Raw genomic sequence first — 144,179 nt, 5'->3', positions numbered from 1 at the left:
TTTCTTATGCATATTTTAGGGTTAGCACACAGCCACCAGACCAAGACAACTGTGTAAAACACAACATACACATCCCATAGTTAATCACGTAGTCTCTGTCCAAAATAAAAATAGTATGTTTTTCCAAATCAGTAACTTCTCAGGGGGAAAAAATCCCTTCTTAACCTTCAGCGGAAGTCAATGTAAAAAAAAAAAAAAAAATACTCCAAGTCATTTTAGAGCATCTTTATGTGCTTTATATTCCCATTTATCATGACATTTTCACTCTTCTGTGTTCAAATTATGTGGTAAACTAAAAATTGACATGTTTTTCTCTTGGAAAGCAAATGTTTAAAATAAACAATCTCTATAAATAGAACATTTCACAATGTTACTAATTGAAAAGTGGATATTACAAACATTATACAAACATTTTTATATTACAAACATGATGTTGAATGCTACTATCCCCTTCCTACACTCAGAACAAAGGTACGGTACAGATGTTTTATTGGTCACGCCCTTCTTCATTGTCTGTAAGCGCTTATCCAGTTCAAGGTTGTGATGGGTCCGGAGACCACCCGGATCTACTGGGTGCAAGGCCCCCACAGGGCAGCACACACACACACACACACACACATACATTCACTCATACCTACGGATACCTATGCAGACACAGGGAGAACACACCCAACTCCTCACAGACAGTCACCCGGAGGAAACCCACGCAGACACAGGGAGAACACACCACACTCCTCACAGACAGTCACCCGGAGGAAACTCACGCAGACACAGGGAGAACACACCACACTCCTCACAGACAGTCACCTGGAGGAAACCCACACAGACACAGGGAGAACACACCACACTCCTCATAGACATTCACCCAGAGGAAACCTACACGCACACAGGGAGAACACACTAATCTCTTCACAGACAGTCACCCGGAGGAAACCCACACAGACACAGGGAGAACACACCACACTCCTCACAGACAGTCACCCGGAGGAAACCCACTCAGACACAGGGAGAACACACCACACTCCTCACAGACAGTCACCCGGAGGAAACCCACTCAGACACAGGGAGAACACACCACACTCCTCACAGACAGTCACCCGGAGGAAACCCACACAGACACAGGGAGAACACACCACACTCCTCACAGACAGTCACCCGGAGGAAACCCACACAGACACAGGGAGAACACACTAATCTCCTCACAGACAGTCACCTGGAGGAAACCCACGCAGCCACAGGGAGAACACACCACACTCCTCACAGACAGTCACCCAGAGCGAGAATCGAACCCACAACCTCCAAGTCCCTGGAGCTGTGTGACTGCGACACTACCTGCTGATAATAAGGTATAATAATTACGTTCTCTAATTAAAGGTACAGAATGTGTACCATTGAGGATACAACCAGTGACACAGTGATCTGTCTCTTCTGATAATGATGATGATGTCTCTGGTTCTAACAGAGATCCGAACCCCATCATTAGAGTGGATCCTCTCTGTGGTGTGAATGCATGTGTTTAACACAGATGGTTCTCTGCCTCTGAGAGAGAGGTGGTAAAAGCAGGAGGATTGAGTAACACTCAGGTACCATATGGGTGAGTGCTGACAGCTGTCACAGGCCTGGAGTCATTGGGGCTGCTTGTGAAGTCTCCGCCTGGGTGGAAGAGAAACGATGGCTTCTCGGTCCGTTATTCTTAATCACTCTAACAACAGTGCTTTATAGCTGCAGACACACGTTGCTGTGTTTGTGCCTTATTCATTACCATTGATTTCTAACCAGGTGTATATACACACACACACACACACATATATATATAGTAAACGTGATACCTAACTCTAACCCTCATAATAAGGTTTACCCTAAACCTAACCAATCTACGAAAGGATAAACTGCACAGGATTAATATCATTATATATACGTTGTCACTTTTACATTGAGGACTACAATCCACAAAGGGTTAACTGTATTTCATACACATTCACATACAAATTCACATTGAGGCCAGGCCAAACTGAACACACCATTGTCCACAACGGATGTCTCCAAACGTATAGACATAAAGTAAAATATATATGCTCTCTTTATATTTCCACTCCACTCTTGTCACAGTAGACTGCAGTAGCGAGGTGTGGGGATTCTTTCTCAAGGACTTTGACTGCAGGTTTCTTTTTAACCTTTACCAGCATTTTACAACTGCTTTATATGAAGGACAGATCTCCCAGCACTGTAAAAGCTGTTAACCTTGTTCTGATCTGTGTTTACGATCAGCATCAGCTGATGTTCATCTCCATTAAAGCACTGTTTTATGCTTCATACTTAAAGCAACAGATTGGCAGAAAATCAAACTGAATCAATTTTCTCTGTACCCCAAGAACAGACAAGCCAAGCTGTCTGAGGTAGATTCACTTCAGTGGTCTCTGATAGTGGGTGACACAGCTTTATCTATAAAAGCGAATAAACCAGACTGAGTTCATTTATAGAAACTTTTGAAAGTTGCAACGCTTAACTCAAAAATGGGCATGTTGAAATGAATTTGTGCTGCTGAAAGTGGATATAATCACTGACCAAAGCAGTGTGTATGCTTTAAGTGAAAGAGATAAACTACTGATATATGGTTTAAAACAGTTGCTGCTCAGTGGTGTTGTCCGTATACACACTGCCACACAGCTCCAGGATCTGAGGGTATTGGGTTCAATTCACTTCATGTGACTGTTAGTGAGGTGTGTTCTCCCTGTGTTTGTCTTAGTTTCCTCCTTCAGGTTGGTGTTGGATTGGCTTTGAGTAATTGCTTATAGGTGTGAGTAGCTGTGTAAGTGTCCAAAGAAAAATATGCATCTCCAAAATATATATACACATACACAGGGTGGGCCATTTATATGGATACACCTTAATAAAATGTGAATGGTTGGTGATATTAACTTCCTGTTTGTGGCACATTAGTATATGGGAGGGGGAGGAGGGGGCGGACTTTTCAAGATGGATGGTGACCATGGCGGCCATTTTGAAGTCAGCCATTTTGGATCCAACATTTGTTTTTTCAATGGGAAGAGGGTCATGTGACACATCAAACTTATTGGGAATTTCACAGGAAAAACAATGGTGTGTTTGGTTTTAACGTAACGTTGTTCTTTCGTGAGTTATTTACAACTTTCTGACCACTTATAAAATGTGTTCAAAGTGCTGCCCATTGTGTTGGATTGTCAATGCAACCCTCTTCTCCCACTCTTCACACACTGATAGCAACACCACAGAAGAAATGCTAGCACAGGCTTCCAGTATCCATCCGTAGTTTCCAGTATTCATATATATATATATATATTGTATTTACAAAGTGACATGAGATGAAGATCTGCGAACCAATCTCAGCTAACTGTGCGTGTCTGCGTGACTGAGATTCTTTAGGAAGTGAAAGTCCACACAGGCCAAACAGGGTCCATGACCCCTTTCCAGCCTCCAGGGAGGAGTTTGGAATGGGAAAAAGAGAAAGAGAAAAGCGAGAGAAAGAAGAAGAAGAAGGAGGAGGAGGAGGAGTGGGCAGATATGAAGTGGAGAAAGAGGGGGAGCACTGGGGGAGGAATGAGAAAGAAAGAGTAAGGCAGGGGGTCATAGAGGGACCGGGAGCGAGGGGGAGGAGGTCAAAGGGAGAAAGAGAAAGACGGAGTGAGAGAAAGAGGGTAAGAGAGTTGTGTGACATTCATCCCCAGCGAGGCTTCCCATGACGGCCACTGCTCCCATTGAGTGTGGCTGCCATTCCCACAGGAAGTGACTGTGTGTGTGAATGTAAGTTGTCGTTTTCCTGTTGGCCTCTTCGTTCCTGCTTCTTATCCCCACTGCCTTGCGGCCAGACATCCTCCAGAAGGCACATCCGCCTTAGGAAAAGGCGCGTTTTCCCTGCCTGTAAAGAGATTTCGCCCTCATATTTTCATATAAGCCAATATTTCATATGGGTCATGCCACCTCCTGTTATAACAGTTATATAATTGTGATCAGCAGAGATTTGTGATTTATATTTAGAGGCTAGGCCTGGTCATATCCCTGCCGCAGAGTTTGCACGGAGCTTGACGCTGGGGAATTTGGATCAGGCAAGGGTTTGGTAGAGCATAAATTCAGAAAAGGGTCCCTGTTCTGCTGGGGATTTCTGGGTAATCCTGAGCAGACCTACTTGTTGGGTATGGGGCTATGAGTGGCATTACTCAAAGTGTCCAGCTTGGCAGGAGCAACTCTAGACGGATTACACTGGGCAGCGCTGTACCAACTTGGCCAGGCAGGACATCTCCAGGCTTTGGATGTTTATTTATTTATTTATTTGTATTATTATTATTGTTCCTCTGGAGACCTAAATGGACCTTAACATCACACTGTGCCATATTAGAAGCTCCTGGAGATAGCTTCTTTATAAAACGGTGAATCAGGCCTGAAGTAGCGTGTCTCTGATTCCCACAATCCTCATTGATAAGGATTATGCCCTGTGAACCCATTTAGGGAAATAGTTGATATAATCAGGAGATAATTGTATTGATTATCACCCTGCACACTGGGTCCCTTCGACGCTTTAAGCGGCATCTGCTCAGCATTTTCATATCCAAGTGCTTTAGATTGGACAGATGACTTTTCGTGGTTATTGCCATAGACCATTACTTTCTAATAAGGTTATTAATCAGGGTCTTCGTAAGTACCATTAGGACACTTGGGCTGTGGTCAGTCCAGTGAAGAGTAACCCCTGTCTGCTATCTGAACCTCGTCTCTGGCAGAGCGGAGTCATCCATATTATCCCGTAACTGGCTGGACACAAATCCTCGCTGTCCCCGCTGCTAACCCCCCCACCAGCTGCTGGGATGGAGACGTCAGCCCAATTGATTTGGCTCTGAGAGCGGCGTCCTGATCCGCCTCTTCTCCACGCATTCCTCTGAAGGGAGTGGAGAGAAGGAGGAAGAGAGGGAGGGATGGTCTGAAACAGAAAGAGAGAGAGACAGAGAGAGGGTCTGAGCTTGAAGGAAATGGCCTCTCCATCCTGGGGCCAATATTTAGGGAATATTTAAGAGAAAAGGAAGTCGGAGTTCCTCTCTAATTGTAGCACTGATGAACAGATAATGACAAAAACAACTAAATATAGAAAGAAAAGTGTATCTTTGTTGGAGTGGAGGATGCAGGACACAAGAATGGATGGGTCATTTTTATAATTATCATTAAGCGCTATGATAAATGAAAAAAGAGCTTCAAAAACTACATTTACAGTGAAAAAGAGCAGTTTGAATTTTCATAACTTTAACATTTATTATATATTTGAGTTGTTCTATAACCACTGTGCCCCTGTCCTCTCCACTGGTGCTGTTTCACTAAATCCACAGACTCTCTGTTATGGGCCGATAGAAGAATGACACGAACCTTGTAAACTTTTGTGGGATTAGAGCAAAAGAAAATCTTTCCATTTGAGTCCGTTTAACAGTTAAGGCCAATTTATGCTTCTGCATCAAATCAATGCAGAGTCTACACTGTAGCCCGTGTAAGTGCCCTGTGGTGTTGTTAGCGTTTGTTTGTGTTTGTGAGTCAATTTGCAATTACAACACCAAAACACTAGGGCTGAATCTGAAATATCTTCCTCCACTCTATGTAGAGCACAATGTAAATCATGAAATAGGATTCAGCACTCAAAACAATGTATGTGGGATAATAACATCTTTTGTAATGGTCTTCAATCTTCAGCTCTTCCCGTCTAACATTTAGTTAGTGCAATGGGTGTAGTATTATTAGTACAGTATTAGTAGTTACTATATATATTGTGGGTTGTGGGTTCGATTCCTGCTCCAAGTGACTGTCTGTGAGGAGTGTGGTGTGTTCTCCCTGTGTCCACGTGGGTTTCCTCTGGGTGACTGTCTGTGAGGAGTGTGGTGTGTTCTCCCTGTGTCCACGTGGGTTTCCTCTGGGTGACTGTCTGTGAGGAGTGTAGTGTGTTCTCCCTGTGTCCACGTGGGTTTCCTCCGGGTGACTGTCTGTGAGGAGTGTGGTGTGTTCTCCCTGTGTCTGCGTGGGTTTCTTCCAGGTGCTCCGGTTTCTTCCCACAGTCCAAAAACACACGCTGGTAGGTGGATTGGCGACTCAAAAAGTGTCCGTAGGTGTGAGTGTGTGAATGAGTGTGTGTGTGTGTCTGTGTTGCCCTGTGAAGGACTGGCGCCCCCTCCAGGGTGTATTCCCGCCTTGCGCCCATTGATTCCAGATAGGCTCTGGACCCACCGCGACACTTAACTGGATAAGCGGTTACAGATAATGAATGAATGAATATATATATAAAGAGAGAGTATGGTGTCCACCACTTTATATGTTCTGTGCTTGAGGAAATCTCTCACCATGATTTTGTTGCTGTCTCTGTACTGTGGCAAAAAGGAGTTCCCGGACTTCCTCCATTGATTTCTCCTCAACTTGACCCATGTTCACCCAGCTATGGGCCAAGCACATTAGTTGCTGTCTTTGTCATTGTAATGCATAGTTATGCTTCTGGGGAGGTGTGTGTCAGGCTGTGATATATGATACAGCATAGGGTACACAGTCGTGCTATACCTACATGCTGCTTACAGTGTAGATTTGATACAGAATCATAAATTGGGCTTTAGGTTTAGGGACAGTGTAATGGTTATGATGAAAGCTGGGTTTAGGGGCTGGTTTAGGAATAGGGTTGGGGTTAATACTGATTTCTCACACTTGGTAAGCATCAGAAATTAAATTTTACACCCACAAAGTGTGAACTATTTTTTGTACACATTGTATGAATCGTCTGGATGGTCTTTTTATGTAATGGTCAAATATGTATGAATTCACCCTGAGACCAGACTGGCTGAAAGAGGAGGCAGGGGAATCAATCAAAGAAACAAAAGAAAAGGCAAAACAAAGTACAGCCAGAGGGAACAAAGTAGGACAAACAACTCATAGGAAAACTGACAAGAAAATAAGGCCTAAAAACAACAATGGCTCGCCAACACTAGACCAAGACAAGTGGTATATACACAGGGAAAAACAAACAAGAAACACCTGGGGTCAATTACAGGGTGGGGCTACAGACAAGACACAGGTGAGGGCTGTGGTAAAAGGACAGGGATTGGGAGGAGCAGGAAAACCACAACACTGTTACAAAGGCAAGCCAAGCCAAGGCAAGGCAGGAGCAGTCCAAAAGTACCTTAGCCAAACGTGTCAATATGGCAAACAGTGAACTGAAGCAAGTAATCTGATATATGCTAACGTTTTTTATTATTGTTGTTGTTGTGGGCACTGATTTGGGTTTACAGTTGTTTTTAGCCTGGAGTCCTGATCCACTGAAGGACATTTAATATGGAGGGATTAGTTTTCTGAATCACACACATTGTACACACTTGGTGTTCAACTTTATAGCGCAGAAGCAATGTTAAGTTCAAGTTCTGGTTTATTTCATTCCGTACTTATCCACAGAAATGGTTTAAAAAGGGGCACATTTCAACAAGTGAACACCGTTCTGGGGTTCCTAATTAAACATCTCTGATTTGCTTTGGTCAAAATACCACAAGGATCAAACCGTACAGCATTGTTTTCCCACTGTATAAACAGCCCTGTTCAGAACAGAACTCAGTTCAGTGCGTGCGTCTAGGAGTGAGGAGCAGAAGCATTAGTTTTCAGCCATTTTTCCCCTCTGTTCTTTCTTCTCCATTCTCGTTTTCTACATAAACAATCAGTGCTCTTATTTCTCCACACTCCTTATGTTGGTTGTGCTCTGTTCAGACCCAGCTATGCGCTCTGACATAAACGTGGGTCTTGTGCTATGATCAGAGAGACTCAGGATGACTACAACGTGTCTGCACTCTGCATAAGACAAAACACAAAAACACTATGACTCGTTTTATCGCATATTTCCACAAAAAAAATGACTGGGTTGTTTTATTATTGTAGTTAGTGTGTTGATAGGCTCCAGATCCCCAAATGAAGGCGCTAATGCATTGAACAAGTGATTTATTTTTAAATAATATGTCCCTGTTAAGCTTTGATAGCTTTAGAGACAGCTACAGCACCCAGAGCATTTTCATTAGCAGCGGGAGTTTAAGTTCAGAGAATTTTTTTTTCAATATTTCAGAGACATTTGGTGTGGGTCTGTAACATTGTTTTACTTTAAAACTCAAAAGTCAGTGAGCTACATCTCAGAGTGTCTTTGCCAAAACAGATCCCAGTGCTGTAATGGTAGGAGGCAAGCCAAATTTGTACAGAATTCTGGTTGCCATAGATACCCCTTCATGCTGAAAAAGTCCTAAAATGTTTATTTATTTCTTTATTTTGGTCTGTCAGTGTCATTTTATCATTGTGGTTGTTTTCAGACCTCTCTTTGGTTTAACCATTGCTACATTTCAAGATCTTTGGCCTAGGTTTCAAGTGACCTTCCCCCTCCCAGTTTTTGTTTAGCAGGGGGTCAAAGGTCAGTCCTTCTGGGTTGGTGCCTATGGTTAGGAAAATAGTCTGAATATTCCTTTAATTTTAAGAACATGGCAAAAGGTCCACACCTATAACAACAAACGTTACATAGTACTTTCAAAGCGTATGGAGCAGAATCATTCAAAGCAGTGCTACACAAGAAGCCGTGAGATGAATCATGAATCACTGTGTTCTAATCCTGCAGTTTAAGGGGTTAAGGGACAAATTTGGATTTCAATTATGATGATTAATACAGGATAAAAAGGTAATTACAAATCTGTCACACAGTGTGTGAGTGTGTGTGTGTGTATGTGTGTGTATGTGTGTGTATGAGACCAGTCAGGTTCCAGTCAGGCTCCTTATCTCTGGATGTCTATTGCTCATGACGTCCCTCTCCTTCAGGAAGGAGGGAGGGGCTGGAAGAGGGATACACTGATCAATCTTCTAACAAACACTGCCAAATATCTCTCCAGGAATGTTCTACTGTCTCCCTGACACCCCCCCACCCCCACCCCCCACCCCCACCTCTCTTCTGTTCCACTTCCCCCTTCACTGCTGTTTGTCTTATCTATCAGTATCAATCCATCTGTGTTCTCTCTTGATATCTGTCTCCTCTGTTTCTCTTTGGCTTTATCTCTTTCTCAGGTTTCTGTCCTTTCCTTACTTCTGCTGTTTTTCTGTCCTCTTCTAACTCTTCATCTTTTTCTTTCTGTCTTCCTTTCTCTCTGTTTTCTCTGTCATTATTTTAATGGAGTCAGAGGAACTGATATTTCGGGCCACTAATTGACTCTTAAGTTTAAATGTGGTGTTTTCAAGTATGGTACACGTTTACTATCTGTGTATAAAAGATGCATATTTGAAGATCAATAGAAACATTCTATTCAGGTCAGTGATAATGTTTATCATATTATTGAATTAGAATGACCTGCATATGAGCATAGAATCAAAGTCTTTATTAGATCCATTTAGATCCTTAGAGGTTCTAAGGATATTCTTTGAGTGAATGATTACTGGTTCTTGTATATGAACTTCTGTCTAAACTGAAAACCCTACAGGAGCAACACCGAGGAGTGATGGATGGAGTGGAGTGGTTTCTCATTTGGTTTCTGGTTTATTTTTTATTTTTTTGTGTTAGTGACAAAAAAGCAGCTTCCATTCACCTTCAGTGGCAGCTGTTGGAGCTGATTTGAGGACAGTGTTTTCCTTGCAGTCAGACGGATGACGAGGCAGCATTGGGGTGTGGAGTCATGATGCGTCTGGCGGCTCTCGTCTCTGATTGGAGGCCGCTGTTTCCTGTTTTCACCAGTTACCCACCCATGGCGTCTGACTGCAGGCTCCCCATGAGCTGCCATTTTGCTCCTTGCTAAATGGATGGAGCGCCACATCGGTGATCCAGTTAATTGACCAATCCTGATATTGACTTGTGTGACCGGCGCCGACGTGTGCTTTTATGCGGCCTCAAATGGCTGACATTTTGCACACTGACCCTTTTGAGGACAGCTAGACCACCACCAGCCCCCTCCATTTTTTCCCTGTAGCCCCACCCCCACCCACCCCCCCATCACTTTGTTGATGGAAAGAAAAAAAATGTAAAGTGTGCGGAACGTATAACACTGCCCACAGCCCCTGAAGTCCCATCCATTAGAGCCATTCGATACGTGAGCTCCCTATGCAATCCATGTTGGTTGTCATGGCATCCACATAGCAACCAGACACAGGCAGCAGTAGCCTCCAGTTACCTTTTGTGCGAGGGGTGGGTGGTGGTGGGGTTTTGAGGAGGGGCTTAGAGCTCCAGATTAGGGGCTGTGGGGTGGATGAAAAATGGGTCGTGCTGACAATAGGAGGGTACAAATGACTGACAGCTGTTTCAAAGCTTGTCTGTGTGTCATGCAAATAATGCTGGGGGGGCTTGGGGTGGGCTTTGGCATTTTCCTCTCCTCCATATTGTGCGGGTAGGAAGCTGGCTGCGCTGCTGGATGTGAATGGGAGCAGTCACATGAAGAGAATGAGGCCAATGCGAATGCCATCAGTTCTGGAAAGGCACACATGGGTGCTTGACACTGCTGGGACCCCCGTGTTGCTTTATTGCTTTTGTAGTGTCATTTTGCTATGTTATTCAAATGTAGTTACACATTTATTTGATTTATTACATAGTTATGACATAAATTACATACACATTTAGCGTACATTCCGTAGCAAGAGGTTCATTTCTGAGCTTCTGACTGTTTTGATGTAAGCAGAATAAAAACAAGATTGTAAATACAGTTATAAATTACAGAATACACATGCTATACTTATATATTTATTTCTGTTGGTTCAAATAAGCACGGAGTGAAAAAGGGTTCAAATCAAATTACACCATTTCTTCATTATTGCCTGCGAATGCAGTCACGTCTGTTATGTATTTATGCAAATGAGGAGTGGACCGTTGGACTGAGCTAAGGAATGAACCATTCAGTCCTGAAAGCTAACGTTAATGCTAACAATAAATGAAAATGGACAGCCAAGCGTGGTGCAGGAATTATGCAAATGCCATCATTCTAATAGGTGGCTACTAGCTTCCATTCACTGTCAGCCACTTGGCATGTCAGGTCAAGCTATTCCTTTAAAACTACCCCCTCCCCTCAATCTGGCCAACTGTAAATAACCATTCCCCCAGCCAATATGAACAACCAATCAGAAACAGAGCTGCAGAATGGCTCATGATTTATTTATAGGAGGTTTTTTTTTATTTTAGGATGTACATGAAACGGCAGAGTGTTTTTTTTTTTATCCCTGAGCAGGCAAAAAAATGCTTGGAGTATGTGTGTGTATATATATATATATGTAACATATATACACACATGCAGGATCTCCACATACACTTCCATGCACCCACATGAATACACTGCATACATATATACTGTGCGCACACACACAAACACACACACACGATCTCTAATCTTATCTTATACATAAATGTAAACAAATCTTAACACATCTTCACTTTAAAATGTAATATTTATGTCATGGAGACATGATGAGTCCCCATAGTGTGAGGTTTTAAAGCAGACCCCCCCCCCCCCCCTCCACAAACACACCGACACACACACCATGTGTGTATCAAGGCAAGGGGTACATTTTACATACTTCAAATACATAGGGTTTATATTGTACTCTGCCTTTAAATTACACGCTCAACCACAAGACACCGTATAGACCCTTGTTTTACTGCAATGAATAGATCAGCCGCTCCTGACTTGCTAATTAATTATGATTTGCCCTACTTTTCTCTGTGCTTTCATTTACATGGCCCAGAGCAAATGAAGCAGCCATGTGAGACACATACATATACTGTGGCGACACACACACACACTCCCTCTCTCTTTCTCTCTCTGATACACGGACACAGAGACGTGGTGTGGAGTTGGTGGTGGTGGGGTTGGGCAGAGCTGAGTACACACTCCTGAAACACTCTGAAATATTCATGAGTGTGTGCCCACCTCTCAGTGTGACAGATTGCGCACGTGTACTGAGGGGGTGTGGGGGCTATATCCGAGTGCGGTACAGAGTCACAAGAGTGTGTGTTTGTGTGTGTGCGCGTGCACGTGCAGAAAATATGTATGTCAGTGTGTGAGTGTGCATGTGCGTATGTATTTGTGTATAGGTGTGTCTGAGTGTGTACACTGCCCATGTGTGTGTATTAGAGATACACAATTATATGATGATTTAAAAACACAAATCATTTTGCTTCTTTAAACCACTACATAGAAGAAATGGGGTCCTCCAGCACAGCTTATTGTCTCTCATCAGCCAGTAATACAGGTGTTAGTTCACCAATGTGTCAGTGTCATGTTATTTGTTCAGAGATGTGAAATGCACTTGTTACTTATGGTGCTTTTCCGCTGTAGGGTACCTACTCGACTTGACTATACACAGCTTTCTTGCTTTACCATGAGGCGAATTTGGTACCTGTGAACTGTTTTAATCCCTGCTCACTTGTGGTTTCAAGCAAGCTAAGCAGGGCCTAAACTGTGCTGACTGGCCAGAGAGGCATGTCAATCGCCATGAAAGACATCGCCATCTGTAAAATCTCCAAGCTACAGCAGAGATCACGCCTGTGATTATCCGACTCACAACGGCAGATCTTAAAAGTGTGCTGTGGACTTTTAAAGAGGTTCAAAGGATCAGTGGCCGAGCTGGACAGTGCAACAAGGAACTGGAATACTACACTGATCTGTCTGAAGTGATCTTTCGGAGCTGTGTTCAGTCACGATGAGTAAACCATGCTTAGCCTTACTGGACACCCTGTTGTGGTGTACCAATTACTGACAATGTCTGCTGACATCACTAGGTGCATTCTGAAGTGGGGGAGCTGTGGATGTTGAGAATGAACCAGGTATACGGGACCATAAAGTAGAGCACAGTACAGTTGGGTAGGTACCATGCAGTGGGAAAGCACCATAATAGAGCTCAATTTAACTCCTTACTTATGTCGTCAATCATCAAATCCTCATAGAAATCAAATCCTCATAGAAATCTACATTGATCTAATGTGAAGTCTTTCCAGAAGAGCAGAGGCTGTTGCTGCAATAAAAAGGACTCCCAATCAATAACCTCCATTTCAGAAGATACATTGACTGAGCAGGTGACTGCAATGTTTTGGTCGTGTAATGTGTGTACATGTGTATCCCTCTCTCTCTCCCTCTGTGTGTGTGTGTGTGTTTGTGTCCCTGTGCGTGTGATGCAAGCTGATGAAAAAGTGAGAGCCATGTCGAAAGTAGAGATGTGACACGAAGCTTTCTGCTGCCTCACAAAAAGAGCCTGAAGCCTCTCAGCCAATCAACGCCTTCAGCTGCTGTGATGTCATCAAACGTCTGTCATCCACTCATTCCATAGCATCTGAGCTGGTGTGTGCTCTGTGGTGTGTTACCGTGGGTTACCGCATCATTTATTCATCTGGCCATGAATCAGAACAGAGAGGAATTTTCCATAAATCATACCTTTATTGATGAATTGGCCAACTCTCTCTCTCTCTCTCTCTCTCTCTCTCTCTCTCTCTCTCTCTCTGCAGCAGCAGCAGGTGTAAACACACACGCCATCATCTCAGAGGCTGAACTTCATCTGTTCTCAATAATTATGGTGATACCTCAGTTAAGAGCCCCTTTCTCCACAGACTCAGCCATAAAACCTGGATGTCTTCTCTCTCTCTCTCTCTCTCTCTCTCTCTCTCTCTCTCTCTCTCTCTCTCTCTCTCTCACACACACATGTGTCCATTCCATGGCCTCCACAGGTCACATCCTCTTCCCGTTTCAAACAGGTCAAAGGCCTGGCCCCATTCCTCCGTCCCAAATAAAAACACTCACAGTCCACTGGGGCAGCTCTCTAAACACACACATACCATGTGTTTTCGTGATTTGTTGGGACTTTATTTCATGGAGACTTACCCTAACCCTGACCATAACTTCTATTTGCCTAAACTAACCTCTAGTCCCCATAATAAAAAACTAAGTCCCCATAGTGCTAGTGTGTACGTGACAAAAACCTGGTATACACACACATACACACTCACTCTCTTTTTCTCTCTCTGTCTCTCTCTCTCTCTCTCTCTCTCTCTCTCTCTGTGCGTGTGTATATCTGTAAATTAAAATTTTTATAAAATTTCAGACCATCACCCGTCATTCCCACTGTTTCCAAATCTCACCACAGACAGAAACCAACAGAAATGGTCAGAAATGACTGAAAGTGAAAACTGTTCACTAATTAACACTGAACGTTATTGGAATGTTACAGATTTTTGCTGTAAATTTCCCATTTTTGGAGATTTAGTTTTGACAGTAAACGTGTCTGTGTTTGGAATCCTTTAATTCAGTGGTGTTTTACATTAAGACTATGAAAAGTAATTCATAAGAAGTATTTAAACAAATATTTAAATGGAAACACATCTGATTTATAGAAGTATATTAAAGCGATTCTTGTTTATTTCTTGTAGTGTTTAACTGTAATCAATATTTCAAGCATTCGCCAACGTTTTTGTAATTTTATGATAATTGTGTAATATTAAAAATGACAAACTTAATTTATTGATTTATTTTTAACATTCATTTATTCACATTTGATCATAGATCACAGTTCCATCAAAGAAAAAAAGACTGTAAAATCATGTGCTGTTCTTGGGGACATTATTGTATCCAGAGGTGTGTGTGAGATTTTGATTTATATGATTTAAAGATGGTGGTTTCAGTGTTAGTGATTGTGAATGCAGCGAATTAATACTTACGTTTTTGGGGGAGGGTTCCCTTGTTTGTTTTATTTTTTCCATCCATCCATTATCTGTAAGCGCTTATCCAATTTAGGGTCGCGGGGGGTCCAGACCCTACCTGGAATCATCGGGTGCAAGGCGGGAATACACCCTGGAGGGGACGCCAGTCCTTCACAGGGCAACACAGACACACACACACACACACACACTCACACCTAGGGACACTTTCGAGTCGCCAATCCACCTGCAACGTGTGTTTTTGGACTATGTGAGGAAACCGGAGCACCCGGAGGAAACCCACGCGGACACGGGGAGAACACACCAACTCCTCACAGACAGTCACCCGGAGCGGGAATCGAACCCACAACCTCCAGGTCCCTGGAGCTGTGTGACTGCGACACTACCTGCTGCGCCACCGTGTCGCCCTGTTTTATTTTTTGTTTTAATTAAATAACAATTGTCATTCTTAATAATACACCACAGTTACCATAAAACGACAAAAGAGCAGGAGGATTACAATTATACGTTAAACAAAAAAAGCCGTAAAAGCTACCTAACGTGTTGAGACTTGTTTGATGTGAAATGGGTCACTGTAGAGAACTATATGACCACGCAGGTATCATGTTAACCAGTGACGGCCAGTGAAACAAGGGTCTACAGAGATTTATCTATAATTCTCACAGCGGGAAAACGTGGCAGATTGAAAAAAAGACAACGAGAAAACTGTTGAAGATCAGCCGAGTTACAGCACGTCACACTTCACATGTTGTTCTAATAAGAGCAGCCTCAGTGGCGTTAGTAGCTTCAGGGCTCATAAAAGGGCCACATTTGCTCCATTGTAATGGCAGTCAGTACATTAGCAGCAGTATCGAGTGTGTGATGGTGTGTGTCACTCTCGCTGATGGGCTGGGGTTGAGGCCCTGCCCCATCTTCACTCTTCACATTTCCACTTCAGTAAATGCCCCGAAGGCATGGGCTGTACAGTAATGGAGCGGATCTTTGGGCTTCATCCAAGAAATTTCCTTCCAGGCTCTGAATGACCTCACTGACACTTCTCCTTTTACCTCCTTAGTAATGAAATCCCACCCCAGCTACATGAACTTCCCTGATCATTTTTTCACTGCTTCAGAGACTAAAAAATAGAGAAAGGCCATTCTTTCACATCTCATTTCAATGTGCTCTTATTCTCAGCCACAGAGTCCTCTTTCCTCGCGTACACTGACTGCAGCACAGCTCACAGCGCGTGTGAGTCCTGTTTAACAGCTCCTTGTTGTCTTGTCTATCCTCTGTGAGAAGATAGCTCAACACCATGGGTCTGAAAGGACGTGGAACTGCGAAGACGCTTTTAATCACAAACCAAACAAAGAAGCGGCCTGTGTTCTCAGACAAACTCAGTCTTTTACAGAAGCCCAGAGCTGTCCCTTCACATTTCAGTGTAATCTGTTAACCACTAATTATTCATTTATTCATCCTTCATCCACTTCATCCTTCATCCACTTCATCCTACGCCTCCAACAGAGTCACCTGAGGGGAGGACAGACCCCCTGACCTTGGGATCCAGGACACGATCTGCAGTCAGACCACACCGCTCTGCAAACCATTCCATCACAAGTTAATATTTTTAAAATATAACCAATGTTTATTGCAAGTGGCAAAAAATATTAAGCTATAAATCTGGGCACATAATCAAAAATTTGGGAGGTTAATTTAATAAATATGGCATGCTGGATGAAATTAAAAGAACTGTTACTCCGTGCTTTCCTCACACACTCATTCACCTCTGCTCTGTCATAGCTCTGTGTCCTGACAGTGTCAGAGAAGTAGATCTGCAGCGATTGTAGTTTTTCAGGGATTTTAGTGGACTTGGGAGTTGTAGTCCAGTCTTTAGCTATGACCTCCCTCCACCCCCAAACAAAATCTGCCCAAATCCTAATCACCCCCTTTTCCAATCCACTGTGAGATTTAGATCCCTCCCCTTCCATCCCACCCCACCAACACACACACACACACACACACACACACACCAGCCCTTGTACCATGAGGCCACCCCACAGCTCACCGGACAGCAGGGCTATGCTAAAGCTAAACAGGCTCCACTGACCCCTGTGCACCACCTAATCCAGATGAATACTGTCTAGACTATTCATTACATTCTAATCACGGCCGTTTGGCGAGTGGAACAGTGCTCCAGCAGGGGGAAATGGGTACTGGTGGGGTGGGATGGGCATGTGAGTGTGTGTGTGAGTGTGTGTGTGTAAAATTTACTCTCAACCCCACCCCTCTACACATACTCAAACATCCGCACACTGGCCTTTGATGAAAGTGCGTAGGTTTGAATAAATGACACTAATTGGCAGCGTGATGGAAATAACACAGACTTGGTAAATATCCAAACAGAATCCAGGGATGAACAGTGGCTCTGAAATGAAAAGATGTGAGTAATGCATTCAAGGGGGCATCACTCAAACTGGTGCCGATGATCTGAGTGCGGATACACTTCTGGTTTTAGAACTGGTGTGGATCTAGTTTAAATCTGGTTTGTCACTGGTGTAAACGTTTGAAAGGTCCATATCAGCACTTCATCTCTTAGATCATTATTTTTCCATTTTTATAAAAAAGTATAAAACCATTCTAATGTAACCTTGAGTTTCATACTGTGTCTACAGTTTCATTCATTTGTGAAATGTTTTGGATCATTTCTCCTGCTCCATTTGTCTTTTTTATTTGTTCACTGTGTGTGTTCACAGGAGGGACATTTTTTTTGTTTTGTTTTGTTGTGCAATACCAAAAATGTATGTTTTTTATGTATGTGTGTATACCACCCGACGATAGGGCCAGCCATTAATCAGGAAAGTTTTCAGACCTTTGGTACCGGTCCTTTTCATTTAGATTTTATTAATGGTTTTCATTAAAGGTGGTGTTCACTATTATTATAACATTATTAAAACAATTTTTATAAAATTCAGAAGATGATTCCTCACCATGTGTTGCTCTGCCGTCTGTTTGTGTGCATGAAGCTGGTCTAACGTGTTTATGAAACCCTGGTGTCTGTAAATGAGTAAAAAAAAAACAACAACAACAAAAAAAAAAAAACAATGTGGCTCAGTCAGACATGCTAGGCTTCCTCTCTCTCTGCTCACAGTCGAGGAACGGCAAGGAGAGCCCTCCAAATGTTGAAAATCATAAAAAGAGATGAAGATAATGTTCTGTTCCTGCTCCATTGATGAGTAATATTGACTTATTTTAGCTGTTTCAGTTTAATTAGGGAGGAACCCGCTCTATATTCAGGAGACTGTTAGCTGTATGCTAATAGGTTAAGCTACAGAACTAACAACTCAAGTTACAAACAAGTTTCTGTGGTAATTCAAACAGTGAATAAAAATTCCCCAGACATGTTAAACTTCAACCAAACGTGTTTTTCTCCTCAAACATACCGTTCAACCTTAAAAGACATGGAGCTTCTGAACATAAACAAACCAGAGGGAACTGCATTTCTCCTCATTCCCTTTAAATGGTGTTAAAGAGATTGTTGAGAAAAGCCTGGTTATAGATACAAAGCATTTATAAGATCAGTTTGTATTGTTTTCTAGAGCATTAATCTACTTCCGATAAACAGTAATGTTTGTGGATGTGTTGATGGATGTTTGTGTTGCTTGTTTTGAGAGTTCAGGGTCATATTTGAGCCCGGTTGCATAATTTAGCAAAGAATAACTGCAACCTGCATGAGGCATGAGAGAGAGAGAGCACATGCTTCATGCTCTAGAGGACTTTATCCCCCTGTTGTATGGTGTAACTGGGAAAGTTGCTATGAATAATAGTTATTTGCTCTGATTTATTTTTAGAAGCAATATTCCATGCTGACACATGTGAAAGTGCACTGCTGTAACGTACAGCATGATGAAAAAATTCAGAGCCATACAATTATGAATTTATCAGCAGAAAATGTATAGACATGTCAGCCATAACATTAAAGCCAGCTTCTTGTTTCCATATTTTGATCATTTTTACCAGCGCCATTGACTATATCAGAGCACGTTGTATTTCTACAAGCACGACTGTAGTCCAACTGTTGCTCTGCATACTTTATTAACCCAGTTTCTCCCTCTGTGTCAATGACCATCACAGAGGTGGTATTAATTGGGTGGTGGATCATTTTCAGTGCTGCAGTGACACTTGTGTTGTGCTAATATGAGTGGATCAGGCACAGCAGTGCTGCTAGAGTTTTAAAGCCCTCAGTGTCACCGCTGAACTGAGAACAGTCCACCAGCCAAAAAGATCCAGCCGACAGTGTCCTGTGACACAAAAACTTTGCAGAAACAGAGCCCCTTTCTCACACACTACATCTTTAACACCACGAACGTCCAGGATTCCTGTCCATTCTTCTGAGCACACCAGCATTAAGAGTTTTGTTTTCTATAATAGCTTCCCTCCAGATTCACATTCTTTCCGACTCATAGTGTGGAGCTGTCTTCTCACAGTGGATTTGGGCCCATGTTATAGTTAGTGTTTCTAATTACTGTGTAGTTACACATAAACAAATCCTGTAACAGCTGTGTAATTATTGGTGATATATTCACTGTTACAGATGGATTACTGTTTCTGTTATTCACATATGCACCAACTTCAGATTTTACTCTTGCAATTGTATGAAAGTGTCCGGATATTTACAACAAAATTTCATATAATTACACAAGTATAAACTAAATTTGGCACACATGTGTTTACATATGCTGTACTACTGTAATCCATATGTAAGAGTGGATATATCCCCAATAGTTACATAGTTATTATGTGTATTGTTAATGTGTAATTACACGGTTATTAGAAACAATATAATGTTGGACTAGGAATGTAATCAAATTTAAAAGAAGAGTGGAGTTTGATTCTGTCAATGTTTAAAGCTGCATGTCCTTTATTCTGATGGGGAGTATTCTGGTGGTTTATCAGCTGTTAAATGTGTGTTTGGGGGCTTTCCCTTTGTGTCATTTAAGTTCTGTTTTATTTGGCTCATTCCCCTTGAACATTCCTGTCCTCAAGCAAGTGAGTTACCTTACATCTCCTCAGAAATATCTCCTAAACAATGAATAATTGATGTTGATTTTTATTTAGGTGGGAAATGAAATAAATGTAAGGTGGTCTCTACTATTTGCACAGTAGGGTTTGCTCGTACATGTGCACAGTAAAACACACAGCAAAACGAGGGTCCCAGGCTTCTGGCAGCTGTAAGATTCCTGAGCTACAGAGGATACACACACCAGCTCCTGCAACACGTGTGTGGGTGTGTGGGTGAATGTGTGTGTGCCTGAAATATTTATGTGGTGCAGGAAGACGCACTCTCTATCCCTCCCTACTTTCCTTCCTCTCAGCCCCCTCCCCAATCTTTCGATCTGCCTCTCTCTCGCTCTCTCTCTCTCTCTCTGCGGTTCTCCTTTTTTCCTGTCTGTCCATCTCTCTATCTCTATCCCTGTCTGTCCATTTATCTCTCTTTCTCCCTCTCTTTCTCTCTCTCTCTCTCTGTCTGTCTCTCTCTCCCTCTCTCTCTCTCTCTCTCTCTCCTCAAAATTTTCATTTTCCTGACAATGTCGTTGTCAGCTGTCACATCACATCATGTCGGCCAGTGTGTGTGTATGTGTGTGTGTGTGTGTGTGTGTGTGCTTATGAGGTGCCAAAGGCTTGCCACAAAAAAGTGAAGGTGCAGACATGAAAAAACAAAAAATGTTGTGTCATCTTCCTTTCAGTCTTTTTATCCCCTCTCTCTCCCCCTCTTCCTCACTCTTTCTCTCTTTATTGCTCCTTTTATTTTTTCTCTAAGGCTATCCATCCTTCTATCAATTTATATTTCTCTCTCTCTCTCTCTCTCTCTCTCTCTCTCTCTCTCTCTCATAATTAAACAAGTGCATTAACAGCCGTTCCATTTGTTGCAGTGATGAGAATGCGGTGTAATTAGCCGTTAACCAGGAAACACAGAATAACTTTTGTGCAGACACATAACCACACTACAGTCAGAGCCACTGAAACAGGGCAGGTACATTTGCCTTGGGTGGGGCAAGTGGGGTGTAACCTGAGTTCAAACCTAAAAAGTGGAAATATTCTACCCCTGTTCCACAAGTGAAACCAGCTCTGGAGTTTTAAACATTGGTTATCTGCTTTGGCCAAAATACCACAAGGATCATACACCACAGCTGCATTCTCCCTCTGTCTATCCAGCACTGTTCAGAATGACCAGCACCTACTGAGAACATTTACTCCAAAGCGGTGCCCAGGAATGAGGAGAAATTATTTCTCCACAATCATTGTCCTTGTTTTGTTTAAACTTTCTTCTTGGAGCACTCACGTAAACAAATAAAGACCAGCACTGTGATTGGAGAGACTCTGACGAGGGGGCGGGACTACTCTGAAGTGCAAACTATCTAAATAGTTTTTCAGATTTAGTTTTCATTTCATATTTTGTGGCTTGGTGCGCTCCAGATCAGACAATGAATATGAATATGTTAAAGCATTCTAAGTGTGATTATACATATGTCCCCTTTAAGACTGAATGTGTCACTGTTCCCAACATATGTTTATAATTAAACGTCTTTCCCTTTAACCAGAGAAGCTCAGCTTCCTGAGAATTTGTCAGATATGGTAATGTAACATTGGCAGAACCATCTCCGTTTCCTAGAACATTAGATCAATGTATACTGATCAATATTCAGAAATGTGATGTGGGTCTATACAGCTTCTATACAGCTAGATAATATTACTAACAAGAGGAGAGTCTAACAACGCTAATAAACACTGCTAACAGAAAATAGCACAGATTTGAATATACACAATATTGCTAAAAGTATTCACTCGTCTGTATTTGCATGCATATGAGTGACACCCCCTTCTTAATCCATAGGGTTTAATATGAAGTCAGCTCACCCTTTGCAGCTATAACAGCTTCAGCTCTTCTGGGAAGGCTTTCCACAAGGTTATGGAGTGTGTTTATGGGAGTTTTTGACATTGACACTGGTGTTGGACAAGACGCCCTGGCTCTAATTCATCCCAAAGTTGTTTAATATAAAACATGGGATTAATATAACCTAGGGTTATGTTACTGCTTATTTTACAGTAGGAAAACAGTTCAGAATCTTTCCTGAGACGGGAGCGTGCACTCAGGGAAATTGACTGAAAACTATATTCGGATGGGACTAAAATCACTGAGATACTCTGGTAATAATAGATTACTCCATTTCAACAGGTAAAACTAAACCATTACAAGTTGGGATATAGTAGGTAAAATGTGCAGGACTCTTTACTGACACAGTTCATTAAAATGACTAAAATTGTGTATTCAGATGGGACTAAAATCACTGAGATATTCTGATCATAAATACATTACACCTCCTCATGTACAACTAATCTCACCCAATTGGTGCTGAAGTCACTCCGGAGCATTTCTATTGGACGTTCATCATGATATTTTGACATAGTTTAAAGATATGTTTTCATATTTAGTAAATAAATAATGAGGGACAAAACTGAGATGCAAAAATCATATGTAAACATTTTACCAAAGGAAGCATTCATGAATGCTGCAGCACTTTACACTTCCCCTGACATCAGTGTATGTAAAATGAGACATGACAATGTTTGGGTAAGAATTTGAATCCTGTTTTCAGTCTTCGTTCACCTCTTTCAGTCTCTCTCCAGGAATATCCTCCAGCTGTGAGGTCAGCAGGCTCCTGATGGGATAGGACACCTCCTGCAGTCTGAGGGGAACATCCTGCCAGCTGTTGGTCTGCTCTGGGCTTGGAAGGGTGGGGTTTATTGGGTTGTGCTAATGGAATGGACATGACTGCCTTCCAGAACCCCACGTCCACCCCTTTAATTTAAACCCCGCTGTCAGCCTGTCACTCATCGTCCTGCTGATGTGATCTGGCCACACACAAACTCGTCCTGCTGCTCTCTCCCTAGCGTCCGGCTCACGGCCACGGGAGCTGTTTATTTCTGATCCACCTGGTTTGTTGTTGGCGATGATCTCTGTTTGTTTCCCCAAAGGTGAGGCCTGGGATTTATGTCTCATAGCGGGATCGCTCAACACAGCTGGATACAAGAGGCTGTAAAAGCACATTCTCTGTAATCATGTCTCATCATATTGAAATCAGAATCAATGTATTGGCCAAAATACTTGTGGATATGAGGAATTTCTCTGGGTTAAATGAGTGCTTAAATGGACAATACCAAAGCTTGCTACTTCCTTGGGGCTATTATTTTGGGAAAAGCTTTCTTTTGGGCTTAATTTCAATTTTGGGCTTAATTCTGTCAGAAAAGACAGCACCATAGCTACAAGGCCCAATGCTGGAGGGCTTTATGCCCCTCTAGTACATGTTTTACATTTGGGCAATGGTGGCCTTATAGCATTTTTTCACTGGAACCTACTCTCCTTGGCTCCACTGATTCGGCTCCACTTACTTTTTGGTCCCAGGTACCTGGTTGTTTTCCACTACAACGAACCACCACCCCACACCCCAATGCAGTCAGTGCCATTGCAAAACATTGTCTCCAATCGGAACCATGAGCTTTGGGAAGCACAACAATGGTGGTAGTAATTAAGGTTAAGAGCTGTTTACTCATCCTGTTATTTGGACTCAATATAGCTCCATGCCTCAGTTCCGAGAGATCAGTGTAGTTTTACTGTTCTTTGTTGCACTGTCCAGCTATCGTTGTAATCTGCCACCAATCCAAGGAGCGTTTGAACCTCTTCAAAAGACCAAGTTGTAATTTTACAAGCTGCTGTTCATTGTGAGTTGGACAAACATAAACACGATTGTGACACTAGTTTGGAGATTTGACCAATATAAAGCCATATCAAGTGGGTACCATGCAGTGGAAAAGCGCCACTAGACTCTCTATAGAGTTATACAAGTATATAGTTGAATGTCACTTTAAAACAAGCGAAATCTCTCATCAAAAGAGATGTCTGCAAACCTGTGATAACAAGACTCAGGCTCAGACACCTGCACTACACAGGAGTCTCAGAATTCATGACTTTATAACCACTGTGTTAATAAAGCTTCGTTATTTTAAACTCAGAAATTCATGACTCCTGCAAGTTTGCTAGAATCATCCAGAAGAGTTGAGAAATTCTGCTTTGTGAAATCTCCCCATGGTGTTTTTCTAGCTGTTTTTCTCCCCCATAGTCATTCCTGTGTTTGTTTGTTGGGGCTATCCTGCTGCAGGATATTTGGACTTGTCATGCTGGGCCACTGGCTGGTGTTTAGACTGATCGATCCACACACTTTTCCAATTATGGCACTGGATGCCTTGTTGAATGCATGCAAGCGTGTGTATGTGTGTGTGTATATGTTAGCTGACCGTGCAGTGTGCCTATAAATTCATTGACCTCACCTGATTTGCAGCAAAAGAACCTTGAGGATTCCTGAAATTCAGTGCTCTATGTCAAACATGCGCCACAGCACAGTGCCTCATTACTTGCCTGTATTACTCGCATTCCTCATCACAAAGATATAGGATGGTGCTCCACCACTCCAGACAACACTGATCCACTTCTTGTTTATGTTACGTCCTCAGTTCAAAGTGCTACAGAATCATACAGAGAATCCCCTGTGAAGTCACCAGCCTGCAAAAAGTCCCACATTGGTAATCAGTGCTTTACCACCTGGTTTCAGAGGAACTTATACATTCAGAGTAAATAACCTTCTGTTTATGAAGGTTACACTTTGTGACAGTTGCTTCATGTAGGCAGGGAGCTACTACAAAGCAGTTTTGTTAGGGTTAAGCTTGAAATCATATTCAGGGGTCAACACACAAGTAAACAAAGAGCAGGCAAATCCATCATTTTAGTGCAGTACCAGAGAATCTAGACAATGATCACAACTTGAGTAGCAAACACACAGATCTAACCAAACAGTGGAGTTTAGAAAAAGCAGAGTGTTAATTAGGCCAAGGGTCACTGTAGGTGTAAGTCACTACAAAAGGGCGGAGCCAGGGAGAAGCCAAAGCAGGATTGTACCATTCCAGGGTAAATGGTTTAATCCAAGGTGTCCTTACTGCAAGAATTATATTCCAGTATTCCAGAACACAAATGCCAAGATCAGTTAAAGTACACAGACGCTGTTCTTGATCAACCCTAAATGACAGGAATGCATCAATTTGTGACTTACTGTGAGAAACACTTGAGAGTAGACCTGTCAGAATAGCAAAGCTTTTTTGATTGATTTAATATCCCAGAAATAACTGTAATATAATTTTAATTTTAGACCAATTTTTGCCAGTAACACAAATATAATATGATGCCTCTTTAAAGAGCAATACAATTTCATCTATTGCTCTTTAAGATCATTGACTTTAAGAATTTTCATATGTTATAAATTAAATGTACTAAGTAAATTACACATTATGAAAGACACAATTGTTAAACAATGGCTGCAGAACAGAGAGAACAAAAAAAAAAACAGAGAACAGAACAGAGAGACTGGCTAACATACTGGTGATGTTCATTCTTCTATAAACCAACACACCAGTAAACACAATATTGAGGTCAACTAAACTGAGATAATGCCTATGTATTGCATAATAATGTAAAGATAACTAGTTGATAATGTAATTATTCATTGTGGCATCATGAATTTTCTCTTGCAAGGTGACTTCTCCGGAACATCCTCCAGTGGAACGAACACAAGTCCATTCTTCCTGTTCTTGACAGCCTCAGTTCTCAGTTTCCAGAGAATACAGAATCATGCTGAAGGAAGTGCATTTCCAGTACTAACCAGCTATTTTCTTTCAACCAATCAAGAAAGAGGTTTTTAGGTGGGTGTTATGACTTTCTTTCTCTTGAAAAGTTACACTGTCCTCAGATTGACTGTGTCCCGTACTTGATCATTGCAAAACTCTAGCACTTTAAGTCTTTTTATTGTTTGAGGAGATTTTATACGGATTGTTGGGACTAGTTTGTGAGCAGTGCTGGTAGCATTAGCGACTGCTAACAGGAGTTATACGTATTTGTTTGATCAATCAATATAAATCAGAAGGTGACACGTCATGTCATATGTCAATTTTACTTTGCTCTGCTTGCTGGTGCACAGTGATGTAATCAGATCTCAAACAAAAACAATGGTGCATTGGTGCACAGTCATGCGGGAACAGGAAGGGGCCGTCCCCATACTGTTCCCACAAAGTTGGGAACAGGAGATTGTCCAAAATCTTTTGCTGTGCTGAAGCATTAAGGGATTCTTTCCCTGGAACTAAGGGGCTGAGCCCAACTGCTGAAAAGCAACCCCACACCATAATCTCCCCTACACTTAGCACAATGTAATCAGACAAGTACCGTCCTCCTGGCAACAAGCAAACCCAGATTAGTCCATCAGATCACCAGTGATCCGTCACTCCAAAGAACAGGTCTCGACTGATCTAGAGTCCAGTGGCGGTGTGCTTTTTACCAACTGCATCCGACGCTTTGCATTGTGCTTGGATCCAGCTGCTCGGCCATGAAAACCCATTCCATGAAGCTCTATACACACTATTCTTGAGCTGATCTGAAGGTCACCTGAAGTATGGAGGTCTGTAGCAACTGACTCTGAGGAAAGTCAGTGACCTCAGCATCCGCTGACACCGCTCTGTCATTTTACATGGCCTACCACTTTGTGGTACACACCCCACACCCTGGAATTTTTTCACTAAGCGTAAGGCACCAAAAATTTGTTATGGCAAGATTTTCTGCATAACTTTCTCCCACAACAATTTACAGCATTGTCCTTGATGTGCATAACACACACTTTGTGCAGTCTGGAGCTTGCTCATTGATCGTAAATTTACTACAAGTTACCATTAATAATAATGCAGAAATGTTAGAAGTATTTCGATGACTCTTTTTAGTATTGTATGTAGTGTTTGGATTTCTCGTGGACTCTCGTGGCTCTGGACGGTGAGTGCTAGAAGTGAAAACAATGGTTTCTGGTTTCTCAGTATAATGTCAAGGTTAACCACAGCACCAGCATGCTCCACTCCCTGCAGAACCTTTTCCTTAAAGGGGAAAGTTATGGTTTCATGTTTTTCCTGATTGTCAGTGACATGTGGGGAGTAAAGAATCTACTCCACGTTGATTGAGACAGACAAACTTCTCCTGCTACATTTAAACTTGCCAAACTCTATTATCCAAAAATGCTTCGTATTGGTGTTTTCACTTTAAAATCAGAGAGTATGTTGTTGACAGATGACTGGGGTTCTGCTTTTTTGGGAGATTGGTGTCTGTTAATTATGGAATGAACAGGATGAAGAGAAAAACACTGCCCATCTTGGTTAAGGCCAAAGTCTGGCTGTGGGAATTTGGACGCCTCTCATCTGCTGCGTTTGGAAATGCAGTGTGAAGTGGAGGAGGAATTGTTTTTTTTTTTTCTCAGACTCTCATTTTTGTGGCTTGCTCTATACTCAGCTCTCCTCAAAACAAAACACCAACACAGAAAGACCACAAGCATTTACACTGGACCAAATTCAGAGGCCAACTTTTGTTTTTGTTTTCTAATCAAAACAAAATAAACATTAAGAAGTTTATATGTATATTCATGTATTCATTCACTGTGTTTTTGCTTCATCCTGATCAGTCACGATGGATCACCCAGAATCGTTAGGTACTAGATAGACATACACATCACACACTCTCACCTGTGCACAATTTCACACACGCACCCAGTCATTCACACACACACTCACCCCTGTGGACAAATTCACACTCACCCAGTCATTTACACACTCACCCCTGAGAACAAATTCACACTCACCCAGTCATTTACACACTCACCCCTGAGAACAAATTCACACTCACCCAGTCATTTACACACTCACCCCTGAGAACAAATTCACACACTCACCCAGTCACTTACACACTCACCCCTGAGAACAAATTCACACACTCACCCAGTCATTTACACACTCACCCCTGAGAACAAATTCACACACTCACCCAGTCACTTACACACTCACCCCTGAGAACAAATTCACACACTCACCCAGTCACTTACACACTCACCCCTGAGAACAAATTCACACACTCACCCAGTTACTTACACACTCACCCCTGAGGACAATTTCACACATTCACCCCTGAGGAAAAATTTACACACTCACCAAGTCATTTACACACTCACCCAGTCATTTACACACTCACCCCTGAAGAAAAAAATACACAGTCACCCAGTCATTTACACACTCACCCCTGAGGAAAAATTTACACAGTCACCCAGTCATTTACACGCTCACCCCTGAGCAACAATTCACACACTTACCTAGTCATTTACACACTCACCCAGTCATTTACACACTCACCCCTGAGCAACAATTCACACACTTACCTAGTCATTTACACACTCACCCAGTCATTTACACACTCACCCCTAAGCAAAAATTCACACACTCACCTAGTCATTTACACACTCACACAGTCATTTACACACTCACCCCTGAGGACAAATTCACACACTCACCCAGTCACTTACACACTCACCCCTGAGAACAAATTCACACACTCACCCAGTCACTTACACACTCACCCCTGAGAACAAATTCACACACTCACCCAGTTACTTACACACTCACCCCTGAGGACAATTTCACACACTCACCCCTGAGGAAAAATTTACACACTCACCCAGTCATTTACACACTCACCCCTGAAGAAAAAAATACACAGTCACCCAGTCATTTACACACTCACCCCTGAGGAAAAATTTACACAGTCACCCAGTCATTTACACGCTCACCCCTGAGCAACAATTCACACACTTACCTAGTCATTTACACACTCACCCAGTCATTTACACACTCACCCCTGAGCAACAATTCACACACTTACCTAGTCATTTACACACTCACCCAGTCATTTACACACTCACCCCTAAGCAAAAATTCACACACTCACCTAGTCATTTACACACTCACCCATTCATTTACACACTCACCCCTGTGGACAAATTCACACACTCACACAGTCATTTACACACTCACCCCTGAGGACAAATTCACACACTCACCCCTGAGGACAATTTCACACACTCACCCAGTCATTTACACGCTCACCTAGTCATTTACACACTGACCCCTGAGGACAATTTCACACACTCACCCAGTCATTTACACGCTCACCTAGTCATTTACACACTCACCCCTGAGGACAATTTCACACGCTCACCCAATCATTTACACACTCACCTAGTCATTTACACACTCACCCAGTCATTTACACACTCACCCCTGTGGACAATTTCACACGCTCACCCAGTTATTTACACACTCACCCCTGTGGACAATTTCACACACTCACCCAGTCATTTACACACTCACCTAGTCATTTACACACTCACCCCTGTGTACATTTTCACACACTCACCCATTCATTTACACACTCACCTAGTCATTTACACACTCACCCCTGAGCAAAAATTCACACACTCACCCAGTCATTTACACACTCACCCCTGTGGACAAATTCACACACTCACCCAGTCATTTACACACTCACCCCTGAGGACAATTTCACACACTCACCCAGTCATTTACACGCTCACCCCTGTGGACAATTTCACACACTCACCCAGTCATTTACACACTCACCTAGTCATTTACACACTCACCCAGTAATTTACACACTCACCCCTGTGGACAATTTCACAAGGACAGTCCACCTGTAAAACATCGTTTTGAATTGTTGGAGGAAGACCACACAGGCACCACACCAAACTCCTCACAGACATTGACCTGTGGTGGGGATCCACAGAGAAGCCCAGGACTCTGGAGCTGTGAGGCTGTGACTCTACGTGCTGCATCACAGTGTCGCTCTGGGGTGGACAGTTAATTCATCTGAGAATGGTCTCAGTTCTGTAGTGTTGAGTTGAATTGAACTTGAAGGCTATGATTTATAGTCCAGATCTGAAGCTTGATTTTCTTCCGTCTTACAAAGAAGTAGAATTGTTGATGAATTGTTGTCCTTCTAATCTCTGTATGTTTTAATATATTCTGAACTCTTGTTTCTTCACCTATGTTGTTTTATTTTGACTTTCCCCATTTTGTAAATACATTACTGTACACTTAAATCTAAGGAAATTAAATTAAAACCTTGCATGTATTGATCATTCATTAAATCAATGAGCGTAAAAAGCCCTTTTACCGAATGGTAAGTTTTGTCCGTTTTGCAGGCACTGGAAAAGAAATATTTTGTCTCATCTTCACCCCTAAATTTTTTATGAACTTACAGTGTGTCAGCTTTTTGAATTGTACAAAGGCACAGCTTCTTTTGCAGCCGTGACCCAGTTTACCATACGCAACAAGAGTCTTGATGCAGCTTGTAGGAAAGCAACAGCGACAGTGGAGCTTAAAGCCTGCCAGTGGCTCAGTGAGGGAAAGGCCCAGGAGGAAGAGCAAGCAGAGGCTTGGAGCTATGTGAAGAGTACTTTCAGAAGGAGAGAGAGAGAGAGAGAGAGAGAGAGAGAGAGAGAGAGAGAGAGAGAGAGAGAGAGAGAGAGAGTGTAAGAGAGTGAGGAAGCTGCCTACCACAGCAGAGTCTCCGCCATTTGCACAGAATTAGGTCAACATTTTCTCTCCTCCAAGTCTCCCCCTTCCCACACCCCCTCCCCTCCCTTCTCTCTCTCTCTCTCTCTCTCTCTCTCTCCATCTCTTTCTTGCTCACTCTCTCTCTTTCTCATTGCTTACTTGATTCTCCTTCTTGTTGTTGAGCATTCAATTATAAATTCTCTTTTACTTCATGTTAGCAGCTGGCAGCAGAGTGGGAGAGAGAGGAATAGATAAAAGAGAGAGAGAGAGAGAGAGAGAGAGAGAGAGAGAGAGAGAGAGGGAGAGAGGGAATGAAGGGAGATACAAGGAAGCAGGAGCCAATGAGAGAGAGAGAGAGAGAGAGAGAGAGAGAGAGAGAGAGAGAGAGAGAGAGAGAGAGAGAGAGAGAGAGAGAGAGAGAGAGAGATGCTGCTCCTACTGAAGCAGAATGAAGACTCTAAGCTCACACACAAAGCAAATGGGCTAAAACAGACAACAATAGACGAGCTAGCGTTGTTCATTAAATTCTATCATAATACTTATTGTTTCCAAGTGTTGAACATGTGTGGCATATGGCCAAAGGTTTCTAGCCACTACCTCTTTCAGACTGTCTTCTGAAATCAAGGGCTTTGATAGTCATGGCTATGGGAAGCTTTTCTGAAAATGCTGGAGCATTTCTGTGAGAATGTGATGGTGTTCTGCCACATAAACATCCCAAGGATTAAACAGTGCTTCATTTTACTGAAGAACACAGTTCCACTGATCCACAGCCTGAAGCCTGGGGGACATTTACCCCTGAGTATGGTGAATTTAACATATGTACAGCTGCTCCAAAGCATCTCACTTCATTCATTTTCTACGGACATTAAACAAACTGTGTGTGTGCAGAGTTAAATGCCTGTGTGTCTGCAATGGTTGCACCTTAATGCAGCTGGAGAAACTAGATATAAATGTGTGTGTGTGGTGGTGATAGGACGAGCTGAGTGGACGGAGAGAGCTGTGATGATCATTAGAGTTTAAAATGGCGGCGTGTCTAAGGGCCGTGTATGATTTATGAACGCTGGCACCGCTGAGTACAGTCTGAGTGAACTGTCATCATCAACCCCCCTCTCTCGCTTTCTTCTCATTTTGCTCTCTCTCTCTCTATTTCTCTCTCAACCTCTACCTCTCTCTGTATTTCTCATCTGTACCTGGGTCACTCTGCTTCACTCCCTCTCTAGTAGTCTCACTCACTCATTCTCTCTCCATCTCTCTCTCTCTCTCTCTCTCTCTCTCTCTCTCTCTTACACACAGTCTCTTGCTCTGTTATTGGCAGCCAAACTATATATGGCTACCTGTCAATTCATTTTTCTTTTTCACCCCTGCTGCTCCCCCTCATCTCACTCTCTGATGGACAGCTGGTCTGAGACACTCTGAGATCAGATCTCTGTTTGCAGTCATTTAGTGGTCTGCGTCAGACTGGATCCAGAAAGTTTGTAATGTCCTCTGATACATATACTGATATATCTACTATATATAGATTCAGATATCTATATTAAATAATGGGTGGCACAGTGGCGCAGCAGGTAGTGTTACTGTCACACAGCTCCAGGGACAGGGAACGGCCTAGAAGAGGCATTTTCACTTACTTACTGACTAACTAACTGGAACAAAAGAACAGTAGGTTCTTCAGTGCGGACGGAAATACCACAGGAACACACTCTGTTTGTGTGTGTTTCTGGGGCTGTGTTTGGCGTGACACCATGCGCATTAGCCAGAGCATCAGCTCGGTGTTGGGTAGGAGAGATTTTGCAGCATTAGTGTGTTTATTAAACTCCATATAGCTTCACATAGCCACAATAAACTTCACATGCTTTAACCAGTTACACCGAATAAAATAAGTAGTTGTAATTCTTAAAACCAACGAAATGTTCTTGGTCTTCTTTGTTCTTTGGTGGTAGATCATTTAGTATTTATTTTTAAATAAAATGAACAAGAGGGTGGCACAGCGGCGCAGCAAGTAGTGTCGCAGTCACACAGCTCCAGGGACCGGTTGTGGTTCGTGTCCCGCTCCGGGTGACTGTCTGTGAGGAGTGTGGTGTGTTCTCCCTGTGTCTGCATTGGTTTCCTCCAGGTGACTGTCTGTGAGGAGTGTGGTGTGTTCTTCCTGTGTCTGTGTGGGTTTCCTCCAGGTGACTGTCTGTGAGGAGTGTGGTGTGTTCTCCCTGTGTCTGTGTGGGTTTCCTCCAGGTGACTGTCTGTGAGGAGTGTGGTGTGTTCTCCCTGTGTCTTTGTGGGTTTCCTCCAGGTGACTGTCTGTGAGGAGTGTGGTGTGTTCTCTCTCTGTCTGTGTGGGTTTCCTCCAGGTGACTGTCTGTGAGGAGTATGGTGTGTTCTCTCTGTGTCTGCGTGGGTTTCCTCCGGGTGACTGTCTGTGAGGAGTGTGGTGTGTTCTCTCTCTGTCTGTGTGGGTTTCCTCCGGGTGACTGTCTGTGAGGAGTGTGGTGTGTTCTCCCTGTGTCTGTGTGGGTTTCCTCTAGGTGACAGTCTGTGAGGAGTGTGGTGTGTTCTCTCTGTGTCTGTGTGGGTTTCCTCTAGGTGACAGTCTGTGAGGAGTGTGGTGTGTTCTCCCTGTGTCTGTGTGGGTTTCCTCTAGGTGACAGTCTGTGAGGAGTGTGGTGTGTTCTCTCTGTGTCTGTGTGGGTTTCCTCCGGGTGACTGTCTGTGAGGAGTGTGGTGTGTTCTCTCTGTGTCTCTGTGGGTTTCCTCCAGGTGACTGTCTGTGAGGAGTGTGGTGTGTTCTCTCTGTGTCTGTGTGGGTTTCCTCCAGGTGACTGTCTGTGAGGAGTGTGGTGTGCTTTCCCTGTGTCTGCCTGGGTTTCTTCCCATGGTCCAAATACACAAGTTGGTGGATTGTAGACTCAAAAGTAGGTGTTATCCAGTTAAAAAAAAAAGTTTTTTGTCAATTGTTTGTGTACTACATCATTTGAACACAGCAGCTGTCTTTCACCTTTTTGTTGTGTGATGAATGGACCATAAACTACTTTTCACTTGACCTAAAACACTGAATGTTACAAATCTTTTTACTTTTCATGGGTAGACACAGATGTTTTGTGTTGATGTCTGGTTCGAAGTCTGTGACCCACACAGCAGTTTCAGTTCCTGCTTTTCTGCCCTGTCTTTGTTGCCCTGGGTCTTAAGTAAATCAAATATTTATTTGAAGGTTGAGTTTTTGCCCTGGCCGATAATGACCATTCCTCTGTTAGCCCACAGGAAATGTCCACAGTTGCTTAAGTAGTGTGTTAGTGGTGTATTAGTAGTGTGTCATTGTTCTGTTGTAATATGAAATACTACTGATCAGCACAGTAGTAAGGGGAATTCCTGAAGTGTAAAGTGAAATGAAGAATTGTAGAGAAACATACAGGCTCTGGCTTCTTTACAGTGGTGGTACGGAATCAGGGGTCAAATGAATAGAGCCCTTTATTTACTGTCCCAGACCATCAGAGGACCTATAAATGTCTTGCAGTTCTCAGTGTCTCAGACTTCTCTGAGGAATTAAACACTTCAGACATCTGTTTCCTATCACCACCACATATATATATATATATATATATATATATATATATATATATTCTACACTCACTGAGTTCCACTGACCAGCAGGAGCATTTTGTAGTTTTATAATTACAGACTGTAGTCCATTTGTTGCTCTGTATTCTTTATTTTCCCTCTTTCACCCTGTTCTTTTATGGTCAAGGCCCCCACAAGACCACCACAGAATAGGTATGATTTGGATGGTCTATCATTCTCAGGGTTGCAGTGACTGATGTTGTGGTGGTGTGTTGTGCTGGTATGAGTGGATCAGAGACATCAGTGCTGCTGAGTTTGTTTTGGTCGTCCTCTAGTCCTTCATCAGTGGACACAGGATGTTGTCGGCAGGGTATTTTCAATTGGTGGACTATTCTCAGTCCAGCAGTGACACTGAGGGGTTTAAAAACTTCAGCAGCACTGCTGTGTCTGATCCACTCGCACCAGCACAGCACACATTAATATTAAGGGAGGGGATTGATCCAAGGACCCCAAGACCCTGGAGCTGTGTGGCAGTCTCACTTCCTGTAGTGCCACCATGCCACCCCTCTCAGAAGACAACAGAGGTTTTGTTTTGTGTCTATGATATTTGTCCATTAACTGTACAGGCCTTGTATATTATGCAAAAGTCCTAACCTACTGCCTTTCTTCTGGAGTCACAATCTTGTAGTACACTTTCTGAGGACATGCTGGTGTATATTTCCTTATTTGTTTTCTTTTAAAGCCCATCTAATGTCTTTGGAATTATTTGCTAATGCTAAGCTAACCAGTACATTCTTCCTTCTTATAAAGCAGGTGATTTGTCTCGGAGTCTAAATATGTCAACACAGCTTACAGCAGGGTGTGTGAAATCACATTAGTGTTCCAGGAGCACTCTCAGAGGAAACGTCTGTTTCTCTTGGGTGCTCTTAGAGTTCCTCACCTGGTGATTATAAGATGGGTGAGCTGCTCATTGGAAATTCCCTGGTGGCTGACTTTAGAGTGGAAAAGTGAGGATGTGGGATGTAGGAAACCTTCCAGTTAAAAATCAATGACTCGGCCCACTGCAGGTTTCCCACACAGAGCTGACTGGAATATAGGTCAGGGCTACCCATACGTATTCTCCTGCCAACTCACTGCACATCAACATGGCCTCGGAGCACAGAGGGGTCCAGTTAAATTGTGGATGCATGGGTAATTAGATAACATAAATGATAGAGGTGAAGATAGACAATGAAGAGAATATCTAGAATCAAACAATAGAGCCAAACGGTAGAGTTTACTGTTTGATAATGACCACCAACCCTATATATGTATATATATAATACATATATATATATATGTATTAGTAAAAGAGCATTCCTAAGATTTGTAAATAGTGTATGAATGTGCTATTAATAAATAAATAAAAGCCTGAAAACTTGCCCTAAACCTAACCTTAAACATATCCCTAACCCTAAACCTAACCTGAAAATGTAACTGCAAAATCCTGAAAGTTAGAAAAGCAGCATTTTGTATTTGTGTAATGCTACTGCTAACAGAAAACTCAGCTGTTTTCGTAGTTCTTCTTCAGGTACTTAACAGGGTGTTGGAGTGTATGTAGTGAAACAGCGCCACCAGTGGACTGAGGCTCCATTAGCGAGCATCCAATAGCTACAAATTATGATGAAGCAGTGTGTCCTCAATGAAAATATGACAAAGTAGATATGGAATTTAACTTTTAGGCATGATACCAGGTTGAGCTATTTTCAGCATTGCTTCTTTTACTCCTCCTCCTTGGATCACCACCATAACATGGTGGAGGGGTTTGCGTGCCTGCGTGAGCCTAGGAGCTATGTTGTCGGGGGCAATAGCCCCTGGTAGGGTCTCCCAAGGCAAATTGGTCCTAGGTGATGGGCCAGACAAAGAGTGATCCATAAAGACACAGATGAAAAAGACAACGAGGACACAGCCTCCCTTGCCCGGAGCAGGGTTACCGGGGCCTCACCCTGGAGCCAGGCCTGGGGGAGGGGCTCCTTGGCGAGCGCCTGGTGGCCGGACTTTCACCTATGGAGTCCGGCCGGGCTTAGCCCGAAGGGGATACATGGGTCCACTCTCCCATGGGCCCACCACCTGTGGGAGAGGTAGTAATCCGGGTCTGGTGCATTGTGGATCGGGTGGTGGTCGGGGTCGGGGGCCCTGGCGTTCCGATCCTCGGTTACTGAAACTGGCTTTTGGAACATGGAACGTAACCTCTCTGGTGGGAAAAGAGCCTGAGCTGGTGCGCGAGGTTGAGAGGTACCGACTAGATATAGTTGGGCTCACCTCGACACACAGTATGGGCTCTGGAACCAATCTCCTCGAGAGGGGCTGGATGCTCTTTCACTCTGGAGTTGCCCAGGGTGAGAGGCGTAAGGCAGGTGTGGGCTTACTCATAGCCCCCCGGCTTAGCGCCTGTACGTTGGGGTTTACCCCAGTGGACGAGAGGGTAATTTCCCTGCGCCTTCGGGTTGGGGAAAGGGCTCTGACTGTTGTTTGTGCTTATGCACCGAACAGCAGTTCAGAGTACCATGCCTTCTTGGGGACCCTAGAGGGAGTGCTGGAGAACACTCATTCTGGGGACTCCATTGTTCTGCTGGGGGACTTCAATGCTCACGTAGGTAATGACAGTGAGACCTGGAGGGGCGTGATTGGGAGGAACGGCCCCGCTGATCTGAACCCGAGTGGTGTTCAGTTATTGGATTTCTGTGCTCGTCACAGTTTGTCCATTACGAACACCATGTTCGAACATAAGGGTGTCCACAAGTACACCTGGCATCAGGACACCCTAGGCCGCATTTCGATGATCGATTTTATAGTCGTATCATCTGACCTGCGGCCATATGTTCTGGACACTCGGGTGAAGAGAGGCGCTGAGCTGTCAACTGATCACTACCTTGTGGTGTGTTGGATCAGATGGCGGGGGAGGATGCCGGACAGACCTGGCAGGCCCAAACGTGTGTTGAGGGTTTGCTGGGAACGTTTGGCAGAGGAACCTGTCAGAAAGATCTTCAACTCCCACATCCGGCAGAGCTTCGACTGCATCCCGGGGGAGGCTGGTAACATTGAGTCCGAGTGGGCCATGTTCCGGACCTCCATTGTTGAGGCGGCTGAACGGAGCTGTGTTCTGCAAGGTTGTCGGTGCCTGTCGGGGTGGCAATCCCCGCACTCGGTGGTGGACACCCCGGGTGAGGGGGGCTGTCAAGCTGAAGAAAGAGTCCTATCGAGCCTGGTTGGCTCAGGGGACTCCGGAGGCAGCCGACAGATACCGAGGAGCCAAGCGGCTCGCAGCCTCGGCAGTCGCTGAGGCAAAAACTCGGGTGTGGGAGGAGTTCGGTGAGAACATGGAAAACGACTTTCGGTCGGCTCCGAGAAGTTTCTGGCAAACCGTCAGGCGACTCAGGAGGGGAAAGCAGTTTTCCACCAACACTGTATATGGTGGGGGTGGGGAACTGTTGACCTCGACTGGGGACGTCACCAGACGGTGGAAGGAATACTTCCAGGATCTTCTCAATCCCACCGGCACGTCTTCCGCAGAGGAAGCAGAGCTTGGGGACCCCGGGGGGGGCTCGTCTATCACTGGGGCTGAAGTGGCCAAGGTGGTAGGGAAACTCCTTGGTGGTAGGGCCCCGGGGGTGGATGAGGTTCACCCCGGGTTCCTCAAGGCTCTGGATGTTGTGGGGCTGTCCTGGTTGACACGTCTTTGCAACATCGCGTGGACATCGGGGGCAGTGCCTCTGGACTGGCAGACTGGGGTGGTGGTTCCCCTTTTTAAAAAGGGGGATCGGAGGGTGTGTTCCAACTATAGGGGGATCACACTCCTCAGCCTCCCCGGTAAGGTCTATGCGGGGGTACTGGAGAAGAGAGTCCGACCGATAGTTGAACCTCGGATCCAGGAGGAACAATGCGGATTCCGCCCCGGTCGTGGAACACAGGACCAGCTCTTTACCCTCGCTAGGATCCTGGAGGGTGCATGGGAGTTTGCTCAACCAGTCTACATGTGTTTTGTGGATCTGGAGAAGGCATTCGACCGTGTCCCTCGGGGTATTCTGTGGGGGGTGCTCAGGGAGTATGGGGTACTGGGCTCTTTGTTACGAGCTATCCAGTCCCTGTACAAACAGAGCAGGAGTCTGGTTCGTATGGCTGGCAGTAAGTCCGACTGGTTTCCAGTCGGAGTTGGACTCCGTCAGGGCTGCCCGTTGTCACCGGTTCTGTTCACAATTTTTATGGACAGAATTTCTCGGCGTAGCCAAGTGGCGGAGGGTGTCCGGTTTGGTGGTCTCAGGATCCCATGTCTGCTTTTTGCAGATGATGTGGTCTTGTTGGCTTCATCGAGCCGGGACCTCCAGCTCTTGCTGGACCAGTTTGCAGCCGAGTGTGAAGCGGTAGGGATGAGGATCAGTACCTCCAAGTCCGAGTCCATGGTACTCAGTCGGAAAAGGGTGGAGTGCTCTCTCCAGGTTGGAAGTGAGATCCTGCCTCAAGTGGAGGAGTTTAAATACCTCGGGGTCTTGTTCACGAGTGAGGGAAAGATGGAGCGTGAGATTGACAGGCGGATCGGTGCAGCGTCAGCAGTAATGCGGGCTCTTTACCGGTTTGTTGTGGTGAAGAAAGAGCTGAGCAGAAAAGCAAAGCTCTCGATTTACCGGTCAATCTACGTCCCAACCCTCACCTATGGTCACGAGCTTTGGGTAGTGACCGAAAGAACGAGATCGCGGGTACAAGCGGCTGAAATGAGTTTTCTTCGCAGGATGTCTGGACTCTCCCTTAGAGACAGGGTTAGGAGCTCGGACATCCGGGAGAGACTCGGAGTGGAGCCGCTGCTCCTCCACGTCGAGAGGAGCCAGTTGAGATGGTTCGGGCATCTGGTTCGGATGCCTCCTGGACGCCTTCCTGGAGAGGTGTTCCGGGCATGTCCAACGGGGAGGAGGCCCCGGGGCAGACCAAGAACACGCTGGAGAGACTATATGTCTCGACTGGCCTGGGAACGCCTCGGTATACCCCCGGAGGAGCTGGCGTCGGTGGCTGGGGAGAGGGAGGTCTGGGTTTCTTTGCTCCGACTGCTTCCCCCGCGACCCGGATCCGGATAAGCGGTGGATAATGGATGGCTTCTTTTACTCTCCTTAGGGTTTATAACTAAGAATTTGCATACATTTAGTGAAAGCCACGAATTTCTTCGAAATTTTGAACCAGTGGCGTGAACCTTTTTATGGTATATGCGTTAATTTTCTTTTCAAGGATCCAAAAATTATATATATATATATATTTGTTCTAGGCCCGTGTGAATGGATTATTCCTTTAGAGCAAAATGCAGACATTTTTTAATGTTACCGCTAAATCCATTTCCAAAATAATTTTAACATGCCTTGCATTTTTATTAGTGATTCCTTTTCATTCTTATTTTCCCATTCCACCAACTGTTCACTTTTGTCCTTGGTTTATTCTCTAGGTGTGATATTAAACTAGTACTTCAAGGTGAACCAAACGTGTTGTTGGAGCTGTCTTGGTGGATGGGAATTTGAAACAACCTTGACACTCCAAGCAAGCACAGAGCCCTCAGCTGTCCTGCCTTCGCCAGTTGCTCAGCATTTATGGGCATGGCCAGCAGTGATTGGCTGAAATATCAGTGTCTGATAAGCGAAGGCCATTCCTGATTGGCTGCTTGAACCTGTCTGGGTTTCTCCATTGTGCTGTAGACTGTGGGGGAATTTGGTTGGAGATTAGAGGCTAGCGATGTTGGGCTGTTTGGGCTTCATCAGCCTAAAGCCCCAGAGTCATCACCAATGGGGAGAAAAACAATCCACCTCCAGATCAAGCCAGATACCACCACATATTCACTCAGGATCCATGTGTTTCTGCTGTTTATGTTTGATTTGGCCTACAGTTGTCTAGCCAAGGCACACACCCTTCTTCACATCACCCTCAGCTTAATCTGTGTGACTGTTTCTGTGTGTGTGTGTGTGTAACCGTCCCAGCTGTCGGGTTGTTACTCATCCCCTCCCCCATTCCCCTCCATACAAACACCCCTCCTATTGTTCCCATTGAACACAGAGACTAGTGTTATTGACTCAGCATTGCACATATTGACCACTGCCTGGCCCTGCCCCAATGCAGCCATCAGCAACACACCCCTCAAACAACTCTCTATCACTACACAACGTCCCAGTACTGTCTCGCACCCTTTAACCATTCACAGTCAGAGTATTATTAGTAGAAATGTATGTCTTAGAGATATGTGAGAGCACTGTCACACACTTGTATTCCCAAACAGTGAGTTTACAGGAGAAGGAGAAAACTGCTAATCTGGATACATATATATATATCCACACACACACACACACAAGAGGAAAATATACGCTTTAACATAGAGTCTGCAACACCCTGCAATGCCTGAAATATGCATTCAAATCTCAGATCTGTTAGATTGGCTTTGGAGAGAGTTTGTCTGACATCATAGACATCCTAAGGTCACAAGCACAGGCTCAAGATGAAGGTTTGGCTCAGTGCGCTGGTCGCCTAAGTTACGTTTGTTGGGGGGCTAACATTGTTGATCTTTACAGCACTGAGATTTAGTGAACAGAAGGAGAGAGGCATCATTAAATATGGAGACATCGGAACGGCAAACTCAGTCACCCTCTGTGGGATTCACCTGAAATCTAAACCGAAAAAAGAAAATAAATTGTAGAACTGAACTGAGCTATAGCTAAAAGGGAGAGCAGCTGATCTCAAGCTAAGAATAGAATAAACATCTAGGTTTGTTTTTCCGTAATGAAGAGATTCAGGAGTGGTACTAAGTTGACTTTTATATTGCTGAACACACAAGGTGTGTTGGTGGTTTTGTAGCTGGCTACTAGCTCTGGAGTGGTGTTTGTGAAGAGGAACTAATGATACAGCATCAGTACCTGACCTCAGTGAGACTCTTGTAGCTAAGTACCATCAAAAGGCTTCTGTTCTTTCTGTTCAAGTAATAAAACATGTAACGATAGCTGACAGCACTAAAGTCAGCATAATAAAGGATTTTAAACTCATTCTGTAAGTCAACCATTTTTGTATCCTGCAATGTAAGAAACACACACACACTCCACACCAAATGACATATGGAGGGGGAGGATGACACACCCCTGGGGGGTGGGGGGTGGGAGGAGAGACAGTGAGAAATGGAGGGAAGACAGAGTAACACCAAGGAACTCCAGAATTAAACATTAACTGGTGTGTTTGAAAACAAATGAAAGGAACAATGAAGCTCGACTGCTCAGGGTGAGACTCATACTGAAAGAGATAGAGAAACAGAGATAGAAAGAGCCCTTTGCTTGTGATGAAGAGAGTGAGACAGAGAATATGTGTGTGTGTGTGTTGAGAGCTGGAACTGTAGTGGTGCTGTAGTGGATACACTAGGGGCAGGAGATCGTGACTAATGAGAGGGTCTCACAAAGCCCCCCTACATCTCTCCCTTAGACACCAGTACACCACTGAGACACACTGCTGAGAGAGAAAGGGAGAGAGCATGGTCAAGGTGGATTAATTGGATTCTGAGGCATTTGGAGTGATTTTCTTGGACTGAGAGAAGTTTGTAAGACAAAAGTCAAAAGTGAAGCGAAGTTGTAAAATGAATATATAAACTTCAGCACTGACCGCGGGGCACTGAATTCACTGAATTCAAATGGGTGAATAATTTTCTACATAAAATATCATAGATGTTTTAAAACCCCTGGCTTTAATAGCTGCTCTCTTATTTTTTCACGAGACCTGCTTTCAGTTTTCAAAGAGGTCTGCAGGAATCTTTCACACCTCCAAAGTTCAGTCCCAGATGTTAGTTATATTTAACAAACATGTAGTGTCGCGGTCACACAGCTCCAGATTGTGGTTTCGAGGCCCGCTCCGGGTGACTGTCTGTTAGGAGTTGGTGTGTTTTCCCTGTGTCTGCGTGGGTTTCCTCCGGGTGACTGTCTGTGAGGAGTTGGTGTGTTCTCCCTGTGTCTGCGTGGGTTTCCTCCGGGTGACTGTCTGTGAGGAGTTGGTGTGTTTTCCCTGTGTCTGCGTGGGTTTCCTCCGGGTGACTGTCTGTGAGGAGTTGGTGTGTTCTCCCTGTGTCTGTGTGGGTTTCCTCCGGGTGACTGTCTGTGAGGAGTTTGGTGTGTTTTCCGTGTGTCTGCATGGGTTTCCTCCGGGTGACTGTCTGTGAGGAGTTGGTGTGTTCTCCCTGTGTCTGCATGGGTTTCCTCCGGGTGACTGTCTTTGAGGAGTGTGGTGTGTTCTCCCTGTGTCTGCGTGGGTTTCCTCTGGGTGACTGTCTGTGAGGAGTTGGTGTGTTCTCCCTGTGTCTGCGTGGGTTTCCTCCGGGTGCTCCAGTTTCTGCCCATTGTCCAAAAGCACACGTTGGATTGGCAACTTAAAAGTGTCCATAGGTGTGAGTAAATGTGTGAGTGTGTGTGTTGCCCTGTGAAGGAATGGCGCCCCCTCCAGGGTGTATTCCTGCACCCAATGATTCCAGGCAGACTCTGGACCCACCACAACCCTGAACTGGATAAGCTTTTACAGATAATGAATGAATGAATGTAATCCCAACTCAAAGACGGGACTCATCCGTGTAAAGCTGACTCCACACTGACGATATCCACTTTGTCTTACAGCAAGCCCTTTTGCTTAATTCTTTGCTCAGTTATAACTTCTTGTCAGTTCTGCATCTTTTGTGACCCAAAGTGTGGAGTTGTTTATTTAGAAATGGGCTGTTGTGGAGATTCATGGTTTTGTTTTGGCAGAAACGATATAATACATCAGTAGAATTACTGCCAGGAGTGTCTAAAAATGAAACAACACCTTTGTCGCGATGTAACATATTTTATGTTCACATTTTACGGCACCACTTTTTTCAGCGTGAGACTCGAGAGATATTTTCACATAAAGAAACTGAAGGAGAGACTCCAACATAATCACATGAATTTTATTTCTCCAGGAATTCCAGCCTTGGGCTGTGTCCACTCTGGGGCATTCGAAATGCTCGTCATTCCTCAGCAATTCCAGAAATTCCCTCTACTTTAGAAATGTGTATTACGCTATGAGACACAAGACTTATTCTTTACAGCACACTGACACTGATAAAAAAATCTAATAATTTAGTAAACGCTGGGTTTGGGCAGGAAGGAAGTAGTAAATATGTAAACAATGTGGTTTCTTTTCCTTGTTTCAGTTCAGCGTTCGTATCTCACTGCAGATATAATATGCATATTTCAGCACAATGAATGCTTTACTGTAAAAACAGAAAACTGTACTCCCTGCTGGCTAGGTTTGAATTATTGAGCTGTTTGTAGCCTTTTAAAGTGTAAAGTAGTTGATGGCTGTCTTTATTCGTGACTTCAGAAATGAGGCTCTTGTTTATAAATGTAAATGAGCGCTAACGGATTTTACTCAGCTCTCCAGCCACCCACTGTCTCCAGTTTAACATCCTGCTGATGGCCCACACCATTGTTACCACAACACAGACTGACTTTCCGTCTCCCTTTCTTCCATAAATGAATAGTTGTTGTTAGTACGACAGTTTTTCCCTGACCTTTTCCCATACCTTCTATGCTAGCTAGCATATTTACTGTGTATATGATACTATGTATGTGGTAGCTGGCACAAAAGCTAATAACACTAACATTGTCAGGTGAGCAAGATTAAGTTTTGTACATTGTAGATCAAATTGCTTTAAAAGGTATTTAAAATTCAGTCAGAAGCTTTATGGCAGCTAGCTAGCATGTTTGCTAGCAGAGTACAGACTAAAGTCCGATTTATACCGATTTGCACTTCTTATACTACTCGACACAGAGCCCTACGCTGTTATAAACATTTATACTCCTACGTTGGTGATCTGCAGTTACACAGCTGCACTCCTAGGGCTGAATCTCAAACATCTTCCTCTACACTATGTATTACACCATGTAGTGGTGTTGTAGCATTAGTTTTATAAATCTTTAAAGTGCAGTATATAGGGAGTTGGTCATTTATTGGGACAGAGAATAGTTTACATGATCTGTCTGAATAGAGACAAGTAAAATAACTGCATGGTCTTGTTTCTCCTTGCAAGATTTTTTTTTTTTTTTTGTATTTTTCCTGTGTTGATCTTTTTATTCATCCCTGACGTCCACACCATGTTTGAGGAAATCTCTCACTATGTATTTTGCTGTAGTGTGGTGGAGAAGTGTTTCCATACTTCTTTGGTTCAACATAAACAATGTCCATCCGACTACTGACCACTCACAGTCGTTGCAGTCTGTCAGTGCAAAGCATAGTTACATTTCTGTAGAGGTGCACAGAAATTGTGCTTAACCTTTCATTTCATGGTGTTTTACTTCTTATCCCTAATGCTGCATTTACTGTGGCTGAAGCTTCAGTTCTGTCCTTTAGACTGAAGATATTCTTATAATGAAAGGGTCATTATTTAAAGCCAGGTCATATCTGACAGATTTTTATTTGTGGTTTGCTTTGAACAGTGTAATGCTTGCAGCTAACAATGAGGCTAAAATAAAAACCTCACCCAAAGACCGAAGACGTGGTCTCCCATGAATCTACTTGTGAAAATCTCTGCTGGACAGAGGCATGGCTCTGTAGCTCTTTCCCCAACATCATTATAAAAGTTCTCCTTTATGAATTCAGCAACAGATTTCTGCTAATACACTTTCTTCAGAGAGTTACAGGCAAGGTTTTGCACCCTTTGTACGTGTTTTCTTCAACTATCTCTCTGCATTAGACACAAACTGTATATGTATCAGGCTGTATCACGGTTCAGGCTGAAGAGAGTGAAGACGAGCTCCTGACAGGCTCAACACTGCAGGCTTCCACCGCTCCCTATTCACTTCAAAGAGAGCAGCTTCACAAAGCCTGACTTGTTTAAGGCTGGTTAAAGACCCAGCGAGCTCAACTGTCTTCCCCCTACCCCACAGCCTTTTAAATAGAGTTCTAATGACTGTTACACAAAGTGTGCTATTGTACCAGCCCCACACCATCACTGTCGTTGAACAGTAGGATCTATATGCTTTAGTAAATAGTCATTAAGATGAGGCTTTGAGCTGGAACACACCAAAAAAGGCCACAGTTGATATAAAAACATGCGCCTGGCAATCCTCGCTTAATTAGATCCAGCAGCGCCATGAGTGATCTGCTAACTGCCTCTAATGGGGTTATCAGCCAAAGGGATCTGATCTCACGCCCCTATGTCGAGTGGATATATTGAGTCCACACTTTTGAGGCCGCCGGTATGTGGTCGCTTTGAAGCTGCATTTGCATTCCAAAATATGGCATGGCTGTGATTGTGATGAAAATAGAGTCATGTTGTGACAATCTCCTGCTGCACTGCTTCCTCCTGAGCCAACAGAAAGCTGCTTCCTTCTCGCCGGCTACTATTTTAGATGGAGCATTGTGGACCAAGAGGAAGCTGAGCCATGGCAGCTGCTTTTATCATCACAAAAACATGGTGGAGGACATGGAACAAAATGTGGCAGTGGCATGTGGGGAGCAGGCGGTTACATCATTTTCGATATTGGTTTTGATTGAACCTTCATTTCTACCTTCACTGTCTACCAGCTGCACACTGAATCACTGGTTGCAAGAAAGGAACAAACGCTCTGAAGGACGCCAGTTACTAACACCACTCACCCTGTCACTCACACACTCACACCTGTGGACTATTTCACACACTCACCCTGTCACTCACACACTCACACCTGTGGACTATTTCACACACTCACACTGTCACTCATACACTCACAACTGAGGACTATTTCACACACTCACCCTGTCACTCACACACTCCCACCTGTGGACTATTTCACACACTCACCCTGTCACTCACACCTGTGGACTATTTCACACACTCACACTGTCACTCACACTCACACCTGTGGACTATTTCACACACTCACCCTGTCACTCACACCTGTGGACTATTTCACACACTCACACTGTCACTCACACACTCACACCTGTGGACTATTTCACACACTCATCTAGCCACTCACACCACTCACCTTATCACTCACACACCCATCCTATCACTCACACACTCACCCTGTCACTCACACACTCACACCTGAGGACTATTTCACACACTGGCTGCTTGACTGCTGTGAATTAACCTGATGTAAAAGGCACAGAAAACCAGAGCTTTAAGACCAGAGCGTGAAGTGTGTCTCTCCCATTGAAAGAAACAAAACAAGGGCAGATTGCTCCTTTAAAGGTTGTATGCAATGTGAGCAATAACCAGTAAACGTGTGTATTGTTCTTTACCTACAGCAAGTCTGAGATGATTTAAACATGCATTTTGTATGATGCCAATATAAGCTCCTATTGTTTATCAGCATTAGCCTTGCGGCCAGCCTCGAAGCCTCCGGCGTGTCTCGCCTCATCAGTTGGGGAAGGGGGGGATGTTGTGCTTGATGTTTGTCTTGATTTTATTTGATTTTTGTCTGACCAGCTGAAGAGCTGCTTTAAAGACGGCGAGAGGAGAGTGCTCCACTTGCCCTCACTGTGTTTGAGCTGAGCTGCCATGTGGGACTCTCTCTCTCTCTCTTTCTTTCTCTCCGTCAGATTCCGCTCGATGACCTACTTTGGCTGTGGTTCATGCTGAAGGGGAGAGAGAGAGAGAGAGAGAGACTTTGAATGAGGCTTCTCCACAAAAGGAGCTGATAATGGCTGACCCTGTCTCCTCTGCTGCTTTTTCAGAACCTCTCACCTTCACCACTGAAAAAAGAGAGAGGAGTTAAAGAAAAGATGCATCATCAGCGAGAGGGAGAGAAAGAGACTGCATGAGACCAGTGGAGATGGAGCAGACGGGGGGTGGAAAGAAGGAAGGCCTGGGTGAAGGCATTTGGGAAGAGAGCAGGGGGAATGGGGGAATGAAAGGGAAAAGGAGAGGTAGCCAGAAAGAATGATGATGAGATTGCTCGGGTGGAGTGATGGAGGGAAGACAGAGAGAGAGAGAGAGAGAGAGAGAGAGAGAGAGAGAGAGAGAGAAAGCCAAGAAAAAGTGGTTATCAGTACTGTTTCTGTCATACACTGCACAAACCCCCACCCACCCAAGCTCTCTATAACCTACTCTATCACAACACTTAAGACACACACACACACACCCACAGAAGGGAAGGTTAACGCTCTGTCCATTCACCATTAATTAGATTTAGCCTCTGTCAACCAAAAAGTGTGCTTATCTCTCCTCTCTGTGAGCTCAGCGCTATTGGCTCTGCTGCTCCACTGCTCTTGTCTCCACAGCCTCAGCTTTCACTGCTGCCCAGGTGTGTGGCTCCACTAGTCCAGGGATGTTGTGATTGGTAAAATAAGTGGAACACAGTTGGTAAATAATAAGTGGTAACACTACTGCTCTTCCTGCAGGATACTGGGATTCAGTTCTTCACTCGGGCAGGCACAACACACTGTGCTGCAATATACACAGTCTACAAACTACAGTCTGCTTCAAATGAGTCTCACGTTATTTATCATGCTGTCCTACATGTCACACAGCCTTATATGTCTTTGTTCATGTATTCTATGTTTTACTGTATTTGTTTTCATGTTTACTTTTTTATCAGTTTCCGTGTCATGCATGTGAGCTATAACCAAGATAAATCCCTTGTATGTGCAAGAGCTTTGGTTAAATGGAACATATACAGTCGTGGGGAACTGCTGTTCTCCCTGGTTTGTTTACATTCGGAGTCTCCGCGTCTGTATATTTTAATAGGAAAACCACAGAAACTCATTTGTAACTTGAGTTGTTTAGTTTGTAGCATTTTCAGTCTGTGTTTATTTACATGCCGTTAGCGCTCTCCTGAATTTACAGTGGGTTCCTACCTGAATAATCTGCAACCACAAATATATGTCAATATATATTACCCATCTATGAAGCAGGAATAAAGCAATATCCTCATCTTATTTTGTGATTTCCAGTGTTTGGAGGGCTCTTATTATTATTTTACTTATTTATTGACACCGGGGCATCACAAAAAGACTGGAGAGCCGCAAATGGTGAGGAAACATTTGAATTTTATAAAAAGTGTTTTTAGATTATGATCGAGAATGTCATCTTGAAATAAATAGATTCTGATTCTGAATCCAAAAAGCATTTTGGGGAAGTCTCTTAACTTTAGTTTTGCCAAAAAATGTTACATTAATCACATGGAAAAATAAATAAATATATGCATTCTGCTGTCACATTACAGGTACATTAAACGATAAACCACCCACTAGAGTAGCACTGTGTGCATTTGTGTAAGACTCGTAGAAAGTTCTGCCAAAACGTGGGGCTAAACATTCGTTCATTCATCTTTTCCACTTGATCATTTTCAGGTTTGTGATGGGGCTAGACATATTTGTATAAATTGTTAAAAAACAAAATGTATCTCTGGATTATTTTATATCGCTCCCAGTTAAATCATTGCTAACAACATGAACTCAATCCACCGGTCTCTGTTGTCTCTGTGGTTGGAAAAGCAACAGCACATCTAACCAGCTTATTGTGTCTCAGAACCCTCTGAGCAAATGTCAGAAAGTTTCATGTGTCCCCCACATGGTCATATATGGCATTTCTAAACGTAGCTCACCCTGGGCTTTAGACATCTACAAAACAGCAGTCACAGTTTCAGTTCCTGACAGGCCGAAACTGTTGGTGCTGTTTTCTCTTTTCCAAAAAGGAGAGTAGCCTATGGCATTATTTGCCATGATTATTTTTGTCACTGTAACTCACTCTGCCGTTTGTAAATTCCTTGTTTGGTGTGAATAACTTTAGAAAAGCCTTCAGTGTAAAGTTTTCTTACCTGTAATTTAGTATATTGTTTCTCAAACAAAGGTTTCTACATTTCCATTTGTTACAGTTGGTTTGATCCACAGTGATATCTTAGCCATTTGTTCCTGCCATTTGTTGGTTGGCATAGCAGATATAGTCAATTATCATTCTCCTCCAGTTTTGAACTAGCATTGTGTTAGCAGTTGTACAAAAAGAGGTGGTGGCTGGCTTTACGTCTCCTAGGCTGATGGAACTGTGTAGAAGTAGCTGTCCGAATGGGTTTGGAAAAGATTGGTGGGAACATTGGGATAAACATGTATATCATCCCAAAATAATAAAAAAATTTCATTACATTAATGAAGTAATTGTTTGGATGTAGTAAAAGACTATGTTACTGTAACTGATAATCCATACCAAACTGTACTGAACCACTGTAGATTCTTGATGCAATTCAGTTTTCACAGCGGTCCACTACAGCACTGTACATGTTTTATAACGTCTTATTGATTACTATAACATATATATTGAAAATTAATGGCATGCTTTATTAATCAAGTATTTTAAAGTCTAAGTATTTTAAAAGTATTTTAAAATCTAGAGGTCATGAAACTGATCTTTGCCGGTACTCCACCGGAGTGGGTAGTATGAATTCCTCTCCCAGAATTACTCAGGGTAATACTAATGTGTGTGTCTGTTCGTAATCATAACAGAGTTGAGTAGTGTCTCTTCTGAACATGTTGAATTTCACTTCTGTAATTTGAAGAGACTTAGCTAAAGAGTGGAACTGGCCATGACTTCAACACTGTGGGACACATCTGGGGAACAACTGGTTAAAGAAATAATTGTATAATTTATTTATTAGTAAAGAGTAGCTAAATGCTCTGGTGAAATCACTGTAACACACAAACTATTAGAACTAATATGTTGTCACTGCCGGAACAAATCCTTTTAACAACACCTGCCATTCTGTTATTTTTTAATGAAGAGAGCAAAAAAAAAATTCTAAAAAGTCAGTGTTATGTGTGAGGTATTTGTGTAGATAACTGGAGTAATATCAGACGTGTAATTGTAATCAATGGGGCTATTTTGGGAAGTTAAGTTTTGTTTTTATTTAAACGATGAATTCTGGTCTTTTTAATGGTGATACCATACTTTTGAACGGTGCAGTGGATGGCTGCCTTGTTCCAGCTCCACTCCTTTGTGAGTTTGGTGTAAAGGCAGTGTGTTGAGATGGAGCCCTTTCAGAGTGGTTTTAAGAGCCGTATCTCTGCAGTGTGTATGTATTGTTCCTCTTTTGAAAAAATCCCACTGTCTGCTGCTACACACATCATTGTTAGAGCAATAGTGCGTTATTCTACACAGACCAACCCTACGACAGCTGGGTGTGAATACTGTGTGTGTGTGTGTGAGTGGATAAAGCATGACGAACAGTTCACTGGGACAGTGCAGGCCCACTGGCAGTGCAGCTGCAGCATTACTGGGTCAGTGTGCCATCATCCCATTCATCAGCAACACCGTTTACTCCCTCTCACTCTCTCTCCCTCTCTTACTTTCTCTCACTCTCTCTCCCTCCCTACCCCTGTCTTTCTCTCTGCTTTCTTTTTTATCTCCCTGATCTCTGTCTCTGTCTTAGCCTCTCTCTCTCTCTCTCTCTCTCTCTCTCTCTCTCTCTCTCTCTCTCTCTCTCTCTCTCTCTCTCTCCCTCTCTCTCCCTAAAGTCATATGGAGGACAAGCATCAAGACTCTTCTCAGTCTTGGTGCCCAGATGCTGGATCGAAAGTCCACTGACTGCCCGAACAGCAGACTCTCTTGCAGTCATCAAACGCAGACTGAAGACCTATCTCTTTGTAACTCACTTAACAGACTGTGCACTTATACTGCACTTAACTCCTTTCTTTTTAGGTACATGCACTGACTTGTTTTTCCTTCTAGGTTTGAGCACTGACTAGAAAGTATTGTGTATTGCACTTACTACATTTTGTTCTTTCTAGGTGTCAGCACTGGCCCTTGTTCTGACAAGCGTCTGAACTCAGAGGGAATTAGGACCCTAACCTATTTGTACTAGCTAGGATACACAATCTGTCTGAACACCAAACACTTTTGTGAGTCGCACTGGATAAGAGCGTCTGCTAAATGCTGTAAATGTAAATATAATGTAAATGATTGTAAATTAAATAAAAGGGGTAGTCCCTGACATTTGCAGAGTATTGTACAAAGTTCCACAGAAAAAAAATATTGATAGTATTTGTTGAATAATTAATTTCACAATTAAAGGAATACTCCAGCATTTTTCAACCTAATCTGTCATATCCGTTACATATGGCTAATTACCACAGACAGGGGTTTCGACATGTTTCCCTGTATTTAGCAGAAGAAGAAAACCCACCAACTTGAAATTCACTTATGAAAGAAGCAAGCTGCCCATTGACTTTTTTTTAGAAGTGTGTTCATAGACAAAAGGATTTTCCAACATTTTCTAGGTAGACAGAATTTTTCGCTAGGCAGGCATTTAAATATGGAGCAGGCAAATCCACATCAAAATCCATTACCAAACAAGGGGTCCACTGTAGTAAAATGAGCCACATTAACATTAGAGTTAACACAACAGAGACTTCACAACACAGGAATGAAAAAATGAGTTTAAGTTATTGAGTGTTAAGCCCCTTTCACACATGTGCAATAACCCGGAAAGTTCCTGGACTTTACCTAGAGGAGCTGTATGCATGAACACAGATGTCCATAACACTTGTCTCAGACATTACCCGGACTTTATCCCACTAGCCTCCAAGTACAGAGTCAACATAACGTCTGAGTGAGTGCAGAGTGTTTTGGAGAATCACACTGTATATCCTGCACATGGTGCACAGGCCGTGTCCCATGCCTAATGCATGCAGGACATTTCCAGCTGCAAGAATGCGTCTGAGACAGAAAATATTCAGCTGTGTGCTATACCTGTGAAAGGACATCAATTGTAAATCACCACACCCAAGTCTCCGAAATTTAAATGTGAAAAGGCTGTAAAGTGGTGAGTCAGTACACAAAATATTCACAATTTACACTCAGATTTGTATTAGGAGGATGTGATTAATCATTGCTATGCTACATACCCCGCTGCAGTTTGTGACTCTAATGGCCACTTTGAGAGAGATACAAATAAATTGAAAAATGGTCATTTAAGAAGTTTAGCCTGTACTCATATATATATAAATATATATTCTCCGGCTGCCAAACCTATCCAGACATAACTGTTCCATTTGCACTGTAATGGAACAGTGTCCATCAACATCATTCTCAACAACTGACCAGTGTTAATTAAGCATTGCAGATAACTTGACACTTTTACAATTAAATATTTCATAGCATCTAATGAATCTGATTAGTATTAGTGTTACAACAGGAACAAACCCTGTGACAGAAATGGTCTTAATGGACTTAATGAGTTCTTTTAACAGAAATGTATTAAATGACATTTTAAAATAGTTTTTAAGGAAACAATGAGGTGTAAATTAATTTGAGGTAAAAAAACTGATTACTTACTTGTATATATTTATCTAGCCCCACCCCTCCCCTATTTTTCTTGTATTTATTTTTACAGTTAACTATTTAAAATCACATTGGATTAATTAAATTATATGTCACTGATTATCATGTGTACTTTGAGGACACTTTGCTTCATCAGAATTTGTAGTTATTTTACATCCATTAAGCGAGCTCCCATCCCCTGGTGACTAAATACACTCAGTGTCCGTGTTATGCACCTGAAGGTGAAAAAAAAGCAGCAGTTTTCTGTTAGTGATAACACTGCACAAGCACAAGGTACTTAACTTCTAATATTTTGGACTTTAAGTTTAGAGTTAGGTTTAGGATTAGGGTTAAGGTTGGTGTTAGGTGTCAACGATAGCGATGTCGGCTCAAAACGATGCAGTTTCTTATCATTTAGATCTTTAGGGTTAGCTTTAGGATTAGTGTTAGAGTTAGGTTTCTCGTTACATTCAGGGGAACATTTGTTCACGCAATGCTTTAACAGTTTATCAATACTGGGAATGGTCTGTTAGTAAAATATATGTGATTTCATCATGAGACCAGGTTGATAAAGGAATACATTGGCAAAAGTAATGTCCATTTTACTTGATTGATGTGTGTTAATAATATTCACAGTAATGTTCAGGAATCAACACTGGAATCTCCATTCTTTTTTCTTTTACATAATTTGAGTACATTACATCTTATTTAAACCTGTTACAATTTCACAAGAAAAAATGGATCAGTTGAAGTGGTCCACAAATCCATTTCAATATAATCTTGTTTCATTTTTGTAAAACGAGAGCTGAAACTGTGCATAGCTTCTTCTGTAAATCTGCTTCTTTGGAGTTGTAAGGGTTTCCCAAACTCTTGCAACAGCGATTATATGACAGCTCGACAAAATTTACACTTTCATTTTCCTGAGTTCCAGCAAAGCACAACCCATATTGCTATAACAGACGGGTGCAGATTTGCACTTCGTATTTGTATCAGGTGTCTTCAGCATGGTCCGTTTATCAGTATTTATTGTGTAATGTTTAGCATGAATCTGTGCTTGGCTTTAGTGTTACATAGTAATGCTTTGGTAGTACACATCAGTCTGGCTCCTGACCCTCATGCCTGCCTTTAGCCTGGATTACTCAGAGACTATTTGCTGACCTTAGCTTTTCTTTCATAATTCAATTTATATACATTTACACACACACACACTGCAAAACCACAGAAAAGGGATCCAGAGACTAATGCACTCAGCTAAACAGTAAAATCAGTAGAAATCCCTCCTGACACACCTCCTGCTTGTGGTTGACATAATGATATATATATATATATATATATATACACTGTATATTGATCCTTTTATTTTTTGCATTGCTGTGTTTGTAGAGGCTTGCTCTTTACATTATTTTTATTTCCTTATTGTTGTTATGTTATTTTATTGTTTTTGTTATTGTTCTTTTGTAGTTACTCACTGGTGAGTCAGGCACAAATGACAGAAACAAACAAAAATCAGTGAAGCACCTCCCACCTTCAAGATGCATCATCAGAAGTGAGTATAATCTTTAAACTGGAAAGTGTCACAGAAGACTGTACTGCAGCACCACTGTACACATGTTTACATCTGATATAGTCATGGCTACATTTTATCTCTTGAGTGCAACGTCCCTTTAAAGCAAGATTCAAATAGAAATTAAGTAAATGAAACTGAAGTGAAGTCAGCCAAACTGATCAGAATCAAATAGAAATTAACCAATGTGAATTGATTTTACCGGAGTCAAGCCGTGAACTGAACTGAACTGAGCTGGATTCGATTGGTCGTTTATCATGTGTCATGGAGCTGTAAAAAACACATATGCAGTGCACATTGAATCTGGTTTGTTTTCTGAACGAGGACGTGTTTCCTAAGATGGCTCTCACTTCCTCAGAAAATCACGAGTAGCTGTATGTGAGGGTGAGTGTGTGTGCATGTGTGTGTGTGTGCGCGCGCCTGTGTGCTGTGCATGCATGTGGAGAGGCTGCTGTGCCCACGCTGAAGGTAAAAATAATCTCTTCTTCTTTCATCCTTTCATACATGTGAGCACATTCAGCAGTCCTCCCCCCCTTACACACACACACACACACTCACAGACCCATCCTCCCATCTTCTTCTCTCCCAAATCCCATGCTAGGTAGGTGGTTGAGAAGGAAATATGAAAAGGAGGAAAGAAGCAGAAATGGAAGAAGAGGACGCTGCTACAAAAACATGGCTGAAAACATGGAGGAGGAACATTCTGAAGAGAGGGAGCAAGGCACCAGTGGTTTGATGCCATGTTGAAAATATGCAAAATAGTGTAGTACAGTGATGAGCCTAACAGTGATACACAGTAATAATATGCATCATGTGTGTTGCATATGTGTGTACAATTTTCAACAGTTTGACAGCACAGAGGCAATAAAACTGGCTGGATAACGTTGTGATAAAGTAGTAATATAGAGTGGGTAATGTGAAGATGTCCAATAGCATAAGATTAATAAAGACCTTCAGAGACATTCATTATCTGTAACCCTTATCCAGTTCAGGGTCGCAGTGGGTCCAGAACCTACATGGAATCATTGGGCACAAGGCAGGAATACACACTGGAGGGGGCGCCAGTCCTTCACAGGGCAACACAGACACATTCACTCACACACTCACACCTACGGACACCTACAGTCACCAATCCACCTACCAACGTGTGTTTTTGGACTGTGGGAGGAAACCGGAGCACCCGAAGGAAACCCACGTGGACACAGGGAGAACACACCACACTCCTCACAGACAGTCACCCGAAGGAAACCCACGTGGACACAGGGAGAACACACCACACTCCTCACAGACAGTCACCCGGAGGAAACCCACGCAGACACAGGGAGAACACACCAACTCCTCACAGACAGTCACCTGGAGGAAACCCACACAGACACAGGGAGAACACACCACACTCCTCACAGACAGTCACCCGGAGTAAACCCACACAGACACAGGGAGAACACACCACACTCCTCACAGACAGTCACCCGGAGGAAACCCACGCAAACACAGGGAGAACACACCACACTCCTCACAGACAGTCACCCAGAGGAAACCCACGCAAACACAGGGAGAACACACCACACTCCTCACAGACAGTCACCCGGAGGAAACCCACGCAAACACAGGGAGAACACACCACACTCCTCACAGACCTGGAGCGGGAATTGAACCCTACAACTTCCAGGTCCCTGGAGCTGTGTGACTGCGACACTACCTGCTGCGCCACCGTGCCGCCCAACATCATTAAGAGTGTTGTGGGATGGCATTGTGTCAATATATAGGGTTATAATTAGTAATATTATTATGGAGCAGTCAAAAAGTATATAGAATAGTTTGTTAATAAAGAATATCACACTGATAATAACAATATTCTGATATATCAAAGTGGCAATACAGTTATCATATTTGAATGGTATTGTGGGTGTATACCATAACAGAAAACACCATCACCTCACACACAAACTCTGAATCTTCAGTTACTCATCCACTGCCATTGTAATAAGCCTCCTTGGGCTATACCTCTAATATTACATTCTCATACCAGCATAGGAGATAGGAGCAGCAGGTAAATGTACACGAGATGTTGGTCAGCTTTGGGGCCAAATCCATTTACTCTGCTATTTATCAAGTGCCTGTTGTGCGCACACACATACACACACACTCACACTGCTTCCATGCACATTACTGCCTGCTTCACCAATCCCACGTATCTCTCCACTATCGTTAGCACACGCATACACTAAGCGCTCTGTGAGAAAGACAGAAGAAGGCCAAGACCTGATTTCCTGTAGCCTGTTTTCAGCCTGAGCCCAGAGTCCCCATTCACTGTGGCACACAATTCTACCGCGTATTATTTGGTCCATAATACCAACATATAGCACTAAATTGGTGTGCAATATACATTTTTCACACCAGGGATGTCATTAGACCCAATTTACTGGGACACGTGCCCCAGTAAAATGTCACTGTGCCTCATTAAATTTATGGCGGTACTAAAAGTCCATTTATTCCGGGAAACTGAGCAGAACTACAGGCACTACATTTCCCATAATGCCCCAGCGTCTTTCCAAAACCTTCAGCGCCTAATGCTTTCAGTCAGAGTCTGTTTAGTTTTTTCACAGGGTAATGGACATTCATAAATATTTCAAAGGAAGTCAGACATGCAGCAGAGAGGGTAATTTGAGCTCATGGTGATATATTTATAGCTGCTTGGAACCATATAATCTACCCATGATGCATATTAAACCACTATAGCAAACAGTTGGACATTCTCTGACAACACAAAATAATGGTAAGGGCTTGTAACACCACCCAACACCACGTCTCATGAGCCGGTTCATTATAAAGTTGTTTCTGAATCATTCCGTTCTAGACAATGTCGTATTAGAACTACAGAATGTAAATAAATACACAGTTCTGTAACATTTTCAGTGAAACCCATGTGCCTGTGCAGTTTTGACCAGTGGTAAATAACTGAGGAGATTTATACAGTTTACGTTTGTATTTGTTCAAGAAATGGCACATAAAAATAAACGGCAATAATAACAGTTTCTTTAGTGTTAATCTGTTCCTCTCCATGGCAGAGTAACACCCACTTTATTGTTAAATCACAGCTACTATTTACTGTTTAACAAGCTTTTTACTACATGCACAGTCATGGCCCTGTTTGGCAAGAAGAGGGGTGCAGCTGTGCCGCTGTAAACTCTGTGTTCCTCGGTACAATAAGTCGTCTAGCAACACCCCTGTATCCCACTGTACAATACCCTGGTTCTTTAAGGACCTCGTGGAATTCAAACACATAATCATTTTTTTTAACAAAGGACATTGATGCAGTATGAAAACTTGCTTCCAAATTTACGGCCACTCTCTGGTCCTCGGTCCTCATTAGGAAACTACGTTGCAAGGAGCCATCCCATCAAGAGCTTTCAACAGCAGTAAAAGAATTTAAATTATCTCTAAAAAGAGGAGGTGGGTACAGTGTAATAATGTTTAAACAAGTCTAATGTCTTCTCTCCTTTATGGATGTGTTAGTACTCTGACTGCAGCACTCTGAACTAATTGAAGACTGGCTGTATCCGCTTTAGAACATTTTAAAACCACTGCAGTGTGCACTCGCCCAAAAAAAAAAATAAAATAAAAAATCCATTGTAACAAATATAATAAAATAAAACCGAATCTGATTCAGTTTCAATTCTGAGTTGTATACAGGGCTGTGTGCAGACTCGTGTGTTCGGTTCAGAGACTGTGTGTGTGTGTCTTTGTGTGTGCAGCAGTTGGATAGAGAGAGGGGAAATAGAGAGAGGGATGGAGGGAGTCATCTGTTCTCCATATCCAGGCATCTTGAGTGGCTGTCCTAATTGAATTCACAATATCTCTCCTCCTCGCAGTAAACAAACCATTTTTCTCATTTGGAGACTGCTGCTGAACAGAGGTCCCACAGTGGAGAGGGCATGGGGGCCATTGTGTGGCACATTAGTGGCTGGAGAATGAGGTTTAGGTGACAAATAATAGAACACAGAGGGCAAATAAATCCACTTCTTGTTTTGTGACGTAAACAGCTGAGGTGTGGACGGGTCACGATGCCTGACAAAATGAAGGAAAATCTCAGAACATTTGCAGAGATCAAGAAATTCCAACATGCTCAATGCTCCGGATTAAGTAAGTGGCTATCTGGCATTTCCTTTGGAATCTCTCTAACTTTCCTCCTGGGACACCCCCCACTTCCCCCCACTCTTATTCCGTCACTTGCTGGCAGAGCCTTTAGTGGAAGAAAGTGTCAGAAAAAAAGGAAAGCAAAAGCAGAAGTAAGTGAAGTGTCGAAGTGAAAGCGAAAGCCGCAGCCGTCCATGAGTAACACATTAGAGTAAATGACATGGTAATGAACTGTGCTTTGGGATTCCCAGTAGATTCCTGGCTGAGGAAAGCCCCGTGTACTGTCACCTGTCTATCTCTGTTTGGCAAATACACAGTGAGTCTATGTCAGCACTTATAGGAGGCTCTGCTACAGACTCGTCCCACTGGGAACTGCAGGTGAATTCCAGAACAAAGGTCATTAGCAGACATCACACTGACGGGATAAACACATGCGGTAAAGACATGACCTGAAGTGAACCAAAGGATAGGGTGCAGTTCAATGGATTGAGATCCCTTGTTAGAAAGGTTTCTGTGGTATTTCCTGTCTACGTTTTTATGTTAACGTCCTCATTGTATTCTAAAACCTGTCTTGTTTGTTTGCTGTTGAAACCCTAATTTATATTTGGTGATTATGGAGTGACCAATAGCTATTTTATTTAATTCAATGTGGTCTCAATTTTTACTTAAAGGCCATTATTTTCTTTCGTGGATGTACACATAAATATCCACCATGAAAATCAGCTTCAACTCTAACTTAACCCTTAACCTAGCCATAACACTACTCTGACATTACCCTTAACACTCATCGAAATCCTAAATCTGACTCTAAAAGCTGATCTATGCTTCTGCGTGGCTCAAGTCAAAGTGTATGTCGTAGCCTGCATAAGTAGTGAACACCGTTGTGAGGGTTTATACTAGTGTTTATACTAATGTATTGGTGTCTGTGTCACTCTTCAATTACACCTCCAAAACACTGGGGCTGAATCATTAATATCTTCCCCAACCCTTTGTAATATACAGTCTATTAGTGTAGTAGTATTCGTTTTATAAATCTGTGAAGTGCAATATGTAGGACTTATGGTGTTATTTGGAGCAGAGTGTAGTTTACATGCTGCCATGCAAAAGGCAAATGTGCCAAAGCCGACACTTTTTCCCACCTGTGTCCCAGATCCTCGTACAGAGGTGTATTTTTTTCTTTCTTTCTACTTTTGGAAGCATCTATATTTTTGCTCCTATTATTACATTTTTATTCATTGTGTGACGTCCAAACCAACACTGTAAAAAAATCGGTAACATTTACGATACAAATTCAGCAACTGTGGTTGCCAATGTTTTACCAAAAAAATATATGGTTAAAATGTATATTGTGGGAGTTCAAATGAGAACGCTGAGGCGAGGTTGATTTTTAACCAAAAATCCAGAGGAGGAAAATTTTATTAATCATTGCTACGAAAAGAATCATCTCTCTAACTGAACACTAGCCGACTTCTCTACCACTCATGAACCTTAACCGAGTCCTCTATTCAGTCCTACGTCTAGGGTTAACGGAACGTTCTCCCTAACACAGCGTCTGTGTGTGAATATTGTTCATAAGCGTTCAGTAGTCCCTTCAATATGGCATTACCGTATTATTTTTGGCAATCATATATTCCGAGAAATGTTTTGTTTACAGCACTTTTCTGTTTAAAAAAAACAAAACAGATATACACAGTAAAAGCCCAATAGTATTTACATAAATATAACAAAGAAACATTGTTTCACCATAAAATTAACATGTAAACAGTGTTACAAATGAGAGAATGAAGACTGAGATATAGCCATATTTAAATATATTTATATATTTACTGAGATATAGCCATATTTAAATATAGACAAACCACATCCTATAATCAGTCCCTAAAGAGGGTATTGCCGAAAGGAGCTGATATTTCCTGACCAACACCCATCTCATCACAACATGCACAGACACACACACACACACACACACAAATACACAAAATAATCAGCCCAATGCCACCCAAAATCAAAAAGTCTCAAAGACATATAAAAACAAAGAAACTCTGAAAATTACAGAAAATATGGAGCAGCAAGGCATGCTGGGAGCTCCCCCATGAGTCTCAGCTCCTCACAGTCACTGGACACTTGTACCACGTCTAATGGTTTGCACGTTTAACAGGGAAATGTACTTTTTACAATAAAGAGATGTACAAATTAGTGTTTTGGCTGAAATACTGAAATATTTACGGTATTTCACTGTTACAGAAACTGTTTTCATTTACTGTTTTTCATTTACTAATTTACAGACATTCTTTACAGTGAAGAAGTCAGGATATCTCCATCTCTTTAGTGTGGAGGAGTTCTCTCTTCAGCTTCATCCATGTTCATCCACCTGCGGACTAATCCCTGTTTGTGGTCTGCACTGATACAATGCCCATTTCTGGGGCGGTGCGCATCAGGGTATAAGGTGTAGGCTAAATAGGGCATTGTTTTGACGCAGAAGCATAAAATGGCCTTAAGTGTAAGTTTAACATGTATTTCCAAAAATCTCCAAAAGCAGCAGGGTTTATTTCTGCCGTCTTTCTGCGTAACATGCAAAAACAAAAAGAACTAAACAGCATCACAAGTAGATAGGTGCTCATTGATAGGTCAAAAGAAAGCTATGGATCATAATACAGAAAGGTTACTATTATCTTTTGTAAGATATGTTCTACTTCTGAGGATCTTGTTACATAATCTCCAGTGAATCCTATGATTTTCTGAACAATGTTTATTTGTATAGTTTTTTTAAATACTACCTTGATTATTTACTCCAATACTAAGGTAAATACTGAACTATCGTACAACAATGTCTCAGGCGTTCAGCTGAGTATTTATCTAACAGTTTATGTGAACAGCTTTTAGAGGCTTTAAACACTTGGCACATCTATCACTGCCATTCTAAAGAGACATTAAATCTGACTGCTCTCAATGACTTTATTTACATCTCAATGATTAAACTCTCCTCCAGAGTGTATACATGATACTAATGTATAAATGGGGCCCATAAGATCTGAAGTGTTTGTTTTTATATGTAAATTATCCAGGTTTGTACTGCTAAAGAATACATAAGTAAAGCCACGATACCATTTATTTAAAATGCGCAATTTTATCTAAATCCCCAATTTTATGACCTCCTATTTCCCAGAGGATCCATTTGAATGTTGAAAACCTTCACATGACGTGTGAATATAAACTTAAGTTGCTTAAACTCCGTCCCAGCACAGCATCCAAATATCATAAAATCAAGGTCACATAGGTCAGCAACGTGTCATATCATTTCCACAGTGTTTATTGTGAATTTTCAAATTTGGTGGACTTTTAAGACGCACTGAAAACATGCGGAAAATAGTACATTATTATATTTTAATAAGTACATTATTATATTATTAATAAAAGCCTTGAATTAAACGTGAAATAGATCAAAGCAGAATCAAGAGGAAAATACAAAAAAGTGAGTTTTGAACAATTATTCTTCTCTAAAGTTTTACTTTGTTTTCTTTGACATTATTTTAGTTCCGTTTTCTGCATCAGCTTTCCTTATTTTGGATCAATCCACGCTGACTTCACTCTCACATCCCTCTCTCACAGTCTAGCAAACAAGAATTGTAGGTTTTCCATTTACTGATGTCTGATAAAGAATACCTGCACCAAAGGAGAATTTGGCTTAGTAGTTCATATCAGAAAAGATAGGCTTTATTCCTGAATAATATGTAACTATACCATGTCCATATCAGTTTCATAACAGTTTCCAAATGCTGAAACAGTAAGTTGTGAGAATTTCTAGATGAAAATCCCACTGTTGAAGCAGACTCTTGTCATTGTCCAACTGGAAATGATGAAGATGTTTTTAAGAAGCAGAAGTGGGTTAAAGCCTGAGGCTCGGAGGGTGTTGGAGAAGTTAAGGGGGAGGGTGGGATGGGGGAAGCATTTGGAACAACAACTGCTCCTCTTCATCTTCCCCTCAGAACCAGCCCTAATGCTCTCTGCCCATCAACCAGGCCCACTATGAGGCCTTTGACCTTTTGACCCCAACAGCTCCACACTCAAAGCTCAAAGCTAAAGTCAAGATTTTTTTTCCCTCCTTCATCTCAGTCCAACTTGGACATCTGGCCGAGAGTGGATCATGCCATATGTTCTTATTGTCTCTTAGCTTCTTAGCTTTCCGCTCTGATCAATAACAACTCACAAACTGGAGACGTGGCCTCGTTCGGAGATTTGCAGTAATGATGGACAGCAGCTCTGAAGGGAAAAGACAGTTTGACCACAACAAAGGAAACACATGGAGCGTTGACTATAAACACATTTACAATAACAGCCACTGTATAAAGTCCCAGCTTCATTCCTGGGTATTTTCCAACAATTGCTTCACATTTTGCAGAAAAGTTCATTAGGAAGTGTTCATTTCTCAGGAGGAGAGTGGGGGAATATCCTAACTTCACGTTTAAACCAATGCATCTCAAAATCATGTTCAGTTCATCATTCATACACTGTTTTTAAATGAATTAATACACACACTTATTCTCCCTCTGCACAAATAACTATCAATTGTGGGTTATTTTATATAAAACGACAGTTAGAGCAGATTTAAATGTTGTGATAAAGAAAATTTGAGGCACCAGTAGTGGTTATTATACATTTACACTGTGGTTACATTTGCTCATTTGCATATCCAAAGTAAAATTTGATTATCTGAGTTTAAATCAATAGTGCAACAACAGGGAAGTGCAGTTCTGTAAGTTACTCAGAGTTTGAACTGATAATCTGGCATTTTCACATGTATTTGATTTATTTTTTATAAATATAATATGATGAGTACTTGTTGACTGTCACGTGTACCATAAATTATTTAATAGCTGTAACTACCCAGTAACTAGTTTGTAGAACGATAATTGAACCGTGCATAACACGTGGGTCTTTAAGGGGTTAATTAATATAGTGATGAAAGTTTGAAGCCACTCTTTCTCACTCTCTCTCTCTCTCTGTTTTGCTCTCTGCTAGCCTCCCCTCACCCCAGCTTGTGATGCTCATCAGTTGGCTTTCTGCAAAGAGAACAATAGGGCCTTTTCAGGATATAAATCTCACTCTGTGTTCAGGCATGAAATCTGGGCAGCTAAACAAAAAGAGCCATTGACTCTCGTTGGAAGAGAAAAAAAAAAGCGAGAGATAAGATGCCCCCCCGTAGAGCAGCGCTGAAACCAGTTCACCGCCCCAGGGCTGGAGCCAGAGAGGGGGCAAGAGCCAAAGTTGCTGTTTTAGAGTTTGAAACAATACCAAAAATACCCCTAAAAAAGCGAAAAAGTGAGGGTAGTGTGCCACTCACCTCTTTCTTGTGTGCCCTCCCTCTGCACTCGCGCTGTTATCTAGGGCAGCCTTCTGGGAAGGAGGCCTTTCTTAAGCAGCAACCGAAAAAAAAAACCTCCCTCCACTTCTGCCTCGTAGGGTTGAGGCCGAGTTTAAAAGTTTAATAGTTGAATTGGTCTCTGAGCTCGACACATGCACAAACAAGCAGCACACCGATGTATGCTGTTAAACAAACATTACCTACACTCGTTATCATGGGTAAAATCAATCACACACTGCAGCTTGTGTGCCCTGGACACATCGATATAGTTTAGCTCATCTTTTATCAGTGTTTCTTTGGATGGAGAGGGAGTGATTCTCTTATCGTAAACGAATTATATATCATAGTGTTTACAGAGAAACAACAAAATACTGACCACAAAGATGTAGTTATAACCATGTAACCTGCTTATTACTTGGTTATTACTGATTAAATATTATGAATTTCTCAGTTATTTCAATGAATAGCACAATGAAAGATATGAGTCATTAATAGTGAGTAAGCTATTGGAGGGTGCTTGCTTATAAAGGGTTATAAAGGTTTATAAAGGGTTATAAAGGTTTATAAAAGTTTATAAAGGTTAAAAAAGGTTATACATATATTTGGCCTACTTTGTTTAAAAAGCAAGACACGTTTTGTGGGGTGTAGCTCCTCCACCCTGCTCCCTGCTGTGTTTGAAACAGTGCTGTTGAGGAGGAGGTGAGTGATAAGGTGTGTGATAGCAGTTTTCAGCTCTTCTGCCCATTCCTGCTGCCCCATCACCGGCCCATCAACACAGCCATTCACATTCATGCCTGAGGCCTCGGTTATCTGCCTCTGATAAGGCCGCTCCGCAGGGACATTAAACACCAACACAATGGGGACACTCTGCAGGTCCATGGGAGGAAGAAAAAAAAACGTGTGAAATGCAGGCTCCTCAGTGGAGGACCACAGCTATTTGCTTTCACCCCTCTTCGACTGATCTCCTGACAATGAGGCCCTTTCACACCAGCTGATTCTGAGGTGGTTGGGGTGGAGGGAGGGTCTGGAGCATACAGAATGAGATGATGTGTCCTGACCCGTCATCAAGAAAATAAACCACATCACAAAAGCCCCGGGCACTGGGAGACTCCCCTCCCCACCTCCCCCCGACTCTTTCTTTCATTCTCAACCCCCCACTCTCCCCCCCCCCCCCCCCCCCCACACACACACCCTCCCTCTCCCCAAGGAAAAAAGAGAAGGGACTGTTTCAGTATATGAGCTTATTCATGACATTCCCTCATCTGACACACACACACACACACACACACACACACACACACAAAGCATTCTAACCCCCCCTGAGGTTGTAAGCATTCTGAGAAAGAGGGAAGACGCAAATGAGTTAAAAAAAAAAGAAAGAAAAAAAGAAAAAAATCTACATGAGCACTGCATGCCTCACATTCCTCTCTCCTCCACAGACACTAGACACTTTATGTCATTTGGCAAGGCCAACGAGACGGGACAGAGAGAGAGAGAGAGAGAGAGAGAGAGAGAGAGAGAGAGACCCTGCCATAACCTGTGAACAGCATTAAAATGTCTCATTGCTCAGCAAAGGCCCCATTTTAAAAACGTACCTTTCTACTTCCACAGTTTATTGTACAGTTTCAGCTCACGTTACCGTACTGCTCACTGTGTGCCGTGAGAACTAAGGCAACCTTGGGTTATTATTATATAGACCAACTACATTTAGTTATTATTATTGGGTGTAATAAGAGGGAAAGTTGACAATGAACCAGTCATTGGTGTGTGCAATGAAAGAGTACAGTTCACAAAACTTTAAACCAAGTCACCATTACAACACACTTGTGTAAAGCTCTATTTAATTCAGTTCGCATTAATCACTGTAACAAGGGTCACTGGTTCTGTAGGACGTCCGTACTGGAGAGTTTGGGACTTCCCTGATGAAGCACACCTTACTCCACAGGTGAGGTAGAGTGGGGAAAGCACCGAGATACCTGCTGGACATCAGCCAGAGCTGATGATGTCGGGCTTTGTATTGACATGTGTGTAGGTATATGATTGTGTTTGCACCTGTTGAATTGTGTGGAAGTTAAAACTGTTTGCTCTCTGTTTTCTGGCAGCAGCGGTAATGACTCACTCAGCTGAAATATGCATTACATAGTTTATTCAAAGTGGACATATTTTGTTGTAATACGTATTGATTACATTTGAGGAAAGTATTAAAATGAGGGTAAATACGGCACTATTATGAGAGGCTAAGTCACTATCCTGATAGAGGAAGTTATTACAGGCGACATACACTCATTACTCAGGGTAAGCCATCATTTTGACATAGGAGATCATTATTACACAATACTAAGTCATTATTTGGTTGTGACAATGCTGTAATTCGACAAAGTATAGAATAGTCTCATAATCCCATAATTTGTACAGTTCCAGGCGTCTTTCCCAGCCTTCCTTCTTATTATGTAACAAAAAAACATGACACATATATATGTATATAATAACTGAATAATTACCCTAGGCCTTAGCTCTCACACAATAAAAGCCAGTGTAATAAGACGTGAAGTTACGTGTAAAATGAGGGTGAAATTGTGAAAGTGATAAAAGTACAGTGTTTTAAATCACACTTTTGCTGAGAAATGAGTTTTGATGATTTTCACAGGTCTTGCCAAGGTCTCTCTCTCTCTCTCACTCTCTCTCTCACACACACACACACTCTCTCTCTCTCTCTCTGTCTCTGTGTCCTAAGAGAATTATTTACAGATATTTGAATCCTACTCCTGTGATTAGTGTCTCATCACTAAGTTCCGTCCAGATCAACATGTCCAGCTCTGAGCTGTGTCTCCTCCAGGTTTGATGCCATTTTCTTTTCCCGAATAATGAGCGACTAGGAGTGGGGAGGGGGTGTCGAGGGCGGGCTCTCGGCACCTAATTGGTCGGAGTGTCTGAGGCCACGCCAATGGGAGGAGCCCGGGGTTTTCTTGAAGCCCCGTTCAACTGGTGTTGTTAGTAGTGGAGCAGCATCGGAGAGAGCGAGGAGGGAGAGAGAGAGAGGGAGAGGGAGAGAGATTTACAGAAGAAAAACCATCGAGAAAGGAAGAAAAGCAAAAGAAAGAAAAATAAACACAGCAGCCAGATCTTCGCAGCTTGTGGATGCACCTCGAGCCCGCGGCTTTGGATTAATTTCTCTGATTCGTTTTCCTTTGCTTTGAAGCGTAGAGATGGGATCCCAGGCATCTAAGGGAGGAGTGGCTGTGGAGGGGAAAGCCGCCGAGGCGCCCGCAGCTAAAACGAACGGACAGGTAGGATTCACGGGGGATGCTTTGGCGATGTTTTCCACGGTTAGAAATGCGTTTTTATCGTTTTTCCAGGTTCGTTTTGCGTTTTTACATTTTTTGAAGGGAGGAGGAGGGGGTGCTCAGCATGAGCCCCCCCCCCTCCCTCACTCACTCGCCTCAAAAAATCTCCACCGTCCCACCCACCCGTTGCACTGGACATTTAAACCTCACGAATTTTATTTATTATTAAAAATTGATTGAAAATAACTAGCGTTTCTTTCTTCATTTTTTTCTCAATTGATTTTTTATTGACAATCGTATAAAAACAATATTTAAAAATACACCCCATGTATTTCATGTCTCTGTGGGAGCCTCGAGCACAGGCGTCGACAACAGGGGTTATTTTTTACAAGTGCATCACACACGTACACGTTTCTGCTCGCGACAGTGTGGGAGGATGCTCTGAGCGTGAATTATCGTTGACGATTTGGGGCAGGGTTTTTGTGGAGATTGTGGATAAATCTTAGAGCGTTTTTACGCTGAGCGTTGTATTTGCCTTTTTTCCCCATCGTTTTCACGTCGAACGACGTTAATTGAATTATTCAATTCCACCGGGCTCAGTGTTGCAGACGCGCGTGCGTCCAAGTCTAGACACTGCGCTCCGTAGTGCACGCACATGCACTAGATCCGCGTTTGGTGAATAAAAGTACGGGTGTTTTGACGTGATAGTGAGTTCTGACTGGTTTCATTCAGCGCGTGCTCCTTTTCGACGAAGAATCGGTCGTCGACGAAGACAAAAGCGCGAGCGAAACGCAGTGGAAACGCAGCGCGCATCGATCCGCTTCAGTCTTTTGTCTGAGAGCCCCGTCTCGAGCCGCGGCGGCGGATTCGTGTTGTTTTGTCGCCTCCTATCGGAGCACGGCGGTACTGCAAAGGCGTCACCTCTACCATTTGGCATTGTGTACGTGATTGGTCACCGGCCACAATTAGACAGAGCCGCACTGAATATTCCACAGTGAAATTTACATACATTTGTGTATGACTGTATTTATAGAAACATTAATGCACACTCAGCTGAATCTAATATTTCACCCCTCCCCCTTCTTTTTCAGGAGAACGGTCACGTCAAAACCAACGGCGACGTCTCTGCCAAAGCAGAGGGAGAGACGGCCGCCACCACCAACGGATCGGCCGAGGCAGCTAAGGAGGCGGAGGCAGGGGCCGGAGACGCCATCGAGCCCGCACCCGCCGCAGAAGGAGAGACCCCCAAACCCGAAGGCGAGGCCACCAAGGAGACCCCCAAGAAGAAGAAGAAGAAGTTCTCACTGAAGAACTCCTTCAAGTTCAAGGGGCTCTCGCTGAAGAAGAGCAAGAAGAGCGCGGAGGTGAAGGAGGAGGCCAAGGCCGAGGAGGCGGTGGAGGAGAAGCCAGAGGAGAACGGAGCAGCCGCTGCCACCCCCGCCGCCGAGGAGAAGAAAGAGGAGCCCAAGGCAGAGGAGACCCCCGCCGCGGCCCCGGCCGAGACCCCCAAGGCAGAGGAAGCCGCTCCGGCCAAAGCCGAGGAGACCGCTCCAGCCCCCAAGGAAGAGGCAGCCGCCGCCCCTGCCGCCGAGCCCTCAAAACCCACAGAGGAGACCACCTCCACACCCGCACCATCCGAACAGAAGGAGTGATTGTACTTCACAAGGACTTTGTGAACTGTTTTTCAAGAAAAAAAAAGCAAAACAAAATATATATATATATTTATATATATGTGTATATGTATACATATGTATATATACATGGATATATGTATATGTATATATACACATGTATGTGAAAAAACAACAAGAAAAAAATAAGAAAAAAAAAGACAGACTCCTCGTGCCACTTTCTTCAAGAATTAATATGAAATGACAGACTAGATTCACTAGTTCACTTCCCTGTTAAATGGCTCAGAACCGGGACTCTGAATTTTTAGGCTTGGAACCAGGACGTCAGCCCAGGAGCGAGAGCGCGCGCGAGAGAGAGAGGGATGGATGAATGAATGAATGGAGGAGGAGGAGAAGAAGAGGCATATTTCAATACCCATCACCACAAAGATGCTATAACCTAAAAAAGAAGAAGCGCAAGATTAAAACATCACCACATAATAATGACTGTTAAAAAAAAACGGAAAAGAGGAAAAAAAAAGACTTGCCAACTTTCTACATTCCTATATTTTAACCCAAATTTAAGTATTTTGTGGTGTATAGAGAACCATTTTAAATATCCAGAAGGCTTTGTCTTGTTTGTTTGAAATCGCATTTTAATTTTCATCTTGGCTTAAAAGAAAAAAAAAACAACAAAAACACATTTGAGCTTGCTATGTTCACATTTGAAGTTTTAAAAAGAAAGCAGAGTTGTTATGTGTTAAATGTGAGCCTTGATCTGCTTTTTTTGTCTCTGTAAATACATTTGACTGATTTTTGTTCTTTATTTTGCTAATGTTAAAAGATGTTACTGGTTTTATTGTAAAGTTGATAATGGTAAATAAATGTTGGTTACCTAAAGAAGGCTGGGATGTCTCACTCTCTTTAATAACAAGATGGGGCCAGACACAAAAGACGTTTTTAAACACACGATGAATGGGGAATGCGTTGGAGCATCATTCCTGAAATACAAAGCATAAAAAATGCTGAAAAAAATCCTGAACAGAATGGAGATCCATACAGAATAAGCCTTATCACATCACCCAATAATGTCTGAGACAGTGTGGGTATTTTTTTTTTATTTTTTTGCCAGTTGGTAAATCAACAGGCCTCCAACAGTAGTAATTAAGGATGTGTTATTTATATATTTATAAGACTGTTATAATGCAGCTACAGTGCAGATGAGAGCAGATTTCACCTCCTGGCCACTGAAGACCCAAAGTGTGTCACATTTAATAAAATAGAGTCACTACACTATTTATAGGTCAGTGTGACTTTGCAATAACCAAAAAAACATAGACCATAAAACCCTATTGATCACAAAACACCACAGACCCAACGCGTGTGTTGGAATTCACAATTTAAGAGTAAACATGGTGCTGTAAAGCAGTCTGATATAAAATTAAATATTCAAAGATATTTTTAGCTTATTACCAACACAGGTCACAATTGATATGGACAGTAAAAGATGTATTTGCGTTTACCACGCCACACAGCATTAATAATAGCTCTTAGGCTACGATACAATAATGAATTGCAGACACGTCATAATCGCTATACTGAGCGTTTCCATGGTAGCTGTGGTAAATGAAAGAATCGAATGCTTATTGGCGCTGTAATAATTGAGGGTGTTTAGTCATTAATTCAAACATATGAGACATTTCATGGTGGATTCACTGAAAGAGCAGATATGTGCTTTAGGAACGTACATCTGTTTCAATAAAAACAGCTATTTATCACATCGTCGAGTTTCTCCCTTTAACCGTCCCTCATTTCACGAGTGGGTCAAGTGTGGGCTTATGTCGCCACCAGGTGTTAGGTTTGTGTATTGCTGCCGTTGACACATTTTATATTTTGTTTTATTTTTTTTTTTTCCAATTTAATGGTAAAATTAGGCACAACCCCCCTGTGTGATTTTCACAGTACATTTATTCATTCAGCTTGTGTAACCACATCGTCCTGATCAGAGATGCAGTGTCCGGGGCTTAGGATTTATTGGGTGCAAGGAAGGAACACACTCTGGATGCCTGTCCATGCCAGGGCATCACACACTCACACAATCACTCACACCTGTAAACAAGTTCACGCAGCCAATCCACCAGCCAGCATGTGTGTTTGGACTGTCATAGGAAACCACAGCATCTGGAAGAAACCCATCCAGACACAGGGAGAACACCTTCACTCCCTACAGACTGTGACCCAGGCTCTGAGACCCTGGAGCTGTTTGGCAGCGACCTGCAGTGCCTCTGCAACATAGTCATCATAGCTCATTTTAATATTTCTTTAACTGTTGTGTCCTGACTTTGGCCTACATCCAAATGTCCTGTAATGTTTCACTCAGCCACTTTATAAAGGTCAGGGATAAATGTACCGCTTCCTCATGTTCTTCTCCTTTTTTTTTTTTTTTACTCATTTACTGTAATTTCACTGATCAGACTTTTCATTCATTTACTGTGGTGGCGCTGGTGCATGTAAACTGAGGTTGTGGTAGTACTGTTTTCTTCTGGGATGTGAGGCCTTGAGGTGGGTTATTTGCTCAGAGACATGCATCCACCTACACACCAGCCTCTCTCTCTCTCTCACACACACACACACACACACACACACACACACATTTACTGGCACACAGATTTTACTTGCACTTCTTTTTACTTCTGTTTTTGCTGTGAAAGTATAAGGAAACTGAAAGTAACAGAAGTACTGCCCTGTTGAAGTCCTATTTAACTCTGAAATACATCACGGTAAGGAAGAAGAATGCTTTCCGATATATGGTTTGCTTTGGTTTCAAAGCATAGTTGTTTCAGAATAAAAATCCCATATGCAGCCAGTCGTTCATTTTTATTTTTTCATCTTCTGAAACAGTTTCATTTAGATTAGTGCTGTGATGGGGCTGGAGAAAGCACTGGATGCAACGCAGGAACACATCCTGCACAGGACACCAGTCCATCACAAGGCATTGCACACTCACTCAGTCATTCACACCTTCACTTCATCTGTAGTTTATGGTTTGTTGTCAGTCTGATGCCACTTCTGGGTGAGAACACGCTAGAGCCTCTCTGTTTGATTGCCACTTTGTCTATTTTTTAAAATTGATTAATATATTTATTATAATTTTAGAACTATCTGTAAAAACATCTAATTGTGGTGTGTTTTGCAAGTGTTTGCTGTGACGTTTGACCAGGGGCCTGGTCCTTTGTAGCTGCTAGGTTATTATTCGCTCATTCATTCATTATCTGTAACCCTTATCCAGTTCAGGGTCGCGGTGGGTCCAGAGCCTACCTGGAATCATTGGGCGCAAGGCGGGAATACATCCTGGAGGGGGCGCCAATCCTTCACAGGGCAACACACACACCTACGGACACTCTTTTGAGTCGCCATTCCACCTACCAATGTGTGTTTTGGTGTTTTTTTGGGAGAACACACCAAACTCCTCACAGACAGTCACCCGGAGCACTCTACCTGTCAGCTGGGACTGTGAACTGGGGGACTCTGTTGTCTCTGGTGGCTAATGGTCCGCTATCACTGCTGCTCAGGGCTCTCAAGTTTGCAAGTTTGCTTGGAGTGAGTTTGAAGGGGGTTCTTATCGGCTGATAGGCTGTTAATTGAAGATGTGTGTAGGAGCACAGAGTAATATTGATTTCTATGTGGCGCAGTTAATCATTTCTCAGCGTGAGAAATGCCACGTGTGGCATCTGAATCTGTTTAAATGTGTGTGTCTCATGCTCAGTGCTTGCGAACTTTAGAGTCCTGTGTTACTATATCAACCTGAGGAGCCCATCTCCAGCTAGCGGCCTGCTAAAACTCCTGGCATTTACAGTAACTGTTTTAACCCTGTGATTCAGTGTTGCTCACTAGCTCATTGTCCTCATTCATTGTCTGTAACACACCCTGGAGGGCGCACCAGTCCTTCAAAGAGTGACACACACTCACACCTATGGGCACTCTTGAGTAGCCAGTCCACCTAAAATAGCTTGATTGACCTATCAAAAATTTTTGTCAGAGGAAATAAAGTCACCTAGAGGAAACCAATGAAGACACAGGGAGAACACATCATCTCGTCATAGAAAAGAGGTGAGACTTTAACCTACAACCCCAGAACCCTAGATCTGTGGCAGAGACAGGTGTTGTGCTACCATGTGACCCTACCCAAATAGCAGACACATTTGAGAAATCTGTCTCTGTTTTTGTATTAAGGTTCAGTTACGGGACTGGCATGTGTTGTATGAGTCATGCATGGGCCAACTCTCAGGAGCCAGGCTTGACTTGACTTATGGCACGTGTTGTGTGGGCTAGGTATGGGCCAAATATTGACATCTAGCCCATGTAATATGAAGCTGTGGCTAGGTTGAAGCAGCCAGACTCATCCTGAGTTAACACCATCCTTGTGGATGTTGTGCCACATCTGGGCAAAATATTCTTTGATGTTTGGGTATAAGGCAGACATCGTGGATTTTATTCATTACATCAGCCTTTTTATGATGATTTACTTTACAGTTTGCAATTACACCTATTTTCTGCAAAGTATTTATGTTAAAACATCAATGTTATTAAAATGGTTTGCAGTGTAAGGTTCTATTCTAAAGAAACTCACACAAAAATCTTTACAGTTGTGGTGACACTCCCTGGACAGTGCCAATCCATCCCAGGGCATCACACACGCACCCAGTCACATACACACACTCACACCAGTGGACAAATTCACACAGCAAATCCACATAACAGCATGTGTTTTTAGACTATGGACGGAAACCAGAGCACCTGTAGGAAACCTATGCATACACAGAGCGAACACTCCAAACTCCTCAAATATAGTGACCCAAAGCAGCAACCAAACAACCCCCAGTAAACATTCAGCCGTTGGTTCAACGTTGAAATAACGTAATGACTGCCGTCTAATCAACGTTCTCTTAAGGTTGAAAATGAAAGTTGAAAAGACGTCCAAACACAGACATTGAAAAGACGACTCTTAGACGCATTTTGGACGTCCACTGACGTTATCGATTGGTCACCACTTGATAAGTAACTTATTAAGATGGATTTTGGACGTCAATTGACGTTTAAAATATGTCATTGACGGACAGACTACTTTTAGACCTATTCTGAACGTCCAGGGACGTTCCTTGTTTACTGGGCCCAGATAAACAAAACATACATTTTCATTTTGCAAAACAGGAGCAAATTGAAAAAGAAACTCAAATCAACCTTCATGGCTGAGGTGTCCTGTGGTTCACCTTTTCGAAGTGTGTGAGCTCACTGCTCCTAATTTGTGTGTTAGTGTGTGTGTGTGTGTGTGCGTAATTCCTTTGAAAACCTAAAAATCAATCTCTTAAAGAGAGAGAAAGCTAAAAAAAAAGTGATGTGCGGACAGAGGCTATTAAGGCTATTTTACCCGGTGCTGAAAAGACTATGACTGGAAATTCGAGCTTAGACTATAAGTAAATCTCTTAAAATCAGCAATAAAACATCAGCACAGCTAGGTACCGAAGCAGGGAGATACTCCACAACAAGAAGTTATGAATTAGACAGATATGGTGAGCCCAGCGCTTTTTCTGTTAGACAGGGTTTATTTATATAAATTATCTGGAAGAAGTAATGCTCTGTGGAACATCCCAATGTGTCCTGGGAGTGGGGAAAACACTAAACAGTGCCGGGCACTGGGTCACTCTGGGCTGTTCCACAAAGGCTTTCGGAGCCAGCCACAAATTAAACACAGGGTTAAGAACTGTGCAGATGGAACATCCCTCTGCTCTTTTTCTATCGTAAAAGCTTGAGTTTGGACTTAAGTTATCTTATGAAACTATGAAATTCTGCTTTGTGGAATACCTTCAGGTTTAAACTTAAAACACCAACACTTGCAAGAAACAGCGAACTGTGGAGAGCTCTGATTGGCCGAGAAACCCAATGTTACCGCCTCAGGTGAAGTTCCTGGATTCTGATTGGTTGAGGATGTCTGAGTTCGAGCCTCCCAGTCTCTGCGTCGCTGAAAGCCGGCGGGTCGCAGAGAGAGCGAAGGGAAAATGGCGCTTAGTTCGCAAGGAACAAAGAAGAAAGTTTGTTATTACTACGACGGTAAGAAAGGGCGCTCGGAGAGATGAGAGCTTGTATTTTTTAATTGATACAGACTCAGAAATGAGGATTCAGCTTCATAAGAGCATTGTAAACTGCTCGGTTTGTGCCCACTGGCCTGTTTGAGCTCGTTAGCAGCAAGCTACACGGAGTTAGTGAATAGATTAGCACCTTTAGCTATTTGATATTGGGTTTTAAGACTTATAAACTTAATTTCTTGGTGTATATCAACTGCAATAATGAGCATGGTTTTGATGAATGGAGGTTTGGTACAGTGCGAATCTTCTTGTTCGTCTGCTTTTTAATTGGGATATTTCTTTCCACCTTAAATGGTCCAGGAGCCACGATGTAATTGCTGCAGCATTTAAGGTGGAACGGAAACAATAACTCCAATCAGCAGCAGACGAATTAGGCTAGCACGCCTGCACAAGAGACACAAGTTAGCTTAGCTCTGGCGGGTTTTTTTTTTTAAATTGTGGAAGTGTGGTGGTTATTTCGGTCTGAAATGGGACCCTGTGCGGCTTATCTTTAGGTTATATTAGAAAACTTATTTAAAACTCGAGTTTGCTGGGGGTTTTTTTTTAAGGGAAACTAGCTTCATTAGGTTGATGCACCTGAGCTAGCACAGTACATTTTGGCAAGAGAAAAGAGTACAGTCAGGTTGTTGTTTTTTTGTGTAAGTAGGTTCTTCATAAATAATCACGACGGTTCTTTTTTTACTTTGATAAATGTAGGTGTGTTTCACCCACGATTAATACATAAACAAAATTAAGTAAATGGTATAGGCAAAGCGCAAACGCAGCAAAAATGATAACAAATGTAAAAGCAACACGAGAAAGTATCTACAGGTGCAGAAGTAACAACGGGGTCACTGGAGCTGCTCTGTCTGCGAATTAAAGCATTACATGATATTGAAAAAACCCTGCAGCAACATTAACACCCAAGGGAGTAAAACAGTAATAATAATGACGATACATTAATAATATAGGCTAGTATAAATAGTTGAAAAAAAATGTCTTGCTGTCTATTAAATGCTTTGTGTTAATGTGTGTTTATGGGGCCAGGGAGCAACTCTGGATAAAAGAATACTTTTCTCACAATTACACGTGATTTACAGGATTTTCCTGCTTTTTCTTCAACCCATGTTCATGTTTTATTTGTTAGTCGTGTTGGTATTTTCTTTAAGTTAAGCACACCATGATAATCATTGCATAATCAAACCATGAGTTGAGTCTAAGGGGTCATAAAACATGTTCTGTTTAATTAGATGTATAAAGCCTGTTAAGAGTTAGAATGCTCTGCAGATTGTAAATAAAATAGTGCAAACCCCTTAAACACTGTTACATACCCCTCAGATGTGTACTAGGGGTCAGGGGGTAATAACATATGGAATGTGATTGCAGGCGGAAGAGAAGGACATGGAGATCTGTAGAGGCATGTTAATATAATGATTTTAAGCTTTTTTGTCCCCCTCTTTGGTAGTTGTACCATCAGATTTACAGACTTTTGGCATTAAGTGGTGCTATTTACACAGGAAGCATGTACATACAGGGGAGTTGTGGTTAAAATGGACAATTTAAAATTAAACCTATATTAAATCTACACCCTCATTCAAAGATGGACTCGGCACAGGGCCAAATAAATGAGAGGGATTTATAAATAAAATAGCTATTCTGCCAAAACAGGTCTAACCTTAGCCAGAAATACAGCAATTGGTGCTTGGCCCTAAATTAACGGGGATAATAAAACTACTACCACGTGTATACAGTTGTGTACCAGCTAACCTGTTTTATTGAAGATGAAGATGTTAAAATTGATAATGTTTATTAATCTTTGAAAGTATTTTTGTCCATTTTAAAAGTGATGCCAACATGTTTCAAAAAAGTTTGGGATGGGGGCATGTTTATGCCGTGTAGCATCACCTCTCATTGCGTGAGTGTTTTGGAACCAGGGAGACCACTTGTTGTAGTTTTTATTTGATATAGGATTTCAGCTGCGTTTATGGTATTTTTCGTTGTACTATTTGGTTTCAGTGGGTCACGTTTGTTTGGACGCTGGCTTTTCAGCTGTGCGCTTGTGAAGAGTCAGATGGTCTCTCTCCTCTGTAGCTTGGAGGACGGAAAATTCAGAATTTCTAAAAGTGATTAAAACTTTTGATTGGTCAGATCATAGGACACTTCCATTTTGCCTCAGACCCGGCCCCAGAGAAAGTAGTGGTGTTTCTGCATCCTGATTATATATGATCCTCCAAATCAGTGTCTGAGGATCACAGCCAGCAAATCTCTCTATGCAAGTTGGTCCCTTGCATAGAGAGATTGCTCCAGATTTTGTGAATCTTTTAATTAAATTATGTGCCAGATTGTGAAGTTGTGAGTTCTTTGAGTACATTGAGAAACGTTTCTTGAACTGTTTCAGTCTTTGCCCACAGTCTTTCACAGAATGGTGAACCCCTACTAAAATACTAATGCATTTTATGCTTTAAAGTACGTGGTTTTGATTAATGCAAAAATACATCTATGGGACCTAACCCGGGAGAAAGCCAAGGAGTGTTACACAGCGGTCACAGCATTCTCGGATGTTGAGTCATCATCATTTAGGCTTTCATGAATCATGCAGCTGAAAGATTTAAAAAAAAAGTCCTAACTAAACCTTCATATTGGGATCCAAACTTGGAATTGAGACTAACTGGTATCATAAGCATGATCATCTCTGCTGTTGGTGCTAATGTCTTAAGTAAAGCCTGTTCTAAAATAGCATAGGAACTTGTGTAGGCTAATGATAGCACGTGTGTGCGCTTCGTTGTTCCTGTTCCTAATTATTACATTGTATCATGACCCAATAATGTCATTGTGACAGGAGTGTGTGTACGGCTTTTATTTTTATTTATTTATTTATAAATTTATTTCTCACGACACAATTTTTCTTTCTAGGTGATGTTGGGAACTATTATTATGGCCAGGGCCATCCAATGAAGCCTCACAGAATCCGAATGACCCATAACCTTCTCTTGAACTATGGGCTCTACAGGAAGATGGAGATCTATGTAAGGAGGATGGACACTTTTAAACTTTTCCTTTCAAAAGTAAATGTGCCTAAAACTGTTGGCGCTGAATAAATGTTGAATGTGTTTATATGTGCAGAGGCCGCACAAAGCCAGTGCTGAAGAGATGACCAAGTATCACAGTGATGACTACATCAAGTTCTTGCGTTCCATCCGCCCAGATAACATGTCTGAATACAGCAAGCAGATGCAGAGATGTGGGTATTCCACACACATTTCTCTCAGTGGTGGTGACTAAAAACCTGTGTTTTTGAGTATATTTAAATTACAGGATACCTGGGTAAAGTTAATTGACATTAAATATGCGGCCATGGTTTTATGATGCGTTTGTGTGTGTGGGGTTCATTTCTCAGTTTTACTCAGGCTGGGGTTAATTTTGGGCATATTATCGTATTCCACATTTTTACTACATCATTTGAACACAGCAGTTGTCCTTTACATTTTGTGAAAATTTCACGATGAATGGTCCAATAGAAATGCTCCAAAATGACTTGAAATAATCTTTTTTTTGTTTGTTTCTACATTGACCTCCAATGAATGAAGTGTTTTTTTTTCCCTCCTACTGTAAAGTTCTTATTTTGCAGATTAATATTTTTAATAAGCAAACTTAAGACGGACTTGAAGCTTTTAAAGCATTAAAGTTGTTGTTTGCTCAATTATTGGAGTGCATCATCAGATTTCAGAGCTTATCAAAGCTATTTCTTGTTATTTCTATCAGTTTGTGGCAATTATATCACAGTTAACTGTATATGACTTTCGATTTTGTTTTTATTTTTTTTTTATTAAACACTCAGCATTGGCACCCATGTTCTTTTTGGGAGGAAACTCTAAAAACAAAGGGCCAAAATTATGAATAGAGATCATGTAAATGTTTTTAGGTTTTAGCTTTATCACTAAGAGGGAAACTAATTGCTCACTTAAAGCTAATGTTCATTTTAATGTGTTTATATGGATGGTAAATGGACATTTGTTGAAAGTTTATGGATAACCATTAATTCAGTGTTTCATGTTGTATTTAAGAGTAAAAGTAATTATTTGATTAGATAAAATAGTGATTAGTATCTTAACCCTTTAAAATATCACTTCTGTTTAATTGGTTGTTCTTAAAGTGATCTGTTTTCTTCTCAGTCAATGTCGGTGAAGACTGCCCTGTCTTTGATGGCTTATTTGAGTTCTGTCAGCTTTCAACAGGAGGCTCTGTTGGTAAGTGCAGGGTGTTGTGTTATATTTATTTATGTATAGATCTGATGGTCATTGACTTGAGTCCTAGCAGATGACAAGAATACTGCACATGATTGATGACTGCATGTATTTAATAGCGTTAATTCTGTTTTGATTAGCTGGGGCTGTGAAACTAAACAAGCAGCAAACGGACATTGCCATTAACTGGGCGGGCGGCCTTCACCATGCCAAGAAGTCGGAGGCCTCTGGTTTCTGCTACGTCAATGACATTGTACTGGCCATCTTGGAGCTACTCAAGTGAGTCCTCGCTTAGAGATAATGGTGGTTGATGTTTTGAGAAATTTAAGGTGGGGAAGGCTCTCTAGTGTTTGTGAACTGTGTTTTTATAATGCTGTGTTGTAAGTTGGTTCTTAATAAGAAACACTTTTATACAATTTGATAGATACCATCAAAGAGTGCTTTATATTGACATTGATATCCACCACGGTGATGGAGTTGAAGAGGCCTTCTACACCACAGACCGTGTCATGACTGTGTCTTTCCACAAGTATGGAGAGTACTTTCCTGGCACCGGCGACCTCAGAGTGAGTTCCCATCTGTTCTTGTCCCTCTGAGTAGATTCCCTTTTTATTATTATTATAATAAATATTTAGACTCCTCCCATCATCAATTAAGCGAATATATACTGTTCCTGCAGGATATTGGAGCAGGGAAGGGCAAATACTATGCTGTGAACTACCCACTCAGGGACGGGATTGATGATGAATCATATGAAGCCATTTTCAAACCTGTAAGTCTTCATTACTGTAAACTAAACCCTTTGCTCATGCAGTAGTCTTCCTCATGCACTCTGTCGTCATCATGTCTCGGTCTGTATGTTTTAGATCATGGCCAAAGTTATGGAGATGTACCAACCCAGTGCTGTAGTTCTTCAGTGTGGTGCTGATTCTCTGTCTGGGGACAGATTGGGCTGCTTCAACCTCACCATCAAAGGTCCTGAACAGTGCTGAATGTATCTCTAACGGACTGTATTAGTTAGACACACAGAGCTGTTCATGCTCCAGTTTTGTTTATCAGTGAACCCTTGTGTTCTGCAGGCCATGCTAAGTGTGTTGAATACATGAAGAGCTTTAACCTGCCTTTATTGATGTTGGGAGGAGGTGGATACACCATCAGGAATGTGGCTCGCTGCTGGACGTATGAAACAGCTGTTGCCCTGGACAGCACTATTCCCAACGGTAAGCAGACTGCATGGTTTATCGCAGCTTGTAAGAAGGTAAATGCCGTTAGCAAATGAAAGTAGAAAACAACTGTTTTTACTAAATGCAGACTCTGAAATATCCCAGCTCTCAAACAGTATTTTTCTTTACAACCTTCTAAATATTAGAGTTTTGGATGAGTAAGAGTGCAGTCATGTAGGAAAAAAGCTGCTGTTTCCCCACTTTACTGGGCCAAGCAGAACCAAACCGAGGATATTGATAGCTGTGAAGCAGCCTCAGTGTGGTCATGGTTTGTTATTTATTGTAATGTTTGTATTTTACTTCCCTGTTTACCCAGAGCTTCCATACAATGACTACTTTGAGTATTTTGGACCGGACTTCAAACTTCACATCAGTCCTTCCAACATGACCAACCAAAACACAAACGATTACCTAGAGAAGATCAAGTAAGTGGTGTGCTGTGTTTTTGTGAACTGATGTGTGACTTTGCTGGTGACCACACACCCAGTCAACTAATTCACTAACTGATCTAGATGGCACTCCATGTTTGGGAGCACACTTGACCCCCTTTTGATTGCTGGTAAAATCCTATTAAAAGAGACATCTGATTTTATTTTCTCTGTCCCTCGTTTTCTTTCTCTCTCTCTCTGTCCCTCATTTTCTTTCTCTCTCTCTCCCCACGCTGCTGTCTATAGACAGCGTCTTTTTGAGAACCTGCGCATGTTGCCCCATGCTCCAGGAGTGCAGATGCAGGCCATCCCTGAGGACGCTGTGCAGGAAGACAGTGGAGATGAGGAGGATGACCCAGACAAACGCATCCCCAGTGAGTGCTGCTTACTTTTCTTTCTATTAATACTCCTCCTATTCTTGGATATCTTGTGGATATCTTTGCTTGGAGAAATGTAATTTATGTCTCGGCAGCAGATAATCTCATAAATAGCTGCATAACACGGGCTATCGGGTCATCTAATCACTGGATAAAATTGCTACAATTATTTTACTAAAAAATTAGCACATTTATTCCACCCTGATGATAAGTTAATTCTCCTTCACCCTGAGGGAAGACGTACTAATTTTTTCCCTTGAGAAATTAGTGTTTACAAACAAGGCTTCTGCAGTGGAACAAATTCATTAAGTTTTTTTTTTTTTTTAATTTTGGTAATGATGCACATTCAGTGGACGTTGATATGTGGGAGGATAGGGAGACAGTAGTTTTAGAACAATGGGGTAATTCTGTGTTAGTGGTGAGTGTTTTCTAAGCCGTGTATTCCTTTCCCAGTCCGTGCCCACGATAAGCGGATAGCCTGCGATGAGGAGTTCTCCGATTCCGAGGATGAAGGACAAGGCGGCCGCAGAAACACAACAAACTATAAGAAGACCAAACGGGTGAAGACCGAAGAAGACAAGGATGGTGAAGAGAAGAAAGGTGAGCAGACAGGTACTTTTACTGTTTTACTTCAAGTAGTAGACCATCTGAAGCTCACACGGTAGCTAACATAGGGAGGGTGCACTCAGAACACTTTTGAATGTTTCCCTCCAGCTCAACAATCACTAGAAATAACACCATAACCAAAGCATCTCAGTGAAGGTGCTTAGAGTCAATAAACTAAATATTGTAGTCTTGTGCTGACCTTGTCATGAGGAGTGGATTAATCAGAGGATGCACTCAGTGTTGCCTTTGATCCTAAAAATGAACCTGTAATATTGACTCGTGTTTTCCAATCTTCTAGATGTGAAGGAGGAGGAGAAAACTCCAGAGGAAAAAATGGACACAAAGGGGTAAGGCTTTATCCGTCCGTGCTACAATGTAAAATTAAGCTGGAGAAATAATTAACTGCCACCATCTCTAAACCTGGTGCATAGGCGTTTTATTCAACATTAGCTGTTTGTGAAATACATGATCGGTTAATGATATACATGTTGGATAACTGTTGTCCTGCCACAAATATTAAGTCTTAAATCTTTTGATTTTGTTTGTTTTTAAGGCCAAAAGAAGAATTGAAAACAACTTGAACACAACTATATTCTGAACGGATGCATGAACTTAAATTGTCATACACCCTATGTTACCTACCCCCCCCCCCCCCCCACACACACACAAACAATCTTGGCTCTGAAGCTAAAGACTGTAAATTATTTTCTAAGACACATTTTACTATTTGTATTCTTAATGAGCGGTATAAAAGTTTTTTGCATTACAAATGTGAATTGCAATGTAAGATGTATGTTTTCCTTATCCCCTTTTTGTGCTTTGGAACTTGCCTTTTTTAGTTAGCAAATTGTCAATGTCTACAAAGACTAGCACATCAAACAGGACCAGAAACAGTAGTTTGAGCGTCGGTGGTCGTTTGCGTTCTCCACCTCGGAGGCCTCACCTCTAAGTTATTTTGGATCATGGACTTGAATGCATACGTACATAAATCCCTTCCCTTTATTAGGTTGTTGTTTTTCTCTGTGGATGCTGCTTCCTGCTGCCACAGTGTCCTTTACCTCATTTTTAAAATATAAAAATGTTTTAATGACGGTGTCTATGTTAAAGGCTTAGCTCTGAATCTCTTCCCTGGTCCATTGGGGATCTGATGAAAGACTTGCGTTATTGCTGTATTGACTCCAGATTCTTTCCTATCATGGCTATGCTAGCAAGTCGGTGGCACGTGTGGCTGGAAATAGCAGTTTAGGATTTCCAGAGTTCAGTGGTTTTGAAATGTCCGTATTATAACAATGCCTTTGGTAAAGTAAATAAAGAGAATGTTCTCTCTCGTGTAGCTTTCTTTTTTCAGATTTCTTTTGGCTGTTTCCACCCAAGACCACCATGTTAGTGGAATGAATATCCACAGCCTCATCAGCCCTTTAGAGGCAACTTTGGTGACCCCATGGTATCCCCATGTGTTCCTCTGTACAAAGGGCTGTAGCTTGACTTGCCTTCAGTCATTAGTCATTTTTGAGGATGACCAAACCATATAAAGATACTTTAACAGCACGTCGTTCAGGTAAATGTGTCCAATAGTGGTCCATAATCCAGCAGCTAACCCCTAAAACAAGCACATTCTTCTGTTAAAATGTCCAGTATGTTTACTTTTCTAAAGGAGTGTACAATACCCTTGACAAAAACCAATGGAATCATGGCACTTAAAGCATGTTTACTCAGCATTTTTACATTGTAGCAAGTTTCAATGACTGTTTTAAATAAAATACTGTTTTGTAAAAGGGTAATTCTTTTGTATAAATGGAATATTTTCCTCTTTAAGGAACTAGCTGGGAGAAAAAAAAGACAAACCTCCAGCACAGGAATCAAAGCAACGTGCCCTGAAAAAGTGCACAACCAATTAAAAATAACAGGAGTCTGACAGAAATGTGGTTTAAATTTGGAAAAGTCAAAGGAAAACCACCTCCAACGCCTAAACAGAAGAAAGCTAGGTCACAGAAGGATGAATGGAAACACTGATGGACTATTTATGATGGTGTTATACAGTGATTAGTCATGAACCTGGCTTAGGAGCTCATGCAGGAACTTTTGCCTGGAGTCACTCTAATGAAATATGTGGAGGAGACAGCCCGGTGCAAACAGACTTCCCCCTTCATCGAGGAAATACAGGAGGTCCTCGGGTTACTTCAGTCCCGAGTTACGATGTTTAGTGGTTACGACACATCTCCCATTTACTGAATAAAGCCCTGTTTCGACTAAAGTGGTTTTGCGGCGGAAGAATACAGTTACGTGGCTCAGGACAGAGGAGGATAGGTGATAGGATAAGTGCTTGTATGTTATTTATGTACAGCATGTACCGACTTGCACCGAAAGTTTTACAGTTTACGACACGACATAGGAACGGATCAACGTCGTGAGTCGAGGACCCCCTGTATCAGGTAAAGGACCTGGGGAATTGTCTTTACAGCAGGTGTACATTCCACCAAAAATATTTAGTTTGTAAATAAGTACTGCATCTCAAAGAGCAGAGAAGTGAACCCCCCACAGATGGGGCTTGTATATTTGAAAAAGTAAAAAGCAGGGTAAAGGGTCCTTTTTGGTAAACTTGTTTTAGCTAGAAGTAATATACTGCAGTCACAGTAGTTTGGCAGAGTCCACATATTCAATTAAAACCAAACAGGTCTACTGTATAACACTAATGTACTGCCAAGATTTAATGTTTAAAAAAAACAAGACGACGCTTGCATATCAAACCCAGTTTATTTAGAATGTTTGGATTTATTAAATACATTGTGGAGTATGATAGACATGGTTGGAAATGTCTGTTAAGCTGAGTATAACAAACAGGACGCATCTGTAACTGAAAGTCCATGATGGAGTAGACGGATGTTCAGATGTTACTCTGGAGAATGGAAGGATCAGGAATGCTGCTGGAGACTGAACTTAGGCCTCAAGCTCAAAATCAAAATAATGAGGATCAAAATAATGAATTCTCACGTAGCCGTCCTCTCCTCCGCTGCTGTAACTATAAAACAAAATGTGAAATAACTCGGTTAACATGAGCTGTTTTGGAGAGGAAAAAATAAATAAATCTCGATGCTACTGGAAGAATGGTTCTTAATCCTAGTCTTGGTGGGCCACTGACAGTGATCTCCTTCAAGCATTTATTTCTTTTAATGTTGATGACTATGGCTTATAGCCAATGAAAACCCCAACTCTCAGAAAATAATAATCAAAACACCTGCAAAGGTTTCCTAAGCCTTTAAAGCGATCCCTGAGTCTAGTTCAGTAAGCTACACCCTCTCGTGGAAGACTGCTGATGTGACAGATGCCCACAAGGCAGTCATTGATACCCTCCTGCTGTACCCAAGCATATTAATTGTAAATTGAGTGGAAGGAAAAAGTGGTAGAAAAAAAGTGCACAAGCAACAGGGAAAACCACAGCCTTGGAAAAAAAAAGAAAATTCTGGGGGAGGTTCACAAGGAGTGGACTGCTGCTGGGGTCAGTGCTTCATGGGCCACAACTGTCATGTTCTTTGTGTCAAGCCACTCATGACCCAAGGACAAAAGCGTCTCAGCTGGGCCGAGGAGAAAAAGCACTGGACTGTTGCTCAGTGTCCAAAGCTTTGTTTTCAGATGAAAGTAAGTTTTGCAGTACATTTGGAAATCAAGGGCTCCAGAGTCTGGAGGAAGAGTGGAGAGGCACACACTACATGATGCTTGAGTTTAGTGTGAAGTTTTCACAATCAGTAGTGGTCTGGGGAACCATGTCATTTGCTATTGTCGGTGCTCTGTGTTTTATCAAGCCCAAAGTCAGCCTCTACCAGGAAGTTTTAAAGCACTTCCTGCTTCCCTCTGCTGACAAGCTTTATGGAGATGAAGATACAGAATGGATAGGGTATTGTCCAGAGGAAGATGAGAGAAACTGCAGATGAGCAGAAGGTCACCATCAAAGCATCCCAGGCTTCCATTACACCTCGGCAGTGCCACAGGGCTGATCGCCTCCATGCCACACCGCATTGATGTAAAAGGAGCCACGACCAAGTATTTAGTGCATGTACTGTACATATATTCAGTAGGTGAACATTTCTGTATTAATTTTTAAAAACTGGTCTAAATAATATTCTAATTTTCTGAGATAACCCAAGTCATTATCATCAACATTAAAAGAAATAAACGCTTGAATAGATCTCCGTTTGTAATGAATCACTTTCACTGAAATAAATTAACTTTAGTTTTCTTTTGCTCCAACATACATTTGGAAGGGGTTGTTGATTACATAATTACGTCTGCGTGTTGAGAGCAGAGGAATCTCTAGAATGTGCAGCCAAGTGGCCCACGACTGAGGACTACTGTGCTAGAGTAATGCTGGTATTTACTTTTTAAATATGAAATCACTTATAGTGAGGGTTCCACTAAAAACAGAACCATGCTACTTTTAAAAATAGGTTTAGGTGATTAGCCTAGTCCAAAAACAACAGGAAAAACATACCTTTTCCCATCTGGATGGAATGCCACACAGTTGATGGGTCCAAAGTGACCCTTCACTCTTCCAAACTCCTCTTCATATGCTGCATGGAAAAACCTGTTGAGGTATAAAAGTAGAATGCCTTAGTCTTAGTAGAGGTGCCAGACACAACGTCAGAGGTGAATGACAACATTAAATTAACTGTGCTGTAAATGACTGGCTGATGTCAATCTAATTTGGTGCAAAACACTCTTTAGATTAGACCAGGTTTATGACCCAAAATCCCACAGCACCACTGAAGTTATAAGATCTGCAATCCAGATGTTCTGCTGGTAACTGGAGACTGGAATGCCAAAGTTGGAAATCAGAAGGAAGGAATTACAGTTGGACAACATGACTTTGGAAGAGGAAAGTACAGGAGAATGAAGAATCAACGAGTGCGAGTCTAATGACTTTACTATGAGCATAAACTTCAGTCGACCAAAGCAATGCCTTTACACCTGGATGCCACAAGGTGGACTTCACTGGAACCAAACTGACTACGTTCTCCACACATCTCCTGTACAGAATGAAGAACCCTTTTGCCATTAGACCAAAATATGACCTGAAGAACATTCCACCTGTCTTCAAAGAAATCAGGAGGAAGAGATTTCAGATGCTTGAAATAATGGACAGAACATGAAAAACTGGACAGAGGTGAAAGATGTCAAAGAATAATCAGAGTAAAATATGAGAAGGAAAAAAGAAATCAATTTGGATGCCAAATGATACAGTGAAGATCAACTGAACATACAATGAGAGAAGCAGGACTGGAGGAAGTTATGAAGTTTAGCCAGAATAAAGCTTCAGAAAATTAGACAGGAGGACCACAACAATTTCTCAGAACATATAAAACAGTCTTGGGGATCAATTCTGTGCAACTCCCCACTCCCAAACAAAAGCCCAACCAATCAAAAATAGGCCATCACTATTTGGTACCAACCTAGCCTCAAATTTTCCAATTCTTGTAGAAGTTGTTGTGACTTCCATGGCCTCCTGACCTCCTCCCATGACCACCTGAGTGCAAACACAAAAACAGAGTTGGAGGTCACACACAAATGACGTCCTTGTTGCAGGAAAACGAACACAGATTCTGAAATATCAAGAATATACTACACTACTCGTGATCAATGCCTATTCAGAACGTCGAGCGTAGAAGTACAGGGTTCAAAACCAAACACCGCAACATAAAAGAAAGCATCTTACATGATCCATGATGGGTGAGATAGCGGCAGAGTTCACAGGTCTCTCAGTCTTGAAGGTTTTAATGTGATCTAGTGACGCCGCATCAAACAACTGCAGAGAAAGTATTATTTAGTCATTCATATACACATTTTAGGTGTAATATTTCATAAAAGCATGCACCAAAAAACAACACCTTAGCAGCACAGTCTTTGGAGGCTGTGATGAACATCGTTAGGTCTAAAGATGACTGGATGTCATTGATCTGCTTCGTGTGTTCTTTCACCTTCTTCAGTATTTCCCCAGACTAAAAGCACAAGTAAAACACCATTAAAAAATTAACACTTCTTGAGAAAACTCCCCAGTCCTTCATTTAGACAGCAACCTATAGGGAGTCTAGACTGAATGGGAGTATTGAGGTGGAATGTAGGGTTACAGCACAGTGGATCAGTGTGCACCATGAATTACACACAAATACAAATATGAAATCTTTAAAAGGCCTTCAGTTTGAATTTCTGCTTATAATAAGGAAACAAAAGTAAAAAAAGAAAGGGGCAAACCTTAGCACTGAACTGGTTGATTTCTCCATTTTCATGGCCAGCGATTACAAACTCTCCCAGAGGCCCCCACACTGCACTGGTGATTTTTGATTCACTGCAGGGCACTGACAGATACGGCTGGTTGTCCTCTGAGTGGGGACAAACAATAAAACACAGATAAAAATTTAATGCACGTGTATTAATTTAAATAATTAATGCACTTAAAAAATAAAAATAAAAATCAAAACCAATGGATATTACACTATTTTAAAAATGTGCAAAGGCTGCTTATTTTAAGTGACTTCAGCTAGTTTAATGTTCCCCTATTGTGGACAAATATGGATGCTCTGGAACAAGTGCTAATGAGCCTACGGTCACAATGCCACAGCCTAGGGATGAGCAGAACAGAGGTATTTCTGAAGAAATGTTTAATTAGTAGGTGTCCTCGAACTTTTAGCGTTACAGTGTACTTCCTCTCTGGCATTAACAACACTAACCAGCCGACCACACAGTTCCATTCAGTTTAATACAAAACCTCAATATTAATATTTCAGTTCTGACCACTAGCCATTCATTAAGCAGCACTGATGGATCAAAACAAGCCTAGCGCTCAGCCATGTTTACCTATCTGTTGGGGATCTCGCAGATCGAAAAAGTTAAGGTAGCACTGGTAGCCCATCTGTTTGTCGGTAGAGAACATGATGATGTTTCCGCTGAAGTCGAAGCCACACGTCCTCACAGCTGAGTTGGTCTCGAGCATAACCAGCTGTTTACCTGAGGATAACAGTGTGAATGTCATTCAGGAGGAATTTACAGTCTGGGTTCTTATTAATAGATAATTCGTGATTCACGGCATGTCCAACAGCTAAACACATTATAACAAAGGAAAGCACTTAAAATTTACATTTTGAATGAGCACCTAGCAGTAATTATTATTATTTTTTTAATAAATACACAACATTTATATTTTAATTTACAAGCCATTTGGAGTGTTTACTGTAGGGTAAGGGGTGTGCGATATGACGGTATCAGATCATGAAGGATAAGAATGTGTCCACGATACACCATCACAGGGAAATCGTTGAATCGTGCTAATGCACATTCAGTCCACTGCTGTTCTTATACATCAGTCGAACGGGCAGACTCTCTAAGTCAGTACTCTAAAATTTACGACTACTGGGTTAAAACCAAAAGAACTCGTTATTCCATAAATCTGTGGCACCACGAGGCCAGCCTGAGGAGCCCACAACTGATTCACACACAAAAGCATACCAGCGCTTACATAGGTTGTCCCCTTCAAAACAAGCCCAAATTTGAGTCTCTGTCAATCCACTTATTAGTAATCTTAAAGGCTAAGCACCAGCTCTATGAAAGTGTCAAACAAATAAATAAATACAGTGGAATGAGTTCCTAACTTGTGTTTATTGATAGTCAGAAAACATGTAATTTCTTACTAATTCAAGGAATAAGGTTTAAAAGACCGTTGGGTGCTTTTCCAACAATATGGGCATGTAAGGAAACCAACGAAAGGTGTTCAAGAGCCTCTGTAACATGGAGGTAAACAGGGTAAGGACACTCACTTCGCCTGTTTTAGTTGGTGTTAGTTAACGTTAGCTTGACTCGCTAAACTCGGTGGCTCAGATTATACTCGGCTACGTAGCTGCATTACGGAGGTTTATAGTGGCTTTAAAGGGGAGGACTATTGGTTAGAAACAAGACTCAATATCAGAAAAAATCTAGGTGAGTCAGAACTTTTTTTCCTGTTTGGTGAGGGTAAAAAGCCATTTGGAGAGGTATAGGGCACTATTTCAGGGCTTAACTGACCTGTCTCACAATCCCACAGTCTGCAGCTGTTATCAGCAGATCCCGTCAACACGTTCTTTGTATCCCCTTTAAATGAGTTAAGGTAAAATAACACTTCAATAAAAACTGTTAAAACACAAGCAGAGACTGGACCTAAATCCCCAAAACACAGAATGTTAATCCAGAACACACTGCCCCACGAGTGAATATGCACTGAAGGATACAGTCAGAATCCACACACCAAACAGCCCCAGAGTGGCCATTGTAGGTTCCCAGCCGCTCTCCGTTCACAGAGTACCACACGTTGACAAACTGAAGGGTAAAGAGAATCATTTTTTCTTAACACAGCAAAGATTAAGAATATGCGAAATAAAGAACTGATTTTAACAGTTAGACACTTTCTCCACTCACCTGGTCTTTGGCCACAGAGAACAACAAGTCCCCTTCTCTGTTGTATTTAATTTGAGTGATGGACCTCTCGTGGCCCTGTAAAAGGATTGGTTTCTGCAAAAAAATAGTAATAATTATGAGAGTAATAATATAAAAATAAATAAAACGAACACTGGACAGTCACTGCAATCTTTTAAATGAGTCTGTAACAAAACAGCTACTACAGGACAAACATCACACAGCATTTAAAAAAAAAAAAGTAATAATAATAATCATACAGTCCTGGTGTATGTTACTGGGAACCTGGGTTAATGATATTTGTTTTAAAGAATAACCATAATAAAAAATACAGCTGTCTCACTACAGCGTGGGAGCAGGCGCCGGAATGTAACTGTAGCACATTTTAAGGTGGAATAATTCCATTTAAGGAGGAAAATACAACCCGATATTATGCTAAGCTAATTTAGCAGTTCGTTTACACTACAGAACCGGGGTATTTACAGACGCTACTGGGCAAATGGAGGAGTCGATGTCAACCCGTGGTTTTATAATAGTCCGTTGGACAGTAACCAGACAGGGGGAAAGTAAAGAAAGGCCGGCGGTGTGTGAGCGGGGGAAGTCGCTCTAACGTTAGCTGTAGCCGGAGAGCGCGGCCCTCTCTGAGCGCGCCGGGCCGAGCGCTCCGCGTGCACGGGGTTTCTGTGCCGTTGACCGGGGCCGTGTTAAACAGCAACAATAAATCTGTCTCTCACCATCGCCGCGGACTCTCCGTCTGTTCTTTTCTCAAGTTAAAATCCAGCTGAAAGATTTTTTCTCAAGAGCCGCGTGACGCCGGTGCTGAAAGAGACCGAGTCGCACCGCAAGAGGGAGCAACTACCGGGACACCCTTCAAAATCAAACCCTTTTAATACAGGCCCAGGACGATTTGTCTGTATTAGTCACAATATTTGAGCCACCCACTTTTATTTACACTCATTGTCCATTTTATCAGCTCTGTATACCTTATGCACTCTGTGTTACTACAGACTACACACTGTAGTCCATATGAATATTGAATACTTTGTTAGCACTATTTAAATTGACTTTTATTTTGACATGGCTATCCATACATATACATCATTTACAACGGCGCCTCTAGCGGCGAAATAGAATTATATTTGTACCACTGTGGCCCAGAGAAGAGATGTTGATGTTCGATAACATCGATGGTGGTCCAACTGTGGCCGCCGTCTCCATGTTATTAGGGGTGTCTAGTAAATCTAAAAAAAAAAGTATTGTATTTCAAATCATAGCTTCATAATGAATACAAGACATCAAAGTAATTTATTCATTTATTTAGCGGCCTCATTTACAATATAGCCGAGGTATAATTTAATGACAATGAAAATGTAATTTATTTTAAATGATCAATTCTTTAGGAAACCTTACCTGAATAAATCCAGGCTTTTTTTTTTTTTTTTGGCCTATGTGAGTTTATCTCAGTGATACATTACTCCAAGCTGAACTCATGCAGCTATTTGTTGCATTTCGTTACTTTTTTCATAACCATTCATTCATTCATTGTCTGTAACTAACGCTTATCTAATTCAGGGTCGGTGTAGGTCCAGAGCCTACCCAGAATTATTGGGCACAAGGCACCCTGGAGGGGGCACATTCACTCACACCTACAGACACTTATGAGACACCAATCCATCTAACAATGTGTTTTTTTGGACCGTGGCAGGAAACTGGAGCACCCAGAGGAAACCCACACAGACACAGGGAGAACATACCACACTCCTCACAAACAGTCACCTGGAGGAAACCCATGCGGACACAGGGAAAACACACCAAACTCCTCAAAGACAGTCACCCGGAGGAAACCCACGCAGATACAGGGAGAACACACCACACTCCTCACAGACAGTCACCCGGAGGAAACCCACATGGACACAGGGAGAACACACCACACTCCTCACAGACAGTCACCCGGAGGAAACCCCCGCAGACACAGGGAGAACACACCACACTCCTCACAGACAGTCACCCGGAGGAAACCCACGCGGACACAGGGAGAACACACCACACTCCTCACAGACAGCCCCCCATAGGAAACCCACGCGGACACAGGGAGAACACACCACACTCCTCACAGACAGTCACCCGGAGGAAACCCACGCAGATACAGGGAGAACACACCACACTCCTCACAGACAGTCACCCGGAGGAAAACCACACAGACACAGGGAGAACACACCACACTCCTCACAGACAGTCACCCGGAGGAAACCCACGCGGACACAGGGAGAACACACCAAACTCCTCACAGACAGTCACCCGGAGCGGGAATCAAACCCACAACCTCCAGGTCCTTGGAGCTGTGTGACTGCGACACCACAGGACTCCTCCAGAGACTGAAGAGAGACAGAGCTGAAATAGCTCCACACTCCGTTTACACTGTGTCTGTCTTCAGTGATTGACTGCCACTGTGCTTACGCATTATGCACTTACCCAAGTGGAAGAAAAAGTAATTTCCACTAACCGTAAATCATTTAGACAAGACCTCAATAGTTTAGTTACTTTCCACCGTGTTCCTGTTAATGATACACATTACCTCAAATGACTGAAGTATCAAACGTATCGATATTTTGATTTGAAAATTGATTTTAGAGCATAAAGATCTGGTATTGGAGGTATCGATATTTCAGTATCGATCGCACATCACTAGCCCTGAGGGAGAGACAGTCAAGTTTATTACAGAGTGGTTATTCATCATCACCATAATGATACTAATTTTACTACTGTACATACTAACCTAGAGTCATTGGGCATTTTAAAAGCTTCAAAATAATCAGTAAAGCTTTCTGCATGATAAACTTTCACAGCCCATTTTAATTCTTTCACTGTGTCGTAAATGGCTCCCTCTTCATCACTCCCTGTATTACCATACAGTGCACTATTATAAGGAACTGAATTCAAGAGTGTAGTGAATTATTTCTGACGCTACCTCATGTGGACGTTTACCAAACAATACACCGGTTATCCGCTGTCCTCTACATGAGTACATTAATGGTCCACTACGTTGTGAGACACACGTCGGCGGAAACCCAGAATTGTGTCCTATATAGTGGAGACTTTCAGGGAGAGAGCTTTTGCTGGTTTCCTTTAGTTCTTCATCAGGGGTTAGTTTCTGACCACAGACTTCTGTTCTTTCAGATATTTTTGCGTGTGGAAACACTCAACACAGCAGTGACCCACTACATGTGTAAAAAACCTCAGGAACAGTGCTGTGTCTGATCCACCCATACCATACATACTCTCATGTGTGGTGTTGTGTTTGTGGAAGTTCAACATGTATGTTAACTGTAGCATGAGTTTCATTTGCCATGCCACGAGATGAGGAGGGGGGGGGGGGGTGATAAGCTCTCACCCCTCGTATGCTTAGCTGAACCTATGTGTGCTTTTAGGTCCTTTACACCTTTATTTGCTACACAAAACATGGGAATTTTTTTTTTTTAATTCATCCGAGAACTTACATTTACGTTTCGGCATAGCTGGATACATGAGCTTTGTCTGACGTAAACAAGGACTGACCAATTAAATGTTTACAGAGAAGGTTATCGACCAATAACGGTAGCTCTACAGTCAGACCGTCCAATCAGAAGATTTTAGGGTTCTTCACCACGCCCCCTTCTCACTCAAGCGAACCAATCGGAGTAGGGGAGGGCGGGATTAGTTTGTGAACAAAACTTCTCGAAGTTCTATGTAAGCTCTAGAAAAAGAAAATCCCGGACGTTTGTGAAATTCCGCCTGGACATTTTTTTAAGTCTAAAAAAGAGGACAAGTCCGGGTAAAAGAGGACGACTGGTCACGCTAGGTTTACTCATATTTAAGTGTTTTCTGGTCTTGCCATACAGGTGCTGGGCATTAAACTTAAATACATATGAAAAAGTTGATTTATTTCAGTAATTCCGTTAAAAAAATTAAAAAAGTTGCATATTGTACTCATTCATTACACACAGACTGATATATTTCAAGGGGAAAAAAAAGCAGTAAGTGCTTCTGTCTTTCCATCCACTGGAGAAATCAGCTCAACACTATGGTCAAGAGGCCACTACAGAGAAAATAAAACAAAACATGAACATTTTCATATCAACAATGAAGTAGTGGGTATTTTCAGAATGATGTACTGCCCACAACAGGCCCAAGACCTCACGTCCCTGAATGTGCAGATTTGTAAGACTGTACTTCTGATGTGTGGAGAACTTCTGATGTGTGGAGATCCCTGCAGATTTTTTTATTTATTAATACATTTTACACCCATCATATACATAATTTTTATGTAAAAAATAAGACATTCACAGATTTGTTTATTTTCTGTGTAATTTAATTTGCAAATAATGTTTACAGATGTGAGGAAAAACAACAACAACAAGAACAAAAAAGATCTTTGGTACCTCATAACAGTGGGTGGGTCCAGCATTATTGAACAGCAAATGAGGGGATCCATGAAAGCTAGCATGCGGTTACTGTGTAAAAGACAAAACGTGGATCTGAATCCATGCTAACATCTGTCTGGGTGTTGACATATGGAAGACATCGCGTGGATTGAGTGGAACTGATATCCAGGTAAGTTTAGCACTAATGTTCATTGTGTCCGAGTATAAAACATAGAAAACTGCATTATCTCAAAGTAAAAATGTAGAACTAGAAATTAAATTCACAACTGCGGTTATCTTCAGTGATGTTGGTCTGAAGCTATGGTGAGACTACATTAACGTACATTCAATACCCAACATGTCTGACCTTTGTTTAGGAGCTAAATAAAGATCATGTTAACGGCACTAAAGTTGCATAGATTTATCATTTTAGAATCTCTGTATTGAAACTGATCTAAAAAAAAAACGGATCTGCGAAACAATTAAATATTTATGTAATAGACTTTGCTTTTAATATGTTTACAATCATGTTAGACACATACTGTGTATTAGTATCAACAAAGTATCAAAATAATGGTCAACTACGAAGAAAAGTGGGGTTAAATAATTTTGCGGTAGTTGATGCGTGACTCAGTGGCTATAACCTCTTTCAAGCACATGATTATTTTCAGGAATGTTTATGGAGAACTGTGTAAAACTGGCCAAAACAGATCCATTCATACTCTACTTCCAAATGTTGCACTCTCTTGCCAAATCTCCAAAATGTTTACATAATTAAAAGTTTAAAATGTAAACAGCCATCCACCGTTGTATGATGTAAAATGGTTAACTAAAGAAAAATTAATGAGTTGGATTTTATTTTTACAATAGTACTGAAAGGAATCAAATATTGGAACGTATACAACACAGTGTAAACACTGCCATGTAATTTACTACCCAACGTGACCAGAACTGACGTGTAGTGTTCACAATTGTGATTAATCTAAAGAAAAAACAAATAACGTTTTTATAAACTGTAGTCTACATTACATCCATTAAGGAATTAATAGTTTATGCCTAAGTTTTCTCATGTCATTTTACATCACACAACCCTGTATTACTCAGTTTACATCCTAATTATGTAGACAATTTGAAAATATTGTGGTTTTCCCCCTTTAAAATGATAAAGCTACATTCTTGCAAAGTAGGATTGTTGTTCTTGAAGCTAACGGAGCACTCATATTCCAAGTGCTGCAAGTAAAACTTTCTCATCTCAGTGTGGTGATGGCCTTGATAAACTAACGTTCTGAAGGATGGAATAATGGTTTAGCATGATGATGATGATGACAGCCATTAACTGTGACAAGCATAATACACCCTGTGAAGAACAGCAGTAACGTGCATGATTCTGCTACAAATTTCAGGAAAAAGTTTAACTGTTTTTCTTAAATACGGTAAGATTAACCTCCTCTTGTGTGTGGTACTACACGGATGTATACAAAATCCAAAGCCACTGATTAAAAAAAAGAAAAAAAAAAAAAAAAAAAAAAAAAAAAACTGTGCTAGTGTATCCAGGTCCTTGGACTGTGTGTGGAGTTGCACGAAAAATAAAAAAAACGAAAAAAATAAAGAACATCAACTCACTCGCTGGGAGAGATGCTATGGACAATATCTGAAACATGGTGTGAGAACACACAAATATATATGTACGGTCACACTAAAATTACAGTCCCATCTGTTAGAAATAAGGCAATGTTCTTAAGCAGCTCTCTTGCCCATCCGTCTATCATTTTAATGGTTGCTCAGACAAACTAATAAAGATTCAAGCCAACACGCAGAAGTTTAAAGAAGTGAACAATACGGTCTAATGTAGGTTGGGCAACCTGGACTGATATTCAAAGTGAAAATAAGCAAGCATCCTCTACAGAGAACTTGCATACAGTCACTTGATTTAATATCTGGAGGGGGGGGGGGGGGGGGTGAGGTGACACATACAAATTTTAGGGCACATGTCACATTTCATGTTCTGTTTTGTATTAAAATCAGAAATGAATACAGAAATTGTGCTTTAAAATTTGCAGATGTATGCTATGTTAAGTGTATTTCTACTAGAGGATATGTACATTTATTTGTAAAACACATCAAAAATGTTGTTGCCCAGTCTTTCCACTGACTGTATTACTCTCAAGTGAAGCAGTAGTTCCATGCCCCTTTAAGCGTGTTAGGTTAGAGTGAAGAATGGTGATGAAATAGAGAAACAAAGAAGCCAAAAGAAAACTAAGTAAAAATGCAGCATAGGAGCCATCTTGAAGGCACAATCTTCCCTGACAGAATGGAAAGCCCCAAGAAGAGACCACAAATCAAAGGACAGAGCTTAGAGACTGACAGCTGGTGACCACTGAGAAGAGGTGAGGAGATTGCGAGGTGTGGTTAGCCCATTGAGAACACCTCAATCCTGGGCTGAACACGCCTCCTTCTGCTCCTCTGCCTCTAGCTCTGGACCACAGTGACAAGTCTGAGTGCAGGTGGTGGGTGGAGTCTCTGGTTCAGGGCTTTTCGGTTGGCTGGGACTTCCCTCTTCTGAGTCTGTGCCTGGTTGTTGAGACTCAGACTCTGTTGCTGCCCCTGATTCTAGGCCTTGCCCATCCTCTGGTTTACTAAGGCCCTGAACTTTCTTACTCAGTTCATTGCGTTCTATCTGCAGTGCCCGACAAAGCTTCTCCAGTCTCTGCACCTTCACTTGCAAGCTCTCCAACTCCTTGTCTCGAAGTGTTTTCTGGAGGAGGGGACAAAACCCACTACTGTTTACATTGGAAATATAATCTGAGGAATATTGTTTGGACAGTATTAGTGTACTGTAAAAATAGCATGCTGCATAGAGCAAGATTTTTGTTTAATTAATTCAGTAAATTTAATGAACACACACACACACACCTCTTCTGCCATCTCCAAGAGTGCTTTATTACTGCTCTCCCATCGTGACCTGTACATTGTTGTTTCCTTCTCCAGCTTCTTTATCTTCTTGGTCATCTGCAAGACAACACAGAAAGAAAAAACATAGTCATATTTCTGCAGTAACAGTAGTATCTTTATAAATGTGTCTAAATCAGCATTTCCAGAGTCCTGATCCTACACCTAGTGCTCATTTTAAATAAGTCAACTATTATTTTTTGTATTACCTTCTCCATCTCTTGCTTGAAGGTTGTGAATACCTCATTACTTTTGGACAATGTGTTCTGAAACTCTTCAAACTTCTCTGTGTATAGTGATAACTGAAAGGGACAAAGTCAAAACAGCACAGCTTCCATTTTAAACAAAACAAAAAAAGCACCCTTGAAAGCTTAAAAAGTTCACACAGCAGACGAGCAGGGTAAAAATAGATCTGCTCAACATTAATCTTCTCTTTAAAAGGACCATCTGTTTTTTAATTAAAACAGATGCTCACCTGTTGTTTGAGGTGAACCTCTTGCTGTTTCATAAGTTCATACATCCTCTGTGACTCCACGGCTTCTTTCAAAAGCTGTGGAAAAGAAGGGAGTCCAATAAAGAAATCAGAATTATTTCCAAATATTCATCTGTGAGCAGTTTGAGGTAGCACTCAGTGAAGGACAGGATACATGCACAGTATATTTGTTAACTACTTCAAAAGATGCTATCTCTCAAATTATCTTGTATAAAAGCATCTCCATAAACTCACAAACTCTTTCTCCTTCTGGTGACGTTCCTCAGAGTCCTTGAGCAGTGCTTGAGCCTGGTGGAGCTTAGCATCGACCAGCTGCTGCTGTAGATCTTTGTGCTTGAACACCTTGTCTATGTGCTGCAGTAGTGAATAAGTATTGGCTTAGCACTATACTTCAAAAATATAACAATTAACACACCAAACAGGATATTTTTCCTTCATATTTAATACAAAGATACTCATTCACAAGTTAGCATCTAACTTGTAATCTCTATTCAGACTTCAGTGTTGAAGAACTTCTCCAACATAGGAAACTGATTACTGAAGTACCAGCTAGCTGTTACCAAAATAAACAGCATCACATACAACAAACATAAATGTGGACACTTGGTGTATTATTTGTGGCCTTTTGCAATTTAATATACCATAAAAAAACAATCTTTAAAGACTTTAGTCTTTGCTGAAGGTCTAACTAAACAATGAGCTCTAATTCTAATTTCTTCTTAATTAACCCTGGTGCCAAATAAGTACATTTCTGACATTTAAAAGAACGCTAAGTAACATTTTGTTATTATGTTAAAATGACAGCTTAATAATCATTGTGATGCTTCACTGACCAGTAACGGGAGGAGTAGAGCTTCTGTCATTGCTACTCTGGGGTCAGCGCTGCAGAAACTGCACTATTTAACTTTTGGAGAAAACCACCCTCCTCTTCCATCCTCCCCACTGATTTCATAATACTCCTGTAAAAATTAGTTACACTAGGGATAGCCCCGGGAACAAAAAACCCAAATCTTACCTAGTGTTCCTTCAAGCTACCAAGAAAACCAAGCCATTGCATACCACACAATTCCATTCTGCTTACCCCTTCTTCTTACTTCTCCTATCTTTATCAAGCACTCACCTCTTCCCGTAGCTCATACTGTTCAATAAGCTTCTTCAGTTTTTCAGCCAGCTCCATGTTCTCCTGTCGTAAATTGGCATTGCGTTCGTTGTGCTGTTCCATCTGTGCCTGGATGTCATTCAGTGTCACCTGAAAATGGGAGGTGACCTCCTTCCTCTTCTCCTCCTCCTGCCGAGCACGCTGAACGCCATCCTCCTGGCAGAGAGAAACATCATAAAAAGTCAGATGGTCCTACATAGTTTTATCAAGAAGTTATCAATTAATTATCTTCTGTAACTGCTTCATCCTGTTCAGGGTCGCTGTGGGTCCAGATCCCACCGGAACTGGACGAGGCAGAAGTCTGTTATAAGGCATCACGCACACATTTACATCTATGGAGACATCTGAATAGCCAATCCGCTTACAAGAACTGTTTTTTGGACCTTGAAAGTTAAGTGAAACACCCAAAACAAACCCATGCTTACACCAAACAGGAATCTCAAGCTTGTCAGTGACACCTGTACCTGTAGCACCACTGGGCTGCACCAAGAAATTAAAGCTGTGATCATTTCTACAGCAGATATATAGGCCAATCTAATTTTTTGTTTTACCACTTAAGCACACAGTTCATGTGAAATAGACTTTTCACAAGATGAGGTATTACAAGAGGCAAACTGAATATGTGTCTTGTGAATATGTACCTTCAGTGTGCGGTTGTGTCTCTGCAGCTCACGACATAGACTCTCTAGTTTGCTGCGGGCTAGAATGGCCTTGCTATGCTCATTCCTCAAGTGGTCTTTCTCTTGGATCAGCTGCGTTTGCTTCTTCTGCAGAGCTCGCATCTGCTTCTGAGAGTTGCGGTGCTCCTCAAGCTAAAAAATAAATAAATAAATAAATAAAACCCACAATGACTATAAAATGGTAATGGTAATTTAATAGCACAGTAGATATTGTCTAGGATCAATATGCAATACTGTCCAGTTAAAAAGAAAAACAGCCAAAGAGACCGAAGGGACTTCATGTCAGAGATGGAGGATGTAGATAATCAAGCACATGATCTAAGATACTACCATACAGCCAGCTGCTGCCATAACTCATATCTGCTTCACACATTGGGCAGTAGAAATTAAAAAGTAGTAGACAATATCAGACCAACATTATATTTGCAATCATTTTCTTTACATTTATTTTCAAGCATTCTGTAGGCCAATAAGACCAGCAGGTCCATTAATATGGCATGAGGCTTAAATGTAAAGAGGATAGCAAGGCAAAAACGTGTCATGACTTGAGCGGACCTAGCTCTGAAAAAGATTCAGATTTAATAAATATGTTTATAAACAGATGAAAAAAGAAGTTGTCAGATTAAGATAATATTAGTATTTACTATCCTACCATTACACACCCTGCCAACCCCCGATCACATGTTAAAGTGCCATTAAGATAATAGTTCTCCTTGGTCAAAATGCAAGAAATTGTGTGTAGAAAATTTTAACAGCAGCACTGGGACTGCTTGGTAGAGGCTTTGGAAAACTATAGTTCACTTCCCACTATTGTTCTTCACATTGCTAACCTGATTTTGAAGCGCAAACAAACTCAATCAGCTGAAAGAGTGGTGCACTGCCTGCCAAGAACGTTGGCTGTAAGCTGACAGTTTGCCAATGTCCTCTATATCTCAGTTTTGTGGCAGAGACAGGGACAAAGTTCTAATACTAAAGATATCCATGACAAGCGTGAATGCCAATGGGGAACTACAAAATGACAAAACAAGTCTCCAATACTGACCTGGGAAACTCGTTTTCCTACTCCCTTCCAGAAACAAAGAAAACCTACAATTTTATCTAAAATACCTTAAAACTCAAAGAAAAAAAAAAAAAAGTTCAGCCTACATCATTGCTTATTCGATACTTAATGAGAATTTTGCACCAGGTTGTTTGCCACCTCTTCCTGAAGAAACTGCTCTAGAGGTCTCAGGTTTGTCTACCATTACGCCCTGTCCTTGTGTTCAACCTTGGATTGTTGGATTATCCTCTTACAGCCATGTCCTCTTTATTTCTTGTTAATCATAATTTACAACTGTATAGGTTTAGCAACGTACATGTGATAAACAGCAGAGTGAGTACTTTCCATTTAAACAGGATTTATAACTGATGATAAAATTGAAAGTGTGAGACACTAATTAAAGGAAACAATGGAAACATAATATATAATTATAACTATAATTTAATTATTTATAACTTTTCTGTGGCACCAACAAATCAATCCACTTAGAAAATCTTAGTAGAAAAAGCAGTAATTTATGATTTATCACTAGAGATGGAACGATCAACGTTTCTGAGGCCGATTCCGATCCCTGATCACATTTCAGCAAGATCGGCCGATAGCCGATACCGATCGAGGGCGGGGCTATATGCCACTGCAGGGCAAACATGCAATTTTTAGCAGGCAAGACACAAATCTTGGTCTAAAATGGTTTATTACCATTTTTAACGAACTCATGTGAAACAGCATAATACAGAAAATTAGAAATAAATACAAAAATAAATTCAAACAATGATTACTTTTAGACCATTCATTAATTAAAAAACAAAATGTAATTAAATGCAGTCAAAACTGCAGTCATTAGATTCTGGGTTATTTTAAATGAAAAACTGCAACCGTTAGTTTTGATTTATATTTCTTTTTACAATTGTTTTAAAACAGTACACCAAATAAATAAAATACTGCAATCATTAAATTTAGACCATTAATTATTTTAACACGAAAAAACAGTATATTACATAAATACAGTCAAAATTGCAGGTATTAAACTCAGAACCTGGGTTATTATAAAAACGAAAAATTGCAACCATTAAATGTAGATATTGAATTATTGTTACACAATAAATTAAAAAATAAATGTCTGCATAGCGTCACTGAAATTGTGCAGTTAGGTCTTGGATGAATTATAGATTTAATAAAACAGCAGGTATAAAATATGGAAAGTTTGAAATTAAACAACCGGGCCTGTTTTAATGGGAAAAAAGCCCATCTGCCGAACTATCCATCCATCCATCCATTATCTGTAACCGCTTATCCAATTTAGGGTCGCGGGGGGTCCAGAGCCTACCTGGAATCATCGGGCGCAAGGCGGGAATACACCCTGGAGGGGACGCCAGTCCTTCACAGGGCAACACAGACACACACACATTCACTCACACACTCACACCTACGGACACTTTTCGAGTCGCCAATCCACCTGCAACGTGTGTTTTTGGACTGTGGGAGGAAACCGGAGCACCCGGAGGAAACCCACGCGGACACGGGGAGAACACACCAACTCCTCACAGACAGTCACCCGGAGCTGGAATCGAACCCACAACCTCCAGGTTCCTGGAGCTGTGTGACTGCGACACTACCTGCTGCCGAACTACTGGTTCTTAATGTTGAGTTTTAAAGGCATATTTCTTTTCACAAAGAGTAACATTTCAGCTTTCTGGGATGAGTCTGTTCCTCTTTTCAGTCAGAATATTTGAAGCGACGCTAAACAATCTTTCACTATCCACACTTGTGCAAGGCGCAGAGAGATAGGCTCGAGCGACTTCGGCAAGAGCGGTAAAAAGGGCCTTATTGCTTTTCCAATACGCTAGTGCTCGCGCGCTCCGTGGGATGGTGGGCTCCGAAAAATAGCAGCGCACTTGGGATGCGATCGGACTGTTGCTCTCCTGGACCTCCATGCTTTCCTCCAGTATTTCACTGTACATGGCAGACAAGGAATCTATTCGTGATTTTTCTGTTGGCTTGGTCCTGGCATTTCTTCACCGGAACACGGCTCCCGTTTTGTTTGCGCAAAACCCTTAGGTGGGATATTAAGTGCCGTATCAGATTAGTAGTGTTAAATGACTTTGTTTCGGTTCCCCCACGAGACACATTGGTTTTACAAATTTTACAAAACGCCCTGGATGAGTCTGTGTCACATAAGGTAAAAAACTGCCAGACTGACGACATGTTTTCTAAAAGTTCGGATAGGAATTGCAGGGACTTTACCGGGAGGTTTTAAGGAGACTCCTCCTGGATGAAACGCTAGCTCGGGATTGGCTAAATTTGAGAAATATCGGCCGATCGCGATCTCATATTTTGATTAAAAATCGGCCGATACCGATACATAGCCGATCGATCCTTCCATCTCTATTTATCACACTTTATTTGCTTTACTCTATGACCTATTAATAGCATGAGGTTTTGCATGAGACAATGTAATTTCATCACTTATATCGAGCACTTATATAGAGCAATGAATCTTTGTTTCAGACACATTCAAACTGATTTCTCAGATTTGTTAAGAACCCGCCACTTACCAATTCAGCATACTTCTTGCACAGACCAGCAAGCTTTTCTTCTGGGGTACTCAGTGTGTTCAAAGTTTGCATGAGGAGCGTTATCTCTTTACCTATTAAAATAAAGCACAGAGAAAAGTATAACCACCAGCAATAATCCAAATTATTGGATTAAACACTGCAATAAAAAGCTTTAAAAAAAACTACATAATTAGAGACATCAAACATTCTGAAACTGTCTCAGACAGAGACGGTTACTCACCCAGTCCTTTAACTTTCTTTTTCTCCTGAAGCTTTTTCTGGTCCTTCTCTGTACTCCCGCTGCCATTAAGTTTGGTATCTTCCGGCTTGCCCTCTTCTCGGTCCGTCAGCCCATTGACCTCTACACCATCGGGTTGGCCATTGGGCACAGCAGAGTCCTCTCCGCCATCCTCCTGACAGTATGTGCTGAGGATGTCCTCCAACTTTCTGCTTAGCTCCTCACCCACGTCACAGGAGGATGGCATGGCTCCAGCCTCAGCTACTGTTAGCATGAGGGAAATTAAACATTGAATTTTTTGTATTTTTTTACCTTATTAATATGTACATGTTTTGCCTTTTTATGCCAGAATATGTATTATGTATAGATTAACCAATCAATGTCATGGCTAAGCATTTCTGTTTTGAAAATGCAGTGTTCCAAAGCATGTCTCAAGCTGGTGTGTTCCTTACAAAAACCACTGGAGTCTTTCTTATATTGTTAAAAATAAGCATGTACCATAATGAGTCATATATATTAAGACGTATATAGAAGGTTAAGATGTGCTTTTTGGCATTTGATTATTACAGTTTAAATACTCACACCGCAAGGCAACTTTCACGACTGTAATCCAAAAACACTTTTTTTCTTTTTTAAATTAAAATCAGATGATATTTCTTCACCATTTGCTGGCTCTCCAGTTTGTTTGTGCGCTGGAAACCGGTTGAAGGTGTTTATGAAGCCCCAGTGTCTGTAAATTAGTTAAAAAAACAGACTGCCTCATTCTGGTATGTTAGGCTTTCTCTATCTGCTCATGGGAGAGAAAAGGACTCTCTCATTTTTCAAATCAATGACAGGCCACGTTCTCTCTGTGTAACGGAGGCCTTACACCACAAGACTTTTCAAGGGAGTTCCCTGTCACAGGCAAATTTCCATTGTGTGAATAAAATAATGATAGTGATATTTACCATTTGGTATAAACTAGTCAGTGGTACCGTCTTAGGTTTATTCTCCTCTAGATGTTCTGATCAAATCAAGCATGTTAAATATCATCATGCGTTTTTGTTTAGGCAAAGCTCCTGCAAGCTCAGCAGTTTTTGCCTATTCATAGTGAGACATTAAATACTGCTTGCCTTAAATGAGAGCGTGTCATCCTTTAGTCTGTTTATACTCTTTTCAGAGTCTTTTCTATTTTTCTCTGCCATACGTTTCTCACTTACAGCCTTCATCTGTCCGGGAGGGTGGAGCTGGAGAGTTGTCTGTTTGTGTGTTGGGCTCTTTGGGACTTTCATCTCCTTCAGGACTCACAGTGCTGTCCCCTGTTCCATCAGGTGATCCTCCACTGCTCTCCACCAGCTGGTCCTCAGTGTCCTGTCTCTTCATTACTGATCTAGGGACAAAACCACATACATATTTCATCACTCCGTCCCTCATAGCAAGTTTTAGATCACAAAGCATTATCACTTTAAAGTTTCTCGACGTGGAATAACAGCATTATATCAGATGTAAAATTTCGCAACTCAAAAATGAAGGACTAGACCACATAGAGAGGAAATAAGCTGTATTCGCTCGACAACATCTCCCTTATTCTGAATACTGAGGACAGTGTGATCTGTGGTTAGCCAGCCACGCCACCTGCTAAACTGGCTATGCGAGCTAACTCAGCGCAGTGCGAGTTATTTAAGACTTCTCAAGTTTCAACAAAGTTCAAATATCACAGAAATAAACCAAACGTGTTTGTAAATAATAATTTAACTGTCTAATGGAGTTACGTAGCCGAGGAAAATACAAAAAATGCGCACTTTCCAACAGTCACTCGGCTAGCTAACTCTGGAGCTGTTACTAAGCTGATTTAAATCCGAAGAACGTGGACATATCTGGCTATAAACACGTACAAAACACAAGTAGCTCGGAAACTTAATCTTTAAATGAATTTAACATAAATAAAATTAAACAAACCGACTCTTTCCCGACAGGTCAAAGCCAAACTAACGTTATCAACTGCCGAAGCTAAAGCTAGTAACCGTTTGCGCCCTGGAAACCAAACTAGAGCCAAACAGCAGAAACACTTAAATCCTGTTTCACATCCTAGAAACAGCTGTTTCAACAGCTCGGTAATGACAAAGTAAATATCTACCAGAGTGTCAGACAGCTCCCAGGAAAAAAAAAACCCTCCACAGACCGAGGATAAGAAACAAGTGAAAGTCCTTTCGCTGGCAAAGGAAACAGCGGCTCACGGTTTCCGACACAAGCGGAGCAGGGGGCTGTTCCACCGGCAGCCTGCTCAACCCAGAGCCCGGGACTGTCCAATAGCAATATCCCTCAGCTTCCTACTGTTGGACACATCCAACTCGAGACTTAAAGGGGTCATATTAGAGAGAAACAAATTCAGTGTAAACACAACAGCTGTAAACAACACAATTTTTGTGGGCTGTGGGCTGAAAACATGGAATAAAACGAGCCGTTGGGATACTGTCCTGCTTCTTACGTCAAGTGACTCCACCTACGGTTTGAGCACTGCCTCCACAAAGCTTCGCCATGTTTTTTTTCTCGTAAGAAGAGAGAGAGAGACGGACCCGCTAACCTTAAGCAGCATCATGTCGAAGATAAGAGCTAAGTACGGCAGCTGCTCTGTTGTTGGCTGCACAGAGCAGCACAAATCTGTGCATCGGCTCCCAGCCTCGGAAAGCACAAGAGCTGAGTGGATGAAGTTTATTTTTAAAGGTACCATACCAGATAAACTCAGCAAAAACCTGTACGTGTGTACTAACCACTTTGTGTCTGACTGCTTTACCAACCTGGGCCAGTACAACACAGGACTGGCAACCAAACTTTTCCTGAAAGAGGGATCAATTCCGACTATTCGTGGCAAAACTGAAGCCGGGGGAAATGTAAGTGACAGTTTTATTTGCTGTGTGTTTATTTGGTTGTTTAGCACTAGCTAACGCTGTGAGATGTAATATTTATTTTGTACATTTTGTTTTGCAATGTGTAGCTATGCTTTTTGAATGTTGTGAGTTATAACTGCAGCCATGCATCAGTGCATTATTGGAACTGGGGGCACACCTCATCTGCTGTAACGATGCACACAGTATTTAAATGTTGTAAATGTTTGTAAACAAACATTAAGAAGAATACATTTTAGCACACCTTCCTACACTCCGCCCCTCTAGAAAAACGTGAACTATTTGGAGTCAGATTTGCACCAAACAAAACCCTCTAAACATAAAAAAATACCTTTTTAAAGAGAATAAAAGTCACTGAAACACAAGGTAAAAAAAAAACAACAAAAAACAATTTCGAATAAGACATAACTTGGCAATGTGTAATCCTGTTTCTTGTAAATTCACTTTCAGCTCTCGTCTGCTGCTTGATATTTGTCTGCAGCTTTCATTTTTATTTATTTGTTTGCTTCCTCATTGGCTAATGATATAAGTGAATTCAGCAGGTAGCAGGTTATGGTCTCAGTCACACAGCTCCAGGGACTTGGAGGTTGTGGGTTCAAGTCCCGCTCCAGGTGACTGACTGTGAGGAGTGTGGTGTGTTCTCCCTGTGTCTGCGTGGGTTTCCTCCGGGTGACTGTCTGTGAGGAGTGTGGTGTGTTCTCCCTGTGTCTGCGTGGGTTTCCTCCGGGTGACTGTCTGTGAGGAGTGTGGTGTGTTCTCCCTGTGTCTGCGTGGGTTTCCTCCGGGTGACTGTCTGTGAGGAGTGTGGTGTGTTCTCCCTGTGTCTGCGTCGGTTTCCTCCCACAGTTTGAAAACACACGTTGGTAGGGGGATTGGCGACTCAAAAGTGTCTGTGTGTGAGTGCTTCTGTGTTACCCTGTGAAGGGCTGGCGCCCCCTCCAAGGTGTGTTCCCGCCTTGTGCCCAGTGAGTCCAGGTAGACTCCGGCCCCACCGCGACCCTGAACTGGATAAGCGATTACAGACAATGAATGAATGAATGAATGTAAGTTTAATTTTTGAGATGACTATTTTATGTTCAAAAAGATTCATAGACAGATTCCATAGACAGGTGGCATAGTGGCACTATCAAACACCTCCAGGGTCCAGGGGGTTGTGGGTTCAGACACCACTTTGGGTTGCTGTCTGTGTAGTCTCAGTCTCACAATGCCAGCTGAAACTACTGTCTGAGTGGAGTTTGGTGTGTTCTCCCTGTGTCTGCGGGGGCTTCCTCCGGGTGCTCTGGTTCCCACCCACAGTCCAAAACCACAGGTTGGTAGGTGGATTGGCTGTGTCCATAGATGTGTGCGAGTGTGGTGCCCTGTGTTGACCCATCCAGGGTGTGTTTTTGCCTTGTGCCCAGTACCCAGTTATTCCGGGTCCATAATATTATGACCATTTCCACTGACATCCATGAGAAATTTTTAGTTCTACAATTAGGCTGTAGTCCATCTGTTGCTCTGCAATCATAATACTTTGTTTGCCTGCTTTGTGTTCAGGACCCCAAACGACCACCACAGAGCAGGTATGTTTTGGGTGGTGGATTATTCTCAGCACTGCAGTGACTCTGACATGGTGCTGGTACGAGTGGATCAGACACAGCAGTGCCGCTGGACTTGAAACAAGGGGGTGGTCATAATGTTATGGCTGATTGTATGTTCTTTTAGGGATTTAAACAACACTAGGTAGTATTTTTAACCTTTAGAATCAAATAATTGTGATGAAGCTGAGCTGTAATATGGAGAATGGCACCTCAGTCTTTCCTACTCTGGGCACTGCACTGTGTAACTGTGTGTGATTTCCGGGCAGTGCTCTAAAAGTGAACTGCACTATTCAAGCAGTGAATAAAGACTTGTAGACAAGTTAAACTTGCGGCACTTCTGAATATAAACAAGAAAACGGCAGTTCTCCACAATTCTTGACATTCCATTTAAGACCCAATAAATGTGTTAAACTGTGGAACCCTGTGGGGGTACATTTTCCTTTTAAATGTATTTAATTAGTTCATAAAATTGATTACATTGTAAAGAGCAACTATGCCATACGTAATAAATAAGAACACGATACAAACGGCAACAGACATTTTCATTGTTTATTTTGTTGTTTTTTTTTTTTGCATGTTATTTGCATTCTGGACAAACCTTTTAAATCTGTTTAAAACATTTGTTCAGTAATTTTAATGTACATGTTTATGTTTTGTGTGACATGTTCAGTTTTGTGTGTTTCACTCATTCATACCGTCGGTAAAGTCAAGTCAGTCACAGTATATGGTGGGTAATAGTTGGCAAAAGGAGGAGAGATATGTATAAATACATTTTGAAAAGAAAAATGACAAGACCAAGAAACAATATCCACCAGGGCAAGACTATAATAATATGTATGAAATGAAACGAAACAATTTAACAAACACGTTGTAAACACAGGTAAGTCAGCGTTTTTTTTCCTTTCTTTTTTTGTTTTTAATAGATTTTTTTATTATTTTTAATTTTTTTTAACGATACACAGCCAGGCATTCTGCACTGGCTTTGGATTTGTAGGAGACAAAAAGTCTCAAGATATAAATATCTACAAGATCTAGGACGGAAGACCAGAAAAGATTCAATTCAACTGTACATGTGTGGCCTTTATCAATTTTTGCACTTCTCGGAAGTCATTGGTAATCAGGGACAGTGTCAGAACTATTCCTTCAGTAAATTGTGCCAATAAGAAGTTGCCCACTCAGGTCTGCTTAATTTACATAGTAGATTCACGAAGCCTTGGATTTGCTAATCTCTCTAAAGAACATCCTTCAGTGAGCGAAACCTGAACCGAACATTTACAGAATCCTTGCATAAGGCAGACTTCTCTCTCCTGCCCTTTTTGCCCCTGATACTTTACTGCCATATTATTATTATTTCCAAATTTTCAAAGACCCAATGTCTTGCAGACTGGAAGATGGACATCAGATTTGGAACAGTTGATTGGGTCTCTATAAGCAGCGCAACTTCTACAGAGATTGTATAAATATAAGCAACATCGTAAACACAGAAAAATGTGTAAAACGGATCCTACAATAGCTGTGGTCTTTCCCCTTCCCCTTCCACCACCCCCCGCGCTTCTACGCCCCTAAGAATGAATGAAATATTTCATCAAAAGGAGAAACAATGCAAATCTAAGTCGACAGACCAACAAAAAGGGAAAAGAAAGCTCCATAAAACTTGATTTAAAATATGTAAATTAGTCCAGCATAATAAATTAGCTTTACACTTAAATTTCTAGTTCTGATTCATTTTACCAATTTGGTGTACAAATAGATCTCCACATGTCTATAGGATATGTGCAGCTAATGTAACCTCTGATTATTATAAAGGTATGACAATAGAGCAGCAGCATTTGCACAAATGTGTGCACATTCAAGTAAATAAACAAAGTCTGGATAAAAGGAAAAAGAGACGTTCTGATATGCATCAACCTCCAGTCTTTGTTGGTCTGATTGGCACTTTTGTGAAAAGGAGTGCATTTGAATTTTTTTTTTTTATTTAATGTTTTTTTTCCTTTTAATCACTTATTACCCCCAACCTAAGTCTAACAGAATATAGGGATAGTGTACATATAATTATTATTTTTACCTCATTTGTCTTTTTGATATGCACAGATAACAGGTACAAACGGGTAGAGGTTGTATCTGCAGTATCTTTGATCTATCACTATTCCCAATATTCTGTTAGCCACAGTGTTTTTAATATGTCAAAAAAAAAAAAAAAAAAAAAACACAACTTAGTGTATCTGTTCCCACTATTTTAAACTGTTTTGAAATCTCTAATACACACACAAAAAAAAAAAAACACCAAGACTGAGCAAATTTTAAACTTGGAGCAGTTTCTATCCTTTTATATATTAAATATATTAATTCCTAAATGTCATAGCTATTGTAAAAATCCTTGTATATCAAGAGCAAAACTTTAAAGGTGGGGGCATCTACAAAAATTCAGGATATGCGAAGTTCACCAAGCCTTTTCTCATAATAATAATGGACTATATCGATTAGTCCAATCGTAGTGAAATGTTCACACACTGTGCAGGGTGGCTGCTGTTCTTAAAAGGTGTAGAATAGTTTATATACAACAGCAACGATATCTTCATTTCCTTGGTCTGTGATAAATTACTTTCTTGGATAAACAGAGAAGGAACTGAATGACAAATCTCTGAAACACTGAAAAAGCTTATGATCTGCACAACTGTCAAAAATGTCTTATAGAAGTGAGTTAATATACACTCATTCTTTCCACACTGTGGCTATTCAATTGTATCCCAAACCACCTTAGAAAACAGTGAACAACTCTGGCATCGACACGCTGAAACGGTGCTATAAGGTTTCCTAATGTAGACTAGGCTCACAGTGTATCAGTTCTATTTAAGCCAAAGCCTAAACCACGTGGGGGTAGGTTTCCTGGACTGAATTAACTGCACTATCAGTTGTCTCCATTGGATTCGATGATGATTTTTGTTTTATAGATTGAATTGACATAATCATAGTGAAACCACAAAGTAGCATCAGTTCTATATTACAACACCGCATCTGAATCATAAGAGGTTAAGAAAGATCAAAATTTAGTCGTATCAAAATATAGCTCACATGCATGAAACTATTAACGTAAGTAGTTTAGTCAATCTCACATTCTCAACTATGGAATGCCATAATTTAGTGAAGAAATCTGAAATTGGCTTAAAAAAAATGTAGGTGAATCTGATGTTTGAAAAGTACTAACATTGATTGCTGTGGTAATTTAGATTGGGAAGAAAAATCAAGATTCAGTAACAAACACAAAAAAGATTCCTTTGACAAAGGCATCTACAGTAAACAGATGAACCATCTAAATTGATAGCCTTTAAAAAAAAAAAATACTTTGACAAAAATGCATATTGAAGCCGTTACACTAGGGGTTCTCAGTGCTGATCATGCATTACACTACGTGCATGAAGAATACAGCCTTCCTATTCAGCAACCAAAACATACTACAAAGCACTTCACTGCCAACATTAGAAGCCACACAAGCTATGATAACATGATGTGAACACAGCTTCAGAAGTAATTTCCCATCACTTCACATTTCATCTGTCAGTCAGTGTCCTATTACTCACACAGCTATAGATCCTTCTATGGCCAAATAAAACCCAACCTTCACTCATTACAACACCCATGAGTCGATGTGGTGTAGAGGTAGGAGAAAAAAAAAAAGCTTCCATAAGAACGTTTAAAAAAAAGTTTCACAGTAGATTTCCTTGATTCAAAAAAAAAGAATGAGAAAATGAAAAGAAACCCTAATATCAATCTTTTTAGACCAACTGTTTATATGCAAGGGCTTTAAGCCACTCCAATGTGAAATATCCCCACTGTGGGAAGACGTTAACTAAGAGTGGACTTAGTGCAGTAAAAGTGGCAGCTTTTCTGGGGTTTAAAAAATAATAATAATAATAATAATAACCCAGAATGAACATACTGCATTTGACATGTCTGAAACTGAAAACAGAAAAAAAAAACCACATACAGAATGTTAAGTCAAAAATTATGGAAGCCATTTTCCCCCGTGTGGTATGTTCTTATCTGTATGTGACGTGTACATTGCATGCTGTTTGTATGCATGTGTGCAAGAGGTGTTGTGCAAGTATATAGCATCTTTATGTATATATTTTTACCTATACATTTTATAGTTTTGTTAGATTAGTCATGAGTTATACGTGTATCCCATGCCATATCTTTAAGATTAATTTAGTTAAATTATTGCTCTGGTGAATAATTGTTCAAAAAAAAAAAGTGTAAACAAATGTTATTGGGAACTTTCATTAAGTGACAACAAAATATGGTGAGGCAGTTTTTTTTTTGCTACCCTTTTTCTTCCCACATTAATTTATAGCCCGTGCAAACGTAGTTTATTAGCTAAAATACCCAATAATGGTCTAGCAGTGGCTGTGACTCTTGTAGATTTGGCAAGGGATACACCATGACAGTCAACAGATTAATAAAACCATGCAAAAGCCTAACATGCACAAACTGAGGGCTGTCCACACCGACTTTCTTTCTCTGCACCAGATGCTTGCGCTGCAATTGTTAATTTTAAGTTAAAATACGAAAAAAAAAAACCCGAACCCAACTTAATCGTCTAAATGGTATTTGTGCCTTTCTTTGAAATATAGAAGGAACAATACAAGCCTCATTTGCGAAATTTGGTGTCAGCCTAGAGAACACCACAACCCTCAGATATGTGCTTCATCTTAAATCTCGCATGTAGTAATTAAATCACAGCGAATTTCAAAACTATTCATAACACCACACACACAACAAACATTAGGCAAATAACTAACTCGCCACTAGCCTGGATATAAATGTTCCTATGCTTTCTAGCGCTTCCTGATGTTATTTCAGTAAAACCACCCATATCTTTTACCTACAAAAACCCATGTGTATGGAACACAAAGTAATTAATGAAAAGAACCAAAGCATGCTGCCTAAAGCCCCTGAAATCTCTCAACAAAACCATGCCCTGCAATAATCGTACAAAGTCAAGTCTAAATACATGGCTTGGAAAACAAGTCTCATTTTACTACTCGAGTAAACAATCGAAAGCATGAGAATCTTAACGTCTTCATTACTTAAATTAGCCAAGTTAAATGGATTGTACTACTATGGTAAAGAACGCCTAAACAGGGCCAATAACGAAAGAAAGAAAAAAAAGTAGAAAACTTTTCCACGTTTTGCTGGGAATGCTTGTCCAATAAATGCAATTTTGAAAGAGCAGGAAAGAAAATATTTTGAGCATCCTTTCCAACACAACTGGGCGAATGTTTAAGTAGTGGGGCTCAAACTTCCCCCCACTCAAAGGGGAAATTAAGACACTAAAATTAAATTAAACATTTTCTGAAGTCCTGAATGTGTGAAAACAGTGGTAATGTCTTCCTGCAGGAAGCACACTAAATGTGGCAAAATAAATTTGCTCCAGCCCCAGTCAGACTTTTCTGGCTGTGCTGAGCAGATCTGATTCATCCTGCAGTAAGATATGAGGATGGGAAAGGCAGGGATGCTCTAGGGAAAACATAAGTGTTAGTTGATTAGAGCTGAAAGCCCTCCATGGGGGCCTCCTGCTGAGGAAAAAGGTACTGCTGCTGGTTCTCATCCACCTGTGGCACCAGGCTAGCATCCTCTTCCTCCACACCAAAGTAGTGCTCGATAAGATCAAAAGCTTTCTGGTAGATCTCCTGATTCTCATGGCTCTGAAGAAACTCAATCTTGTCCAAGCCTTTGAGGGGGGAAAAAAGTGGAAACAAAACTAGTTACTAGAGAAGATACACTACAACTTTGTTTTCCCCCCAATATAGATAATGAAATATTCAGAACTAGTCAATACTCCTCATACAAACCCTTCATTTTTACTTTTGAAAGTGTTACTAACCATAGGCCTCCTCTATGAGACTGCAGTAAGGGTTGATGCCGCTGCCGCTCTGTTTGGCCTCCTGCTCTCCAAGTCTCAGAATATTCTCCAATCCATTGAGAGCTACCTGCACAATCTTAGAATCCATCACTGTCAGCAGATCACACAATGGCTTTATGCAGCCCATATTCACCAGATACCTGGAGAAAATAAGAAAACAATAGTCAGAACGAGTGCAAATAGCACAATGACACAAACAACACAAAACTAGAGGAAGAGGAACACTGAGCCGGCACCAGAGTGATGGAATATGACGAGTAAATTCAGAATAATCATTAAGCTTTCACAACGAACAAAGCCAAATTAGAATGGGCCTGGGACCGCTTCTGAAAAGGTACATTCTCATAATCATATATTAATTAGCACTGTGTAACTTCTAAATGTCAGTGTGAATTATTCTAACACCTGTCTAAGCATGCCAAGAGTATTGTACTTTGAGGAAGCTTTAGTCTGAACCACAATGCCCTTGCAGCAGAAAATTGTTTCATACAGCCTCATCCAGAATTCAGTATCTGGTCCAGCTGAATCCACAGCATCCACTACGATTTCACAATGGCATTTTCAAGAAAATGTCAGTAAGAGAAAAGGGAGACCAACTGTGCAAGTCATTACCTACACAGGGAATATAACAATCACAGCACAAACTGTGAGCAACATAATGTAATTATCAAAATAACAGTCCTTGAGATTCACTGAAAGCAAGCCAAGTATATCCCTTGCTAGTGTCTTGTTTCAGGAACATATTCACTGTTCAGGACTTTTCTGCTAACAGTCATCACACTGCAAAATTCCTTTCAGGATTCCATTGGTTTTAATGTTAAATTTTATAATTCTACTACTTTATTAATGCATTGCTTTTATTCCCTTTCAGGGCTGAAAGTTTAATTGTATTATATCACAAGCTAAATCTGTAAGAGCTGATGTTTTCCTACTAGCTGACATAAGAGCATTTTTTAAATGGGGACATTTAGCTTGTGTATAAAAGACCAATCAGAGTACACGACGACTACAAGTAAATTAATGTGTGACTATAATTAGGACTCAACATAAAACATGAGGTTCTTGGTTATAAAAGCAGTTCTGGATGTTTATTTATAGAAAATAAATTGTAAAGCAAATTAAATTTCAACTGCTGTGAGGCATTATCCTCAAATCATTCAGATCTATCATCTGTATACATTTTGGAATACTACCTACAGTCCAATATACGGTACATTTTAAAACAAATTAAGGCCATTCGTTTATCTATAAAAATAAATAAAAAGTGACACTTTTTAATGATCCACAGACACCCTGGTTTAGCACAGAGTTTGGGTTAAAACAGAGGAAGGGACCAGAGGGGGGGGGGGGGGTAAATATATATGTAACTCTGAAGACCCTTCACTCAACTTTGCAACAGTGCTCCTTCCCACCCCAGTGTAATACACCAGAGGAGTCCACACATTTTTTTCAAAGGGGGCCGAACTGGAGCATATCAAAATACTTAAGGGCCAGTCTCTCTTTCCAAGTACAGGGGGTCCTCGACTTACGACGTTGATCCGTTCCTACGTTGCGTCGTAAATCGATTTTCGGAACATACGTACATACTGTAAGTAAATAACGTACTGCAAGCACTTATCCTATCCTAACACCTATCCTCCTCGGTCCCGAGCCGCGTAACCGTGTATTCTTCCGCCTCGCACAATAAACACGAAGTTCACGTTACGTCGTTTACGACGCAAAACCACTTAAGTCGAAACAAGGCTTTATACAGTAAATGGCAGATGTGTCGTAACTCGGGACTGACGTAAGCCGAGGACCTCCTGTATATTATTCATGAATTATTTGTATTAAAAATATGAAAAACACAAATTTACAACAGTTTATATTTATTAACTACTGAATTTCATCTTAGAGCATTAACTACTGCAGAATATCAAGAGTGTTACATCCAACATTTTACTGCAAATGCACTTTTTTTTTCGTTGCTACAGGCATCACCAAATGTTGCTCTGTGAACTACTTTGCTGGCCCAGAGAAATAAATGCCGTTTAACTTTAGCTTAGTTCATTAACACAGTGGTGCAGTATCTTATTTATTAGTAAATGTGCATACCGCTCATCCTTAGTCCAGTGTACAATCTGATTTCAGTCTTGCAGCTTACCTGATCTGTTCTGGTGTGCCACCTGATGTGGCGTTAGTGATGGCCCATGCTGCCTCTTTCCTGGTGCGAAACTCTGCTTTTTGGAGGATTTCAATCAGCACAGGGAAGATGTTTGAATCTATTACTGTCTAAAAAATGTAAAGCAGAAAGATAAGTTGATCACTTTAATAAGTTGATTAATGTTTTATTTTTAACTAGCTGTTAGACAGCAAAACTGCTACTGTGTTATATATAGAGGCCTGCACTATAGCCTCTAACTTATTAGTTCAAAAATATATGAAATAATGATATATATATATATATATTTTTATAGAGTGGACTCAAATTTAATTACACATAATATACTGCGTTTTAGTTACTGCACCCAATTGTCTACTTTTGCAATTAGAGTTCAATGGTCAGAAAATTGAACTGATGAACTTTACAGTCTGACCTTGTATAACTACGTGTAGAACGATTAATGAAGCACTGTCATGGACAACGCACTACAAGACCATGCACCGTTACAGTATGTACCTGTATCTGTGCTCGGTTCCCTGCTGTGATGTTGGAGATTGTCCAGCAGGCCTCTTTCCTGATGGACTCCTTGGCACTGCTGAGCAGGTGCAGGAGGCAAGGGAGAGCAGAACAATTCAGCACCACCTACAGAGAACAAAGCAGGGCACAGGGTAAGAGAAAGAGAGCGAGATGCAAAGAAGCACTCAGCCAAAAGATCTAAACCAAGAACTCAAATTCACATGGACCCAAACAACACAGACACAACCACACAGACCTGAGTCTGAATGTCATCTCCAGTGACTATGTTTCCCACAGCTCTCAGTGCTGGAGAGGCCACTTTATAATCAGAGTGCCTGCAAAGGGAAAAGAATGCATGAACTAACACTACTGATGCTATTATGTATAATAATAATATAATGAGAATTGCATAGAGACCAATCTTTTACGCTAAACTGATTTTCTGGTTGACGTCAGAAATATATACTCACATAAGAAGCTCCACCAGTCTCCTGCAGACCCCTGAGTCAATCACAGCCTGGATTTTCTCATTGGGTCCGTCTGAGAGGTAGGACAGAGCCCAGCACGCATCAGCCAGTAGGTCAGAATCACTGCTGAACAGCAAGCGGGACAACACTGGCAGGCATGGAGCTACCTACAGGGGTCCCAAAAGAATTAGACAACCAGATGTTTTCATATATAAATGTTCCATTGGTCTATCATCCGCCATATGGTAAAACACATTCTGGTACATTTCATACAGGACGACTGGATAAACAGTGTATGGAGTGCCTCCCAGACTAAAACCAAAAAGCAATACAAAATAAAGGTCACCCGTTTCTGGACAATAGTAATGATGCCTTGCCCAAACAGTTCAAAACACAGGCCCAGCTGAACCTAACCCCGTCTGTGTCCCAGTTATTGTGTCTGTCTGAGAAATGCAGGATGAGAGGAATGCAAGCTGGCATGTTGATAAATTCCACCTCCCACTCCAAACAAATCGCACCCAATTAGACAAGGGAGGGGAACGCAGGCAAGCATGTGGATTACATATCTACAGCAGGCACAGATTACTATAGGACTCCTGCAATCCTGCCTAGTGCCCATGCTGCTTTTCAACAGAATTTTTGGTTTAACTGAAACTATTTCAGTCCCAATGAGAGTTAGACAAAGAGATAAATATAAAGTCAAGGCTGGCAATATGACAAAACTGTTTATCATGAAGGCATTTTGTTTGGGGGGGGGGGGTGGGGGGTCAATATACCACAAGGATTAAGCACAAAAGTAGTGTTCTCCACCATCTAAACAGCCATGTTCAGAATTGCCAGCTTCTTTAAACGAGAAGGAGTCATCGCTCAGTTCAGTGCGAGAGCCTTTTTTTTTTTTAAAGCCATTTACACTTTGTACTCTTTCTTCTCAATGGCACATTTAAACAGTACATATGTCAGTTTTGCACCATTTAACCTCGTCTTTGTGTTCTGAACTGTAATGTAGTTGGAGAAACCAAGTCGAGGAGATGGTACAGTTCTAAATTTACTGCACCCTATGTAAGAAACAATCAGAATGGCTTATTTGACACTTTAAAATGTAATGCATAGCAAATAATGGTTAATATGACCTAAGACACGAAGAATCAAAGATAAAATTAGTAGAGAACAGTTTAACTGTTACACCACATTAATGCGGAAAGAGAGCACATAATAGGCTGAGACCTTTTCAAATTCTGGTGGTGGACTTTTGCCTCTGCATAGGTTTGAAAGGGCCCAGACTGCGTTTCTGGTCATGGTGAGACGAGTTGATTTGGTCAGAAGCCTGAAAGGAAGGGTTCAGACAAAATGTGATTTAATTATTCATATACACTAACATATGGAATATTTAAATATATATTTTATAATTGTTTTTATATTTAAAAAATACTCTGTATCAGACAGCACAATGTCATGAACAGGATGCAGTTGACGAGAACTCACGTTAAGAGAGGTGGAAGGATATTGCAGTTCAGTACAAAGTCTCTGCATACAGCACTGTCTCCAGCAATGTTGCCTAGTGCCCATACAGCCTGGAACAGAGATTATTTCCCCATTATTTTAAGGATGTAAATATCTTCTCCAGGTATGACCCTTCTCTTGAGCAGGCAAAGACTGATTTGGTATATTTTGTCTTAGATTGAGATACCATGAAAAATCAATTTTGAGAAACAAACAAGATGCTAAGCAAAAAAGATGGATTCATAGACAATCTACTGGAATGGAATGCGCTGATTGCTAAGCTGCACACATACTTGAAATGCATGACCTTTTGCTACTGCAGACCTGTCAGTACCTGTTCTTGGACGTCTTCAAATTCAGAGTTGAGGAGCTTGATGAACACAGGGACGGCACCTGCCTCGATCACATACTTTGTCTGTTGAGATGTCCCAGAGGCGATGTTTGTCAGTGCCCAAGCAGCCTCAAACTGAAAACAGACCACACGAGAAATTTGTGTCTAAATAACCCACTAAAAAAACGAGAATATTAGAATAAATTAAAATTATTCATTAGTTCATTATCTGTAACCCTTATCCAGTTCAGGGTCACGGTGGGTCCAGAGCCTACCTGGAATCATTGGGCACAAGGCAGGAATACACCCTGGAGGGGGCACCAGTCCTTCACAGGGCAACACAGACAAACATTCACTCACACCTACGGACACTTTTGAGTCACCAATCCACCTACCAACGTGTGTTTTTAGACTGTGGGAGGAAATCAGAGCACCCGGAGGAAACCCACGCAGACACAGGGAGAACACACCAAACTCCTCACAGACAGTCACCCGGAGGAAACCCACGCAGACACAGGGAGAACACACCAAACTCCTCACAGACAGTCACCCAGAGCGGGAATCGAACCCAAAACCTCCAGGTCCCTGGAGCTGTGTGACTGCGGCACTACCTGCTGCACCACCATGCCGCCCCAAATTAAAATAATTATCAGATTATAATGTCAGATGATACCTGTAATGTGGAATCGGTGCTTGTCTCAAGAAACTCTACAAATCTAGTTACGACTCCTGGTGTGCTGATGACTTCATCAATGGGTGGGTTTGGTTCTGAGTAGCAAAAACAGAGACTCGAGATTTAGATTTGACTAATCACAAGTCAACATTTCATTAGGTTTGTTGTCTAGATACATACAACAATGTTTATTATTACTATTATCCTCTCTGATACCTTTGGACAGTAGTTTTCTGAATTTCTGTGTCGTAGCCAGTTGCAATTCAGGATCTTCTGAGAAGAGCATTTCCACCATGTCTCGTGTGATGACTCCTTCCTGAAAAGAAATGACGGGTTGATCTACGTTAAAATACCACTCTAGAACTCCCTTAAGATTATGATACGGCCCTGTGTTGGCACTGTCATTGTTCAGTCTCATGCTAAGGAAGAACATGACCCTTAACTAACCATTAAGTTATCAGGTCAATCTGGTGAATACATTAAAGGTGCATTGTAAATGCCAGTAAATCACATTTTCATCATGGGTTTTAATATTTAACTGTCATTTATAATTTACCTGCATTGAGGTAGAGCTGACATACGAGTCCATGTGTGGGCTGTCAAACATGCCCCCCTCCTCATTGAGCAGCTCCACATTTCTTCTCTTAAACAGCTGCCAATCAGACAGAGGGGAGAATGACATGCATTACAGTATAACCTAGCACTTTTACACATTAAGATTAGAATTCAGACGCACGAGACAAAATGAACACCTACTTGCTGTTCCCTTTTCTGTTTCCTCAACTGAATTCCCTCTTCTTCTCTTCTCCGGCGCATCTCTTCGAGATTAAGTGCTTTGTTCTTGTAACGATTCATCCTGTAGTTATCCTTCGCAGGACTTGCCGATGGCTCTGCAGTACAAGAGGAATGCAAACTAAAGCTTAGACATCTACATGAACACCAATATAACACGATTATAGTCCAAAAAAGATGGTATAAAACTGATCATGCAGCCTAAAATAAGCTGTGTAGTTGTTGTCGCAATCAACAAACTTCCCAATTCCTGATCATTAATGGCTTGCCAATTTGATTTGGACGTGTTATTGCTTAGACCACTTCACAGGCCTGTACTCTGAGCTTTTGTGATACAGCAATGCAGCTGTATCGGTAGCACCACACTCACGTAAAACACTATTCACAATGAACACGATTTAATCTTAGTACAGTGGAACCTGTACTAACGAACACCTATACTAACAAATTTTCCAAGATATGAACCGGGCATTTGAATATTTTTTGCCTCCACCAACGAACCACGACTCTAGAAACGAACCCGAGCCTCTGTCGAGCGGCGGCTGGAAATGGCCACTGACCCAAATAGGCGAGTCTCCCAGCGCCCAGACTTGAGTGAGCTTTTAAGATTAGCAAATTGTAGTTTTAGCAATTTAGCATTAGTGTTCCTGCTAAGTTAAGCCGTATCTACGCTTCCTCTCCCCACATTCACCGCCTACTCTCCGGTATTCCACCCACACCCCGTCATACAGCCAGTGCCTGTGTTACTCCTCCAGCCAGTCGTCACGTCTTCAAGGTAGCGATGTGTAACCACTCACAACTTTATTATGTCTTTTACCACTGTATTTCTCTTTTATTTTTAGTAACGCTACATGTATTTTTTTACTAATTTGAGAGTGTTGTAAAGATATATCAGTGCAAAAAGAGTGAGTTTCCGGGGGGGGGGTGGGGGGGGGGGGGTAGGGGCTGGAACGCTTTAATTGCTTTTCCATTATTTTTTCCAATGGGGAAAATTGACTCGAAAAACGAACTTTTCCACTTACGAACCGGGTCACGGAACGGATCAAGTTCGTAGGTAGAGGTTCCACTGTAATAGTAATAAAGGAATTCAGTTATTACTATTAAAAACAAGCATCAGATGTGGATAAGATCATGAAGGACTTTACAAAGTGCTGTGGACAGTGCAGAACTATAAAATTGACTAGATCTAATTTTTTACATTCCCCCCCTCACAGCTCTAGTAAATATCTTGGTCCTATTCCTGGCACTATCTAGGAGCTTAGATGGGCTATTACGTGCACATTAACTGATAAGATGAAGTGAATAACCCCTTTATAAAACTGATCGGATGAATTAGGAGTGAAGGAGAACATGGCATTTATAAAGTTTAACAAAGAACATGTTCTTGCATGTGTAAACATGTGCACGTCATCGCCATAATGTTGAAAAATACACTTTTCACCCTGCTCCCATGAAATGAAGAGCTAAATAAGCACTGATAAGAGTGCATAGCAGTCTCAACAACTCTCAGTAACAGCGCTACACATTCATTACTCATTTCAATCTATTCTCAGTCTGCTGAGCGCTACACTCACACAGAACCATTCAGACACACTCAGTAGAGCTACACTGCAGAGCAGAGCTAATCGCCCTTTGCATGACCAAGCATCTAAAGTTCCCTCTCTCAGCATTTGTCACTGCACAGTGACCAAATATAAGCCAAAAAAGACTGAAAAGCATCAGAGCAGATCACAGTGAATGGTGTATACAGAATCAGTAAGTTTGTACAGTTCGCTACTGCTGTCGTTTAACACTGTGGTTGAGCTTCTGTCATTAATTTGAGTGTAAAGTGGAAATCCACACATGCAAATTAATGTTTCATCAGTTTTATCTTTCTGTTGCTTAAATGTCTCAAACTTTGGAAACTGAATCTGAATGATAGTCATCTCTAAATCTAAGCAACGGGAGGACCACAGTGAGCTACACTGGTTAAGAAAGATCTTTTTAATTACTCAAGTAAATATTGCATTTTACTGAGACGTGTGAGGAGGAGGTCATGAGTAACACTCTAAAGCTGAAGTTTACTATGATCATATTAAAGTTTTGTCAATTATTCACAACCGCTCAGAAGCAATAATACCCTGCACCTGGTGTTTAAACTTGTGTATCCCTCTGAATAAATAACAAAACCAAAGTTTAACTATTAACTGATCGTTTGTATTTGTTATTTAAGAAATTAAAAATAAATCTATCAACAGTCATTTAAAGTTAGATTAAGATAACACTGAGCTCTGGGTCATGCTTGTCTCAAAAGTCTCAGTTCGTCAACAAACTTTTATGCTTAGTCATGTTTAACAGAGCAGAAAAAGAAAGCCTATTTACCGTGTGTTACAAACTTAGTATGCAAGGAAAATAAGCAGTGGTACTTCACTCTGAGAGTGAACCATTACAGTTATAGTTGTCCATCACATGGGACTCCAAAATAGCTGTGTGGCTTAGGCCCCAGTCACAGGAGCTATTTCAACTGACCACGCGCATGTCCACCATGCTCTAAACACAAGCAGCTCAGGTAAACAAGTTTCCTTTAGCATATTCCATTAAAGAAATAATATAAGATGTCAGAGAGCAATCAATTTAAATAGTGAATCACTCATAAATAAACTGATTTACCAAAGACATCAAGCGTCATGAGACGTTTAACCTTCTACACTGCAGTCGTGATCAGACGATAGAAAACACATTTTAGCTTTCGGTGAGTTTTGATAAGATTGTAGCTTTTAGGAACCATGTTAGACCACAGACAGAGGTGTGTGTGTGTGTGCGTGTGTGAGTAAAGCACTTAAACTGAATCTAAATTTACAAAAGACACTTTAAATACTACATTTATATTATGCTTTTTGGTCAACGACAAATGTGGGAATTCAATGTGGCAACTTAGTCTATCTTGCTGAGTAATGTGCGGGCCACAGTGAGCTACTGTGGTTACTGTGATTTGTTAACATCTTACTTACACACTGCAAGTCTAGAACCACTATTTTTCAGTAATGGGGAAAATGCAGAATATTACAGTAAGCGTAGAAATGCGTCTCATTTGATCAACTTATAACTTGAGTGCAAATAATTAACAACTGCCAGAAGCACAGACATGCAGATTAAGTAGATGCAAATTATTTATGTTGTCGTTACTGATTACTACTTCTGCCCTGAGCAGACAGTTGTACTATTTATATCAGACCAGATTTTGCCTGATGTTAACTTGCTTCATATAAATCAGTAAAATGTCTGACATGTGAGAGTTACACTGTTGTTGATCTTAAATTTAAAAGCATATATTCTATAATATTAAAACATGGCTGAATAGTTTGGGGATGTTTTTTGTGGTGTTTTTTTTAACCAGTATTTAAACTGTGTTTTAAACTGCAACTACTTTCTATAAAAATGTTGTTGTATGTTTGTACTCAAACTAGAAAAAAAAGTAGATTTGTTTTTCGTTTTTTTGAGTATTCTACTGAATGCAGAATGCCAGACCATCATTTAGTTGTGGTTGTCAAGTATACAGGACAGTGTTTGGTTGCCTTTTTTTTGGATAAAGTTGGCTACGCTTTAAATTGCTGCTATTGTGATTTAAAAATTTCACATTCAATTTGTGTGTGTGTGTGTATAACTATTTATCTAGTTAGTTAGTGGGTCTACATTGTGTGGAAATACCCATAATTGATGTACTACTTTATACTTTTTAAAATTGCTAATTCATAAAGGAATTTTTGGTTTAAAAGGGTATTTAAATACGTAAACACCCTAAATTTAATTAAATAAAACCTTTAAACATGAATACGACTACAGAATTACTTGCTGCGTCACTTAGAAACTATACAAATGATAACATAGCTACGTGCTTTATTTCCCTAAACACGGTTCAGTAACACTCTAATTAAAACATGTTCGGGGAATAAAGCACAGGTGGCAGCTGAAAGGGCTGGTTTTCAGCCTGAAGTCGTGAATGTGGTGTAAGCGCTTTGCCTTTGTCCAGTTGAAGGTTAAGTTAAGCTGAGACCAGTGTGTGTGAGTGAGAGAGAGAGAGAGAGAGGTTACGGAGTTATTTCGCGAGTGAAGCTGAAAGCTGTGGCTCCACTGACGCTAACAGTCTCTGTGGCTAACGGCGGTTAGCGGCGCTCTGCGTGTTCAACAACATGTCACCTCCACAAACGATACAATCAGAGAAATAACACCGGAATGTGTAAACTCGGAGCCCCCAGACGCTCACCCATCTCTCCGTGTGGTAAAGAAGTCGCTGTTTTCGATCTGTAACCAGAAGACCACCAGCTCCGCTCCTTCAGCCAAATCACTCCTCACTCACTGACAATATGTCGGAGAACTACGGCGGCACTGAAGGGACAAACCTGCTGTTAACGCCTTAAAATCCACTTCGACCTAGAAACGCCGATTTTAAACAACGGCTGAAAAGTAGTTGCTAATAAATCACGGATTAAAATTCATTTAAATAAATTTTGAAAAATATATATAAAATGTACAATAGAAGTAACAATTTAGGTGTACTATGCAAATATTTATAATATATATAATATATCCCATGACCTCTTAAAATAAATTGTTAAAATATATAATAATTAAACCATTTAAATCTTTCTTCTACATGTCTCAATGGTATATATATATATATAAAAAGCAGTCAGCCTTTCTTTTTAGAAACAACAGCTACCAATGTCAGGCGGGTTTAGACAGACAGGCTTTCTGACGTCGCACATCTAAGGAACCAATCCCGTCACTTCAGCTCAGGACGGAGGTTTTCGTATAATATTCCGTAGCATAGTGCTACGGAAACGAGTTGTGTCTGAGGAGAAACCAGATGTAGCGGTGTATTGGGTTCTGTGATCGGAGTTGAACTAGTTTTACAACAATGGCGGAGATGTGTTATGTTTTCGGCTGCAGAGTTGCAAAGGGAGAAACTGTGAGCCTTCATGTGTTACCAAAGGACCCGAAAACCCGAGAAAAATGGGTGCAGTTTATCTGGAGAAACCGGAGTATCCCAGCTAGGCTTCCAGACAAGACTCGGGTCTGCAGCAGCCATTTTCCAGAGCAATGTTTCGAAAACTTTATACAAAAGCAGATGGGTTTTGCTTCAAAACTCATACTGAAACCCGACGCTGTTCCGTCCATTCACCCTTTGGACACAGCGAGTACGAGCCAACTGGTAAGTTTATTTTCTACAGTGGTCTATCGGCAGACTGAGCAGCAGTCAGTGTGCTACACAAGGTTAGACAACGTTAGCCTGTCTAGTTACACGAGGATTTATTTCAGATGCGAACAGGACATTACATTCGTCTGGGGGATGGACTAACGATACTCAAGCAGAATTCACAAAACTCTGGGGTGGTTCGTGCATACAGCATCTGGTGACCAGGGTCGTCCTCATAAGCTACAGCGTTAGCCACATAAGGCTAACTTAGCTAATCCAGGTAAACAAGGCAGGCAGAGAAAACGCTCAAGTTAAACCTATGAATCTTCTGTGGTCAAAAACTAGGCAACGTTAACACTGGCCAGATAAACAAGCATGTGTACCAGCTCATTGCATATCACCTGGCATGGACATGAGGGTGTTTTGTTTAGTGTGTGTGTGTTAATCTTTTAAAGTCCTTTTTCAGTCATCTATTTAAGCCCCAAAACTAATGAGTTCTTCAAAATTATATATTTAGGGTTAGGTGGTGTCAAAGGAAAAATCATTTCATCATTAAAAAAAAATGCATTGATGTACATATTTCTACACTCTTGCTTTCATTAAGTATGCACAGATATTTGGACATGCAGTGAGTACATACCTGTATCTCTACCCACATTTTCAACACTCACCTACAGCTTGAAAACCCTGCCCCAGAAACTGAAAGTACTGAAGGCAGACACACTACTATACTTTACTCTTTGTACATTTTATCAGCTCTACTGACCATACAGGTGTACATTCGTTGCTCTGTTTACTTTATTTTTCAGTCATAACGTCTGCAAGACCACAGTAGCAGGTATGATTTGGGTGGAGGATCATTTTCAGAGCTGCAATGACACTGATGGGTTTGCAAACTCCAGCAGCACTGCTGTGCTTGATCCACTCGTACCAGCACAACACACTAACACACCACCAACACATCAGTGTCACTGCAGCGCTAAGAATGATCCACCGCCCAAATCATACCTGCTCTGTCTTGGTACTTTGGAGGCCTGACTATTGATAAACAAAGTGAAGTGTGGATAACAATCCATGCAGAGCAAGAGATGATCCGTGGTCGGTACCTGTAGAACAGTGAAGGTCAACTATATGATGAGCACAACTGATTAAATGGACAATGAGTGTAGGATATTAGTGTTTGCAATGATTACTGGACAGCGATTGTTATCATGCACCCTCACTTCAATATAATTAATAATTAATGAGAGACGTAGTTTTACATCATGGGCACTACATCATTGATCCATATTGTGTCCATTGATTTATCTACAGCAACACAAACTCTGAATGTATGCTACATAAAATATAACACGAAATAAAACTTATGTCGGTCTATTTGTTTCTTGACAACTCTTAATGTTCAGAATTAGGGTCGATCCCATTTCTCTCTTTTCCTAAGTGTAGATGGTCTTGGGTCTTGTTGGGGGGAAGAAAAAACACCTGTGTCAGTATTTTCTACTTTAAAGCCTATGATAACAGTTGTATTATCTACATTTATTGTAGTTTTAATATATTATGATGCTTTTCTTCAAAACAAGCATAAAATATCTGTAGTAAACTGATGTCTTTTTACGTAGCTAGTTAATTTCCGGTTCCACTGCTGAATAAAGAGCTGAATTAAGAGTTGCACAGCAGGTAGTGTCGCAGTCACACAGCTCCAGGGACCTGGAGGTTGTGGGTTCGAGTCCTGCTACGGGTGCTCCTGCTCCTGCGTGGGTTTCTGTGAGGAGTTTGTGTTCTCCCTGTGTCTGCGTGGGTTTCTTCCGGGTGCAAAAGTGTCTGTAGGTGTGTGTGTGTTGCCCTGTGAAGTACTTGCGCCCCCTCCAGGGTGTATTCCTGCCTTGCGCCCAATGATTCCAGGTAGGCTCTGGACCCACTGTGACCCTGAACTGAATAAGCGGATAATGAATGAATGGATGAATTACATAAGAGTTAAAAGTGGGCATGACGCCTTAAATGTATCTAAGGTCCAGCAGCACTCCTCTGAAATTAGTGCACACTGGTACACACAGCTCCCTTAAGAGCACCACTAGCAGCTTGGGAATGAAGCACTGCCCTTTTTTTATGTTCTGATGACGTATCAGGCTCCTCAAGGGTCATCTCATTTCGTAGGGGAAGATGTTAACCACTACATAGTGTAATTCTGTCCCAAGGATGATGTTTCACAAGGGGGCTTTCGGGTACATGTTCATTTTGTATTTGCACATAATAATGCACAGCAAATATATCAATTCATTATTTATTTCATTTGTCACGATTTGTATTTACAGAATACAGAACTTTGGAGTATAGAGCTTTTTTATTTCTGGAGTTTGATATTGTTTCTTTACATATTTACACCAGTTTTGTTATCCACTAGTTCTTTATTTAGAAGAGAATGTACTGTCTGTACTTTATTTGGTCGTCTTTGTTATCCTTAGTTTATTTTTTATGCTTATTCCTGTGCGCATGAATCATCTGCAGTCAAATTCAGTCTGTGTTTACACATACTTTGGACTTCAAGCTCATCTTGACTCTGATATATTTGTTCTTCTAGGGAGCTGCTGCTTTTTGGTCAAACAGAAGGAATGTGGGCTGTCAGTGTGATCCTCAGGAGAAGCCAAAGGTATCAGTGGCCACACAGCTGTCAGCGCTGACTTTGAGACGCAGACGGAGTAAAGGTGTGTCACCAGTATATTGTATTAACAATATGATAAGGTTTAGTCATAGAAATCCATTAAGTTTGTATTGATTGGATACAACGTGTAACATTACAGCTGTTCAAGTGAATCCTGTGAATTTGAAAAAGAGACAGGCTGACACATTGTTAGATGACATTGAAGACGTGGAGGAACCACAAGATCCCCATGACACTTCATACCACCGCAGCATCTCTGCCTTGAGCGACTCGTCCTTTGTAAGGTAATCTCTCACTGAAGATTCTTTATACACTTTTGTGCCCAGCGTCTATCCACTGCTCCTACCAAATAGGTGCCCTTCTCTGTAGTTACAGAGAACAGTCCAGCTGTTGCTCTGTATACCTTGTTAGCCCATTTTCCCACTTTATTAAATGCTATTCATAAATAAATATTAATTAGCAGTTTATATTATTATTACTTAATTCATTCATTCATTATCTGTAACCCTTATCCAGTTCAGGGTCGCGGGGGTCCAGAGCCTACCTGGAATCATTGGACGCAAGGGGGAAATACACCCTGGAGGGGGCGCCAGTCCTTCACAGGGCAACACAGACACACACACACACATTCACACCTACGGACACTTTTGAGTCGCCAATCCACCTACCAACGTGTGTTTTTGTACTGTGGGAGGAAACCGGAGCACCTGGAGGAAACCCACACAGACATAGGGAGAACACACCAACTCCTCACAGACAGTCACCCGGAGGAAACCCACGCAGACACAGGGAGAACACACCAACTCCTCACAGACAGTCACCCGGAGGAAACCCACGCAGACACAGGGAGAACACACCACACTCCTCACAGACAGTCACCCGGAGGAAACCCACGCAGACACAGGGAGAACACACCACACTCCTCACAGACAGTCACCCGGAGGAAACCCACGCAGACACAGGGAGAACACACCACACTCCTCACAGACAGTCACCCGGAGCGGGAATCGAACCCACAACCTCCAGGTCCCTTGAGCTGTGTGGCTGCGACACCTACCTGCTGCACCACCGTGCCGCCCTATTATTACTTAATAATTAATTAATATAAATATTATTTACCATTACCCTCAATTTACCATCACAGTGTAGGTATTAGTTTGGTCGCTGATAATTGTCAGCACTCCAGTGACACTGACGTGGTGGGGTTTTAGTGTAAGTTTCTCTAGTACGAGTGGTGCCCCTTATGTGTGTACAAAGCACTCGTGTATTTCATCCATTTTTTTCTAGTGCAACACGCACATCACCAGCACCACCACCACCGTCACAGCAGCTCTCAGAATAATCCATCCCCCAAATAATTTCTGCTCTGTGCTGGTCTTTTGGGGGTCAACCCTTAAAAAAGAGTGAATATAGACTAAAATTATGCAGAGCAACAGATGGACCACAGTCTGTAATGGTAAAACTGCAGAATGCAACTAATTAATCAGTGGAAGAAAAAATGAGGGTGTAGTAACAACATTTATTTTAATGTTCTTTCTAATGATTGTATGAATGTATGAATACACTTCACCAGACAATTTCCACGAATCCAGGAAACACATTCATTTAAATGCAATGTCAACGATTGTGGGGATCTGTTGTTCTCTCGTTTGTTTACATTCAGAAGCTCTGCATCTTTTAAGGTGGAATGGTAAGTGTGAGGGGGTGGGGACAGTGTTGTTTGTACATGCCGGATGGAGATCTTGTCTGTAAGTTTTTATTACCACAGAAACTCATATGTAACTTGAATTTTAGCCTGGGTTTACTTACTAAAATTTGCACCTGGTGAATCTTGGTAGGGTCCGGACCAACTCTACGGAAACCCTGAACCGCTTTATGGGGTTACAGAAAATGAATCAATAAATGAATATGTATGCATGCTAATCTTCAGTCAGCAAGGCATTACCACATTACATTTTTGCTTTGGGTAATGTGTAATTTTTAATATTTTCCTATGTATAACACATACATTAATATTTACAAGATAAAGATCATTCATATTAATTTTTGTTATTTATTTCTCTCTCTCACACACACACACACACACACACAGAGCTAGGGCGACACGGTGGTGCAGCAGGTAGTGTTGCAGTCACACAGCTCCAGGGACCTGGAGGTTGTGGGTTCGATTCCTGCGCCGGGTGACTGTGAGGAGTGTGGTGTGTTCTCCCTGTGTCTGTGTGGGTTTCCTCCAGGTGACTGTGAGGAGTGTGGTGTGTTCTCCCTGTGTCTGTGTGGGTTTCCTCCAGGTGACTGTGAGGAGTGTGGTGTGTTCTCCCTGTGTCTGTGTGGGTTTCCTCCGGGTGCTCCGGTTTCCTCCCACAGCCCAAAAACACACGTTGGTAGGTGGATTGGCGACTCAAAAGTGTCCGTAGGTGTGAGTGCGTCTGTGTTACCCCTGTGTATTCCTGCGCCCAATGGTGGCTCTGGACCCACCGTGACCCTGAACTGGATAATCGCTTACAGATAATGAATGAATGAACACACACAGCTTCTCAGTCACAAGCTGTGGATAAGTGCAGCTCCTTCATCTGGATAATGGATATTTGAGTGATTTATTCTGGATTCAGAACTAACCATCATCCAACATCAGTATCTGTCCTCACTGACACGTTTGAAGCTGCAGTCAAAAAGACAGTTGTTTCTTGTTCCAGGATAATCACATAAATATTATGCAGCTTTATTCGTTTTGTATTTTGCTGTTTCTCCACAGCTGCAAACAGTATCAGTTTGTGGTATTACAGGCCTTTTACTTCCTGAGGCCCCTAAATGGGTTTGATTTAGTGATATGATTTACATTTTCTGAGACCAGGAGAAATACTTAGTACCTGAAAATCTTTCTCCTGTTTTCATCTTGTAGCAGCAATTAAACCATACATTATTTTACATCAATGCACTAGCCATTAGCTAATATACATGTAGTGTGCCTAACTGTACTAATTATGTTTTCAGATCGGTAGTTTGTTTATGTAATGCTTAAAATGCTTACTGAATACTATCAGATTTCTTCTGACAATTCCTGTGTTGTTTTCATAGCTTATCAAGAGGAGGATCCGATACTGCCTCTAGAATGGAATGGGATTTATCAGATGAGATGTGTGACTCAGATTCTGATAGGTAACTACAGATTTGTTCTTGCTGTAAAATGCATTTGTATACTTTTTAAAATAACATTTAGACTGTGTCATGTACTGATAATTACAATAATCCCTGTATAATATTTACCCTGTCTATAACCCAATTTTAATCTAATATTTTACCAGACATTTCTGTCCTTATCCACAAGATGGCGCTGTTTCCTTTCTGTGAGATAGAAGTTTCTGTCAGAGCAGTTATTCAGAGGAACAGTGAGACTGAATTTCAGTCCACTTTCTCTTCCCTCTGTAGTGTTCAAGAGTATTTCAAGAACTTAATCAGTGTCTAATATGTCAGAGCGCTATTTAGACCCCAAACTTTTATTCTGTAAATTATACACTGGACACAGAAAATAATTAAGTAATTATTATTAATTCATTCTTATTTTTTAATTAATTTATTTCCATGATATATTACATATATTACTATGTATCTTATTGCTTTCTTTTTTATTATTCATATGTTTTCATGTTATATTACTATTTACCCAAAAACATTTGTATCTTAAGTATGTTTTTGTGCATAAAAAACAGAACTTGTAATTCTGATGTTTGGGAGGATAATGAAGGACACACTGGGGCAACTGGCTCGACTGTCAGGCAGAGAAATGGAAAGACAGCACCGGGGGAGATAGAGTTGGTGAGTGCTGTTGTATGTGGATTCTCTATAACAGTGACGTAGGAAGTAAGCACATAGGGCTGCTTCATCGTCATCATCGTGATGTGCTCTGTGGAATGTATATAACTTCAGAAGAGCAGTGACGGTGCTCCTGTGTGTGCTGCACTGCAGCCAGTTAACCCATTAAAGTTCAAGTTATGCAGTGTCAGTTTGTTACAGTATCGTGCAGAAATAATTTCACACAGTTGTCATCTTTTAGAAAGAACAATGAATGAAAAGTGCTTTTACTCTTTCTTATTCTACAATTTTAATCTCACAGGTGTTAACGAGAAGCATGATAAACAAGCCCTCAGCAGCTCCAAAGACCAGCAGAAAAGGTAGGTCACAGCACTGCCCACTTTAACGCTTTTAAAGCTTTATCTTCATAATTTCAAACAGTTGTGTGTGTGTGTGTCAGTATGATTATTATAATCATACACAAGTTAAGATGTAAAATACCCTTTGCCAATCCATTAGAGCTTCACATACGGCCCACCCCACTCTCTTTCTACCTGCAGCCACACAATTCCTGTTGAATCCTACACCTCAACACTAAGGTTACTGTGGCCGTCTATGAGCCGATCAACCCGATATATTTAATGTAAAATCACTGTATAATACTGAACCCACCATGTACATTATGCTTTAGAATCATTAACCTGTGTTGCCTTTGAGTTGAGAGGGTTGTGATATGGGTTTTTCACAGTTCTAAAGGTCTGGTTTATTCTGTGTTTCTTTCTCCCAGGTTTCGCAAGGAGTTCCTTTGCATCAGACAAAGACGAAAACTCTGACTTAACTGAGTATGTCATCAAATTTCATACACCATACACTCTTCAATCAGTCACATACTCCCGGCTAGTTTTTTTTTTTCCCTTCAGTAGTCAGTTCAAGTTAAGTTTCCATGCTTTTAGGTTAGAAGTGCTGATTCATATAATTTGTTCTTTGCGTATAAAATGGAGCAGAGGTGACTTCAAGAACAGAGTGTAACTTTGAAAAGCACAGTTTTTAATCCATAAAAAGAGGGAGTGAAAGGATAATTGGATGAATTCTAAGTAGAGCGCTTCAACACTGTTTAAATGTTGGTCAAATGTTTTGTGTTACAGAAGTAATTATGTGGATTTGAACAGAGAGGTTTTGGTACTGCTGATGTTCCGCTGTTTGGACTGCTCCAATGAGTGCCGTGTTCAGGGGAAGGGCAAAGGAGGAAATCTCACTATAAGACAGGAGTGTGTGACCTGCTCTAACTGCAGAGTGTGGACTTCTAAACCAGCTTCTACGATGAAGAACAAGGTATTCCAGGGGAAATATAAGATCAGTTTCTCTCGTTTTCTAGTTTCACCGAGTACACAATGCCTGTTTTTCATTTCCCATTATTTTATTTTATTTTATTTTTTTAAATAGACATCACACTGTGGCATGGGTTTGTTTTTAAGGTATGTTTACATTTGGCAGGATTTAATTGATTAAAATTAAACCCCGTCTATGATTTCAATCCAATACATTTTATAAAATTCAGAGAATATTTTGCACATTGGAAGAAAGTCCGATGTTTGTATGCAGCCCTGGCTCTGTAAATGGGAGACAAACAAAATGGTTCTGATAGAACCCCAAAACAGTACTTCAGCCAATCAGCAACAGGGGCCATTCCTGGTGGTGCATAAGACAGGGGAAGGGGAGGAGCAGGGGAGCTTTAAAGGCTCGTCCATACATTGTTCAAGGAGAAATGGCTGAGAAACTAAGACCTATGAACATTGAGGCTGTTGCTCTATTCCTGCTCCATAGGTGGGTAATATTGGCTTGTATTTGCTGTTTCACAGATGCTGCAAGTTACATTACCTGAGGTAGAGTGAAATTCAGGTGACCCTGGCTAACTCTGCATAAGGGCTGCAAAATCAAACAGCTTAAGTTGCAAAAGAGCTTCTTTGGTTATGCAAACAGTAAATAAAATCAGTCTTTCACCTTTAAACATGTCAAAGATGTCTGAAGGATGAGTTTGTTTTATTGTGAGAAAAGTCATTGCTCAGAATCATAGACAGTGTCATTAATTCCAGGCTTAACTGATTTGTAAGTCTACTAAGCCTTGTCTGACTGTGTCCTATCATGTCATGCCAGTACTGCTCCTAGCAAAAAATCACAGAATCAACACACTTGGTGGATTTGCACTGAGCATTTTTCACTGAGCATCAAAACTGTTTTAATAGCTAAATTATCTGCCATGTGAAACGCATCTCAAATAATGAAATAAATATATTTGAATTAAAGGCAATGTTGACTATTCTGGGGAACACCCGTTCCCTCTGGTTTGTTTACTGTCAGGTGCTCTGCGTCTTTTAAGGTGGAACAGTAAGTTTGGGGGGGGAACAACTGTTTGCTCCTGACTGAAGTTTAACTTATCCATACATGTTTTATTCACTGTTTGAATTACAACAGAATATCGAGTTGTTCAAGGTTTGTAGCACTTACTTTCATGCAGTTAGCACTCTCCTAAATAAGGAATTGAGTCAGTTCCACCTTAATTAATCTAAAACAACAAAAATATGTCAGTATTATCTACCTATGGAGCAGGAATAGAGTAACCCCCTCATCTCAGTTCATGCTTTTTAACGGTTGGAGGAAATAGTGATTAAGTCACTGGATCATTCCCATCCATTCATCCATCCATTATCTGTAACCCTTATCCAACTCAGGGTCACGGTGGGTCCAGAGCCTACCTGGAATCATTGGACGCTAGGCGGGATCACACCCTGGAGGAGGCGCCAGTCCTTCACAGGGCAACACACACTCACACATTCACTCACACACTCACACCTTCGGTCACTTTTGAGTCGCCAGTCCACCTCCCAACGTGTGTTTTTGGACTGTGGGAGGAAAACGGAGCACCCGGAGGAAACCCACACAGACACAGGGAGAACACACCACACTCCTCACAGACTCACCCCCCGCCCTACATTTTAAAAGAATGTATCTCTTATTACAGCTTACATCAAATTAACACAGTGATTGTGGCTGGTACGTTAAGATCAGCAGCATTGAGGCATGATCACAATCTTCCAGATTGGAGAAATGAGGACCCTGAATGTTCCTTCTGTCCCTGGTATAAACATAATTCACCCTCGTCAGTGTGGAGTCAAACCTTGGGAGAAGGTTCCTCAGATTTTCATGGTTAAAAATTGCCTGCAAGAGCAATGAAACTCTCAGGGAGGTTGTTCTGAAGCGAGCTGACTGCGTCATAGCAGTCCTGATGCACACAGTAACTGTGCTCAGTGCAGTGTAGACATGATGTTAACAGCCAACAGTTATCAGGATAAAGAGTGGGGACGGCCCTTTATTGTTCCACGGGAGAATTCATACATCAACTTTTGTTCATTTAGACACACAAGCCTTGATGCACTTTTTATGTATGTATTTATTTATTTATTAGTTTTTAATGAGCACTGTTTCTATCCCCTCTGAAGCATGTTAGCGATACTATATGTACTGACCACAAATGTGCATTACAATTAAAAATGCAGTATTCCTTCATCTCCTGATTTGCAGATGTTTTGAGCCTGAGAAAGACCACTTTGTTGTTTAGTGGCCAAACAATGGCTAAAACTAGCTAGACTTTAGCTGTTACCAGTGGTGGTTCTTCTAGCAGATGAGCTGTTCCAGAGATGCACTCTGGCTTGTTGCTCTGGACACTGCACTCTGCTGTGTTTTCATCCTGTTTCCAGCAGTGCATCACAGCTGTGCTCAGTTTTGTCATTGTAAAATATATGTTTGTGTTCGTCCAGTGACAGACTGGATTGGGAGAGACACTAAATAAAAGCATATTGCAGTGACTGAAAGAAGCTGCAGTGTTTACTCACATGTGACCATGGCAGACTCTGTAGTCTTGTCTGTGTTGTTGGCCATTGGGGCTTGGCACCAGAGATGTAGTGGTACACGCTTTCTATTCCAACTCGTTTGCACACACACATATCGGCATGGAAACAGGGCCTGTTCTGATATTCAGTTATCAAGCAGGCCAATTATCTATCGGCCCCTACATAATGTTTTTTTTTTTCTCCTCCCCAGGTGAGAAGAGAGAGGTCTTCTGACAACTTGAACTCAGATCAGGAGTGTCGTCCTCATCTAGACAGAAATCCTGTGCGGGAGGAAGCGGATGCTAAGCATAACAATAGATGTATTGTAGTGAAACAAGAAGTTGAAGATGACTATGAGAAAGAGACAGAGGGTCTCATAATAGAGACATATGAGGATAATGATCCAGTTCCTTCAATCAAAAAGGAGAATGTTGTAGAGGATGATGGGTTTAATGCTGCAGGTGTAACGACAAAGGACGAGTCCTCTAAAACATCTCAGACCTCACTGACTGGTCCGAAAGAGGAGTTTAACGATGGAGACAGTAGAGATGAGTTTTCTGTTGAAGAGAGGCACCAAGACGATTCAGAAGATGATTCAGAAGCAAGCTTGTGGAGCTTATATGAGCCTACAGACAGCTTGGAGGAAGAACTTTCTGAGACGGAGTTGACCAGTGAGTCACAGAAAATTTGTCAAAACACTATTAAACCAATAATCTGGTGTGTAGACTGTGGCGCTGTTGAAAATACTCTCTGCAGTGTTCAGAAGCACCAGCAGATCTATGGCTGTGCAGACTGTGGTACGGGGGATAGCGCTGAGAATTTCAATTTTAAAGACTTCTCTGTTCATTTCAGCGATGTACAAAGTTTTCATAGGCATGCTGTGGATGTGCACGGAGCCACAGAAAACGTTTCCGAACTTATGATCTGCCAGGACTGCCATAAGACATTCACAGTGCAAACTGACAAAACGGGCAATGTGTACAATCACAAGATCAAACCATTTTCCTGCAACTCGTGTCGCAAAAGCTATCTTAAGAAGATGCGCAGAAGAAACACTCACATTTGCAAGTATTGCATGTCCGTGTTTAACACAAAGATGTCCAAACTTGAACACGAGCAGACTCACAGCAAAGACCAGCTGCCCTATGTCTGCTCAAAATGTCCTGAGAAGTTTAATGACTATGTAACACGTAATCAGCACTTGAAGAGCCACAGAGGCCAAAAGAAGCACATCTCCAACATTCAAAATTACGAGAGACACGTCGGCATCCACCAAGGAGGAAATCTCTACCTGAAATCTCACATTTGTGAGATGTGTGGAGAGATTTTCAATCACAACACAAGTCTGAGGAGCCACCTGCTGCACCAACACGGCATCGATTCCACTCTCGTGTCAGTGGAAGAGAAGCAACTTAAAGGTGGCCCCTCTAATACAGCGAGTAATCCTAAGTTTAGAAAGCGAAGGAGGAAGAACTCTGAGAACAGTGCTGCAGTTGAGGAGCCAGAGATGGAAGAGTTTGATCCAGACTATTGGGAAGAGAGCCAAGACTCAGATTATTCAGAAGAGGAAGAGGAGGAGCGCAGCAAGTACAAAGCTAGAAGAAGAAAGCGAGAGAAGAGACAGAATTACACTAATGATAACCAGTGATTTGAGGCTGGTTAGGAATGTGATATTATAGGGCGAAAAATCTAATTGGAATTCTACTAATTATTTTCGTTACTTGTTGGGATGTAAACATCTCTGTACTTCTCTATAGTGGTGATGATTTTGACGGTAACCAGGCGTCACGCTGTCTACCACACAAACATGTCTGTTTTATTTATTTCCCAAAACCACCAGTAATCCTACACATTCTGTTCTGTGTGATGATCAATAGTAAAGTGGTGGTAAACATGATAAATATTATTTTGCTTTAACACACCCGGCTTGTATATTGGTACGGTAAATAATATTTAACCAATACATATTTGGAAAATGTTCTCGAAATCTCTAGGCTAAGGCAGCGTATTCTAAGCTATTTTCTGCAGTGATGCATCGAAATTAATTCTTGGCGGAAACAAAACTTAAATTCAGGGGACAATTCCATCAAACACCTGACAATAAACAAGCGTAAAATACTAGCACTTAAGCTTCCTCATAGAATTGTCTTTTCTATCTTAAATTGTGCAGTAGTTAGATTCTGTCACCCTTTCTTCTTATTCAGATTTCCCAGTCCGCCTTATATTTTGCAGCAGTTTCATTCTCGCAGTGAGGTGTGACAATATAACTGCTGCTTTATTTAAGGTACGATGGAAAATTCTAATAAAAAGGTGACAAATATAAAACCAGCTTTGTCTTTTTTCTCTTTTTTTTAAGTGTAATTTGTTTTGGAGATTTTTTTCTTCTGTATAACCTACATAATCAATATTAAGACCAATCTGCCATAACTTATAAAATGAAGTCCTGATTTTGAAATCATTGCTCATTTTATCAGCTCTATTTACCATAACAACTTTTTAGCTCTGATGCTAGCTCTGTTTGTTGCTCTGCGAACTTTGGCAGCCCCCTTTCACCCTCTTTAGTGGCCACCACAAAGCAGTTATACTTTGGGTGGTAGATCATTCTCAGTGCTGCTCTCAGTTCTTGTGCTAGTGCAAGTGGATCAGACACAGCACTGCAGCTGGAGTTTTCAAAAATACTTTCCACTCACTGTCCATGCTCTTAGAACCCATTCACACCTGGCATTTACATGTATCTCGGGTATTCCAATCACTAGTGACGGCCAGAACACAGCTGTTCATACCTGGCATTTAAATGTGTCTCTTGTGACCGGTTGTGATCGGATTTATCACATCATTCCTGCTGGAGGGTGGGTGGGGTTCAGCAGAAATCTCCAAAACCACTTGAATAACTTCACAAACCTTTGTCCTAAAACAATAATAAATACACCCCAACAATCCATTAACTGTATAATGTTCGAATACAGCTTGAACAATAATCAGTTTATAGATCACTGTGAGAGAAACACAAGTAACTAAAGGCATGTCTCACTCGCACTCTCAAGCACCACACTGTACATGGTTTGAAACTTGAAAATAGCATGGTCATATGCATATCTGACCACCTCTGAATGTGAACAGAGTGAACAGATCACAATGCTTCAAGACACATTGCACTGTATTCGCACCTGTACTTTGTTCTGAACACTTCTGATCAGACCACCCAGGACGCATGTTAATGCCAGGTGGGAACGGGGTCTTAATCACACTTAGACTTAGACTGCTGGTCTACCCTGTAGATAGAAAGTCAGAGACACAGTTGCTCATCTGCGGTTGCATATTTTGTTAGTCATTGTCTAGGCCTTTATAAGTGGACACAGGACACTTGGATTTTTTTTTTGGTGGGTGGACTATTCTCAGTCCAGCAATAACACTGAGATTTTTTTAAAACTTAGCAGCACTGTTGTTTGGTCCACATGCACCAGCAAAACACACAATAACACACCACCACTCTGCTCTGTAGTGTCAGCGGAACTGATGAAGTGAACTGTGAGTGTAGAAGCAAAGGGGTAACTTTTAAAGTTTTGGCAGATCAGTGTTAATGTCTTGTCCAGCTGAAATGTAACCAAGAGTTGACATTATAACCGTACAATATCTTGTTACTCCTGTACCCTCTTTAATACTTCAGTCTTGCCGAAGTCTTCCTGGAATTACACTCTTCAAACACTAAAAGCAGCGAGAGAAATATTCATACGCACATTAGTCGTTTTCATTTCATTATTTAACTGTCAAAATGAACTGTATAATATGAAGATGGCGTCAGCCAAAGTGCACTCTTTGAGGGGAAACCTGTTTAAAAATCTGGACTCTGGGCTGGAGAATGTATGTGTTTTCTGATTTAAACAGTTCCTCTGATGCCCATTAAACTCTTTCAAGATCATGGAGGAATCTGGGAGGAGCCCTGTGCTGGCTGATTCTTATACTGTATGTAAAAATCTTAATAATGAATGCAATTAAACCAGAGTGAAGATTGGAAGGATTTTCACAAAATGGAGGGATGTATTACCCTTATAAGAGGATGAAACTGAATGCTCAACACGTGACGTTCCTCCAGAACAGGTATGTAATCACAGTCTGTATAAAGCATTGAACTGTTTGAATGGTCATCTTTACCTTACTTTATCTATCATTTAACCAGGTGAAGTAGGGTTTTGGATGAATTGCTTTCATAGAACTAAATGAAGCTTTCCTTCACTTCTGCCTGTTAGTTTAGACAGACTGTCAAATAGTTTGACATACACACGTCTCTTATAAAAGTCATTACAAGATATTCTGTTCTCTCTCTCTCTCTCTCTCTTTTTTTTTTTCCTGTCTCTGGACTCTTGGTTCCATGCTGAGTGCTAAAACTAATCAGCAAAGCAGATCTATTTATATTTTGCTGTGGGTAATGAGTATTTTTGAAGTCTTTTTTTACTATTCCAACTCATCTGTGTATAATACTTGAAATAAACTAAAACTGCAACAAGATTCATTCTAATTTATTACTGGTTTGTGTTCGGTTCACTCTGAGATGAAGATGGTGTTTGAGATAAAGTATTGTATAGAGTGCTGTTTCTCTAAAGGGTTTGAAGCGCTGATTATCTGCGTGTGTGCGTCCTGCCACTTATGCACTTTGGGTTTTGAAACAGTATTTTCAGATTAAAAGTTTTAGCAAACAGACTTCGTTGTTTGAAAGTGAAGTTATGCTCAGAATAAAATTAAACACTGCTGGCCACTGTACAGTCTTGAGAGAGGCTTTGTGGCCATTGGGAGGCAGCTGGACGGGAGGAATTACTGTTCTGATGTGATTGTAGTTCACCTTTTTTAGCCACTAGGTTTAATATATTGAAACTAGTTTAAAAAAAAAAACGATTATCACCTGCGAACCCTGCAGCAAACAAGTGGCCTTTCCCATGGACCAGTCGTGTGTGTGTGTGTGTGTGTGTGTTGGACCAGAAAAGAGATCCAGGCTTTCATTAGGCGTTTAGGACTGCAGCACAGTGGTTGAAATCTTTCCTACAGCAGTGGACAGTTTTCAGGTGTTTCTTAATTTGAAGGACCATCGGCCCTGATCTTGTGTAGTTCTGCGGTTCAAAATAATGTGAGATCAGCCCAGAGCTATTTTTAATTGCCAGAGTTTTATGACACGACCTGAGCAGTTCAGGTGACTGGAAAACTTTCTTAAATCTTTTGTATTCTGTACAAAGCCCAGTATGGGACAAAGATCTATTTACTTATAATTGGTATTGACTCATCTCCCATGCTTGATCACAAGTCACTCAGATCATATTATAAAGTCTAAAAAATCTAGCCTGTGATGCGCTGAGGGCTGAACTACAAAACCCCTGAATCTAAAAGATTTTTATTTATTTATTTATTTATTTTGACATTCTAATAGTCGAATGCAGGCTCACTTATTCCAATAGCCAATTCTGTTAAATATGGAATATGAACATCCAGAATATCCCTAATTCAGCAGGCACAAAGACATCTCTATGATCTAGAATTGTTTCTTAGATGATAGAGACATTTCACTCACAGTTAGTTTTGCTAACTTGTTATCGTTGGCCGAGCTGTATGGGTGGCATGGTGGTGCAGCAGGTAGTGTCACTGTCACACAGCTCCATTGACCTGGAGTTTTGGTGTGTTCTCCCTGTGTCTGCGTGGGTTTCCTCCGGGTGGCTGTCTGTGAGGAGTGTGGTGTGTTCTCCCTGTGTCCGTGTGGGTTTCCTCCGGGTGACCGTCTGTGAGGAGTGTGGTGTGTTCTCCCTGTGTCCGTGTGGGTTTCCTCCGGGTGACTGTCTGTGAGGAGTGTGGTGTGTTCTCTCTGTGTCTGTGTGGGTTTCCTCCGGGTGACTGTCTGTGAGGAGTGTGGTGTGTTCTCTCTGTGTCTGTGTGGGTTTCCTCCGGGTGACTGTCTGTGAGGAGTGTGGTGTGTTCTCCCTGTGTCTCCAGGGTGTGCTTTTGCCTTGCACTCAGTGATTCCATGTGAGTTCCAGACCCACCGTGACCCTGAATGAATTACAGACTGCAAAATGAAAGAAGGTGTTACTGTACGAGTGCCATATATAGATGTGCAGTGTCATGGGTTTATTTGGGTATCAGTTGATGATCTAGTTGTTTTAGTATTTACATTTCTTATATTTTTTTGTTCATGAACATTGATAAATATGTTTTAAAAATATTAGATATTGTCATGGGACCATATTTTACATAGCAGTTCATCCCTGGTTCAATGGCATTCCATTTTAATGTAATGGAAGACTACTTTGAGACACATCATGGGTATTTTTCTAGACTTTAAACTGGAACGTGGCTGTAGGATGCCAGTACGAATGATTACAGCAGATAAAGCTCTGATGTTAAGTTTAATGACTTAAACCAGTGACGGGGTGTTCTGGAGAATATGTTTGATCTCAGCCTTGTTTTTCAAAGTATCACCACTAACACAGTGTGTCTCTGCAGCTGTTTTCCAGCTTCATTGCTGTCCCATTGTAGTCCTGATCATATGGAAAATAATTATGAAACAAACATCAGAAAACTCTGTAGAGGACGTGCCAGAAACCCTAATTCAATTATACTCCATATGCTAATGTGCGGCAGTGTAGGAGCTGGCGAATGGGAAGTGACTGGCTGTCACGCAGGAAGCCTGTGTGTGAGGATCCCCTGAGCACACAGCTTTGTGTAGCTCTAATAAAGAGAGTGTTAGATAGCAGAAGAGGGAGGAATAGACATGGAGAGGAGGTGTGTGAGCACAGAGGAAGCGATATGTCTTTATTAATAAAATATAAAATTAAACCCGCACGCTCTCACTCCTCTCGTCTCTTTATCTGCCTCTGTTGGTGTGGAGCCAGCAAGGTGGCAGGAGAGATAGCTGGGAGAGGCAGTGAGTGCAGACTGAGAGAAAGAAAGCTGGAAAAAGGGTTCAGATGCCTGTGGTATCACAAACGGTTGATGTGCGGTTAGGTGCTCAATGTGCCAATGGAAACCTGCGACCGGCAGATGTGACTGACTCCACATGAGGTGTCACTTGTGACAGACACTCTTTGATTCCCCCATGAGGAGCTTTAGCCTGGACTCTGGGACTGGCACTGAAGTTTTCCAATTTCATTTCTTTCTAAACTTCTAGAATGGATTATATTCAGTGTGACATTTTCAGTGTGTGTGTGTGTGTGTGTGTGTGTGTCAAAGAATGCTATGTACATTTATGCTGCTACTATGCAATATGTTATTAATAAGGACTCGTGTTTAGAATATTCCATTGCCTCTGGATTTTTGTCTTTTAATTTATGGTGCCACAGGGGGGGGGGGGTTTAGACCATTCTATATGAATTTTGGCATTGAGTGTAGGTGACCAAGCCTTATGTGAGTCTGCTCCAGAGTCATGTCTACTAGCAGTGCTTGTGGGATTACAAAACCCATATACAATTTAAAATCACTCTCAGAAACGTGTGCTGAATTTTAAGTGTATTTTTTAAAGTATCGTACAGCATAATGAGATTTTGAAAGTTATATATATGAAGTATATATCCAGGGTTGCGGTGGGTCCTGGCGCAAGGCAGGAACACACCCTGGAGGGGGCACTAGTCCTTCACAGGGTGAAACACACACATTCACACCTATGGACACCTTTGAGTCACTAATCCAACGTGTGTTTTTGAAACCAGAGCACCTGGAGGAAACCTACACAGACACGGGGAGAACACACCAAACTCCTCCCTGGAGCTGTGTAACTGCGACACTACCTGCTGTGCCACCATGCTGCACTAGACAGGTTGATTTCAAGTGTGATCCAAGTGTGATTGACTTGGAGTTATATATAATGTGTGTATTTATATAAAGGGTGGGCCATTTATATGGATACACCTTAATAAAATGGGAATGGTTGGCGATATTAACTTCCTGTTTGTGGCACATTAGTATATGAGAGGGGGAAAACTTTTCATGATGGGTGGTGACCATGGTGGCCATTTTGAAGTCGGCCATTTTGGATCCAATTTCACAAGAAAAACAGTGGTTTTAACGTAACTTTATTCTTTCATGATTAATTTACAAGTTTCTGACCACTTATAAAATGTGTTCAAAATCCTGCCCATTGTGTTGGATTGTCAATGCAACCCTCTTCTCCCACTCTTCACACACTGATAGCAACACCGCAGCGGAAATGCTAGCACAGGCTTCTAGCACAGACACCATTGTTTTTCTTGTGAAATTCCCAATAAGTTTGATGTGTCACATGACCCTCTTCCCATTGAAAAAACAAAAGTTGGATCCAAAATGGCCGACTTCAAAATGGCTGCCCTGGTCACCACCCATCTTGAAAAGTTTTCCCCCTCTCATATACTAATGTGCCACAAACAGAAAGTTAATATCAACAACCATTCCCATTTTATTAAGGTGTATCCATATAAATGGCCCACCCTGTAGTTAGATATGACAACTGCAATATGCTGGTGCTTTTCATTGACAGTTTCTTCTCAGAAAAATGTAACATTGTACTATTTAGTCAAATTTATATAACACTTTTAAAAAATGTGCTACCTATTCTAAAGTTAATGATGTATATCTAGATTTGTTTGAAGTGTCGTCTGTGTAATACTCAAAGTATTATGTAGAATCAACCCAAGGCTTTTTCATATAAATGTCTTTTAAAGGCAACAGCACTCAATAAATAATATACCAGTTTCCTCTGGTATAGCAGTGACAATCATTATGCAGATCCTCCTTATTCAGTATTACAGCATATCTTTGATATGTGAAGATACACTGCCTGGGCACAGCATCACAATGGGTTTGAAATGGAGATTAAATTAAATAATGTCTTAATGGCTATAACTAAAGGGAACTTGACTGACTGACTCCATATAGGAATCTTTTTACATATTTGTAGCAAATATACAATA

General features: G+C 41.4%; 6 protein-coding genes across 11 annotated transcripts; 3 read left to right on the top strand and 3 right to left on the bottom strand.

The window, feature by feature from the left end:
• The first annotated feature begins 66,103 nt into the window (after window positions 1-66,103).
• marcksl1b (MARCKS-like 1b) lies at window positions 66,104-68,897 on the top strand. Its single transcript, XM_066674958.1, has 2 exons — window positions 66,104-66,384; window positions 67,473-68,897. Exons 1-2 carry the CDS (start codon window positions 66,304-66,306, stop codon window positions 68,031-68,033), a joined length of 642 nt encoding a protein of 213 aa, XP_066531055.1. The 5' UTR covers window positions 66,104-66,303; the 3' UTR covers window positions 68,034-68,897.
• Window positions 68,898-73,971: 5,074 nt separating this feature from the next.
• hdac1 (histone deacetylase 1) lies at window positions 73,972-82,763 on the top strand. 2 transcript variants are annotated; one of them, XM_066674036.1, is made up of 14 exons: window positions 73,972-74,099; window positions 77,027-77,139; window positions 77,237-77,354; window positions 78,286-78,360; window positions 78,498-78,636; window positions 78,782-78,923; window positions 79,037-79,129; window positions 79,224-79,332; window positions 79,437-79,577; window positions 79,897-80,005; window positions 80,255-80,382; window positions 80,839-80,985; window positions 81,290-81,338; window positions 81,545-82,763. In XM_066674036.1, exons 1-14 carry the CDS (start codon window positions 74,048-74,050, stop codon window positions 81,570-81,572), a joined length of 1,443 nt encoding a protein of 480 aa, XP_066530133.1. In that variant the 5' UTR covers window positions 73,972-74,047; the 3' UTR covers window positions 81,573-82,763. The 2 variants fall into 2 exon arrangements, with proteins under 2 accessions (XP_066530133.1, XP_066530131.1); XM_066674034.1 differs by having other exon boundaries at window positions 80,839-80,997.
• Window positions 82,764-83,723: 960 nt separating this feature from the next.
• On the bottom strand, window positions 83,724-90,308 carry eif3i (eukaryotic translation initiation factor 3, subunit I). The gene is made up of 11 exons (XM_066674806.1): window positions 90,159-90,308; window positions 89,428-89,520; window positions 89,241-89,328; window positions 89,038-89,103; window positions 87,838-87,987; window positions 87,235-87,362; window positions 86,871-86,981; window positions 86,699-86,788; window positions 86,436-86,509; window positions 85,478-85,570; window positions 83,724-84,010 (listed from the first exon to the last, which is right to left on the bottom strand). Exons 1-11 carry the CDS (start codon window positions 90,159-90,161, stop codon window positions 83,929-83,931), a joined length of 978 nt encoding a protein of 325 aa, XP_066530903.1. The 5' UTR covers window positions 90,162-90,308; the 3' UTR covers window positions 83,724-83,928.
• A 3,460-nt stretch (window positions 90,309-93,768) lies between these two features.
• txlna (taxilin alpha) lies at window positions 93,769-105,590 on the bottom strand. Of its 4 annotated transcripts, none has more exons than XM_066673643.1 (11): window positions 105,501-105,590; window positions 104,137-104,306; window positions 102,941-103,201; window positions 102,700-102,791; window positions 99,067-99,237; window positions 98,387-98,581; window positions 97,501-97,620; window positions 97,249-97,323; window positions 96,983-97,075; window positions 96,738-96,833; window positions 93,769-96,579 (listed from the first exon to the last, which is right to left on the bottom strand). In XM_066673643.1, exons 2-11 carry the CDS (start codon window positions 104,297-104,299, stop codon window positions 96,253-96,255), a joined length of 1,593 nt encoding a protein of 530 aa, XP_066529740.1. In that variant the 5' UTR covers window positions 104,300-104,306; window positions 105,501-105,590; the 3' UTR covers window positions 93,769-96,252. The 4 variants fall into 4 exon arrangements, with proteins under 4 accessions (XP_066529740.1, XP_066529741.1, XP_066529737.1 ...); XM_066673644.1 differs by lacking the exon at window positions 105,501-105,590 and adding an exon at window positions 105,054-105,203 and having other exon boundaries at window positions 102,941-103,198; XM_066673640.1 differs by lacking the exon at window positions 105,501-105,590 and adding an exon at window positions 105,054-105,202.
• On the top strand, window positions 105,327-139,714 carry LOC136699162 (uncharacterized). Of its 2 annotated transcripts, none has more exons than XM_066673639.1 (9): window positions 105,327-105,807; window positions 127,502-127,625; window positions 127,722-127,866; window positions 130,658-130,738; window positions 131,290-131,395; window positions 131,694-131,751; window positions 132,159-132,213; window positions 132,517-132,703; window positions 135,470-139,714. In XM_066673639.1, the coding sequence occupies exons 1-9, from the start codon at window positions 105,514-105,516 to the stop codon at window positions 136,904-136,906; spliced, it is 2,487 nt and encodes an 828-aa protein (XP_066529736.1). In that variant the 5' UTR covers window positions 105,327-105,513; the 3' UTR covers window positions 136,907-139,714. The 2 variants fall into 2 exon arrangements, with proteins under 2 accessions (XP_066529736.1, XP_066529735.1); XM_066673638.1 differs by lacking the exon at window positions 105,327-105,807 and adding an exon at window positions 124,541-124,938.
• Window positions 107,946-124,125, bottom strand: kpna6 (karyopherin alpha 6 (importin alpha 7)). The gene is made up of 14 exons (XM_066673776.1): window positions 123,991-124,125; window positions 119,712-119,845; window positions 119,512-119,607; window positions 119,172-119,271; window positions 118,956-119,050; window positions 118,286-118,417; window positions 117,934-118,022; window positions 117,676-117,775; window positions 116,455-116,618; window positions 116,241-116,319; window positions 115,985-116,110; window positions 115,469-115,596; window positions 113,287-113,465; window positions 107,946-113,133 (listed from the first exon to the last, which is right to left on the bottom strand). Exons 1-14 carry the CDS (start codon window positions 123,992-123,994, stop codon window positions 112,946-112,948), a joined length of 1,614 nt encoding a protein of 537 aa, XP_066529873.1. The 5' UTR covers window positions 123,995-124,125; the 3' UTR covers window positions 107,946-112,945.
• Window positions 139,715-144,179: the final 4,465 nt, after the last annotated feature.

Source organism: Hoplias malabaricus, chromosome 6 (assembly GCF_029633855.1).
Source record: "Hoplias malabaricus isolate fHopMal1 chromosome 6, fHopMal1.hap1, whole genome shotgun sequence".
NCBI lineage: Eukaryota > Metazoa > Chordata > Actinopteri > Characiformes > Erythrinidae > Hoplias > Hoplias malabaricus.
The sequence above is the reverse complement of the archived record's forward strand: the minus strand, read 5'-3'. Positions and strand labels throughout refer to the sequence as shown.

Bases quoted from the DNA above. Each gene is read 5' to 3' on its own strand.
- LOC136699162 (XM_066673639.1), top strand. From the start codon at position 105,514: ATGTCGAAGATAAGAGCTAAGTACGGCAGCTGCTCTGTTGTTGGCTGC. The intron at 130,739-131,289 runs GTAACTACAGAT...CATAAAAAACAG, and splicing joins TGTGACTCAGATTCTGATAG to AACTTGTAATTCTGATGTTT. The intron at 132,704-135,469 runs GTATTCCAGGGG...TCTCCTCCCCAG, and splicing joins CTTCTACGATGAAGAACAAG to GTGAGAAGAGAGAGGTCTTC.
- kpna6 (XM_066673776.1), bottom strand. The intron at 119,051-119,171 runs GTATCAGAGAGG...TTTGCTACTCAG, and splicing joins CAGAAAACTACTGTCCAAAG to AACCAAACCCACCCATTGAT. The intron at 113,466-115,468 runs GTAAGCTGCAAG...TATTTTCTCCAG, and splicing joins GGCACACCAGAACAGATCAG to GTATCTGGTGAATATGGGCT.
- eif3i (XM_066674806.1), bottom strand. The intron at 87,988-89,037 runs GTCAGTTAAGCC...TGTTATCCTCAG, and splicing joins ACTGTGGGATTGTGAGACAG to GTAAACAGCTGGTTATGCTC. The intron at 84,011-85,477 runs GTATGTTTTTCC...TTTGTTTTATAG, and splicing joins TTCCATCCAGATGGGAAAAG to TTACAGCAGCGGAGGAGAGG.
- hdac1 (XM_066674034.1), top strand. From the start codon at position 74,048: ATGGCGCTTAGTTCGCAAGGAACAAAGAAGAAAGTTTGTTATTACTAC. The intron at 74,100-77,026 runs GTAAGAAAGGGC...TTTTCTTTCTAG, and splicing joins AGTTTGTTATTACTACGACG to GTGATGTTGGGAACTATTAT. The intron at 80,383-80,838 runs GTGAGTGCTGCT...TTCCTTTCCCAG, and splicing joins CCCAGACAAACGCATCCCCA to TCCGTGCCCACGATAAGCGG.
- txlna (XM_066673643.1), bottom strand. From the start codon at position 104,299: ATGAAGAGACAGGACACTGAGGACCAGCTGGTGGAGAGCAGTGGAGGA. The intron at 103,202-104,136 runs GTAAGTGAGAAA...TCATGCTAACAG, and splicing joins CTCCCGGACAGATGAAGGCT to TAGCTGAGGCTGGAGCCATG. The intron at 96,834-96,982 runs GTAATACAAAAA...GTTGTCTTGCAG, and splicing joins TCAAGCAAGAGATGGAGAAG to ATGACCAAGAAGATAAAGAA.
- marcksl1b (XM_066674958.1), top strand. From the start codon at position 66,304: ATGGGATCCCAGGCATCTAAGGGAGGAGTGGCTGTGGAGGGGAAAGCC. The intron at 66,385-67,472 runs GTAGGATTCACG...CTTCTTTTTCAG, and splicing joins CAGCTAAAACGAACGGACAG to GAGAACGGTCACGTCAAAAC.